The sequence below is a fragment of the Sorex araneus genome, chromosome 5, assembly GCF_027595985.1.
Source record: "Sorex araneus isolate mSorAra2 chromosome 5, mSorAra2.pri, whole genome shotgun sequence".
Taxonomy (NCBI): Eukaryota; Metazoa; Chordata; class Mammalia; order Eulipotyphla; family Soricidae; genus Sorex; species Sorex araneus.
Window position 1 is genome coordinate 84,057,310 of NC_073306.1, and position 123,043 is coordinate 84,180,352.

Here is a 123,043-nt window from a genome sequence, read left to right on the forward strand (position 1 = left end):
ACAAGAAACATTTCTTGAAAAGACTCTTTCACAAGGCCATGATAAACAGAAGAACTTTTCATTCACTTATCATGTACTGTTTGTGCCCCTACACATCAAGTGGCTCTGTCCCCACCCGTGGAATAATTGCAGAGCAGAGCTGAGACAGAGATGTGGTGTCTCTTCCTGGGCTTAAGGGTGGGCACTGGAATGGCCCCTGCCTCATAGTCAAGTTCCTGTGGGTCCTGTGAGTTTGGGGTCGCTTCCTGAGCAGTAAAGTTTGAAAGATGGAAAAGAACGAAAGGCTAAGGTGTGACCTGGAAGGGACAGGGTCAAAGGTTTGAGTCCCCACTCTGTCCCAAGGAAGGTATGGACAAGCTTTTGTTCTGTCCCCAATCCACCACGTATTGAGGGATAACATACAAACTTTTCAGGTCTGAAAGGACCATTCGGTCCCTTGCTCTCCATTCTTCCTGTGACTGGCCATAGGATACCCCCGCTACATGCTAGGAACAGAGCATAACTGGCTCATCTAGCCTGAATCTAGCAAGTCCCACGAGTGTCTCATGAACACTTCGGTGTGGGGACCACAGTGGACAGTGCTCAGAGGCATTGAATCTGGGCCTTCCATCTGCATGCCTGCCCTTGAATCCCCTCCCTGGCCTTGTTCCATTAACTTCTAAGAATTTGACTAGGGCCCCTTAGCAGAAAAGATCCAGGAAGAATTCAGGGCACTAGCTGTAGCTCCAGGAATGGGCACAGCAATGAGTGATCAAGGGCACTGGGGATTGGGGGGGCAAGAAGCATATGCTCAACCCAGCTTCTCTTCTTCAGTCCTCAAGGTGTCCTTTACACCAAACCACGAGACCACACTCCATCTGCTCCAGCAGGGAAGTCAGCTTTGGGCTCACTGACTTCCTTCTGGCAGGTGACCTGGGCAGGATCTCCCAGACAGCCCCATGCTTTCCTCTGGGTCTACTTCAAAATAGAAGAATTCACTTGGTGGAGAAGGGACTGTGGGGGTGTCCCACATTAAACTCCTGACTCCGGCCCTTCAGCCCACCTCCCCGGCTGGGAGGGACTTCTCGAAGATATTTCTCTTCTCCAGGAAAAGAGCAGCAAGTGGAAAGGGGAGAACCAAAGGAGACAGGACAGTAGAGAAGGCACTTGCCTCGTATGTGACTGACCCAGGTTTGGTCCCCAGCATCACAAGGTCCCCGGAGCCCTGCAGGAATGATGACTGAGTGCAGAGCCAGGAGTAAGCCCTAAGCTACATTAGCATGTATACAACATTATCCTTCTCACTTCATCTTTACATTAAATAGCTACTTAAGTATTTCCTTTCAGCAGTCATTTAAAGATGCAGCAGAGGGGCCAGAGCGATAGCACAGCGGGTAAGGCGTTTGCCTTGCACGTGGCCGACCTGGGTTCGACCCCCAGCATCCCATATGGTCCCCCAAGCACCGCATTGCTGGGTGTGACCCAAAAAGCAGAAAGAAAGAAAGAAAGAAAGAAAGAAAGAAAGAAAGAAAGAAAGAAAGAAAGAAAGAAAGAAAGAAAGAAAGAAAGAAAGAAAGAAAGAAAGGAAGGAAGATGCAGTAGAGGGCCGGAAAGAGAGTACAGTTGGGAAGACACTTGCCTCCAGTGCTACTGACCTAGTACTGCATAGGGTCCCCACCCCCCTGCCCCTAGCCCTCCAGGAGAGATCTCTGAGCACAGAGCCAGGGGTAAGCCCTGAGCAATGCCAGGTGTAGCCCCACCCCACACCCACTGAAATGTTTCCTGAGACCACATAGAAACCCACTTTCTAAATTCCACAATACCATTTAATTCAATTTGCTATGTTACATTCATCCTCTTATTTTCTTATTGATGCCTTTGGTGAATGGAATAATTCACTACTAAATAGTTTATGGACACCACAATTGAAGTTCATCATATGCTTTTTGGGGGGTGTGGGGGGAGTGGGGCACAATCAGCAGTGTTCAAGCGCTCAGGAGTAACCCCTGTTGGTGCTCAGGGAGCACGCAAACATTGTCTGTCCCAGACCTCCAGAACACTATAGGATAACATGTGTTCTTTCACTCAGCGTCAAGTTTGTGAGACTGCTCATGTCGCCTCAATCAGTAGTTTCTTCTTGGTTGTTGAACGGGGTACTGAATTTCCTAAGCATAATCATTTATGCTGTTGTATGGGAGGGGGTCACACCTGGTGGTGCTCAGGGCTTACTTCTGGCTCTGCAATCAGGGATCACTCCTGGCAGAGTCCAGGGGACCATCTGGGGTGCTGGGGATTGAACCCCGGCCAGCTATGAGTGACAAGGCAAGTGCCCAACCTGCAGCACTATCATTCCAGTACCAGGTCTCTCAGCTCTTTAAGCTCTTTTTTTTTCTTTTTTGGGTCACACTCAGTGATGCTCAGGGGTTATTCCTGGCTCTGCAACTCAGAAATTACTCCTGGCAGTGCTCAGGGGACCATACAGGATGCTGGGAATCGAACCCGGGTCGGCCGCGTGCAAGGCAAACGCCCTACCCGCTGTGCTATAGTTCCAGCCCATCTCTCAGTTCTTAAAGTTCTAGTCTCCTTCCACAAAACAAATATTTTGCGTGGAGTATTTCTCTGAGCCTACTGGTATCTCACTGCTCTGTGAAAACTTCCCATGGTTCAAGTGCCTCCCATAAAATCTGAGTTACTGGGGCCGGAGCAATAGTACAGCGGGTAGGGCGTTTGCCTTGCACGCGGCCGACCCAGGTTCGATTCCCAGCATCTCATATGGTCCCCCGAGCACCGCCAGGAGTAATTCCTGAATGCAGAGCCAGGAGTAACCCCTGAGCATTGCTGGGTGTGACCCAAAAAGAAAAAAAAATCCGAGCTTCTAAAGGCCGCTGTCAGAGCAGCTCCCCAGAGAACTGCCTATCCTTCTGCCCTGCTAACATTCTACCTCACAACCTATTTTCTGCAAGGGAAAATATTTCTCCTCCTAGTTTCTGTGACTTAATTTCCTACTCTGGAGTTTTAATCCTCACCTTCCAGGTGATAGGAACCACCTGTTTCTGCCATCCCATCTTTCCTCTATACCAAGTGCCTCAGAAGGTGGCTACCTCTTGCAAGATGCCAAGTTATACCCCAACCTAGCGTCCCCCGACCTCTAGAACCCACCAGGGTAATACAATTAATCACCTGTCTTATCCACTTTGTGAAATGGTAAGTCCCACAAAACTGTCTCACCCAGAGTCTGTACCCCAAGCATCTGGTGTGCAATAAGCAACGGGTAATCCAACCATATGTAGAACAGAGATGTCCAAAACCTACTAATGTGGGGTGTTTGGGTTGTTTTTTTGGTTTGTTTGGAGTTCATACTTAGTGGTGCTCAGAATTTTCTCCTGGTTCTGTGCTCAGGGATCACTCCTAGTGGTGCTCAAGGGATCTTATGGGGTGCCGAGGATCAAATCTGGGTTGGCCACATGCCAGCAATAAGCATATCTTCTATCCTCTCAGCCCCTTTACAAGGTTTTGTTGGAGAAAGTCGAGGGAGAAAAAGAAACATACACATAACTTTATTCCACAATTCATTTACTGAATTGGGGCAGGTGCCTTAACAACAGACAGCGAGTTAAAGCTGGGAGAGCTGCATTCTTGCTTTCCTTCCCAGGAGCCAGTTGGGCCATGGATGCTTGTAAAGTTTCCAGAATAGCCAGCTGCTGCTGGGCGAGCTGGGTCTGAAGCTGCAGATTGGCATACATACGTTCTAGGAGTCCAAGGCATTCCCTGGGTTTTTGGTCAATTTCTGAAGGAAGAGCCACACAGGTGTGAAGGGAACAAAAAGAGGTTCTATAATGATACTGAAGTTGGAAGGGCTCTAACAAGGTGATCCCCACATCTGCCCAGGTACCTGTGCTCAGCTGTCCCCTTCTATGAGCAGCCCCATGACCACCCAATTTTAATTTGAAACCAATCACTGGAACTCATTACCAACCAATTTTCCCACAGAAGGATACAAAACAAAAATTCAGGGGCTGGAGCAATAGGACAGTGGGTAGGGCTTTTGCCTTGCATGCGGCCGACCCGGGTTTGATTCCCAGCATCCCATATGGTCCCCTGCGCACCGCCAGGGGTAATTCCTGAGTGCAGAGCCACAGGAACAACTCCTGCGCATCGCCAGGTGTGACCCAAAAGGAAAAAAAAAATTCAAAGAAACAAAAACTGAGCTAAAAATTAGTGTAGGGGCCTGAGCGATAGTATAGCGGGCAGGACATTTGCCTTGCAAGCGGCTGATCCAGGTTCGATCCCGGCATCCCATATGGTCCCCCAAGCACTGCCAGGAGCAATTCCTGAGTGCAGAGCCAGGAGCAACCCTGAGCATCACTGGGTTAAAAAAAAAAATTAGTGTATGTCCTTCCCTGGTAACTTTTTTTTTAATCTAGTGAGCAATATTGCTGGTAAACAAGCAATGCCATTTTCACTTCAATTCTATCTAACCTACTAAAGGTGCTAACTAGCAAAAAAAAATCAAAATCTGGTAGAATTATTAGTGGAGTAGATGTAAGGTAGAGCACCAAGTAAATTAATTCATGTAATTGGTCATCTTAAATTTTGCCTGCTGAAAAGGTCTCCAGTCAAAACAGTTCACAGGATGGCTTTTAGGGTAGGAAACTAGCAGATAAGAGGAAGTCCCCAGCCAGCTGGCGCTCTCACTCCACTCCCTCACCTACACTCCAGACAAGCGGCAGGACAGCAGGGATCTCATGCACAGGCATGTGGCCTCTGGGAAATGCTTACCTGAGGGCAGCTGTGTTGCCTGGATGTTCAGAAAAGGTGCTGGTGGGGAACTTGCTTGAAGATTAATAAAGCTGGGAGAAGGCTTAGCTGGACAGAGAGGTACAGCATTACCATCCTCATTGGCTGAAATGAAAAATCAGAAGCAACTAAGTTTGAGCTCACTGCACAAGTGGCCTTTCCTAATGAGAGCCCTGCGTCTGGAGGGGATGGCAGGTACCTAGGCGGTGCCATGACTATCTTCAAAGAACGTTACACAGCAAACGGAACAGGGAAGACAAGCAGGCGTGGGATGGGGTAAAATCTGATTCGCTTATATTTTACAGGTGCTCATAAAAATGAGTTCCTCCTCACATATTATATAATGTACTAAATGTTTTCCTTTTTTTTTTTCTTTGCACTTTTTGGGTCACACCCAACAATGCTCAGGGGTTCCTCCTGGCTCTGCACTCAGGAATTACTCCTGGTGGTGCTCGGGGGACCATATGGGATGCTGGGAATCAAACCCAGGTTGGCCGCGTGCAAGGCAAATGCCCTACCTGCTGTGCTATCGCTCCAGCCCCATGTTCTCTTATCTTAAAGCAACTAGATGCCGGGGTATATGGAAGATATCAAGGACACAGTTGCTTCAGAGCTTAATAACTAGTTAAGGAGACAGATCATATACTGATATAACAGCGATAGGATAACATAAGGACATAAACAATGAGTTTATGAGTTTATGGTCAGAGTAAAGAGAAGGCCTTCTGGGGCCAGGACAGTAGTACAGCAAGCAGAGCACTTGCCTTGCACATGGCAGACCCAGGTTCAATCCCTCACATTCCACACCCTGCGGTGCTCAGGGCTGATTTCTGGCTTTAGTTTCAGGATCATTACTGCAAGGGCTCATCTGGAGGGGACTATCTGATGTACTATGGACAGACACTTATCCCTCTGTCTCTCTGACCCCTCTTTCTTAACTTTTTTTTTGTGTGTGTGATGCTGGAGATGGAACCACAAATGTAAGGCAAGTGTTCTGCTGCTAAGTATACTCTGGTCTGTAACTCCTTTTACTTGCACATGGCTGAAATGAGTTTGATTTACAGCACCCCATATGATCCGGAGCACCACCAGGAGCGATTTTTTTTTCTTTTTGGGTCACACCCGGCGATGCACAGAGTTACTTCTGGTTCTACACTCAGGAATTACTCCTGGCGGTGCTCAGGGGACCATATGGGATGCTGGGATTCGAACCCGGGTTGGCTGCATGCAAGGCAAATGCCCTACCCGCTGTGCTATAGCTCCAGCCCCCAGGAGCGATTCTTTAGTGGAGAGCCAGAAGCAAGCCCTGAGGCATTGTTGGGTATACACCCTCCCCCCCACAAAATTTTTTTGATTAGAGGGAACACTGAATGCAGAAGCTGCTAGGATAAGAGTACATATTTGGAAGTGCGGGTTTGAGCCACAGCCAGAAGTGCTCAGGCTTCCTTGTTGTCCAGAAGGGTTTAGAAGAAAAGGCAACAGCAAAGTAGACAGCAGAAGATCAAAAGGCAGAACAAGGCCAGAGAGATCATATAGGGGTTAAGGCGCTTGCCTTGCACCCTGTCAACCCCAGTAGGAATCCCTAAACCTAGGGCTGGAAAGATGGGATGGAATGGGAAACACTTGCCGTGCATGAAGCTGAGACAGTTCTAATCTCCAGCTTCATATATGGTATCCTGAGCATCCGACCCCAGGGGTCACTCCTGAACCCTTCTACCCTCCCTCTTTCACACAAAAAGGCCTGGACTATGAATGTTCAGAATTCACTGTCAGTGAGATTCTTTTCTTTTTTTTTTTCTTTTTGGGTCACACCCAGCGATGCTCAGGGGTTACTCCTGGCTTTGCACTCAGGAATTACTCCTGGCAGTGCTTGGGGGACCATATGGGATGCCGGGGATCGAACCTGGGTCGGCCGCGTGCAAGGCAAACGCCCTACCCGCTGTGCTATCGCTCCGGCCCCTGTCAGTGAGATCCTTAACCAGGACAGAAAAGTGGAATTCCAGCATTCATTCCCCTTCTGTAAGTATGTGTGAGATATCTGAGGGTTTGCAATGTGCAGGTGATTGAAAACAGCACAGAGAGCCAAACAGATGTGCCCTGCTATCATGGGACTGACAATCATTGAGCGATCAAACTTAGATACACTCCTAACGTGCTAGAAGAGTGCCCATCTGCAAGGTAGAGAAGGAATCTGGTCTCAGTAATGGTTTAAAGTATAAAAGATTAAGGCCTCTGAATGAAAAACAATCCTGTCGGCAAAGGTGACAAGAAGAAAGAGGTCTTGTTCTACTTTGGGGGGCTGGGGGAGATTTGAGCCATACTCAGGGGTGCTCAGGGCTTACTCCTGGCTTTGTGTTCAGGGATTAGTCCTGGAAGAGCTTAGAGGGAGACTCTATGTGATACCAGGGTTCAAACCTGGGTCAGGCATGTAAAAGACAAATACCTTACTCTCTACACTATCTCCCCGGCCCAAATGTCTTATTTTTCTTCTCCTTTACTCAAAGTGTAACAAAGAAATGGTCAGCTAAGGGAAAGAATGCCCAGACATGGAGCTTTCTGCATAGAAATTCACTAAGCCAGGGCTGGAGCGATAGTACAGCGGGTAGGGCATTTCTCTTGCACGCAGCTGACCAGGGTTCAATCCCTGGCATCCCATAGTGTCCCCCAAGTACCGCCAGGAGTAATTCCTGAGTGCAGAGCCAGGAATAACCCCCCAGGAATAACCCCTGAGCATTGCTGGGTGTGACTCACCCCCCCAAAAAAAAAATTCACTAAGCCTATCAAAATGAAAATCTGCTTTGTTCTTTGTTCCCAGATAGTTACACTTGGTGAGGGAATTTTTTTTTAACTCTGTGAATTTCCAAGCCTTATCAAAATCTTCTCTGTTCTTTCTTTTCTTCAAAATCACTCTGCTCCATTTGATGATTCTTGAAGAGCGGTAGATAAGTAGACAGAAGCTGAAACTAAGGTCTCAAGATTCTTCTCACTACTTAAAAAAATATTTAGGCTCAAGACACAGTAAAATGGCTGCTTTGCATGTAGCAAATCCTGATTTGACCCCTAGAACCGCACAGGATTTTCAGTCCTATCAAGATTGATCCCTAGCACAGAATCAGGAGTAAGCCCTGAATACTGCCAGGAATGGGTCTCAAAAAAAAAAAAAAAATTAATGTATTTATCTCCCCACAAATGTACTTCTAAATAGTTCTAAATAATTTGAGACCTTTGTAGGTATTTAAAGATGCATTTTCTTCTGGGCCATTAAGGTTTGAAGAATACTTTATACACAAACTATAGGAAATGAACCATATTTCAGACTCAATAATACCTAAAAGAGTATGAAAATTGGGAGCAATCCAAGGAGGTAATATAGAGAAAATACTAATTGATGCTTTACATGCACTGTCTCATATATTTACTTTTTCTTTTTTTTTTCTTTTTGGGTCACACCTGACAATGCACAGGGGTCACTCCTGGCTTTGCACTCAGTAATCACCCTTGGCGGTGCTCAGGGGACCATATGGGATGCTGGGAATCGAACCCGGATTGGCCATGTGCAAGGCAAACACCTACCCGATGTGCTATCACTCCAGCCCAATCTCATGTATTTTCTATGATGACTCTACACAGGAGGTAATATCTTACTCATATTTTGAGAAAACTTAAGATATTCTTTTTTCTTTTTGGGTCACACCTGGCGATGCTCAGGGGTTACTTCTGGCTCTGCACTCAGGAATTACTTCTGGGGGTGCTGGGGGACCATATGGGATGCTGGGAATAGAACCCGGGTCGGCTTCGTGCAAGGCAAATGCCCTACCCGTTGTGCTATTGCTCCAGCCCAAAGACATTTAATGTCCTTAAATATGGACATTTAAGGGGCCAGAGAAATAGGACAGTGGGGAAGGCATGTGCCTCGCACACACATTGTCAATCTGGGTTTGATCCCTATTTTTCTTTTACTATTTCTTTTTTTAGTAAAGAAAGGTAGTGTTGGGGCTGCAGTGATAGTACAGTGGGTAGGGCGTTTGCCTTACATGCGGTTGACCCGAGGTTCAATCCCCAGCATCCCATATGGTCCCCTGATCACTGCCAGGAGTAATTCCTGAGTGCAAAAACAAGAGTAACCCTGGTGCATCGCCAGGTATGACCCAAAAACAAAAAAAAAAAAAAAAGAAAGAAAAAAAAAGGTAGTGTTTTGTTTTGTTTGGAGGGTGGATGGCGGGGATAGGCATACTGTCAGTGCTCAACTCAAGTTTGCCTCGTGCAAGGCAAATGCCCTTCCCGCTGTAGCATGGCTCCAGCCTCAAATAAGGGAGTTTTTATTGAAACTTATTTAGAAATATGTGATAGGAGAGAGAGTACTATGTGTTCAAAAGAAAACATAAGCTTCTCCAGAATGGAAACAAGAAAGCAAAGAATCAAGAGACAAGCTAGCACGATTATGTATTCAAGGGAGAACACGGACCTAAAGAGCAAGCTAGAAAAACCAAAATTTGTTCAAGATACTATAATTAGTATGTGGTAGTGCTGAATTTAAATATGGACCTATAGGGCTGGAAGACAGTACAGGGGGTGTAGGCACTTACTTTACATGTGGCTGACCCCAGTTCAATTCCCAGTACCACACAGGATCCCCCATAGTCAGGAGTGACTCCTGAGCACAGAACCTGGAGTAAGCTCTTAATACTGCTGGGGGTAGCCGCAAAACCAAAAACTATAAAGAAACATGGAGTTGCAGACTCCAAAGTCATGCTTGTTGCCACTGTGTTATGTGACAAGAGCTAGGTCATTTACGTCCAAGCAATGGGCCTCTCAGATAAAATCTCTAAGGGGGGACCAGAGAGAGAAGTAGGCAATAGGATGGTAGCTAGTAGAATGCTTGTCTTGCACACAGCAGACCTCGCTTCCATCTCCAGCACCCCATATGGTTCCTGAGCCTGCCAGGAGTAAGCCCTGAGTACCACCAGGTATGACCCAAAAACAAGAACAAAAAAAAATTTTTTTTTTCAAATCTTTTAAGTGATAGTTCTGGAGTCCCACATCTTCAGGACATCCCTGGACTCCAAATAAGCATCAGTTTACTCTCATCAACACCATATCTAGGGATCCCTGTACATAAAATCCTGTTCTAAATATTGAAGCAATAAGCAGTAAGTAGAATCTTTGCATTCAACACATCATTATTACATCTTCATTGTTTAACAGATTCAGTTCTAGGCACTGGGACTACAGCAATGTGTCCGTTGAGTGGGAAATGTAGAACAAGAATAGTTTCTTGGGCTGGTAGAAAGATTTAAAAAAGGGGCTGGAGTGATAGCACAGCGGGTAGGGCATTTGCCTTGCATGCGGCCGACCCGGTTTGATTCCCAGCATCCAATATGGTCCCATGAGCACCACCAGGGGTAATTCCTGAGTGCAGAGCCAGGAGTAACCCCTGTGCATCGCCAGGTGTGACCCAAAAAGCAAAAAAAAAAAGAAAAAAAATAGATACTTTCCAAAGAACCAAGTAATGGGGGAAAAATACTACCTATAACTGGAATCATTTTCCCAAATGCTGAGCAATTAAGGTCTGGAGTTTAAGGGAGCAGAAGCAGGACCTCCAACACACACCTTTTCTGTTCATAGTAGGATGCTGTTCCATCTGAACACCAATAGATGTGGTACCTGGGGGTGGGGATAAAAAAAGTCATAATACCATGTGATCAACAACCTAGGTGAGTACTTGAGTATCCTGCATTTCACAAAGTCTCTTGGGGCAGGAGATCCAACATAGGGTGTTTGCTTTGCACAAGGTCCCCAAGCTTGGCTAGGAGTGATCCTAAGCATAGAGTCAGGAGTAAGTCTTGAGCACAGCCCGGTATGGCCCCCTCTCCCCAAAAAAAAGCTTATCAAGTCATTTCAAATTGGCAAGAACATCTATTTCCTGTCTAAGCTCACGTGACAGGGCGTGGGGACCAACTAGGATGTCACAAAGGCTTCAACTGTGACTCTATCATATATGTATATTCGATATATCACATAAATACGTATATACATATGTACATCGTCTATATCGCCCGCTGTGCCTGTTTTTGTAATTTTGGAACCAAAAAAAATCGCCTTTAGGACATGCCGACTAGCGGCCCACTGAACCACCCCTTAACTTTTGGGATCTCCCAGGAAAGGTCCATTTACTCTGGGTCCTGACAGTCCTTTTTCCTGCACCATGTTTAAATACAAAACTGACTCCGCACCACCTGTTGAGCGCAGGAAGGCGGGAGCGGGAGGGCGTGGTGCGGGGCCAGGAAACCCCGAAGGACAACAGGGGGACACCGGAGGAAAGGGCTAAGGGTGGGCTGACTCGCTGGCACGGAGCCATCACCCTCCCGTACGGCCCGGCTCTCGGGCAGGTCCCGCACAGTCACCCTGCATAGGCGATCCGCGACCCTTGGGTGCGCCGGGCAGTTCGGGTCCCAAGACTACAAGTCCCGTAAGACCCCGCGTCCGGCCGGGTCTCCCCGCGGCCGCCGCCGAGGTCCCGCCCCCTTATCCTTCCCCGTCACTAAGGCTCGGCCAAAGCGTGGCTACGGTCGTGTCTCGCTGGAACTTCTCGGCCGGACAGGCGCCGGACAGCTCAGTGACCTCACCTGGGTGTTAATCAAAAGCCTCAAGCCCAGCACCCACCCTTGTAGCTCACAGACTCGCGCCGCGCGCTGCGGGCCAACTGCCCGAGCCCGGGCGCCTGCGCACACTGAGCCGCCGCACGCGGCCGGGAGCGGCCGCCCTATTGCGCAAGCGCCTGCGCTGCCCCCCAGGCTCGCCTCGCGTTCTCTCAGTCTAGCTTGCCCTGCCGTTCTTGCGTAGGGGGGCGGGGCCAAAAGTGCCCATTGGCTCATTTTCCTGCCATTCCTCGAGGTGGGCGCGGTGATTGGCGGCGGCCCCGGAGGGTAGCGGGTTAGGTGTAAGCTCCGAGGAGGCAGCGTTTTTCTGGCTTCTCTGTGGTTCTCTCTCTCCAGAAGGTTCTGCCGGTTCCTTCGGCTCTGGGTACCCGGCTCTGCATCGCGCCGCCATGATGGGCCATCGTCCCGTGCTCGTGCTCAGTGAGTTGTGGGGAAAGGCGGGGAGGGGATCCCCTCTTCCACTTCCTCGCCACACTTCCCAGCGTAGCCCCAGTCCCGCCCTGGCCCGGCCACCGGCGCCTTCCAAGTCATTGTCCACGTTTCGGACGCCTCTTCCCTCACTTTTCGCCTTCTCCCTGAGCCGCTGCCGGCCCGCTGCCTTCCCCGACGCCGCAGACGGGCCATGGTTTCGCCGAGCCCCGGTTCCTCCCGGCCCCCGTCCCTCAGGAAACCCCGTCCCGCCGGGGGGCTCCCGTCCTCGTCCCCCGCCCCGCTCCGTCCCGAGGCCTCTGGGCGCTTCATGGGCCGAGCAAGGGCGTTGGTGCCGCGCCCGGATGCTCGCCGTGGCCGGGGCGCAGCGAGTGGCGGCGGCCGGGTGGCGTGATGAGAGCGTGGCCGCGTGCGGCTCGGCATGATCGGGTTTCTCGGTTGACTCGGGATCGAGTGAGCCAAGCGGGAAAATTGCACCCAGGAGGGTACGCCGGGCGGCGAACCGTGTCCCGGGACACCGGACCTCGGGGTAGCAGCCCCCTGGGGTTCCCGTGCTCAGAGTTCCACCACTTCCCGTCCCAGCTCCTTAGACGGGATTTTTTCCTCCCGGGGTTCCCTGCACCGTCGTCTCCAGTCGCCAGAGTCCCCTCTGGTGGTGAGGGCCACCTCCTCTCTTTACTAATTGCTCCTCACAGAAGGCTGTTCCCAGAGTGTCTCCATTATTCACTCCGCCGGGGAAATAACTATCGGAAAGGGGGGGGGGCGGGGAATCACGTAAACCGATAAAAAAACGATTATTAGGGATTCAGCAAAGAGGTCAGCAGGATTTAAATAAATAATTAGTCCCCTAAAATAAGAGCTCGTAAAGATCCTCCGCACCACTTTCTAGAGTGGTGTCTGGGTTCGAAGGGGTTAGATGGATGGGAAACTCACAGGTTTAAAGGTGGGGGGCTGCAGCATTAGAGAGAGAGGGAAAGTAGCTTGATGTGATTGGGAACACCGCCCGTCTCCATCCCTGGGGCAGTGGTGCATTCTGAAGCCCCTGGCATTGATGGCTGTGGCCAGTTCAGTTCCCTGTAAGTACTAGTCCGTTATTACTGATGCTAAGTGGGTAATCCCTGCATTCTCCTATATTTGAGCTGGGGGTGCCTGTGTCGTGCATATAAAAGTGTATGGAGCACTTTTGAGAATGTCCTTATGGGGGGTGGGGCCTCTCACTGATTGTACTTTAACTTTTGGTGTGAATCTGCTTCCCGAGAAGGAAAATAAGAACCCCAAATTACCTTTTTATATAAGGCACTAGTTGATGTTCCTTTTAGGGGCAGGTGGATGGTGGTTATAGCCCGTTGAGGATCTTTTTGTTCTTAAAGCTAAGGTTAGTTTACTGTTGAGTTGAGGCTGAGGTTATGAATTCTTGGTGTGGATTCATGAGTGGCTAGTGGGAAAGTTAGAATTATGGTTCCAAAAATAAAGCATTATGAATTTTTAGTGTTAATAGAAGCACAAAGTATAGAAGTAGCCATAAGTACTTGTTTCTGTTCAGTAGCTTTGGTTGGTCTCATTGATGAATTGGTTTCTACTCCCAGCTCTGGGTTCCATCTGTCCTTGGCACTACCCTTACTGGCCTCTATTTTTCTTATAACAGGCAACTGATAATAACTAGTTACTTATAGTAGAAGGATTGGCAGGTTTTTAATCTGTATTTAGACATCTGAAACTATGTTTTCAAAGATTAGAGAATTAATATCTTTGTATACAATGGGACAATCTTGAATAACCATTGCCTCTTTCTGCCTTTCTGTCTTGAGGCCCCATCTAGCAGTGCCTAGGGCTTCTTGGCTCTGTACTCAGAGATTGCTCTTGACAAGGCTTTGAGGACCCATATGAGGTGCTGGGGGTTGAACCTGAATCTGCTGCATGCAAGTCAAGCACCCTGTCTGCTGTACTCTCTCCAGCCCTTGCCTTCGGTTTTATCTGTTTTAGGCCAGAACACAAAGCGGGAATCTGGAAGGAAAGTTCAATCTGGAAACATTAATGCCGCCAAGGTAACTCATCTTTTTTTTTTTTTTTTTTTTTTTTTTTTTTTTGCTTTTTGGGTCACACCCGGCGATGCTCAGGGGTCACTCCTGGCTCATGCACTCAGGAATCACCCCTGGCGGTGCTCAGGGGACCATATGGGATGCTGGGATTTGAACCCGGGTCGGCCGCGTGCAAGGCAAACGCCCTACCCGCTGTGCTATCACTCCAGCCCCGGTAACTCATCTTTTTAAGTATTTATAGTAGTTTACCCTCAAGTACCAGTTCTCTTGTTCTCTCTTTGTTTAGATGTTGATGTTGAGATTAGATATTGACCTTTTTTTCCAGTACATATTCTGTTGTCTCCCAAACTAGACCAAATTACTTGAGGGGAAGGATTATATTCCCGTTTGTATCCCTAGTGCCTGCTGTAGGTACAGGAGAGGTATTCAGTAGTTCTCTGAAATAAATTAGCCGTAGATCTGCTGTTGCATGTATGTATGCAGAGCACTGTCAGTGGAAAGAAGTATTGTGGGCTTCAAGTTACTTGGACTTCTTGGAAGCAACATTTTCCCTCCTTGAGAAGTAGTTTCTACCTAAAGCATTCCTAAAGAGGAAGAATTTGCTTGCTTTCTCTAGAGCAGTGTTTCCTTTAAGCAGCTTTTCTATGGAATAAGGGGTATCCAGGATGGCAGTAATAACTTCTGGTGCAAATGGGGGCACTTTGTATTATCAGGGGGACACTGGAGATACAAAGAGTGATACAAGGGGATGGTAAACGAAATGAATTTGGGGTTTTCCGCTTTAAAAGTATTATGGGGGTTGGAGCGATAGCACAGCAGGTAGGGCGTTTTCCTTGCACGCAGCTGACCCAGGTTCGATTCCCAGCATCCCATATGGTTCACCGAGCACCGCCAGGAGTAATCCCTGTCATCGCTGGGTGTAAGTTAAAAAGCAAAAAATAAAGTATCATCATTGAAACCCTGGTTTTTGGGGCCGGAGCGATAGCACAGCGGGTAAGGCGTTTGCCTTGCACGCGGCCGACCCGGGTTCGATCCCCGGCATCCCATATGGTCCCCCAAGCACTGCCAGGAGTAATTTCTGAGTGCAAAGCCAGGAGTAACCCCTGAGCATTGCTGGGTGTGACCCAAAAAGAAAAAAAAAAAAAAAAGAAACCCTGGTTTTGTTTGTTATTCATGTGCCTTTCCCTAAAATGCTTATCCTGGCTTCTGATGAGGGTTTATATGTCTGTTTTTTTCCATTAGACTATTGCAGATATCATTCGAACATGTTTGGGGCCCAAGTCCATGATGAAGGTAAGCTAATATTTTACTGAAACTCTCAAACTATAGGTTTACTTTCCAGGTTATCTGAAATAATAATGTACCTTTTGCTTTTGTCTCAGATGCTTTTGGACCCAATGGGAGGCATTGTGATGACCAATGATGGCAATGCTATTCTCCGAGAGGTATGGCTTTTCATTTTGTTTCTCAGACTTCAAAAGTGCCCACAAAATGATATAAGATAGATGAGGCAGATGAGTAGTGTTGTTTTTTGGTTTTTTTGTTTTGTTTTGGGTCATATCCAGCGATGCACAGGGGTTACTCCTGGCTTTGCACTCAGGAATCACCCCTGGCGGTGCTCAGGGGACCGTATGGGTTGCTGGGAATTGAACCCAGGTTGGCCACGTGCAAGGCAAATGCCCTACCCACTGTGCTATTGCTCCAGCCCTGATAAGTAGTATTTTAAGGCTGCTAGAAATTCCCAAACTGGCCGGAATTGTGCTTGGGGTAAGTGCCTGTCTTGTGTGCAAGATGTGCCTGGGTGTGATCACTGAGACAGTAAGAACCAATCTGAGTGGCTTCACATAGAAAAATAATATTCCATATAGTCTCGAGGATGAAAGTCTCAAGTCAGGTGTTAAGGTCATGTTCCTTCTGAAGAACTTAGGGAGGGGGCTGGAGGGATAGTACTGTGGCTAGGGCGTATGCCTACCATGTGACTGACCCCAGATTCAATCTCTGGTATCCCTTTTGGTCCCCCGAGCACCAATACTAGTTCCTGAGTGCAGAGCCAGTAGTAACCCCTGAGCATTGCCAGGTGTGACCCAAAAAGCCAAAATAAAAAAGAATTTAGGGAGAGAATGGAGAGATAGTATAGCAGGTAGGGTATTTGCCTTTCATGTGGCCAACCTGGGTTCGTTCCCTAGTATTCCAGGAGTCATGCTCCCTTGAGCACTGCCAGTAGTAATTCCTCAGTACAGAGCCCTCGAGCACCACCAGTGTGGCCCAAAAACAAAAAGAATTTTGGGAGCAATCTTTTCTCCTAGCTGCTGGTGGCATTCTTTGGCATGTAAACTCAATTGTTAAGAATATTGTCTTTTATGATTATATAAGGGCACCAGTGGTTGGATTTGGGGCCTTTCTAACGGAGATCACCAAGATTACACCCGCAGAGATTTTATATCTAAATATAGTCTTCATCACTTCCCAGCATTTGGAATTTTGTGTCTAGTTTTGTTCTGGAGGGCACTGTTTAACCACAGCAATGATACTAATAGACTAAAAGATCGTGTTCTATCTTGAAGAAGGTTAAAAGTTTAGGGGCTAGGAATGTGACTTAGCATTAGAGCACTTGACTTACATGTTTGAGATCCAAGTTTGATTTGGAGCATTGCCAGTGTAGCCCCCAAATTAAAGCAAAACAAATTACAGTCAAGGGGCCAGGAAATAACTAAAAAGGCTGGGACTCACACATTGATAGCTGGAGCCTGGGACTGATCCCTGCACTACAAAGTCAAGTCCTCTGAGTACTTTGGGGTTAGAGCCTAAAAACTGAAGGAAAATAGAATAGTCCTAGAGGTAACATTGATTTAATGAAGATTTAAACTTTTCAGATTCAAGTCCAACATCCAGCAGCCAAGTCCATGATTGAAATTAGCCGGACACAGGATGAAGAAGTTGGAGATGGGACAACATCAGTAATTATTCTTGGTAAGGGGAAAACTGGAGATGGGTAAGGAAAACCACATTGACGTGTGAAGATTCTTGCCAAAAAGAACTTTTCTCTTTTTTAGTTTGTTTGTTCTAGGCACACCCTGAGTGCATAATCATTATGCACTCAGGGATCACTGAGTTCATCAGTGATCATATGGGGAACCCAGGTCATCTATGTGCAGGGGAAGCCCACTGTACTATCTCTGTGGCCCCTCTGTAATCTATATTTGTTTATTTTGTGTGTATTTGGGCTACACCCGGCTGTGCTCTGGGCTTATTCCTGGCTCTATGCTTAGGGGGTCACTCCTGGCATTTTGCTCAGGGGACCATAAGGGTGACTTGGGTCAGCCACATTCACAGCAAGCTCCCTATTCTTGCTGTTCTCTCGGCCATTCTTTTTTTTTTTTTTTCTTTTTGGGTCACACCCAGCGATGCTCAGGGGTTACTCCTGGCTTTGCATTCAGGAATTACTCCTGGCAGTGCTTGGGGGACCATATGGGATGCCGGTGATCGAACCCGGGTTGGCTGTGTGCAAGGCAAATGCCCTACCCGCTGTGCTATGCTCCGGCCCCTCGGCCATTCTTTTCGTGTATATTTTGAAAGCTACTATCACACGGCCAGATATGACAAATTTAAAACATTGCCTGTGGTGAACAGTGGTTTAATTCTGAGCATGACCAGGTGTGGTTTCAACTGAAATCTAGGAGCTGGAAGTGTTAGCATAGTGCGTAGGGTGCTGGCCTTGTACATGGCTGACCCATGCAAGATTTATCTTGCATTTATCCCCAGTACCACATACTTTCTCCTGAGCTCTACCAGGAGTGATCCCTGAGCACTGCTGGGTGTGACATAAAAACAAAATACTGAAACCTGAAAACTAAAAAACCGGTATCAAAAATTAGACCCTAAGAGCCTTCTTTGCTAATTTAGAATATCTGATATAGGGGCCTAGAATATGGCTCAAGTACAGGCGTTAGCCTGTACTTAGCAAGTGCGGGGCCCTGGTTTCAGTCCCTGGCATCCCATGCCCTTTTCTGGTGGGTACCAGCTCCCTGAGTATCAAACCATCAGACTCATACTTCTAGGCTTAATATTCCTGGTAGTGGCCTTTATTTAAAATAAACAGGGATAATAGAGATAGCTCATATACTTTGCATGCGGAAGACCTGATACCACATGGATGAACTGCATAATCACCCAAGTGTGGCCCTGGTATCCCCTCTCTACCCCCTCGCCCCCGAAAAAATAATCACTTGAAGGGTTTTTTGGTGTTATTGTTGTTGTTGTTGTTTTTGTTTTGCCTTTTGGGTCACACCGGCGATGCACAGGGGTTCCTCCTGGCTTTGCACTCAGGAATTACTCCTGGAGATGCTGGGGAACCATGTGGGATGCTGGGAATCGAACCCGGGTTGGCTGTGTGCAAGGCAAATGCCCTGCCCGCTGTACTATCGCTCCAGCCCCTCTTGAAATATTTTCTTTATTGACTTGTATAAAGTTTAAAATTTGGACAGCCAAGTAGCATGCCTTTGATGAATCTACTTTTAGGGATAAAGATAATGTAATTTTAAAAGCATAATGAGCTTTCCTTCATGTTCACATGCTCTTTTAAACAAGATGTTTGTGTCCTTTTTCAGCGGGGGAGATGCTCTCTGTGGCAGAGCATTTTCTGGAGCAGCAGATGCACCCAACAGTGGTGATCAGTGCCTACCGCAAAGCACTGGATGACATGATTGGCACTCTGAAGAAAATCAGGTATGGCAGGGTTCGGCGGGAGCCGAAGGGGCAGAAATGGGGTATTTAAAATATGGAGGACTGAATTGTTCACAGGGGTGGGGAAGATCAGGCATATCACAGAAATTGTGGAGTGATTTATACCACGGAGTTACTTTGCAAGGGGAAACAGCAAAGCAAAGGAAAGCATGTAAGGGAAATAAAAATTTGGAAAGGGACCTGGGAGAAAATAGCTGAGCACATTTTGCGTGTGGGAGCCCCAGCACCACATGGTCCCTTTGTGTATCATTGACTATGGCCCAAAAGCTTGAAAAAAAAAAAATAGGGCCAGAGAGATAATCTAGGGGTGAAGGCATTTCTCTGCAGGTGGCCAGACCTGATTTGAATTCCCAGCACCATCTGTGGTCTCTTGAGCACAGTGCAAGAATAACCAGAACAGGAATAGCTGCTGTGCAGTGCCAGGTGCTGCCCAGACTCTTCCCCTAAGAAAAAAGTAGTGTTCTGCACATGGGTGGGTGCTTGGGTACTTAAATTAATTAAGTTTTATGTTGTCTTGCCCAGTGGTTTCAAGTTGCCAGAAAGTTTTATATTTGTGTGGAGCAAATTTGTTAGAAAGTTTGTCTTTTTATAGAAAAAAGCAAAAAATCTTAGATGATTTGGAACCTCTTGCCTTACATAAATCTGTTAAGTCAATAACTGATGGCATATTTTGTACCTTAGCTCATGTTATAAATAGAATTTTAGCAATATATTAATGGAGAGGGCAGGGATTTTTTTGGGGGGTGGGTCCATACCAGCAGTGCTCAGGGCTTATTCCTTATTCTGTGCTCAAGGTTCAGTTCTGGAACGCCTCTAGGAACTATATGTGGTGCTTGCAATTAAGTCAGGGTTGGCTGGGCTGGAGTGCATTTGCCTTGCACACAGCTAACCTGAGTGTGATCTCCGGCATCCCATAAGGTCCTTTGAGCACCACCAGGAGCCATTCCTGAGTGCAGAGCCAGGAGTCACTCCTGAGTATTGCCAGATATGACCCAAAAAGCACCCCCTCGGAAAAAAAAAAAAAAAAAAAAAAACAGGGTTGAATGCATGCAAAGCAAGTGCCTTATTAAACCCTGTACTATCTTTTGGTCCAAATGGGAAATTTGAACAAGATGTTATCTGGATATCTTAAGGCTTCATTTTATGACTGTAAGTTTCTAAATTGGGGGTTGGCAGGTGAATGAAAGGGCGGATGAGGAGCCTTAAGGTAGATTTCTAGGGGCTTCCAGAAAAATGTATAGTGGGTAGAGTATTTGCCTTGCGTGCAGTTGATCTGGGTTTGATCCCTGGAGTGATCCTTGAGAGTAGAGTCAAGAGAAAGCCCTGAACACTGCTGGTTGTTGCCCAAAAGCAAATTTCTAGGGGATTGCTAGATGGTTCTTTTTTTCTTTCTTTTTGACTTGGAAAGGGGCAGTCAAATAATTTTGGAAGCTTCTGTTCTAAAGTCTCACTGTATGGAGAGATCAAACTAAAACTGTAAATAAAATTTGGTGATAAACTATTAAGATGCTAGATAGGGGGCTGGAGCGATAGCACAGCGAGTAGGGTGTTTGCCTTGCACACGGTTGATCCAGGTTCGATTCCCAGAATCCCATATGGTCCCCCAAGCACTGCTAGGAGTAACTCCTGCATGCATGAACCAGGAGTAACTCCTGAGCATCACTGGGTGTTACCCTAAAAGCAAAAAAAAAAAAAATTCTACATAGAGGTATGTGTGTGTGTGGGGGGGTGTTCCTCCAGCCCTCAAGAGAAATTCTTGAGAATTTACTAATTATGGGATAAGGTTTTAAGGATAATCCTTTGGCACCACAAAAGACAAAATGTAGGTAGGGCTGGAGAGATAGTACAGTGGGTAGGGCTTTTTTCTTGCATGTGACCAGCCTAGGTTTGACCCCAGCATTACTAGCGGTTCCCCCGGCCCTCCAGAAGTGATCCCTGAGTTCAAGGCCAGGAGTAAGCTCTGAGAATTACCAGGTGACCAGGTGTGCCCCCACCCCCCCTAAACAAAACATCTTTATGAAAATTAATAGATACTGGAGGCTGGAGTGATAGCACAGTGGGTAGGGCATTTGCCTTGCACGCGGCCGACCCGGGTTTGAATCCCAGCATCCCATGTGGTCCCCTGAGCACCGCCAGGAGTAATTCCTGAGTGTAGAACCAGGAGTAACCCCTGTGCATCGCTGGGTGTGACCCAAAAAAAAGCAAAAAAAAAAAAAAGAAAGAAAGAAAGAAAAGAAAATTATAGATACTGGGATGTGTTAGACTGAAGCAGGGAGGTAAAGGACAAATTATTTTCCTATAAGCTCATGTAGAAAGTTTCTGGATATGGAAGCAGATTGTCTAGAAATCTGAGTTTACTTCCAAGGATGGGTTAGTTGTAAGCTGCTGAAAGGCAGAGGAATGGACAATACTTGATGTCTTCTATTATGTTTTGGGGCCACACCTGGAGGTGCTTAGGAGCAATTGCTGACTGCCTGAGAGACTGTATGGTGCTAGGGATCAGATCCAGGGCTCTTGCATATAGACCGTTCACTCTAATCCCTTGAGCCATCTTCCAGTCCCGTTGGATGTCTTTTGTTTTTGGTGGAGGGGGCACACCTGGGGTTGGTCAGGCTTATTCCTGGCACTGTCTTCAGGAATTATTCCTGGTGGTGCCCAGGGGACTATATGGGATGCCAAGCATCGAACCCAGGTCAGTTGTGTGCAAGACAAGCACCCTCCCCTTTGTACTGTTGTTCCAGCCCCCTTAGATGTCTTATTTTGTTTGTGGCTGTGCCTGGCAGTACTCAGGACTTATTCTTGGCTCTGCAGTCAGGAATCATTCCTGGAGGGGCTTGGGGTACCATACTGGGTGCCATAGATTGAACCCAGGTTAGAAATGTGCGATGCCTTACCTGTTGTATTATCTTGCTGGGATTTGAACCTGGGCCGGCAGCGTGCAAGGCAAACGCCCTACCCGTTGTGCTATTGCTCCAGCCCCCCATATCTTTTTTTTTTTTTTTTAAAGAATGTATCATTCTATTTTTTATTTTATTTTATTTTATTTGCTTTTTGGGTCACACCCAGCGATGCTCAGGGGTTACTCCTGGCTTTGCACTCAGGAATTACTCCTGGCGGTGCTGGGGGGACCATATGGGATGCCGGGGATCGAACCCGGGTCGGCCGCGTGCAAGGCAAACGCCCTACCCGCTGTGCTATCGCTCCGGCCCCGCCCCCATATCATTTTTTGATCACTAGTTTTATCTCTTAACCCACTGTAAAGTCACTGAGTTATAGATGAGGGATTTTTTTCCCCCTCCTAATATCCAAAATTCCTGCTAAACATACTGTCTGTTTTTTCTTTACTCCAGTTCCCCTGTTGACGTCAATAACCGAGACATGATGCTGAACATCATCAACAGTTCCATCACGACCAAAGCAATCAGTCGCTGGTCCTCTTTGGCTTCCAGCATTGCTCTGGATGCTGTCAAAACTGTACAATTTGAGGAGAATGGTCGGAAAGAGATTGACATCAAGAAATATGCGAAGGTGGAAAAGGTAAATGTCTAATTAGTACTTCAGAAACATTTTGTAGTATGAATTACCCAGTTTGTGAATAAATATTTTACTCATTCTTTTTGGGGGGGCCACACCTGGGTTGTGCCCAAGGATCATTCCTTGTAGGGCTCAGGGACCCTTTGTGGTGCTGGGGATAAAACCTGGGTTGACTGCTTGCTAGGCAAGCTCCTTACCTGCTGTACTATTGTTCTGGCCCAGGTTTATATATTATTTATGTTTTAATTTTTAGTGTAGTTTAGGTAAAATGGTTACAGTAGTGTTCAGTTTAATGATTTTGATATAAAGTCATCACACTTTCGCCACCACCCAAGTGCGCACAACACCCCCCCCCATACACGTACACACACAAACACACACACACTTTTCTTCCTCCACAGATTGGAAATCTTAATTTTGTCATCGAAGCCAAGGGTTTGTCATCATCTGATACAGTTTATTCCCTGGCTTTGTTTGTTTGTTTGTTTTACTATAAACTACAGATGAATGAGATACTTTGCTATTTGTTTTTCATTTAAACTTGCTTAACATGATTCCCTTCCTGTTGCATCCCAGTTGCAGAGAAGCTTTCATTTTATCTTTGTAACTACATAGCATTCAATTGTATATCTGTACCACACATTTTTGTTTTGTTTGTTTTGAGGCCACCTCCATCTGTGCTCAGGGCTTATTCCTTGCTCTGTGCTCAGGGATCATGGCTGGGGGGACCATATGGGGTGCTAGGATTGAACCCGGATTAAGTGTTTTAGCCACTGTATTAAGTGACCCCTGTGCCACAATTGCTTAATCCATTCATCTGTCATTATCACTGTATCACTGTCATCCCATTACTCATTGATTTTCTCGAGTGGGCACCAGTAACGTTTCCATTGTGAGACTTGTTGTTACTGTTTTGGGCATATCCAATACGCCAGGGGTAGTTTGCCAGGCTCTGCCGTGCGGACGAGATAATCTTGGTAGCTTGCCGGGTTCTCTGGGGGAGCGGAGGAATCGAACCTGGATCTGTCATTATACTTATGCTAATTATTGTATTTGACACTGCAATGAACATGGGCGTGCACATATTTTTTTGAATTACTGTTTTTGTGTGACGGGAATACTTGCCAAGAAATGGAAGGTTTTCATACAGTGGATGCTCTTGGGAAAGGGATTAGTGTCTTCATGTTGATGCATTTGTGTCACGTTTGCTTCAGATATACGTGAGCTTCAGAGAGTATTACTAATAAGTCCCAAATGACGTTCTCAAACTCTTCTATTTCTTTTTTTTTTTTTTTTTTTTTTTTTTTTTTTTTTTTGGCTTTTTGGGTCACACCCAGCAATGCTCAGGGGTTACTCCTGGCTCTGCACTGAGGAATTACTCCTGGCGGTGCTTGGGGAACAGATCAGGTGCCAGGGATTGAACCTGGGCAAGTTAAATGCCCTGCCTGCTGTACTATCACTCCAGCCCCACTCTGATATTTTTTTTCTTTTTGGGTCACACCTGGCAATGCACAGGGATTACTCCTGGCTGTGCACTCAGGAACCACCCCTGGTGGTGCTCAGGAGACTGACTATATGGGATGGTGGGATTCAAACCCGGGTCGGCCGCGTGCAAGGCAAATGCCCTACCTGCTGTGCTATCACTCCAGCCCCACTGTTCGATTTCTTAAATATTGAAAATTAGCAACGGGGGCCAGAGAGATAGTATAAGGGTTAAGGAACTTAACCTTGCATGTGGCCAATCCCAATTTGGGTCCCTGGCACTGAGCCAGAACTAGGCCCTCAGCACCAGAGGGTGTGACTTCCCCCAAAAAAAAAATTTTAAGAGTATGGGTAGGAAGAACGCAAAGCTATCTTTTAGGGTGGTTGCTCCTGGCAATGCTTCAGAGACCTTGCAGTTACCAGGGATCGATCCCAGGCTTCCTGCATGCATAGCATTGCTCAATCTTTTGAGCTATTTTTCTGGCCCTAAGATTTTTTTACCCCACATCCTCACATGCAGGGCAAGAGCTCTACTCGTGAACAGTACCTGGCCCTCAAAGCTCTATGCTTTAAACACATGCTTTGCATTTGACAGTCTCAGTCCTCCTAACTTCACAAAGTCTCCTAGAGTGTCACCTCTTCCCCAAAGTAATAGCACAAATAGCTATGGCCAGTAGATGGAGCCCCAACCCTAAAAATTCTGTTGTGTGTGTGTTCCCCCCTTCCCCCCCTTCCTTGGTCCAGGAAATAGCAATCTGATCCCCTCTAAATTTTTGTGGTCATTGACTTTCTGTGACTTTCAGCTGACCTTCATATTTGTTGTTAGGGTCATAGATGCGTGAGAACTGTTTGATATTGGAAGTTTATGGGTAAAACATACTTTGGAAGTCTGAAATTAGAAGTCATTTGGGAAGGGTGAATGACTAGGGAAGGAGCTAATAATAGTCTTACTTGATTGAACAAAAATCTCTTGCTCAGATACCTGGAGGCATCATTGAGGACTCCTGTGTCTTGCGTGGAGTCATGATTAATAAGGACGTGACCCATCCACGAATGCGGCGCTATATCAAGAACCCTCGCATCGTGCTGCTGGATTCTTCTCTGGAATACAAGAAAGGAGAAAGTCAGGTGAGGTTTCTGCCTGTTCCCTAAGAGTTCATGAGATCTTTTGACTGCATTGATTGGCCAGAGAGTACAGAGGTAGGTGCTTCCTTGCATGCACCCAACTCTGATTCCCAGCACCGCATATAGTTCCTCAGCCTTGCCCCTGAGCACTGCCAGTAGCCCAAATACCAAAATTATATTAACGTGAAGAGGGGAAATAAAAGGTACAGTTATTACATTGTCTCCGTAACTGACTTTCATGTAGAATCTTTACTGTTTAAAATAATCTTTTAAAACAGTTGATTTGGGGGGCCAGAGATACATTACACAGGTAGGATAAGATATTTGCTTTGCTTGCCTGGTGTACCCAGATTAGATCCCCAGCATCACATATGATTTCCCAAACACGGCCAGGAGGGATCCCTGAACACTGCTAGGTGTGTTCACCCAAACAAAACAAAAGTTGATTTTGAGTTCCATTTTACAGATGCTGGATCAAAAGCAGCATTTTTCAGTCTTTTTTTTTTTTTTTTTTTAATCATGGCTGCCTTCCAGCCTTGTTTCTTCCTGTGGCCTACTTTGGAGTATACAGGTGGATCACAGTATCTCTTTCTCTCTCTCTTTTTTTTTTTTTTTTTTTTCTTTTTTTGGGTCACACCTGGCAATGCACAGGGGTTACTCCTGGCTCTGCACTCAGGAATTACTCCTGGCAGTGCTCAGGAGACTATATGGGATGCTGGGAATTGAACCTGGGTCAGCCGCGTGCAAGGCAAACGCCCTACCCGCTGTGCTATTGCTCCAGCCCCTCTTTTATCTTTTTTTTTTTTTTTTGCTTTTTTGGTCACACCCAACGATGCTCAGGGGTTACTCCTGGCTCTGCACTCAGGAATAATTCCTGGCGGTGCTCAGGGGACTATATGGGATGCTGGGAATCGAACCCAGGTTGGCTGCATGCAAGGCAAACGCCCTACTCGCTGTGCTATCGCTCCAGCCCCTCTTTTGTCTTTTTTCTTTTTGGGTCACACCCGGCGATGCACAGGGGTTACTCCTGGCTCATGCACTCAGGAATTACTCCTGGCGATCATATGGGATGCTGGGAATTGAACCCAGGTCAGCTGTGTAGAAGGCAAACGCCCTATCTGCTGTGCTATTGATACTCCAGCCCCAGCAATCTCTTTTCTTGATGACTGAATGGAATTCAACAATGGACTTATTGGAGTTAAACTGGGTTAGAAAGGTGGTCCCTGGCTTTGATATTATCCTGACACATCTTTTCTAGGATATTGAGATGAGAGCTAGGCAGAGGGAGCATAGTTGTTAGGATGACCCTAAAGAACTTAACCCTGTCCAAATTCTTTAAATCAGAATAACTTTTTTCACACAGACTGACATTGAGATAACCCGAGAAGAAGACTTTACCCGAATTCTCCAAATGGAAGAAGAGTACATCCAGCAGCTGTGCGAGGACATTATCCAACTGAAGCCTGATGTTGTCATCACAGAAAAGGGCATCTCTGGTAGGACTGGGTGAAAGGGGGTGACTGCCCCTCCCAATGGCCACCACCATGTTAGTGTAGCATAAAAATCATAAGCACAAAAGTCAGGGTTTGTTAAAAATAAAAACGGGGTTGGGGGAATGGGAAAAAGTAAAATAATACCAGGGAGTAAAGTGCTTGTTTTGCATGCACTGACCCAGTTTTTATTTTATTCTATTGTTTGGGCCATCCTCATATATACTCAGGGCACCTCCATTGTCTCCCCAGTCCTGATACTGGTTTAAAATTTCTTTCTTTTTTTTTTCTTTTTGGGTCACACCTGGTGGTGCACAGGGGTTACTCCTGGCTCTGCACTCAGGAGTCAATCCTGGCAGTGCTCAGGGGACCATATGGGATGCTGGGAATCGAGCCCGGTTCGACCGCGTGCAAGGCAAATGCCCTACCTGCTGTGCTATTGCTCCAGCCTCCCTGATACTGGTTTGATCCCAGGCACTGCATATGGTCCCTAAGCATCACCTAGGGAACCTCAGCGCTTCTTGTCCTCCTCAATAAGAATAAAAAATAATAATAAGACCAGTTCCAAACTCTGGAAATACGGCTTCCATCTTGACACTTCTACCTTTGGGCTTGCAGATTTAGCTCAGCACTACCTCATGCGGGCCAACATCACAGCTATCAGAAGAGTCCGAAAGACAGACAATAATCGCATTGCCAGGTGAGTCGACTATGTCAGGGTAGAAAGTTCTTTCCCCTGTGCTTCCATCTGACAGTCTCATTGTCCATTCATCTCTACCTGAAAAGGAGAGGAATAAGATGCGGTCATCGAATAAGTCACGGGTTAGAGTTCACCGTAGTCAGAGCTTCTCTAGGCCTATGGTTTCCTGTTGTTGGTCTGCACTGTCAGTCCTTAGGTGTAAAATGGTTCAGGACTACTGCTAAGATCTGATAATGGCTTGTGTGGTCCTGGCCTTTCTTCTAAGCAGTAGGAGAAAGTTGATGCTGCTTTGGCCACTAGGAGTCCTTTACAGAGTTATCTTTTGTAACTTTCAGAATTAGGACCATCAGTGAGTTTCTTTCAGTTGATCTTTAGTTGCTATTAATACACCATTAGATTTTTGTTTTGTTTTGTTTTGTTTTTGGGTCACACCCGGTGATGCACAGGGGTTACTCCTGGCTCTTCACTCAGGAATTACCCCTGGCGGTGCTCAGGGGACCATATGGGATGCTGGGATTAGAACCCGGGTCGGCCAAGTGCAAGGCAAACGCCCTACCCGCTGTGCTATCGCTCCAGCCCCAGATTTTTTTTTTTTTTAATACTAAAGTTTTAAAATCTGTATTTCCCACACACACACTTATTTTTCTGCCCTTTTGGTGATTTTGTTTTGCTGATTGGAGAATTGCACATCTGGTTTTCCCTTCTCACATTTAACCACGTTTTAATGTTTGCACTAATTTTGCTGTGTTTCCTTACATTTTGGTCAACCCTAAATATTGGAGGTAGCTGTGGTCACACATGTGCTCACCAGATGGCACACTTCAGTCATGGGGCTTTCATGCTCAGCCTGACTGCAGTGGAGCTGGTCCACTGCCACTGGGACTGTGATGAATTGGAGCACCTTTAGATTGTATTCAGTGCTTCTGCACTGGTGTTCTTGCTCATGTGTCATTTATTTTCAAAACTCATGTTTACTTTTTTTTTTTACTTTAGACCACACCCTAGTGGTATTCAGGGCTCACTCCTGGCTCTGTGCACAGGGATCTTCTCTGGTGGTAATCAGAGGATCATATGCCAACTGGGAGTCTTTCTGGGTTTATCCTCATGCCTTAACTCCTGAACTATCTCTTCAGTCAATCAATAGTTATTTAAGATTGTTGGTAAGAGTGTGCAACAGACTGTTCTTGTAATGTTTGCTTTTCCTGTGGAAACCTACATCAAATTACACAAAAAACCTATACAAAATTTAGTGACAAAATATACTTTTGAGTCAAATTAGTTGGCGACACGTGTATTGCCAAGAATCAAACTCAGAACCTCAAATATGTAAGGCATGTGCTTTTACAAAATTCTTTAAGGAAGCTTGACCTTTATATGTTTGAAAATGTCTTTCAGCAGATTTCCCAGACCTCTTGATTGATGCTAGAAACAGGCATATTTATAGCAGTTTGTTTTGTCCTTATCCCCATCACAGACTCTGGGGAGTTAGCTAAAAATATCTGAAATATCTGGTCTTTCCCAACCAATCTCCAGAGCCTGTGGGGCCCGGATAGTCAGCCGACCAGAGGAACTAAGAGAAGAGGATGTTGGTACAGGCGCAGGCCTGTTGGAAATCAAGAAGATTGGAGATGAGTACTTTACATTCATCACTGAGTGCAAAGACCCGAAGGCCTGCACCATTCTCCTCCGGGGAGCCAGCAAAGAGATTCTCTCGGTGAGTCAGCTCCGGAGATGGGGCTGAGTGATCTCGATGATTCCTGTTCCTTAATGTTTCCCACAGGGTCTACAAATAGCTGTTGCCCATTTATAGCGCTTATTTATTTGAATCTATAGCTGCAAATACCTCTTATACTCTTTTTTTCCTTTTTTGGGTCACACCCAGCGATGCACAGGGGTCACTCCTGGCTCTGCACTCAGGAACCACCCCTGGTGGGGCTCAGGGGATCATATGGAATGCTGGGAATTGAACCCGGGTCGGCTGCGTGCAAGGCAGATGCCCTACCCGTTGTGCTATCGCTCCAGCCCCTCTTATACTCTTTTTTTACTGATTCTAATTGTGCAGGGTTTTTTTTTTATATATATAAGTGAATCTACCATTTGAGGTATTTTTAGTGTACATTTCTATAGTTTAAACATACTCCTATTAATTAATTTGTTTTTGAGCCACATCCAGGGATGCTCAGGGCTTATTCCTGGCTCTTTGTCTGCTTAGGTATCACTCCTGGTGGGGCTTACGGGACTTTCTGATGTGACCATGTTGACTGCATGCAAAGGCAAACACCCTGTCTTGCTGTGGTATCTCTCCAGCCCCTGTTTAAGATTTTTTTGTTTGTTTGTTGGTTATTTGAGCCATACCTGGTGATGCTTAGGGGTTGGCTGTGTGAAAGGCAAATGCCCTGTCTGTTGCTCTGGCCCCATGATTTTTCTTTTTCTTTTTTTTATTAATTAATTAATTAATTTTAAGCTTTTTGGGTCACACCCGGCAATGCTCAGGGGTTACTCCTGGCTCTGCACACAGGAATCACTCCTGGCGGTGCTCGGGGGACCATATGGGATGCTGGGAATCGAACCCAGATCAGCCGCGTGAAGGGCAAATGCCCTACCCACTGTGCTATCGCTCCAGCCCCCGTATTCTTTTCTTCAGTGACGTTAAGTAACTTACACAAGAGCAGGTCACTAGTAAGTTAAGGGAGCTCTCATGAAGAGTACAGCCAGGGGCTGGAGCAATAGTACAGTGGATCTGGTGTTTTGCCTTGCACTTGGTTGACCCAGGTTCAATTCCTGGTGTCTCCATATGGCCTCTCAGACCTGCCAGGAATAATTCCTATGTGCAAAGCCTGGAGTAATCCAAGTGTTATTGCGTGTGGGCTTCCTCTTTCCCCATCCCTCCCCTCTCCCAAAAGGCAAGTAGCATAGGCAGCACAGAATGAAGCTGATACACTTGTCTAGCATAGTAGACAAAACTTGCTTGGTTAGAGTGACACTTCTGGCCCTAGAAAATCATGCACAGGGTAGGGAGCTTGCTGTGCACGTGGCCGACTTGGGTTTGATCCCTCAGCATTCCATATGGTCCCCCAGCACTGCCAGGGAGTAGTTCCTGAATGTTGCCAGGTGTGATCCCAAAACAAACAAAAAATGATACTTTCATTGCCCCACAATCTTAGATTTTAAAAATTAAACGATGTGGGCGCATATGCTGCCTGAGCCCATGTGCTGCTTGTGCCCACATGGCCAAGCACATGTGGTGCCCGAGCACATGTGTCGCCTGCATCTCCCCCCTTGACATGTGTACCTTCATGCTTTCGTATCCAGTGCTAGGATGTGTGTAGAGCTTCCTCCACCCTTGGAGAAGCCCGCGTTCTCTCTTGAGCGCGTTATTCTTACTATTCTCTCTCCCACTTATCCCTTCCTCCCTCCCTCAGAAACCTCTGAATAAAATCTATTTACTTCAGGGAGCTGGAGAGATAGCACAGCGGGTAGGGCGTTTGCCTTGCACGCGGCCGACCCGGGTTCAAATCCCAGCATCCCATATGGTCCCCTGAGCACGGCCAGGGGTAATTCCTGAGTGCAGAGCCAGGAGTAACCCCTGTGCATCGCCAGGTGTGACCCAAAAAGCAAAAAAAAAAAAAAAATCTATTTACTTCAGGGGCTGGAGTGATAGCACAGCGGGTAGGGCGTTTGCCTTGCACGCGGCCGACCCGGGTTCGAATCCCAGCATCCCATATGGTCCCCTGAGCACTACCAGGGGTAATTCCTGAGTGCATGAGCCAGGAATGACCCCTGTGCATTGCCGGGTGTGACGCAAAAAAAAAAAAAAAATCTATTTACTTCAAAAGAAAAATTAAACGATGTGTCTTTTTTCCAAGGCAAATAATAGCAATGTTGCCCTGCCCAACATGGGTTGGTTTCTCTCCTTCCTTGGTTTTTTGATGCCCTGACCTGGCCTGAGTCAGCAGTGTTTAACATCCTACTCTCTGCTTCTGTTCCCAGGAGGTAGAGCGCAACCTCCAGGATGCCATGCAGGTGTGCCGTAATGTTCTCCTGGACCCGCAGCTGGTGCCAGGGGGTGGGGCCTCCGAGATGGCTGTGGCCCATGCCTTGACTGAGAAATCCAAGGCCATGACTGGTGTGGAGCAGTGGCCATACCGAGCTGTTGCCCAGGCTCTTGAGGTCATCCCTCGGACCCTTATTCAGAACTGTGGTGCTAGCACCATCCGTCTCCTTACTTCCCTTCGGGTGAGTCCTCCCTAGTTTCCCTACTATTGTGATGAGATCCGGAAAGCAGTGTGGACCTAACAGCATGAGTCACATCTCTGTCCTGGTCTCCTCAGTTCTTTACCTTGAAATCTCTTCTCTCGGTTTTCTCACAATTTGGTTTCGGTTCTGGTCCACATTTGCTTCCAAGTATTAGTAAAGGGTCAGTCTTGGCAGTGCTGATGATGAAAGGGAGTTTTCTGCATGCAAAGCATATGCTCAGCTTATTGAGTGAACTCTCTGCCATTCTCTTAAGTTTGTTCTTTGTTTCCTATTTCTGCTATTTCCTCTTATCTCTCTCAGTAAGTCTGGCTTCAGCCCAGGCTTCTCAAGTGCATTGCTGAACATCCCTGGCCCCTATTTGGATTTAGTTCTGTATTCAGTGTGCTTTGCCAACATATTTTCTCCAAAAATTTTATTCTTATAATTAATATTTCTGCTTCCTCCAACTGTAGGCCAAACACACCCAGGAAAACTGCGAGACTTGGGGTGTAAACGGTGAGGCAGGTACTTTGGTGGACATGAAAGAATTGGGCATCTGGGAGCCGTTGGCTGTGAAGCTACAAACATATAAGACAGCAGTGGAGGTGAGTGCGTAAGGGATGTGCTTTGCACGGTATTTCCAGAGACAAGTCAGTGTGCTGGGTCCGGTCTTGAAGGGGAGGGTCTAAAAGGCATTTGTTCCCAAGGAACTCTTTCTTCCCTCCCCCACTCCTTACTTTAGCTCAGAAAGGGTGAGTTGACATTGCATAAGTTGCCCTCCCTTGGGTAGGGACCATCTGCATTTTACCAAGGCTGAAACAGTAGATTTCAGATAAAATGGTAATTCTATGGGAGGGCCTAAGTGCTATGTCTGAAAACAAGACTTCTCTCTTGACGTGGGGCTGTGGGTTTTGTGTTTTGTTTTTTCTAGACTGCAGTTCTGCTGCTGCGGATCGATGACATCGTCTCCGGCCACAAAAAGAAGGGTGATGAGCATAGCCGGCAAGGGGGGGCCCCTGATGCAGGCCAGGAATGAGTGGCCGGCAAGGTGACCTCAACACACACCGCCAGCAGCGTCTCCCCTTCCCAAGCCAGACACCATGGACACTGTGGGTGTCTTTGTTTGGAAGGGATCAGGTTGAAGGACAGCCTAGTTCCTTTCTGTCCCAGCTCAGTTTGCAAAAGGCACTGACATGTAATTCTTCTCTATTGTAAGCTTTCCATTTAGTTTGCTTCCGATGATTAAATCTAAGTCATTGGAGACAGTTGTTGTGTTTTTCAACCTTGGGTTATACTCCCTCTGGCCAAGAGGGAGGAGTAGAGAAATTTACTGAGAAGACAGGAGGTAGGAAATTGGGTCACTGAGGTGTTGCCACCTTTTGGAAGTAAGGTATACTGCAGACTCCTTGGCAGGTGCTAATAAGAATGTCCTTATAGTAGTTCAGAAAACAAAGCTGAACCACTTTGGGGGCCAGAGGTAGTGTGTAAAGGCCCTTTGCCTTGTATGACCTAGGTTTGATCCTTGGCACTGCCAGCCATGATCCCTGTGCACTAGTGGGTGTGGACCCCTTCAAAAAAGTACCACTTTGTATTCGTCACCTATAGAACTGGAGGAACCTGTCCAAACTATGGGTGTTCCCCATCTCTAGTATGTATAGCAACACCCAGTATGAGCTAGGGCTTGGGCGTTTGTCCTAAGTCACATCTTTTTTTTGTTGTATCTTGTAGTATCCCGGATACTTTCTTCATCTGAAATTTGTTTCTCCTCCCTTCTCTCCCTGTCTTGTTGATAATTCGCTTCTGTTTTGGCTCTCTAACTGGATTCTGGTCCCATGTTCCTGTCGTAGTTGGTCCTCTGCCCTCCCTGGTAGCCAGAACAGAGGATTTTGATTTCATCCTGAGCTTTGTTTTTATTTATCACAGAGGGGGAATCTGAGGAATGAATGGCCCTGGGATACTGGAGGCCAGGTGGGGCTTGACCTCGGGGTTTTTTTTTTTTCTTTCTTTCCTTTTCTTGTCCTTCCTCTTCGCCACTGGGGCCCCATTACCCATAATGATACATGCAGTCTTTATCTCCTCTCTCACCATAAGACTTAGTCATCTGAACTTGAATGTTAGATGAACTAACAATAGTGCATAGTGCTGTGTAATAAACGTGTTCTAGTCGCTTTGCATACATTAACTCATCTCAGTACTCTGTAAAACTTGTAATGTTCTGGGGGCCGGAGCGATAGCACAGCGGGTAGGGCGTTTGCCTTGCACGCGGCCAACCTGGGTTCGATCCCCGGCATCCCATATGGTCCCCCAAGCACTGCCAGGAGTAATTCCTGAGTGCAAATCCAGGAGTAACCCCTGAGCATCGCTGGGTGTGACCCAGAAATCAAAAAAAAAAAACTTGTAATGTTCTCCCCCACTTTGGGGATGGGGGATTTATTTTTATTTTAAATTTTATTTTATTGAATCACAAGGAGATACACAGTTACAAAGATTTCATGACTGGGTTTTAGTCATACAGTTTTCCAACATCGTCAGGTCATCAGTGTATTTTTTCCAATGTCCCTAGTTTCCTTCTCATCCTCCACCCCAGCCTCTTACTCTGTGGCAGGCTCGCTCGCTCGCGCACATTCTCTCACTGTCTTTTTCTCTTTCTCTTTCTCCCCCCTCTCACATTCCCCCCCTCCACCTCCTTTAGGCATTATGGTTTACACTATAGGTACTGAAAGGTTATCTTGTTTGTCTTGTTTGTTCTGTACTTTCAGCATTCAGTTCTTGATCATTTCCATCTATCCTTGTTGTAGTGGTCCTTTCTCTATCCTGACTACTGTGTACTCCCACCACTTGTTGCAAGCTTCCAACCATGGACCAGTCCCCCTGGCCCTTTTTTCCCCCTGACTTTGGGTGTTAGTCTCGTATTGTGTTTTTTTTACATTTTTAAATTTTATTTTCATAAAGTTGTTTACAGTTGAGTACATTCAATATTTCAACACCAATCCCACCACCATTATTATTTTGTATTGCTTGTATGAGATGTCTGTAAGGGTCTGTCTCGGTGGTTCAATAAAAAAGTAAGAGAAAGGGGGTAGGGTATTTAAAGCCTAGATAAGTAGTCTTGTCACAGCAGGTAAATGGCAGATCTGAAATTCCTGTGTATCGAGTCTTGCCCTAGAAATCAGGCTTTTCCAGCCGCTCACTGAAATGAAGTGAGGAAGAGCGTGTGAGTGGGTCCCTGGAGTGTCTGATCCCGGCTCAGGCCTGCTGATCAGACACAGGCTGCTTAGCTCCGCCAGGCTTTTCCCTTCCTGTGAGGAACAAAGCCTGAAAATCCTGCTTGTGGCTGAACTCTGCCTCCTCATTTGCAGTGTTATTAATACCCTAGGAACGTTAAGATCTTAAAGATTATTCCAAGTCTAGTCCTAGTGAAATAGTGCAGAGGCTTAGAAAATCAGTCACATGCTCAGAAGTTCAAATCTCATGTCCCACGTGCGCTGAACATGATCCAATGCTTGGCTGTTTTTTTGAGCCTGCAGCTTAGCAACTCCCATCCCTGTGCTGTTTGGGGCCACACTGCAGCCTGGTGCTTGTGAACACAACTGAAAATAGATGTGCTGCACTAGTGCCAGGAGTGACCATGAGGTGGCCCTCAGCTAAGAGCGTGAGCCCCCACCATCAATTTAGACAATAGTGAAGAAGAGTGCAGTTTTTAAAATTGAATGACATCTGGATTCTCAAAAACATCTTGAAAGAAATACATTAGACCTAAGAAATGAGGGGCTGGAGCAATAGTACTTGCCTTGAATGCAGCGGACTCCGGTTCATGCCCAACATCACCTATGGTCCCCCGGTTCCCAAGCACCACCAAAAAAAGAAGCAAGAGGGCCCAGTGGCTCCCAGTGGTAGGGCCCCCTGCTTTGCATGTGTGAGGTCCTGAGTTCCACCTCTGCAACCACCACCAGCCCTGCCAGTGACCCAACAAACATTGCACAAGTGTATGTGAGACACCTGGAGCACAGCCAACTTGGAGGGAATGGGGGAGTAATCAGAAATTATGGAGAAATCTAGTCATCCCCATAGTCGTCTTCTACTCTGTCCCCCACTTACACAGGCACCTTCTGGTTTCAGATTTAACAGTGAAGCAGTTTTTCTTTAAGTACCTACTAGTGTTCAGATTTGTAGAAAATGCTGGCATATTAGATAGAGCTGCTGCTTTGAATGCCCCTTTGTGCTTACCCGAAGCTGGAATTTGACAAAGGCCACCCAAGTTACTTGATTGCCTTGTGGTGAATGTTAATCATTGAACTTAGGAATTCTGTTCACGCAGTACTTGGCCCCGTGCTGAGTTGCTGCTCCTTCCCACTGTCAAACTGAATGCTACCAAACCCCACTCCTCCCTGTAAAGCTTTCAGAGTGGTAGAGGGAAGTTGGGTTTTTAGTTTTTGACTACTCCAACTTTCCAGTTAGCCAAGAATATTTTGGGGTGGGCAGGGGATGGGGATGGGGTGTGGGGTGGGGCTCAAGGCTTATTCCTGGTTCTGCGCTCAGGCATTACTCTTTTTTTCTTTCTTTTTCTTTTTTTTTTTTTTTTTTGGTCTTTTGGGTCACACCCAGCAATGCACAGGGGTTACTCCTGGCTCTGCACTCAGGAATCACTCCTGGCAGTGCTCAGGGGGACCACATGGGATGCTGGGAGTTCAACCCCGGTTGTCTGCGTGCAAGGCAAACGCCCTACCCCCTGTGCTGTCGCTCCAGCCCCAGTTATTACTCTTGTCAGGGCTCTGGGTACCCTAGCCCCTGTGTGGTGCTAGAGAGCAAACCTGGATGGTTGTTTGCAAGGTAAGCACCTAACCTAACGGGCTATACCATCTCAAGCTAAAAGATATTTGGGGATACAGGGGCTACTCCTGCTTTGCGCTCAGAGTTACTCCTGGTGGTGCTCAGGACCTTATGCTGGGGATTGGACCTAGACTGGCTGCATGCAAGGCAGATGTCCTCTCCACTGTACTATTGCTCTGGCCCCTCTAATCCCTAGATTCCTAATTTTTCTGTTACCAGATAACAGTTGAAACCTCAAATGATAAGTACCTCTTTGATTTAAAAAACAATTGAGGGGCTGGAGCGATAGCACAGCGGGTAGAGCGTTTGCCTTGCACTCCGCCGACCCGGGTTCTAATCCCAGCATCCCATATGGTCCCCTGAGCACCACCAGGGGTAATTCCTGAGTGAAGAGCCAGGAGTAACCCCTGTGCATCGCCGGGTGTGACCCAAAAACCAAAAAAATAAATAAATAAATAAAAAACAATTGAATTTTGGGGGCTGGTGAGAGTGTGACGAATTGAGCATCTCTGGTACCACACAGTCTCCTGGGCATCATGGGATTTAAGCTTTTAAATCAGGGCTTGCTCTTCAAGCCCATGTTTTCCCTTGATGAGAACATGTTTCTTGCTTACTTGTCTGTTTCTTTGCTTATTTCCACTCTGGATAAGCCTATGTTCTCTCTCTGTCTTACTCTCTTAATTAAATCACTATGAGGTACACAGTTACAAGGCTGTTCAACAATTGGGTTTCAGTTAAACAATGTTCCAGCACTATCCCTCCACCAGTATACATTTCCCACCACCAATGTCCCCAGTTTCCCTCCCACCACCCACCATCACTACCCAGCCTATCTCTATGGTAGGCACTTTATTTTAGATTTTTAGATTTTTTTTTTCTTTTTGCATTTTGGGTCACTTCCAGTGATGCTAAGGGCGTTACCTGACTCTGCGCTCAGGAATTACTCCCAGCAGTGCTCAGGGGACGGGGACCATATGGGATCCTGGGGATTGAATCTGGGTAGATGTGTGCAAGGCAAGCACCTTCCCTGCTATACTATCACTCCCAACCGAGGCAGGCACTTTCCTTCTTTCTTGTGCCTATTTTTTTTTGTTTTTTGGGGGGTGTCATAACCGGCAATGCACAGGGGTTACTCCTGGTGGTGCTGGGGGACCATATGAGATGCTGGGAATCGAACCCTGGTCGGCTGTGTGCAAGGCAAACGCCCTACTGCTGTGCTATCTCTCCAGCCCCTTGCCTATGTTTTTTTGAAAACACGCTTCTCCCTCTGTCCCATCACATCTGTTTCAATAAAAACAACTGGGGCCAGAGAGATAATACAGTGGGTAGGTACTTTCTTCCACTAAGCCAACTCAGGTTTGGTCCCCAGCAACCCATAGGGATCCCCAAGCACCACCAGAAGTGATTTCAAGTGCAGAGCCAGAAGTAACCCCTGAGCATCGCTGGGTGTGGCCTAGAAAGCAATACACAAAATAAACTACCTTTCTTCACTTCAAAAACCAAAAGTATAGGGGCCAGAGTGATAGTACAGTGGGTAGGGTGTTAGCCTTGCACGCGGCTGACCTGGATGCAATCCCTGGTATCCCTTATGGTACCCTACCATCAGAAATATTTTTTTTTAGGAGTAATTTCTGAGTGAAATCAGTAGTTAACCCCCTGAGCATAGTCTGGTGTGGCTCCCTCCCCACCCCCCAAAAAATATCAAAATAAAAAAAACTCAATATCAGGACAAGAAAGGAAGAATACAAATGAAGGAAGAAGGCCATGTTCAGTTTGGTTTGTGTAACCAGAAGGAGCAGTGTGAAGGTGGGCGTGATGAGCCAATGATGTTGCTTTGGAGGCTACCATACTCCATCTCACGTTCTTCATATTGCTGGAGACGAGCTATTTCATCACTTTTTTTTTTTTCTTTTTGGGCCACACCCGGCAATGCACAAGTTACTCCTGGCTCTGCACTCAGGAATTACTCCTGGTGGTGCTCAGGGGATCATATAGGATGCTGGGAATCAAACCTGGTTGGCTGCATACAAGGCAAACACCATGCCCGCTGTACTATCACTCCAGCCCCCATTCATCACTTATTGTAAATAACAGTTCCCCTCAGACCTACCATAAATCCCTTGATGCATTGTCTTCCAGTTGCAGTAAAAAATGAGTTGCATCAATCAAAGGGGAGGGGCTTGGAGAGGTAGTCCCGCAAGCAAGGTCTTGCACTTGGCCAACCTGGGTTCCATCCCCAGGACTGCATTGGGTCCCCAGTGCACAGCCAGAAGTCAGTCCTGAGCCCTGTCAGGTGTGACACCCCCAGCACCCTCCCCCAAAAAAACCCTTTTGGTATCTTACGAGTTTGGTGCCATGTGCATCAAGTAAGAACAACAAAGAGTTCGTTTAGCCATGCATGTCTGAAAGAAAATTGCTCTCCAATTTTTTGAGAATTTTGACAACAAAACAGATTTTTGGGCGCAGGGAAATGGCTCAGAGGGCTGACGGCGTATTCTACGTACAAGAGTCCCAGGTTTGATCCCCATAAGCACCATCTACTGTAGACCCAAACCCCAAACGAACAAAACTTCTGTTCTGGAATCTGAGAGTTCACCAGACACTTTAGAGTGACAAAAAGACAACAAAACACAGAGGCGTTAGACTGGAGCAGGCAGGCCTTGTCCTTGCAAGCGGCCGACCCGAGTTCGGTTCGATCCTTGGCACCAACATATGGTCCTCTGAGCCCTCCAGAAACAAGTCCTGAGCGCAGAGCCAGGAGTAAGCCCTGAACACAGCCGGGTGTGGCCCCAAAACAACCACTCTGAGGGACATCCATGAAATTCCAGTTTCTCTACCTTCCCGAGTCGTTTTGGAGGTCGCATTTAGACCTTAACTCCAAGCCCATTGAGGGACTGGTTGGTAGGAGGGGTTAGGAGGAAAGCTGCACGCAAGCCTTAGCTTGTCTGTCCAGAAGGCAGAGCAAACTCCACCAAGCTTCCCCGCAAGCCCCTCGCTGGTGAGGGAACGGTCTCTTTAAGAACTGGTGTGCTAGCCCTGCCCCTTAAAGGTCTCAGCTGACGCGCCCGGTCATGTGACTCGCAAGTGCCCTAGGCACTCGGAGGCAGGGGCCGCATGCGCGGCTGGGAGGCGCTGGGCTGGGGTTGGGGGCGCAGTGCCCCCAGCCCCGGGCTCGTGCTCAGTCTGCTGCTGTCCGCGGTGCCCCTTGGGCTGCTGGGAGAGGAGACCCGCCAGGTGAGGCGTTGGTGTGCTCTAGGGTTTGCGTAAATGCTGCCTGGGTGCGGGTGCTGGGTGGGATCCGGGTGGCGAGGAGGCTGCGGAGATCATTCCCGGGCTCGGGGGCGGGCTCCTTCTGGGACCGGACGGTGGGAGGGCTTCCGGCTCCCGACCAGCCGTGGCTATTTTTTTTCTCCCAGCTCCGTGACCTGATCTTCCCACTGAGCTCTGGACAGGCCTGGGCCTGCCCACTCTTCCACCACCTCTTCTCTGCCCTTTACAGGATTCCCCATGTGCACGCTGGCATAGGGCTCTGAGCACTTGCCCTCTGCCCAGGATTTCCTAGCCCCCCCACCGCCCCAAGCAGCTCCTAAGCCCCATGTCATCTCCATATATATCCTGTTGCTCTGATCCTCGGCGCCTTCTGTTCCAGGTCTTTCTGGAGGTCGTCCCTGACTGGATGGACCCTCCGCAGAACTTACTCCATATCCGGGCAGTGGGCACCAATTCCACGCTGCATTATGTATGGAGCAGCCTGGGGCCACCATCTGTGCTGTTGGTAGCCACCAACACCCCCAACAGTTCACTCAGAGTCAACTGGAGCCTCCTTCTCTCTCCCGAGCCAGAAGGGGGCCTGATGGTGCTACCGAAGGACAGTATCCGCTTTTCTTCAGCAATGGTCTTTACCAGGGTAAGAAGGTGGGGGGAGCACCCAGGGGACGTGCATAAAAAGGTCACACTTGGGGGATGTTGGGGAAGTGGTGGTGGGATGGAGGCTGATGTGATCCCTGATTCAAAATAAATCTGGGGCCAGAAAGCAGGGTACAGCAAAAAAGGTGCTTGCTTTGCACACAGCTGACCTCAGTTTGATGCCCAGCACCTCATAGGCCCCAGACCCTCACTAGGAGTAAGCCATGAGCACTGCCTGATGTCACCCAAAACAAAACAAAATGAAAAAAATGAAAAGAAAGCTGCATACAGGCAAATCCAACTCCTTCCTCTACCAGCTCTTTGAGTTTGACGTCACCAACATCTCTGAGTCCACAAAGTCCCCTGCGAAGCCGTACCCGCCATACTCCTTGGCCAAGTTCTCCTGGAACAACATCAGTGACTCGCTGGATGTGACCACCCTGAGTGCCACATTTCAAGGCTTCCCCACAAATGATTCCACAGGAGCGTTTGCAAATGGCAGTCTGACCTTCAGGGTAAGGGTGTGGGGACCCCAGTGAAAGCTGATGTCTGTTGACAAGGGAGGTTGTGACAAATGGGGGTGGCCTGTAGCATGCACAGGCTGAAGCCTGCAACCTCCCACCTCCACACACAACTCATATGTCTCTGCGCTTTTAGGTGCAGGCCTTCTCCAGATCCGGCCGAGCCACCCAGCCTCCTCGATTGCTGCACACGGCAGACACCTGCCAGCTGGAGGTGGCCCTGGTCGGAGCCAAGCCCCGGGGAAACCACTCCCTGTTTGGGCTGGAGGTGGCCACTGTGAGCCAGAGCCCTGACTGCCCAGCCATGCACGAGCGACACTCCATTGATGATGAGTATACCCCTACTATCTTTCAGGTCAGCCTGCCAGGGGATAGCAGAGCAGAGGAGGGTATGCCACTCTGACCCCAGAAAATCACACTTTATTTTGGCCACACTTGATCCAGCTCCTTAGAGTGCTGAAGATTGTGGTCGTCTCCACCCTCAGTGGAAGGGACAGGTGGGCAAGAAAGAAGGCAGGAACAAATGAGGAGGGCCACCCAGCAGTTGGAATCTGAAATAGCTCAGGGCCCCCAGAAGCCAGTGAAATGCAGACTCGTGGCTGGGGAACAAGAGTCAGGAGAGTGGGGAAGGCACTTGCCTTGCATTGCGGTGGCTGACCCAGGTTCAAATTCTGGTACCCCGTAGGATCCCCTAAGCCCCACCAGGAGTGATCTCTGAACACAGAACCAGGAGTAACCCCTGAGCCTGTGACCCAACCCCCCTCCACCCCACCCCGGCCCCACACACACAGAGAAAAAAAGAAGGCAGATTTGTTGAGTGTCAGAGCTGGAAAAAGACCAGTTCCCCTTTCTGCAGGGGCGACATAGAGGCCCTGGTGGAAACAGCTTGTGAGTCCTAGAACCAGGAATACTAGGTGGAGGCAGAAAAGGGGAGGGGAGGGATGGTGGATAGAAGGATCAGGCACAGCTCAGTCTTCTCACCAGCTTTTATCATCTTTCTCCCCAGTTGGACCAGCTCCTCTGGGATTCCTTCCTGCCTGGTTTCGTTCAGTGGCGCCCTGTGGCTTTCTCCCAGAAACAGAGGGGCCGAGACTCAGCGCTGCCCTGCCAGACATCCCCTGTGTACTATCCCAAGGAGTACTTCCTTCCTCAGTCACCCATCGTCCGCGCCTTCTTTGGGTCCCAGAGCAATACATGTGCCTTCAACTTAACATTTGGGGCTGCCACAGGCCCCGGCTACTGGGATCAGTACTACCTTAGCTGGTGAGTCTGGCTATGCCCAGGTCGGGAGGCCGTTGGGAAGGAGAGTAGGGCCCGCTTACATCTCTTTCTCATCCCACCCATTCCAGGTCGATGATTCTGGGTATGGGCACCCCTCCAGTGGACACATTGTCCCCACTGGTCCTGGGCATCATGGCAGTGGCCCTGGGGGCTCCTACGCTTATGCTCCTGGCGGGAGGCCTGTTTCTCCTGCTGGGTCCCAAGCGGTACTCAGAATACCAGCCCATAAATTGAAGCCCGTCGGAGGTCTGAGAGAAGACAGTGTGGAAGGCACTTGGCTTGCATGTAGTCAACGAGAGTTAGATCCCAGCACCCTGTAGGATTCACCGAGCACCGCCAGGTGTGATCTCTGAGTACACTGCTGTGTGTGGCCCAAACATCAGAAAGAAATTTGAAGCTGTCTTCATGATGGACATTGCTGAATCTGCCTGGCCGCGCCTTGAATGTGCATATTTGGGGGGCAGCAGGTTCCCCACTCCTGTGTGGCTTCTGTGCAGAACTTCAGACCAGCCTCAGTATCAGTGTCCTGGGGAGTCCCCGTGGAGCCTCCTTCCTACCGGAGGGAGGACCTCTCTGTTGGCTCCCTGTTCCTCATTCCCCGCTTCCCTCGGACCGCTCCTGAAGGAGGGGCCTTGGCTGCTGGGCTGCCTGGAGGAAATGAAATACTTATTTTTTCCACAGACCTTGTCTCTTGGTGTCTGAATGGGCTGGGCTGCTCTGGGGCTGTGGGTGGGGGTGGAAGGTGCCTTTCGGCTTGTAGCTGCGCTTCCCTTCCAGGCCTGGTTCCCACCCTTGCCATGAGACCAGGCTTCTGCCAGACAAGAAGCTGGGAATTTTCTGCTGCTGACTGGACAAAGAAGGGACACTTGAGATGGAGCAAAGGAAAAGCAAGCCAGGAAGGCTGGTGGTCATTTATTGTGGCACACATACACATCCCGTATATCCACCCCAGGTTTCCCTCCCTGCCCTTTGCCCAGGCACACTCCAGAGGTGGCACATTCCAGGCGCCTAAATCCATTGGGAAGGAAGAGGATCCTGAGCTGGCCTAGGCAGTTGGAATGTCTTGTGGAGGAGAAAAGGCCCAAGGAGGGGCCAGTGCTGGGGGGATCCAGAGCCCAGGCTTTGGATCCTCCCCAAGGTGAAAGTACTGCTTGGTTTGATGTCCAGTTTCTTCTCTTTTGGCCTTGTCCATAGTTCCAATCTTCCCCAGGACCGCTGCTCAGACACCTGCCCAGGAACAACCACCAGAGCAGGGGCTGCCCGCTGCTGCTAAAAGCCAGAAACAGGCATCTCTGCCCACAATGCTGAGTGCTCAGGGCAGACTGGGAAGGAAGCTGCTACCAGGCTGCCCCAGAGGCCTGTGGGACTGACTCCTCCATCTCTGGCTGCACGAAAGTCTGTTCCAGCCCTGCCGGTGGTAGCAGCTGTGGGACTCATCCCCACCGAGATTCCCTGGGCTGGGTGCACAGGACAGGGTGGCTCAGCCCCAAGGGCGGGGCCTGTAGTCTCGGGCGTGGTCTGGGTAATCTAGGCGGCTCTCAGCCGTAAGCATGCGTTCAGGCTCCACCACGAACATGTAGTAGAGATTCCACACAAGCATGGACAGTAAGGGCAGGAATGTGAGGCCGTAGCCAAAGCCTCGGAAAGAGCGGCCCACTGCAAAGGTCAGCCAGTAAATCAGCCTGGGGAACAAGAAAAGGGTAAGGGGAAGTGTATTAGCTGGAGGCGACGGGTGCTAGAGGGGAGATCAGGCGCAGTGTACAGCAATGCCAGGGTACCACAGGTTTCTCCTGCTATCCAACATCCCTATAGTATTTGATCTGAATCGAGGATGGGGGTTGCATCATGTTTGTTCCTTATAAATTAATGACAATAGCTTTCCCACACCCCAAAATAACCTACCAAGGGCCTGAAGTGGCTTAGTGGTAAAGCACATGCCTTGCATGCCTGAGGCCTCAGGTTTGAGGCCCAGAACCATAAAAATAATTTGCCCAAGGCGGGGCAGTACAGCAGGTAGGGTGCTTTCCTTGCATGTGGCCAACCCAAGTTGAATTCCCAGCACCCCATCTCGTACCCTGAGCCCCACCAGGAGTGATTCCTGGGTACAAAGCCAGGAGTAAGCTTTCTGCACTGCCAGGTACTTACTGCCCCAAAGGAAAAAAACACTATCTTACTCAAGTTCAAAAAAAAAAAAAAAAAGGAATTGAGGTCTGATAGTACAGCCAGTGAGGTACTTGCCTAGTGTGTAGCTGAGCCTGCTTCAAAACCTGGCACCACATAGGGTACCTGAAGCACTGTCAGGAGTGATCTCTGAGCACAGAACCAAGAGGAAGCCTTGAGCAAGGCAGGTGTAGCCCCAAACCCAAACAAAAATATACCAATGGGTATAATAAAATAAATTCTCCCTTTGGTGATTCTCAACTACCCTATTTGCTTCCCTCATCTCCCCAGCTCGACCACGGGAAACCAGTATGAGATGGACCTCCGGGCCTCATATAAAGAACGTGCAGTCTCCCACTGAGTCCCCCCTCCCCCAATGCGATTTTTTTTTCTTTTTGGGTCACACCAGCATTGCTCAATGGTTATTCCTGGTAGGGCTCAGGACGGACAGACCATATGCGGTGCCAGGGATCAAACCCGGGTCAGGGGGCTGGAGCGACAGCACAGCAGGTAGGTCGTTTGCCTTGCACGTAGACAAACTGGGTTCGATTCCCAGCATTCCATATGGTCCCCCGAGCACCTCCAGGAGTAATTCCTGAGTGCATGAGCCAGGAGTAACCCCTGTGCATCGCCAGGTGTGACCCAAGAAACCTTGGGCACAAGTGCCTTCTCCATTGTACCATCTCTCTGACCAAGCTTCAGGGTTCATTTGTTTGTTTGTTTTGTTTTTTGCCACACTCTGAAATGCTCAGGGCTTACTACTGGCTTTGCACTCAGGAATTACTCCTGGCTGTGCTCCGAGGCACAATGTGGGTAATCATGTGGGTAATCGAACTCAAATCTGTGTACAAGGCAAATGCCCTACTATGCTGTACTATCACTCAGGCCCCAACTTCTTTTATAGTGTTCTGTTGCAGCACCAGTATGTTACAGTGTGTTTCGTTGTAAAGAAAGAAATTAAAGGGCTTGGGGTTGGAGTGATAGCACAGAGGGTAGGGCGTTTGCCTTGCACGCGGTTGGCCCGGGTTCAATTCTCAGCATCCCATATGGTCCCCCAGCACCACCAGGAGTAATTCTGAGTGGAGAGCCAGGAGTAACCCCTGTGCATCGTTCGGTGTAACTCAAAAAGCAAAAAAAAAAACTAAATAAAAATAAAGGGCTTAGGTAAAAGTGATCAACGGTCACCAATCTGGGAAACAGTCAAACTGACTTAAATCCATGTCCACACAGCACCTGCCTTCCCTTTTAGAGAGAGAAGGAAGAGAGCAAACAGATCAAGAGACCTAAAATTAGGGGGCTGGAGTGATAGTACAGCATGGAGGGCACCTGCCTTGCACGTGGACCCTGTTCCATCTCTGTATCCCATATGGTCCTCCAGGCATTGCCAGGAGTAATTCCTGACAGTGAGGGGCACACATCAGCTACACAGCACAGACAAGGCCTCACGGCCATGCTCCCCAGGCACCTGACTGCGGCCAGCACTACACGGTCAGCTCAGTCCTAAATGCAGACCATTCTATAGACAAGCAGACTGTAACATAAAGCTTTGAGCTTGCCTGTGGGTGCCATAAAAGGACCCTGGATAAGAGTGGGAAGGCACTTGGATTCTGGGTCTGCATCCTAGACTTATTCCCCAGTCTGTGATTACTTCTCTGTAAAATGGGTGACATGGTGCTGGGGACAGAGCTGGCTCAAAGGGCAACCGTTTTGCAGGCAGGAGCTCTAAGTTCAGTCTCCTGCACTGAGTGCTCCTAAGGGCATCTGGGAGTGACCCCCCCCACTGTCAGTGTGCAACCCCCCCCACACACACAGAAAAAAAGGAGGTAACATGGCCCAGAGAGTCTTCCTTTAGTGCACTGATGATTCTTACTGCTTAAACCAACTTCTTTTAAGTTAAAATAATTATGAGGGTGGGAGAGATAGTACAGTGAGTAGGATGCTTGCCTTGTGTGCAGTCAGCCTGGGTTTGTTCTCTGGCACCTCACACGATCTCCCAAGCTCTGCCAGGAGTGATCCCTGAGCGCAGTCAGGAGCAAGCCCTGAGCACCACCAGGTGTAGCCCCAAAAACAAAGCAAATTAAGATGAACGAATGAATGATTTGGTTTCGGGGCCATACCTGGCAGTACTAGGGGCTACTCTCAGCCAGCTCTGTACTCAGGGGTTGCTCCCAGCAGTGTCCAGGGAACCATGCGGTGCTTGGAGATCGATCCCAGTCCTCTGGCATGCAAAGCATGCACCCCAGCCTGTTAGCCATCTCTGCAGCCTTAAACTAACGTTACCTGAGAGCAGCATTTCTCTAAAGAGGTAGGAGGTTGAGTGACATAAGCGGAAACATGTTCATCTCAGAACATATTTACAGAAAAAATGGTGTGACTGCATGAGACACAAGTCTGGAAGCACAGATTACCATTAGGTTTCAATCAGAAATGGAAGGTAAAGTTTGATTAGAATGTTTTAGCAGTTAAAACTACCGAGAATTCTATACTAAAAGGAACACAAGAGAAGACCTTAAGACAAAAGTGGGGGCCGGAGCGGTAGTACAATGGAGAGGGCATTTGCTTTGCACGTGGTCAACCTGGGTTCGATTCCCTGGCAATCCATATGGTCTCCCAAGCATATTTACCACCAGGAGTAGTTCCTGAGTGCAGAGTCATGAGTAACCCTGAACATCTCCAGGAGTGACCAAAAAAGCCAAAAAAAAAAAAAAAAAAGACAAAAGTGATACGACCCAATTTGGTTTCAGAATGCCTGAGTGTCTTCTGGGATAAGGTGCTCACCCAGGACTTCAGTGATAAAATTATATATCAAACAAGAGCTTGTGTGGCCTAAGTCCATATCACCGGCAAAGCAATACCTTGAAAAATTCTTTCCTGTCTGACAAATAGGAAATTTCCTACCCAGGGACAGTAGGAAGCAGAACCACATAGCAGAATAAACCCTGAGGAAGTGGGATATTGTGGTGGCACGACTGAGAATGTCCTCAAACCGCTGCCTTTGTTCTAGGCATTTCCAAAGCCGAGAGCCCGGGCAGCAGATTCTAGCACAGTGAGGAGAGGAACTTGCCTAATGCAGATCTGATGGTTTGTGGTTTTTCTTTTGGGCCCCACCCGGCTGCGATCAGGGATTACTCCTGACAGGGCTGGGGATGAAACTGGGGTTGGCCACATGCAAGACAAGCGCCTTCTTCCCTGCGCTGTCTGCAGCTGCTGAGCTGAGCTGGACTCATGCTGCAGGGTGGCCAGGTGGGCAGACAGACACCAGATCCTGACTCTCCAGACATTCAGACGCCTGGGTCCTGAGTCCCCCTGGCCACGGCCCCACCCTATGTCCACCCAGCCCCAACTCACCGGGAGACTGCGAAAAGACCTGTGAGCAGAGGCAGCAGCTTGAGGGCGTCCTGGGGCAGGTATGTGGAGAGCACAGCCAGGTTGAAAAAGTAGAGGATGAAGAGCTGGACCGACTGGGCCACGTACCTCCGGTGGATCTCCACCTCCCGCCGTGGCTCTCCAAAGGGCCTGAGAGCCGAAAAGCACAGCAGGCTCAGCCCGTAGACCAGGAGCCCTGGGTGAAGCCGGAGAACATGAGGGTCAGAGCAGAGTCGAGGAAGGAACTTGCCTGTGCGCCCTGGAGCCCCACCAGCAGTGAGCCCTGAGCGCAGGGCCAGGCGACCCAAGCCTCTCTCCTCCCAAAACAGAAATCCGAGGAGCAGGATGCTGGGGACCGGGCTTGTGGCCTGGGCTTAGGAAGGCGGGCAAAGATGGTGTTTGGAGGAGCAGGGTCGGAGGGTGGCTCCTCCACAGCCCCTCGCCGTGCCGGGTCCAGGGCAGCAGAAGGTGAGGGGCTCCTCTCCCCAGGCCCTGTGGCCGCGCGCTCCAGCCCAGGGACCCCCGGCCGCTCGCTCGCAGGGCCCCGGCTTACCCAGTACGATGGGGAAGGTGGCGAAGACCCCGCAGCGCAGCGTGTAGATGAGGCGCGAGCTCATGGTGGGCAGGCGGGGCGCGTCGAAGGGCAGGAAGGCGTAGGCGCCGTAGAGCAGCGAGGGGAAGAGCACCAGCGCGGCGCCCATGGACGCCACGGCCCGCAGCGCCTCGCGGCCACCGCACACGCCGCAGCCCCCGCAGGCGCGGGCCGGCGGCCTCACGGCCGCCTCGGCCCACTTGCACCCGGGGGGCTCGGGGTGCAGGTTCCGGGGAGGCGGGCAGGTCCGGCGGCGCTCGCCCGTGCCCGCCTCGCCGCGCGCGCTGGGCTCGTCCGGGGGCCGCCGCTCGATGCAGCGCAAGTCGATGGGCACAAAGGCCCGGGCCGCTTTCTCGGGCAGCAGGTTGACATCGTCTTCGGGCAATTCTTCCAGCTTGGTGGGTGACTCCAAGCCCAGGGGCTCAGGCTCGATGTCCCGCCAGCCGGGGGGGTCTGGAAAGGGAGCGCTGGGCTGGGGGATGGACCCCCAGGGCAAGGTGGCAGCTTCACTTACGGTGCTGTCGAGCCCGTCTTCAGTCCCCACGCCGGCGGTGGGGGACCCGGTAGAAAACCCCACGCTGGGGGACTCAGTTCCTGGGGGCGACTCGGCCCCACATTCTCTTTCCAGCTGTTGGCCATTGGGGACCAAGGCCTGAGGGGCGCTCTTCTCTGGGACCTCGTGCCCCTTCACTTCCAGCAGGGCCAAGTTTTCGGGTTCTGTCATCCTGATGTCTCTGGTCTGGGGTGCACCCTGAGGTCATGTCACCCTGGAGAGGGGACAGAGGAAGGCCCTGTCAGGAGACGGGTTGTTACACGTGGCCGACCCAGGTTTGATTCCTGGCACCGGGTACAGTCCCCCAAGACTTGCTAGGAGTGATCCCTGAGAGCAGAGCCAGGAGAAAGCCCTTAGTACCCCCAGTGGCCCATAGACAAAAGAAAAGAAAAGAAGAGAAAAGAAAAGAAAAGAAAAGAAAAGAAAAGAAAAGAAAAGAAAAGAAAAGAAAAGAAAAGAAAAGAAAAGAAAAGAAAAGAAAAGAAAAGAGAAGAGAAGAAAAGGCGGGTTGGTGGAAGCGGGGACTCCTCAGCGCAGTCTGCCTCCTGGGCTCAGCCTGGCAGGACATCAGGGGGAACAGAGTCCACGGAGGTGTTGACACAGAGCAGGCGGGAGGGCCTACTCCAGTGGAGGCAGCCTTTCAACACCCCATGCCCGAGGGGGGAGGCCGGGTCAGGGGGCCCTGGCAGCCTGACCTCAACCCCACCCACACCTACCCACCTCCACTTAAACCCCTGGGGTCAGGGCCACCTTTGTGCAGGAATGGGAGGGGAAAGAAGGATCTAAAGCTGTGCCAAAAGTTTCCTTTCCCACTCAGAATCTTGCGGACAGAGAGCTTGCCCCTACCCCTGTGTCCCCACCACCCCTCATCTTCCCTGCAGATCCCCTTTGAAACTAAACTTCCCTGCAGTGGATCACAGTCATTTGTCAGCAAATTTGTCCCAAGAGCTGGCAGTCACAGGGCACCCTTTTTTTTTTTTTGGTTTTGATTTTTTTTTTTTTTTTTTGTTCCTGGTCTGGGTCCTTGGTCAGTTTCCAGGTTCCTCCAAGCCCACCTCCCACAGCCTGGGCTGGCCCATGCTGACTTCCCGGTCAGATCATGGCTGTTTCCCCGTCTCCTCATCTACCTGTCCCTCCTCCCTCCTGTCCCTGTTCAGCTCCCTACTTCTGAATGGGACTGACTCCCCTCCCTCCGTCACCTCAAGGGGTCTCCTACCCCCTGCTGTTTGGACCCATGACTCCCTCTTACTTTCCATCTGGAGAGAGATGAAGGGTCCCCAGCGTCTGGGACGGACGGATCTGCCTAGCTCTCCGCTGGCTCTGCAAGTATTTCTAACTCTCTTTACCTGGGTCTCCAAACCTGTCTGACCAGAGCAGGTGGGGCCCAGATTAAAGGGGCAGGCCCCGCCCCACCCTGCTGAATCTGCCGACAGAAAAGGCATTAGAGGAGGAGTCATCCTTTCTGGAAATGAGGGTTCAGCAGGACACAGAGGTAGGTGTGTCCCCTAGGCACAGACGTGGGTCGAAGCCCCAGTTCAGGAAAGCAGAGGGGAAGATTTATTTCTACTTCAAAGAATGCTGTGGTGTATGATGGGAGACCAGCAAAGAGCCAGGATGTCTGTATTTATTCACTCAGCATTTATTAAGCATCTGCTGTTCTATGCACACTCACAGGAGAATGCAAGATGAATGATAGGTAGCTCTCTGCCCTTGAGCTTGTTCAGCTGAGGATACAGAAACCCCTAGCAACTAAATCAGTAAGACCTTTTCAGTAGTAAACCTATGAAGAGGCAACATTTGAGCCAAGATTCAACCAGCAATCAGGATGTGTGAGTATTTCAGCCAGGAAACTTGCCAGAGAAGGTTACAAGAGAGAGAGAGAGAGAGAGAGAGAGAGAGAGAGAGAGAGAGAGAGAGAGAGAGAGAGAGAGAGAGAGAGAGAGAGAGAGAGAAAGAAGGTAGGTGGCTGAATTCAGGATGTGTGAGTATTTCAGCCAGGAAACTTGCCAGAGAAGGTTACAAGGAAAGAGAGAGAGAGAGAGAGAGAGAGAGAGAGAGAGAGAGAGAGAGAGAGAGAGAAAGAAGGTAGGTGGCTGAATTCAGGTGAAATATTGGTGGAAGGGGAATTTATGTTTGCAAATCTCCATGGCTCCTGTCCCCAATATTTATTTATTTATGGCCACACCTGGGGTCTCAGGATTGACTCCTGGATGATTACTCCAGGAGTTAACTGCTGTACAGTCTGGTGCCCACCTTGTTTAATAGGTTTAAGAAAGCGATGGGTGGGGCAGGGGGGAGTGAAGGAGTGGCTTCTCCTTGGTGTGGGAGTTGCCCCCATGTCTTTTTGTTTGTTTTTAGGCTGGGGACCTCACCAGGCAATGCTCAGGGCTTTCTCCTGGCTTTGCACACTGGAATCGCTCCTGGCGGTACTTGGGGGATCATATGAGATGCTGAGGACTGAACCCAGCTAGGCAGCCCCTTCCCCGATATACTATCGCTCTGGTTCTACCCTTTTTTTTTTTTTCTTTTTGGATCACACCCGGTGATGCACAGGGGTTACTCCTGGCTCTGCACTCAAGAATTACCCCTGGCGGTGCTCAGGGGACCATATGGGATGCTGGGAATCAAAACTGGGTCGGCCCTGTGCAAGGCAAACGCCCTACCCGCTGTGCTATTGCTCCAGCTCCCCTTTATGTTTTTTGAGCTCTGTGAGGGCAGAGACAGGGTTGGGGTTGCTCATCATGCCTCCAGAAGCCAGCGTTGGGGTTGCAAGGTAGCAAGTGTTCCATAAGCGGTGACTAAACTGGTGACAGTTGCATGTGTAAGTATATGTCTTTGGGAGGCAGAGCTGAAGGGTGAGGGGCTCCTACAACTTCTTCATTCGCGGGCTCTGCTCTTAGGTCACCTTTCTGACCCTTCTCCAGGAAACTTACACGGACACGTTTTGTGGTAGGTTTATCTAAATAACAGGTAAACTGGAGTCAGTCTAACCAATTACATGAAGGAGATTCGGTTCAGATGGGACGAGGAGGCTGAAGGAGCAGAAGAATGGACCAAATGTCCGCTGGAGGACAAAGCACAGTGACGCTCCTAGCGGGGAGCCCATCTGTCCCAGCGCATCTTAGCTGCACCCTCCTCCCACTGACGCCACTGTTCGTTCTCAGGCGGCGATTGTCAATAAAGTTTTGCGCAAGGGTTTGGAGGAGCCGGAAAGAGGCCAGAGCTGCCCGGAGTTAGTTCTGGCAACTTCCCGGAGGGAAAACGAAGTTCGCGAGATTTGGCAGCGGCCGGCCACTGGCCCGCAATCTTGCAGCCGGTATCGCGAGAGTTGGCAGGCGGAGGAGGAGCTGTCGCTGGTAGCCGCCTCACAGCGATGGCGGCTGAGCAGGGCCGGCGGCGGTGGCGGCTGCGGCTACGGCCGGACTCGGCAGCGGTGTCAGTAGCGGTGGGCGGCGGGGGCCTGTGACCGGGAACCACCCCCGGACCCGGGCACCATGAGCCAAGGCCCCCCCCCAGGGGAGAGCAGCGAGCCCGAAGCTAAGGTCCTCCACACGAAGCGGCTCTACCGGTGAGAGGGGCCGGGGCGTGAGTGCAGCCGCCTGGGGAAGTGGGGGAGCCAAGGGCGGGGCCGCCGGCGCGGGCGGGCGGGGCCCGGGGCCGGGCCGGGGTGCGGGCGAGCGAGGCGAGAGGGTGCAGTTTTGGAGGGAGCAGCGGGGGCGGGGCCGGGGACCCCGAGTTGGAGCCGCGAGAAGAATTGGGTGGGTGGGAGGCTTGGAGGGAAGCACGTGGAGGAGCCCCTTCCGCAGTGAGCTCGCGGCCGGCCCGGCGCCTGACTCATCTTGGTCGGGCAGGTGGGAATCGAGAGCTGGGAGGTCTGGGGGGGAGGGGCGAGGTCCGGGGCGGGTCGGTTCCCGAAAGGTGCAAAACCCGGAAGGGAAAAAGGCGCTCTTAGAAGCCCCGCAAGAATCCCCGGAGTGAAGCCGCGGCAGGTGCTGGCTTTGTCCCTCGCGCTGTGTGTGACCTTGGGCCTCAGTTTCCCCTCCTTAGGAAGGAGAGGCTCGGATTGGGTTCTCCCTGAATCCCTTCGGGTTTGCGTTTCGGGGAGTTGGATGCAGAGGCAGAGAGAGAACCTGGAGTCGTGTTGGACCTGTGACTTGTGATGATGTGTTCGACAGTGTGGCCTACATTCCGTGCACATGGGCTTCCCTGCATGGAATCTTATGCAGCTGACTTTGAAAATTGGAGTGGAAATTTGAGGCCACTGGTCTGTGGTTGTTGCGAGTTGTGTTAGACTTGGAGGGCCAGAAGGACGTTGGAGCTGATGTCAGGGCAGTTGGTGACACCTGAGTCCTGCTGTCCTTCCCAGCTCCCGTTCGCAGCTCATGGCTGCAGTCCCTGGTTTCCGTTTCCCACCGGTGCCTTCAGCTCAAGTCCTACCTATAGCCCTTGAGATCTCTGTTGGAAACCTCCAGTGGGAGGTCTTTCCCGGGGCTTGGGGGTCTGAAGCATGGACCTTAGAACTGGTGGGAAGGGGGCGAGGCCAAGCAGTCCGTGGAGCTTTCTACTTTTAAGCGGGGAGCAGGGTTTCATTGGGCTCAGGGCTGCAGGCAGAAGACTCGGAGCTATGGGCCTGGTCTTGGCAGGGAAGGAGTTAAGACAGGTTGGCTCTTTCTCCCTGGGGTATGCACCCTGGCTGCTCCGGCTTTGTGAGCCAGAAGGCAGAGGGGAGTGCAGGCTGCTCTAAAAATAGAGAAGTGATCCAAGCCCGCAGCCCTGGGCTCCCACTCTGGCTGCCCCCAGCCGTCTTTGGGTGGATGAGTTGCTTGGGGGGTTTGCGGGTGGCACGTGCGCCTCATCATGCTGCCAAGTGGCAGTGCCGCCTGTCAGACACCGCGTGGGCAGTGTCTGCTGAAATCCTTGCTTGGGCTCCAGCTTTGGGGAATGGCCATGGTCCTCGTCCTAATCATTGTCATCCTCTAGTTTTTCCCTCAGGTCTCTGGCAGCCCAGAACTGGGACCAGAAGCTGATGTGTTCGCCTGTGTGGCCCATATTCATGCACAAGGGTTTCCCTGCATGGAACCCTATGCTGCTGACTTTGAAAGTGGGGTGGAAATTTGAGGCCACTGGTCTCTGGTGAAAGTTAAGTTGGCAGGGGGGAAGGTGTCGTTTCTCTGCCTTGGAGAAACATGTTTGTAGACGATGAGGTTACTCATTCGGAGCTTTCATAAGTTTGGATAATTCTCGTAATCTGAACTGTTATAAATGAAATTTAGAAATATTTTAATTTTTAATGTTTTCAGCACCATGTCGAAGCAATGGCAGTGGGAAAAGGGATATTGGAAGAGACACAGAACCAATTAGTTATGCCAATGAACTGTTTTTTTTACATACTTATATTCACAAATTGGTGGAGGGTGGTTTGGGATCACATTTAGTGAAGGCTCAGGGGCTAGTTCTGGCTCCTGATCAGGAGTAACTTGTGGTGGTGCTTAAGGGATCATCTGTGTTACCAGGAATTTGAACTGAGGTCTGCAAGATGCAGACCTTATCCCTGTGTTAGCTCTTGGACACCTACGTACCCATACTTTTGTTTTTTTAACACTGTGCTAACTCTGAAATAGAATATGACATATTAGACTACTAGTGGTACTTTGTTGTCTATGGATGTTACAATTTGGTAGAAGGCTTATGGTCTCATGGGGACTGGAAAAAAAAAGTGCTGTATCTTCTCAGGTTTAAGAATTTGCCATTAAGGGGGCTGGAGCAATAGCACAGCGGGTAGGGCGTTTGCCTTGCATGCGGCCGACCCAGGTTCAAATCCCAGCATCCCATATGGTCCCCTGAGCACTACCAGGGGTAATTCCTGAGTGCAAAGCCAGGAGTAACCCCTGTGCATTGCCAGGCATGACCCAAAAAGAAAAAAAGAAAATTGCCATTAGGGGTCTAGAGCAATAGTAAGTACAGTGGTTAAGCGGCTGACCTAGGTTTGATCCCTGGCATCCCTTATGGTCCCCTAGCAACACCAGGAGTAATTCTTGAGTGCTGAGCTGGAAGTAACCCCTTTGCATTGATGGGTCTGACCCAAATATTTTTTTAAAAAGAAAAAAAGCCTTGTCATTAGGGACAGGTGCTTTACATGCAGGAACTGCCATTAGGGACAGGTGCTTTACATGTAGGAAACCCAGGATTGATCCCCAGTACCACACGGTCCCTAAGAACTACTGGAACGGCTTCTGAGGGGCCAGAAGTATCCCCTGAGCACCACTGGGTGTGACCCCCAGCCCCCAGGGTAGGGTGAAGAGCATGCAGGATCTCCAGCCCCTCCCCAGCGCTGCATTGTCCCTGCCCCTTCAGTCAGAGCTTCCTAGTGTAGTGTGACTAACCATTTGTGGACTGAGATTCTGAGACCTGTGGATCCCGTCCATGAACACCCCCCCCGGACCATCCATAGCACTGAGGCTAAAGGGCCTACCCTGGGAACTGAGGTGGCAGAGTAAATGCCAGATTGTCCCTGGCATGAAGGGCCAGGCAAACTGCAGGGTAGGCAGCCCACAGGGTCCGTGGAGTAGAGCTGAGCTCTAGAGTGCTGGAAGACTCTGATTTCCAACTCTTGCCACCAGACCGTGCGCTGGGGCCACTTCTCCCTGTGAGGGGACCCTTTGAGGGTGTGCCTTTCCGGTGCTAGGAGGCTGAGGCCCATTTTCCCCAGCCCAGGAAAACATTTTGCTCTTCAGAAACAACTTCAATTGCTTGGGACTCATTTCTGTTGCTTTTGTGTCCACAGCTGTGCCCGATTCACCTGTTCTTGCAGCTACTCTTTGACATGCTCTGGGTTTTACCTTCAGAGATGACAGCTGCCTCAGGGACGTCTGAGCCAACCCTTAGAAGAGTTTCCTTCCTCTTTTCTCTTAGTGCTTGCAGTCTCCTCCTCGGCTGTCACGTCGAGGATGGAGACTAACACTGAGCACCAGCACAGGAGACACTATGATGAGTGCTTTACGATCAGCTTGTTTAACCCTCAAAAACCAGATATGAATAGTCCCATTTTATACATGGAGGAACTGAGACACGAAGAATTCATATTTCTCAGAGCCACATAACTGGTAGTGGAATTAGGGTTTGAACCCAGGCACTCTGAACCCAGAGCCTGCTCTCTATTCAAGGTTCTTTGTTAGAATCCAGACCTTACAACTAAGCAACCCTTCCTCCCAGGGCCTCACTTCTCGTATAGTCCTAAGCAGAATTTTAAATTAAAAAAAATTTATTTTGAAAGTTTTGGGTGTGGGTGTGTGTGTGTGTTTGGCCTCAGAAGTACTCAGGTGATTCCTGGCTCATGCTCAGGGTGACCTCTGGTGGGGTCATGTAGGTTCGGGGTACCTTGGGTGTTCCTGGGGTTCACACCAAAGTTGGTGGTATGCAAGGGAAACAACTTCTTTACTCTCTTTCGGCCTCTAAGAAGAATGTTTTCTTTCTCTTTGTTGTGATGTCAAGGTTGCATTTTGAGGGGTTCATGGCAACTTCCAGGTGCCAGGGGTTGAAACCAGAGCTCCTCTGTGCGGAGCATGTGCACCAGCCCTGTGAGCATCTCTGCAGCCCCTGTTACTGTTCATTTTTATGGCAGCTTGTCATGGACCAATGGAAATGTAATTATTTTGTATATAAGTTACTTCATTACATCCTCACAACAGTCCTCTGAGGCATTTGCTGTTGCTATCTTAATTTTTATTGATGATAGCCAGTAAGACTTATGTTAGGTAATTTGCTCCGAGTGACTGAATTAGTGAGTGGTGGCCAGGGTTCAAACTGTTAGATATTCTTGGCTAGAGCGACAGTACAGTGGGTAGGGTGTTTGCCTTGCACACAGCTAACCTGGGTTGGTCCCGCTCCCTTAGGTCCCCTGAGCACTTCCAGGAGTGATTCCTGAGTGCAGAGCCAGGAATAAGCACTGAGTACCAGCAGTATGTGCCTCCCGCCTCCTCCCAAAAGCCAAAAAAAAAAAAAAAACACAAAAACCTCAACTGACTGGTAGTCTTCCTTTCAAACATTTTGGCACTGTTGACAGGATACAGGTACAGGATAGTTGTGTGACTGTCTTGGGTATTGTGGCTTCATTGGTAGCAGTACTAAATGCCTGTTGCAAATTAATTTCTCTGCCCTGTCCCCCTGCCCACAGATTTGACAGCCCAGTCACTGTCAGATATGCTGGGAAGTGGGGGGGGGGGTGTATGTGTGCACCAGATGGGGTGAGAGAATGTTTGTTTTGTTTTGTATGGCGCTCAACCCAGATAAGCTTCTCTGGCATCACTGCTCCGTATCTCAGTGAACTATACACAAAACTCCGGACCATTTTTTTGCCTTTCAGGGCTGTGGTGGAGGCGGTGCATCGACTTGACCTCATCCTTTGCAACAAAACTGCTTATCAAGAAGTGTTCAAACCAGAGAACATTAGCCTGAGGAACAAGTAAGCTGGAGACTGACCCAGTCCTCACTGTTTCTCTAACCCCCCCCCCCATATGTACCCTCATCTGTCACCTGGTCTGTGTGTCCCTTTCTTCCCTCCTGGCCACATGGTACAATGAGGGGCTCTGAAATCTCTGGCCTTCTTAGGAAATGGGTAGGAAATGGGTAGATTCTCATTCATCTGTGGTATCTTCATCTCATAGACTGGTGCCATAGAATGACATTAAAGGCAGGCAAGTTTTTTTTTTTTTTTTCTTTTTGGGTCACACCTGGCGATGCACAGGGGTTACTCCTGGCTCTGCACTCAGGAATTACTCCTGGCGGTGCTCAGGGGACCATATGGGATGCTGGGAGTCGAACCCGGGTTGGCCGCGTGCAAGGCAAACGCCCTACCCGCTGTGCTATTGCTCCAGCCCCAAAGGCAGGCAAGTTGTTAAGCAGAGAAAGAGGTGATCAGAAAAGCAAAGTCTGGTCTGGACGATCTGTACTGATAGAATAGCATCCTGTCTTGCCTTGCACACGGCCAACCCAGATTCCATCCCTGACATCCCATATGGTCCCCTGCACCCTGCTAGGAATGATCTCTGAGTCCTGCTGGATGTGACCCTAAAACAAAAAAATAGAAGAAAAAGAAGATTGGGTTGGAATGTAGACCTTCCCTTTCCCTTTCCCTTTCCCTTTGGAAAAGGTGGTACTCAGGGTTTATTCCTGAGTACCTTGTGCTCAGGGAGCACTTGTGGATGGACCATATGGGACATCAGGGATGGAACCCAGGTTGGCCATGTGTAAGGCAAGAACTCTGTCCACTGTACTATTGCTCCAACCCCTGGAATGCAGGCTTTGTGTGCCCCATACTTGGTCCTTGGCACCATATGTTTCGCCCCCAGGACTGCTGGGAATGGCTCCTGAGCACCTCATGATGTGACTTAAAAACCAAAAAGAGGACAAAGATAACTGTAATAGAGAGGAGTGTAGGAAAGAAAATAAGTCTGGAGGCCAGAGCAGAAGTTCAAAAAGTACATGTTTTGCCTGGGTGGGGAGCTTGGGCTTAGTTTCCATGGTCACATGGTTTAGCTGGGAGAGGAATCACTCAAGCACAGCAGAGCCAGGAGTCAACGCCTGAGTACTGCTGGGTGTGATCCCTAGGCCCCTCCCCAAGCCCCTCTTTTTTGCTCTTCCCTGTCTTTTGGGGCTCTGCTGTCTTCAGGATCACTGTGACCTAGGTCTTTCCCTGGATATCTTGTGGGCATAGAGTTTGGCAGTTGTCACTGTCTTCAGTCCTTAGGTCCCCCAAGGAAGGGCCATTTCTCTCACGCTCTCCTGCCCACCCCCAGGCTGCGTGAGCTCTGCGTCAAGCTTATGTTCCTGCACCCGGTAGACTACGGTAGGAAGGCTGAAGAGCTGCTGTGGAGAAAGGTGTACTACGAAGTTATCCAGCTTATCAAGACAAACAAGAAGGTAAGGGGAGGGCCTGAGCTTGGAAGAGACAGGTAGGAAGGGGCAGGCAGGAAAGTGAACCAGAGTGAGGTTGAAGCGAGGGCTTTGGCCAGAGGAAGGTGGCCAGGGAGGGCCGGGGAAGGCAGGGTGCCTGATCCTTGTGGGGAGACAGAGAAGAGGAACTAAGGCTCTGACAGTAATTTAGGGAGATGTGGGTGAAGTTCCAGACCTAAGAGAATGTTTCTTTCCTTAGATGAGCAGGTTTTTTGGGAGGGGAATAGGGGACACTGAGCTTATTGCTAAGCCAGCCCTCTCCCTTTCTCTGTCTCTAGCATATCCACAGCCGGAGCACCTTGGAATGTGCCTACAGGACACACCTGGTTGCTGGTATTGGATTCTACCAGCACCTCCTTCTCTATATCCAGTCCCACTACCAGCTGGAGCTGCAGTGCTGCATTGACTGGACCCACGTCACAGATCCCCTCATAGGTCAGTGAGATCGGAAAATGGGAATAAGTCCACCTGCCTCCGCCTCTGATCTTTGCACCCTGTAGGGTGTGTCACTTGTGACCCAGGCAGTCGGGATTCTTAAAGGATCTACAGTTGGTCATGAAGTTTATTTGTGGGGAGTTTGGACCACACCCAGTGGTGCTCAGTTGCTATTCCTGGCTTTGTGCTCAGGAGTGAACCCGTGGGTTTACTCGTGGTCATACACAGTTTCGGGGATCGAACTAGGGTCATAGCCACCAGGGCCACATGCCAGGCAAGTGCCTTTCCTCCTGTACTGTTTCTCCGGCCCTTGTTCATGAAATTTGGATTTGTCCTAACAATCATATGGTCAGGGTAAAGGTCTGAATGAAGGAGGAAACCTCTGTTGGTCCAGGATCCTATCTATACCTATAGTGGGTAAGGTAACCCATGAGCATCATCGGGTGTGGTCCAAAAACCAAAAATAAATAAAAAGGGGAAACCGTAAGCATTTTTGCAAGATGCAGATCCTTTCTCAGCCATTTAGGGTACTAGTGCCTCTAGTAGGTTCCTGCTGTTTGGGGTGGTAGCTTCTCTTCATTCCAGCCTGCTGTGGAACACCCTCCTCTTTCTGCTTTCTGTCCTTACTTTCCTCCTCTAGACCGTTGCCCCTGCCCTCACCTGTGCAGGCATTGTGCTCAGTGGTGGAGCTCTGCCCCGTGTGACAGCATTTCATCATCAGAAGCAGAGTCTTGTATTTGATGTTTAAAGTTCGGACCAGGGGCAGATACAGTGCCAGGAGGGATGGCGCTTTCCTTGCTTGTGGTCTTGTGGCTGTAATCCTGGTTTGATCCACTAGTACCCACATATGATCCCTGGCACTGAAGTTGACAACAAAATAAAAGCCATTTGTGTGGGGGGGAGGGGGGCGGGGAGTACACCCCGTGATGCTCAGGGGTTACTTCCAGCTCTGCACTCAGGAATTACTCCTAACTAGCATTGCTTGGATACCTCTGGGATACTGGGGATTGAACCCAGCTTGGCCATGTGCAAAGCAAACTCCCTACCTGTGGGACAGTTGCTCCAGCCCCAAAAATAAAAGTGCCATTGATCTGAAATAGACTTCATAGGGCTACTAGAAGGATCCTTACTTTATTTTTTGAAGTAAAACAGATTTTATTTGGAGGTTTTCGAAGGGGAGGAGGAAGAGAAAGTAGAAGAGAGTAGGGAATAACGCACTCAAGAGAGAGCACAGGCTTCCCCAAAGATGGAGGAGCCCCTGCCCACATCCCAGCATTAGATAGGAAAGTACACATCTCAAGAGGGGAGATGCGAGTGCCACATATATTTGGCCATGTAGGCACAAGCAGCACATGGGCAGCATATCAGGTCCCTTACTTTTTTTTTGCTTTTTTGGGTCATACCTGGTGATGGTCAGGAGTTATTCCTGGCTCTGCATTCAGGAATTACTCCTGATGTTGCTGGGGGACCATATGGGAAGCCGGGGATCAAACCTGCGTTGGCCACATGCAAGGCAAATGCTCTCCCCGTTGGACAGTTGGTGCAGCCCCTTCCCAGACTCCTTTAGTTTTTTTATTTGTTGATGATTTCTCTGTTTGGCCACTTAAGGGATGTCACTCTAGAAAACTTGGAGGCGTCGTCAGGTGAGGGCTCTGTACTCCAGAGCAGTGGCTACAAAGAAGGGCCGGAGCCGGGCAGCCTTTGAATGACGGCCCTGTCAGGTTACCCTCTCCCATAGAGTGGAAGGAGGATGAGGTACTGGGAACTGGGGAACCGCCGCAGGGTGGCTGATGTTATGAAACCCTTAGGCCAGTACCTGGGGCTGGAGAATTAGCCTGCCCAAGAATGCTTTACTCTCTGAGAGGAAGGGAGGAATGAGAGCTGGAGCATTGTTTGTCTTTGGCCCCCAGCAGTCCTCATGCAAGACAGGCTCCATCTCATGCCTTCGTGAGGTGATGTGTTCTGCTCTTCTAGGTAGAAGCCCAGAGCTTTGACTTTGGTTTCCATTCATGCTTCATTCTTTCTGGGCTGGGATCCTGGCTTTACCAAATTCCCAGACTTCCATGTGGGGAGTTTCTGCCTAAGGCATCTCCTGCTGTCCTGACATGTGAGCCTCACCTTTTCCTCCTTTGCCTTCTTCTGAAGCCCTCTCAGGGGATTCTCTTTCACGGAGCTTGCCTAGGTTCAGTAACCTCGCCTTTTTTTTGTGTGTGTGTGTGTGTGTGTGTGTGTGTGTGTGTGTGTGTGTGCGCGTGTGCGCGCGCGCGCGCGCGATCGTGCACCCCATTCAGTGACATTCAGGGGTTACTCCGGGTTCTGCACTCAGAGATTCGAGATTCCTGGCGTTGCTCAGAAGACATTCTGAGATGGCAGGGTTGTGCTTGGGTTAGCTGTGTGTGAGGCAAGTGCCTTTCCCACTGCACTATTGCTCCAGTCCCAGCCTTTCTTTGCGGTGCCTTCCGGTCTAGTGAGTTAGCCGCCCAGGGAATCTGGCTCTCCTTGTGTCATCTGTAAATCTGCTCCGCCTGTGTCCCGAATGAGTGTCTCCTCCATGATAGTAACCTAAGACAAGCCTTGGATACTCTCTTTTCTCCACTTAGGAAAGGATTTTCCCACTGAGAGTCAGAGGAAAGGGCTCACAAATTTCTTTCTTCTCTCAGGATGCAAGAAGCCAGTGTCTGCCACTGGGAAGGAGATGGACTGGGCACAGATGGCCTGCCACCGGTGTCTGGTGTACCTGGGGGATTTGTGTAAGTGTCTCAGCTTTCATCTCTTTCTTTTCTGGGCCCTAGTGCAGATGCTGCTTCCCATTGTGGGTGCTCCTGTCTGTGTCGGAAGGACAGCCATAAAACCAGGGCTTTTGCTGACGCCCCTTTTCCTCTGTGACTGCTCTTTTTCTTTTTTTTCCTTTTCTTTTTGGGTCACAGTCGGTGATGCTCAGGGTTACTCCTGGCTCTGCACTCAGGAATTATTCCTGGTGGTGCTCAGGGGACCATATTAGATGCCAGCCATCGAACCTGGATTGGCTGCGTGCAAGGTAAATGCCCTCCTGCTGTACTATCGCTCCAACTCCAGTCAGAGAGGGTTGTGAAAGCAGGAGCAAGGAAAATGTCTTTGAGCTCTGAAAAAGGTCAGGGTTAAGAAAAATTCAGGGGTCTAGAGCGATAGTACAGCGGGCAGGGCGTTTGCCTTGCATGCTACAAACCCGGGTTCTATCCCCAGTATCCCATATGGTCCCCTCAGGCACCACCAGGAGTAACCCCTGAGCATTGCCGGGAGTAACCCCCCCTCCAAAAAAAAAAAGAAAGCAAAAGTTCAGTCTGGGGGCAGAGAGGTAGTATAGCAGGTAGGGCATTTGCCTTGCAATTGACCCAGGTTTGATTCCTAACACTCCATATGGTTCCTCAAGCACTACCAGAAGTGATACGAGCACCAAGCCAGAAGTAACCCTTGAGCATTGCCATGTGTGGCTCCCCCAACCCCACCCCGACCCTGGTATAGTGAATGAAAGAAAGAAAATTTCAGTCTGGCACCCCAGAGTGACCCCTAAGTGCAGAGGCAGGAGTAAGCCCTGAGCATCTTCAGGTGTGGCTCAAAAAGGAAAAAGAAATTTTTTTTAGTCTGTTGTTTTAGTCAGGGAGGCCACACTCTTGGGTTCTACTCCTAGCTCTGTGCCGGGACTTGCTCTTGGTGCTTAGGAGTCCATGAGGTGCCTGAAACTGAACTGGGGTCAACCACGTGCATAGTATGTACTTTGACCCCTGTACTATCTCTGGCCCAGGAAGAGTTTAGTCTGATGTCTTACTCCTTTTTTGAGATTTTCTTTTCTCTGTTTCCGCATAGAGGAACTGAAGGTAGAACTTACAGAAGGTGCGCCTGGCAGATGTTTCTGAATACAAAGAAAAACACTCTTGCTTATTATGCACTTGGTCTCTGATAGTGACCCCTGAGGTCATTGGGGGTGTGGCTGTGGGCGTGTTATCACCCCTTGTTTGTGCCCTGTGCCCATTTCTGGGCCCTCTTAGGCGGTGTGCACAGGGAGAGACATGCTCCATGGCAGACTGGCTGGAGTAGTTACTGATCCACTAGGATAAGGTAGTGAAACAATTTGAGCCATCTTTTTTTTTTTCTCCTCCACACCCAGTGGTGCTCAAGGGTCACTGCTGGTGGTGCTGCACGGGGGACCATATGGGATGCTGGGAATTGAACCTGGGTCAGCTGCTTGCAAGGCAAGTGCTTTTTTGAGCTATCTTTTTAACCAGTTACATTTGTTGTGGCTCCCCCACACTGAAAAGAGAAAGCAAGAACTTGTTTCCTTTACAGACAGTAAATATTGGGGCTGGAGAGAGAGTACAGTGGTTATGGTGCTTGCCTTGCATGTGCCTGATCCTGGTTCAATTCTCCAGCATCCCGTATGGTCCCCTGTGCACTGTCAGGAGTAATTCCTGAGTGCAGAGCCAGGAGCAACCCTTGAAACAAAACAGAAATAAATACTGTTTACTTTGTGTGTGTGTGTGTGTGTTTGGGCCACACCTGGCTGTGTTCAGGGCTTACTTCTGCTTCTGGTTCTGCATTTAGGGATCACTTCTGGCAGGGCATAAAGCACCATATGGGGTGCTGGAGATAGGTTGGCTTCATGCAAGGCAAGTGTCCTGCCCACTGTTGTGTCTCCCGCCCTCATTTGAACCTCACAGAGAAGAGCAAGTCGGCCATGATTATGTGGAGACTCGGGCAGCCTGCTCTCTAGCTCAGGTGTTTCCCTCCCAGGTTCCTGTTTCAGCTTCTGTACGGGAAGTGGTTTCTGAAGCCTGGAGTCATGGCGTATCTCCCCTCTCTCTCACAGCACGATATCAGAATGAATTAGCTGGCGTAGACACCGAGCTGTTAGCTGAGAGATTTTACTACCAAGCCCTGTCAGTTGCTCCCCAGATTGGTAAGTAGCTTCTTCCTGGGCCTCTCAGCTCACACCCTTTCACAGGGAGGGCTGTTGGCAGCGGCAGTTTTGCTGAGCACACTGGGCCCACTGCCTCTAAACCCACTTGATCCTGCTCTGCCTGGATCGTTTCCCTGCCCTCGGTCGCATCCTTAGAGATGGGAGGAGAGGGGTTGGATGTGAGAAAGTTGACTTAAGAGGGAAGGAGGTGGAGGCGGAGGAACATGGTAGCTTCCCTACCCCAGGGTCTCTGGAGAAGCTCAGCCTTCTGCCCACTCAAAAGTCTCTGTGAGAGCAGGAATAAGCCACCTCCGGGGAGAGCTGGACAGAAGCTTGTGGGAAGGGATCCTGGGCCAAAGAGGGCTCTCTGGGGTGCAAGCACCTTGGCAGAGCAGCCCTGCACTGGGGAACTAGCACCCATGGGTGCTGGCATCTTGGCAGGCCAGGCGGGAATGGACTGGATGGATGTGAGGAGAGCTTAGTGGTCTCCTGGACAAACACTCAGGCTGCTGGCCCTCTGTGTTGCAGCCCTATATTCCCAGTTCCCTGGTGCTTAGCTTGGAAGGCCTATGACTACTGGGTGACTTGTGACCACAAACCGTCTGGCTTTTCCTCTAGGAATGCCCTTCAACCAGCTGGGCACCCTTGCAGGCAGCAAGTACTATAACGTGGAAGCCATGTATTGTTACCTGCGCTGGTGAGTGTCTGCCAGCTTATCCCCCGCCCCGCTGGCTTTCCCATGCCATTTTCGCTTTGCTTGCCCCCTACCCTTCCTCCGCTCTTGAGCTTGTGGCTGAGGCAGCTGAGGAATGCTGTGGTTGGCAGCCCCCTCAGGGGCATGCTGGCAGAGCCCCACTGCTCCTCACACAACCCTGGGTTTGGTGAGCTGGTTCACCTGGCACCACCTGTCATCCCTGTCTTTCTAAAAGGGGAGACATTGGCTGTGGCTCCTCAAGTGTTACCAGAGCAGCCTCTGACAAGAAAATCCGGTAGCTTGTCCACATGAGAAGGGGACCCAGGGGCCGGCAGTGGATGGTAGCAGGAGGAGGTGACACTAGCAGGGTGGATCACTGCTTCCTGCGACCCCACACTGATCTCATCCGGAGTTCATGAGATTTGGGTGTTCGTGCCATCATAGCCAGATGCACAGGAGGCTGTTTAATAGCTAACCCAAGTGCAGTGATTGTGGTATGATGCAGAGCATGCTGCCAGAAGGAAGTGCATTTGAGAAGCCGAAGCATTCACAGAAAAGGTGCTAACAGATCTGCAGCCAAGGGGACGGGCTCTGTAGGTAGCATCAGTGGTCGCTCGTAACAGTGTGAAGTGAAGGGTCTGATTTTATCACTTCTGTCCTGCAGTGCCACATGCCAGCATCCCTGGTTCTCTTGATTGTGGATTGGAAACTGTATCAAAGTGGTTTTTTGTGTGTGTGTGTGTAATGGAAACTGTATCAAAGTGTGTGTGTGTGCAATGGAAACTGTATCAAAGTGTGTGTGTGTGTGTGTGTGTGTGTGTGTGTGTGTGTGTGTGTGTGTGTGTGTGTGTGGAGGGGCGACTCCTGGTGGTACATGGGGAACCATATGGGGTGCCAGGATCCAGTCCAAGTTGATCACATGTGATGCAAGTGCTATACCCACTGTCCTGTCACTGGGTCCAAAGTATTCTTTTTTTTTTTTTTTTTTATCGGAGTGGAGAGCACCCCTGGCGACACTCAGACTTAGTCCTGCTCTGCACTCAGGAATCACTTCTTGCCAGCTCAGGAACCATATGGGGTGTTGGGGATTAAACCTGGGTTGGCTGCATGTAAGGCAAGCGCCTTACCCACTATACTATTGCTTGGGCCTCCTGTGATACTGTAATATTTCTTTGTGGAAGTTTTTTATTTTTGTTACCTTGGGGGCACTGGGTGTTAAGGCCAGGGCCTTAGACTTGCATCGTGTACTGTGCTGGTGAGCTCCTGCCCTTCTGGTGAGGGAGGGATTTCTGGGTATTTTTTTTGGAGGGGGAGTCACACCTGTCAATGCACAGGGGTTACTCCTGGCGGTGCTTGGGGGACCATATGGGATGCTGGGAATCGAACCTGGGTTGCCCTTGTGCAAGGCAAATGCCCTACCCACTGTGCTGTCACTCCAGCCTCCCCATGTGTCCTTTCTCTGTTCTGTGCCTTCCTCAGCACACCCTCCCTCACTGGGTCACTCATTCACTCATGATCTAGGTGAGGCACTTCCAGATAGAGCCATGCAGGGTAGGGGAGGGTGGTTCAATGGTCAAACACTTGCCGTGCATAGATGAGGCCCTGGGCTTGATTCCCTACACCACAAAAAAGCATTGAATACACCTGCAGGTTTGGGAGTGGCTTGTGCAGGGCCTCCCCTGCTGTGCTTCAATTATTGTCTTGTGGTTTGTGGCTTGAGCTCCCTCGAGCACATCCTTTCCTCTGGGCACAATCTGACTCACCCTTGACTGCAGCTGATCTTTAGGGTAGCACCTCTGATGCCTCTTCCTCACCACAGATGGATTTGTTCTGTGGTGGCAGGAGGTGCCAACTCTGAAAACTAGCCAGGACACTTAGGAGATTCTGCATGTCCCTCACTTTCCCGTTTTTGTTCCTGTCTTTGAGCCACATCCAGCAGTGCCCTGGGGACCGTGTGTTTTGAGGATCAACCCCAATTTTTGCAGTGCCCTTGCAAAGAAATAAACCTGGGTGTTTGCCTGGCACACAGTTGACCCAGGTTTGATCCCTGGCACCAAGTATGGTTCGCCAACAGAAGTGATTCCTAAGTGCAGAGCCGGGAGTAAGCTCTGAGCACTGCCCAGTGTGCTCCTTCTCTTCGCCTAAAAACGAAGATGTGAGTCTGCATGTCTCCTGGACCTGCAACCTGGGAGCTTCTGGAATATTTTGTTTGTCAGTTCAGCTTTGTGTGCTCATGCCCCTGCCAAAGTTGAAGGAAGAGGAATACAGAACTTTACAGTGGAAGGACTATTAGATCATTTATGGCTGTTGTGTACTTTACCACAGACATTTTGTTTTTCTGTCCTGATCTTGCTTTTTATTTGTGTGTATGTGTGTGTTTGGGGCCACACCCAGAGGTGTTCAGGACTTACTCCTGTCTCTGCACTTAGGAATCCCTCCTGGTGGGTTCAGGGGATCGTAGGAGATGCTGGGGATCAAATCTGGGTCGGCTGTGTACAAGGCAGGCACCCACTCACTGCACTATTGCTCCGGTCCTCACTTTTTACTTTTAAGAGGTTGTTTTGGAGCTTGGAGTGTGACTGGAATGGTTCTAGACTTGATCTCGAGTATGGCATGGCCACATCAGGGTCCAGCATCTGATAGTGGGGTTGCTCCCGACATTCACAGTGATGAGTGTTGGGGGATTTTCCAGTCACATATGTAATGTCCTGTGCATAGGAAATTCTTGTTAAGTGCTACCTGTTCCTAAACACTGTACTTCGTGGGGGTTAATTTTTATAGGGATAAGGATACCGGCCCAAGGGCAGGGGAAGCGGGCACCCTGCCTCTGAGCCTGGGTCCTGGCCCTAAGTGCTGTGCTCTTCATAGATACGTCAGGCTGGGTTGAAGCTCAGTGGTAGAGCACTTACCTTGCGTACTTGAGACCCTGAGTTCAATCCCCAGTACCAGAAGAAAAAAAGGCAGTTACTTCGGTGTCAGATAGGAGAGAGATTGAATGCTTACCTTGCTCGCAGCCCGTTCCCAGTGCAGTTCATGTTTGACACATACGGTCCCTTGACAGGTCCCTCAGTGCAGAGCTAGAAGTAAGCAGATTGGTTGTGGCCATTAAAAAAACATCTTAAAATAAATCTAAAAACATCTTCAAAGAATAATTAAGAGTCCAGAGTTAATACACTAGTTAGGGTTCACACCTGGCATTAACCTGACTTGGGTATGATTCCTAGTGCCACTTGGTCCCAGAGACTTACTCTTGCAGCCCTGGAGACCCCCAGCACTGCTGAGATGGCCCTCAGTATCCCCAGTACTGCAGGACCCAACAGCACTACATCTTCAGGGAGCAAAACCCCAGTAGGACTCTGAGCCTTCCATGCACCTCTGAGAGGCCTCTGCCAACATACATAGAAGAAGAGGTGGGGGCTGGAGCGATAGTACAGTGGGCAGTCATTTACCTTACATGTGGTCAGCCAGTTTTGGATCCCTAGCACCATATATGGTCCCCCAGTCCTTGCCAGGAGTGAACCCTGAGCACTGCCCTGCACCCTCTCCACCCCAGTACTAAATGGGTTGGAGAAATAGTGCAGCCGGTAAGGAAGGCGCACATCTGACCTGGGTTTGATCCCCAGCATCCCATATGGTTCCTGGAGTCCTGATAGGAGCTAATCCCAAACACAGTCAGGAGTAAGTCCTGAGCACTACCAGGTGTGGCCTAAAAACCCCAAGGAAGATGGAGAATGATGTACTCTGGAGATGGTGACCAAGTTAACTTTTTTTTTTTGGGTCACACCCAGCAATGCCCAGGGGTTACTCCTGGCTCTACACTCAGGAATGACTCCTGGCAGTGCTCAGGGGACGATATGGGGTGCTTGGGATTGAACCCAGGTTAGCTGCGTACAAGGCAAACGCCCTCTCCACTGTGCTATCACTCCAGCCCCATTGACCAAGTTAACTTTGTGATAGTAGATTGTCCTGTTTCTAGATGGAGAGGAGATGAAGATGTCCTCTGGGGGGAGAGATATGGCTGGAGCCCCACCCCATGGTGATCAAGGATTGTTCCTGGCTTTGTGCTCAGGAATGACCCCTGGTGGTGCTCAGAATTGAGATGCAGGGCAGCCCCTTACCCCCCTACACCTCTCCAGGCCCTGACATTGTCTTTACTCTGTGCACCCTGGGCGTTGGGGGGAAGTGGAGGACACGGAGTGTGTCATTGAAACGGGTGATGGGACAGTGCGCTCTGTCTTTACCAGGACCTGCTACCCCGTACCCTGGTGCCGACCTTCCCTCTCCTTCCTTGAGACTGAGTTGCCCCCTCTCTGTCTCCTTCAGCATCCAGTCGGAAGTGTCCTTCGAGGGGGCCTACGGGAACCTCAAGAGGCTATACGATAAAGCGGCCAGGATGTACCACCAGCTGAAGAAGTGTGAGGCGCGGAGGCTTTCGCCCAGCAGGAAGCGGTGAGCAGCGTGGGGGCCCTTCTGCCTGGGCTCATGGGTCCTGGAGGCCAGCGGCCCTTTACCGCGGTGTTGGGCCCTCTCGTTACAGATGTAAAGACATTAAGAGGTTGCTGGTGAACTTTATGTATCTGCAGAGTCTGCTGCAGCCCAAAAGCAGGTGAGTCGGAGAGCGACCAGGAACCGAGTCCCATCCGTGGTGGTGCCACCCTCCGTCCAGCATGTTCAGGCTCCTGAAACCCGTATCTGCCCAGGGCTCTGCGCCTCCTGGCCAGCTCCTCCAGCAGATGCGGTGTTGGAGGCCCCCTCACTTCTTCCCCGCTGCTTGCACTAAGGCCTTGCCGGCCAGGGAAACTTGACTCACATAGAAACTTCACTTTTCGTTCAAGTCTCAACTCCAAGTGCTCCACTTCTTCTGGCCTGGCACTGACCTGTGACTTGTCCCTTCCCAGCTCCGTGGACTCTGAGCTGACCGCGCTCTGCCAGTCTGTCCTGGAAGACTTCAACCTCTGTCTCTTCTACCTGCCCTCCTCCCCCAGCCTCAGCCTGGCCAGCGAGGAGGAGGAGGAGTATGAGAGTGGCTATGCTTTCCTCCCTGACCTCCTCATCTTCCAGATGCTCGTCATCTGCCTCATGGGTGTGCACAGCCTCAAGAGAGCAGGTAATGCTCCCCCGGCCTGCGCCCCTGCACAGCCACTTCCCCAGAAATTTCCTCCATCAGGAGGGTGAGGGGCAGGGGTTCTGTGTAAGTAACGGGCCGCACACACCTCATTTGGCGGAGCCTTAGCTGATGGTCCAGGCCATTCAGAGTTCAGAGCTTGACGGTCAGGGCAGGTTCTGGAGAGAGAGCTTTCTGGTGGGGGTGCATGCAGAGTCAGCTTGAGGGGGCAGGAAATGGCAGCACCAGGTGTGTGGATGCTTGGGGAGTAGGATGGCACAAGGATTTGTTTCCAGGAGGAGGCACCAGGTGAGCTGGCACGTTCTAGATGGCAGGGTGGATAGTGGTGCAGAGACCTGAGAAGTCTCTGTCCTTAGAAGCAGCTTGCACAGGTATTGGACCTCGGAGGGCTTGATGTGAGGCTAGCCGGGTCTCCCTTCCTGGCCCATCCCGCCTGGCCAGAGCCACGGGTCCTGATGCCGACCTTCCTGGCTGTAGGATCCAAGCAGTACAGCGCAGCCATTGCCTTCACCCTGGCCCTCTTCTCCCACCTCGTCAATCACGTCAACATCCGACTGCAGGCGGAGCTGGAGGAGGGCGAGAACCCGGTGCCAGCGTTCCAGAGTGATGGCACAGGTGCAGCGCCGTGGGGCCGGGCATGGGCTGGACGCGTGGCAGGGTGGGGAGTGGACCGGCCAGCGCCCAGGCCCCAGTGAGTCCATTGTCTCCTTCCCTCCCCAGATGAAGCTGAGTCCAGGGAGCCCTTAGAGAAGGAGGAGGAGCTGGGGCCTGAGCCACCGCCTGAGGCCCCTTCAGAGGGGGAGGGCCGGAAGGGACGCAAGTTCTCACGCCTCTCCTGCCTCCGCCGCCGCCGCCATCCACCCAAAGCTGGCGATGACAGTGACCTGAGTGAAGGCTTCGAGTCAGACTCCAGCCCTGACTCGGCGCGGGCCAGTGAGGGCTCTGACAGTGGCTCCGACAAGAGTCTCGAAGGCGGGGGAACAGCCTTTGATGCCGAGACAGACTCGGAAATGAACAGCCAGGAGTCGCGGTCAGACCTGGAAGACATGGAGGATGAAGAGGGAACACGGTCCCCAGCCTCAGAGCCCCCTCGGGCTCGGTCTGAGGCCCCTGAGACCCTCAATGGCCCCCTGGCGCCCAGTGAGGCGAGCCTGGCCAGCAACCTACAAGCCATGTCCACCCAGATGTTCCAGACCAAGCGCTGCTTCCGCTTGGCGCCCACCTTCAGCAACCTGCTTCTCCAGCCCACCCCTGAGCCTCAGCCCGCAGACGGCCACAAGCCCTGTGTCAATGGGGACGTGGACAAGCCCTCGGAGCCAGGTATCCACCCTTTCCTTGCCGGGGCCGCCTGTGCCTGGGCGCTGCCGCGGGCCCCTTCCTGAGATGGCCCTCTCCTGCTGCCTCTACTGGCCTGTGTACGATTCATGACCCCTTTCCCAGTCAGCGCTGCCGTTTGCCCCGAGCTCCTGTGCTCGCTGCAGTGCCCTGACCTGGAGCATGCTCCCACTCCCCATCTCGGCTCATTTTGGTTCTTAAATTGTTTTTGGTTCACACCTGACTCTGCTTAGGGCTTACTCTTGGGTCTGTGCTGTGGGGTCACTCCTGGCAGGTTCAGGGTGCTCAGAAGACCCTTAGGGATTGAACCCGCATGTAAGGCAAGCGCCCTACCTGCTGTACTGTCACTCTGTCCCCAAGATTCCTGTTTCAGAAGGCCCAGGTGGGCCAGCAGACAGCACATCAGGGCTCTGAGTGACTCAAGTGTATCTGGTACCAGGATTCTTCAGAAGCACGCTCAGTGGGGGTGGGGGAAGGTGGTACCCCTCCCACTGAGCTGAGCACTGTTCTCCCACCCAGCCTCTGAGGAGGGCTCGGAGTCGGAGGGGAGTGAGTCGAGTGGGCGCTCCTGTCGGAACGAGCGCAGCATCCAGGAGAAGCTGCAGGTGCTAGTGGCCGAGGGCCTGCTCCCCGCCGTGAAAGTTTTCCTGGACTGGCTGCGGACCAACCCGGACCTCATTGTCGTGTGTGCACAGGTGCGTGACTGTCCGGCTCACAGTTAGGGTCAGTGGCTGCTGGGCTTGGAGAGGGGGAGAGCTGAGGTGTCACCTTTGCTGAGGGGCTGTGGGAGAGGTGAGAAGCTCAGCCCAGGGGCTCGACAGAGGGTCGCTGCCTGCTGGGTCCCACTGCCTCCTCCACTTGCTGCTTCCTTTGCTGCCCAGAGCCGAGTCCTGTCTGGCTCTCGGGCCTGTGGCTTTTTCCGTATTCCTGGTGTTCTGGGCGTGGTTGTGGATGGCAGGGGTGGCCACACTTTGCAGTACTCAGGACCTCTCGGTGCGGGTGCTGCAGCCTGGCTCCGGCATCCATAGCCTGTGAGCTGCATGTCCTGCCCGCCTGTCTGGAAGGAGACAGGAGAGCCGGGAAGGAGCCACATGTGGCCAGAAGTGAGCTCCAAGCACTAGGCCTCACGCTCCTGCCGCCCTTCTCTCCCCAGAGCTCGCAGAGTCTGTGGAACCGCCTGTCTGTGCTGCTGAACCTACTGCCGGCTGCTGGGGAACTCCAGGAGTCAGGTGAGTCCCCTGAGCCTGTCCTTCGCCTGGTGACCTGACCCTCCCGCCGCTCCCACACGGTGGTCCCGTGGGCACAGCCCCTGGTCTCTGCTGTGCTTGTAGGGATTGACCCTCCCTCCCCTCTGCAGCACTGCCCCCTCGGGCTCTGCCGGCCAGCACCCCTGTGCCCCCCCTCCCTCGCCTCCTGACTCCCTGGTCTGGTCAGGGCCTGTGTCCCCCTGGGTGGTGGCCTCATGAGTCCTCTCCCACGCCAGGCCTGACCCTGTGTCCCGAGGTCCAGGATCTTCTGGCAGGTTGTGAACTGCCTGACCTCACCTCTAGCCTGCTGCTCCCGGAGGACCTGGCACTGCGCAACCTGCCTCCCCTCCGGGCTGCCCACAGGCGCTTCCACTTCGACAGAGACCGGCCCCTGCTCAGCGCTTTGGAGGAGGTGAGGCCCTGCGGGCGTGTGTGTGTGTGTGGTGGAGAGGGGATGAGGCCGCATGTGTGTGGAGAGAGGTGCGGCCACGTGTGTATGTGTAGGAGCAGAGGTGAGGCCACATGTATAAGGAGACGAAGTGATTCCGCACATGTTGAGGGGGGGAGGCAGAGGGTGCATGTGCGCGTGTGTGTAGAGAGGAGGTGAAGCTCTACAGGCACACATGTGTAGAAGTGAGGGCGTGTGTGTGTGTATGTAGGAGAGGTGAGGCCCTGTATGTGCATGCACATGCGTGTATGTGTGTGTAGGAGGTGAGGCTCTCCTTGTTGTGACCACATGCTCTGTGTGTGCGTGTGCACAGGCCACCAGGGCTGTGGTGGGGCTCCCCTGCAGGCTCCCCAGACACCCACTGGGAGACCCCAGGCCTGCAAGTTCAGTGTGGTGCTTTCTGTGTGGTGCTGGGGCTGGGCCCCTGCAGGGCCTTACTCCTCTAGCCATGCGTCCTGCTTCAGGGCTCCTCTGGCCCCACCCTTTAGACACTAAACCATAGTGTCCTGAAGTATAGCATAGTGTCCTGCTATGGTTTAGAAGCTCCTAATCATCAGGACTTTGAAATCTTTTCTTGGGGGTTTGGTAGGGACCAGGTTTTAGGGCCACGCCAGTGGTGCTCAGGCTAGTCCCGGCTTTGCTCCAGAGTGACCCCTGGCAGTGCTTGAGGATTCTGCAGTTCAGGGGATCAGTCTGGGGTCAGCAGGACATCACTTTCCCAGCACCTTTGCTGCTGTGCACTCTCTGGCCCAAGGGCTAGCATAGACCCAGTTCTTCCACAAGTAAGGCAAGCACCTGCCACTGAGCTCCGCCTGGGCCCTTCTCTTTTGCTCTGGGCTCAGAGTGGGTCAGAGCTGGACAGGCACCTGCTACCTACAAACTAACCACAGAGACTTTGCTTTTGGCTCTGTGGCCTTGTGGGCCCTCTGGGTGTGACAGAGGGAAGCTGAGCCCACCAGTCCTTGATCACAGCCAGGACAAGCCCTGCGCACTGCTGAACATGGCCCTAAAACAACAGACTTTTATTTTTGGTGTTCAGGCAGTGCTTGTGGTGATTCCTAATGGTGCTGGACGGATCAAGCAGTTTCAGAGAGTGAACTGGGGCCTCTTATGTACCAGGCACATAGTCTGGCCCTTTGAGACTTCTTCCCAGCCAGGGTGGGTTTTTTATTTATTTATTTATTTTTAATTTTTTCAGTGTGGTGATTGAATCTGGGGCTTCACACATGCAAGGCAAGTGCTCTACCACTGAGCTACATCTCAGGCTCCTGGCAAAGATTCTGTTGTTTATTTTGGAGCCATACTCAGCAGTACCCAGGGCTTACTCCTGGTTCATGGATCACTCCTGGAAGGCTCAGGGGACCATAAGGGGGTGTTGGGTATTGAATCCAGGTCAGGTCAGCCAGATGCAAGGCAAGTGCTTTACCTGCTGTACTATCTTTCTGGCCCCCATGGAGAAGATTTTCGTTGAAAAAGGGAGAAAAGTTTTGCTGACTGAAAACACCAGATGAAAATGCTAGTTTAGGAGCAGGAGCAATAGTACAGCGGATTGAACACCGCCGTGCACTAGGCTGGCCTGGGCTTGATCTCTGGTGCCCCATATGGTCCCTGAGCCCCACCAGGAGTGATTCCTGAGCGCAGAGCCTGAAGAATTCCCGTGTGTGGCCCCGAAACAAAACAGAAATCAAAATGTTTTAGCTCATTTCTCAGTGGCCAGAGTTCAGATCTCCACGCAGGTGGGGCCTTCCCTCCTTGCCCGCAGTCCTGGCATCCCCTTAGCATGTGCTCACACCTTCCTTGGCAACTCGGGATGGACCCCTCTGCCTCCATCCCCTGGTGCCCTTGTGGATGGGGAGGAGGGAGGCAGGGGTGCCCATCAGGCCCTGCTCAGCCAGGCCGGGCTCCTGTGTCTCCTCAGTCAGTCGTGCGAATCTGCTGCATCCGCAGCTTTGGCCATTTCGTCGCCCGCCTGCAAGGCAGCATCCTGCAGTTTAGCCCGGAAGTGGGCATCTTCGTCAGCACTGGCCCGTCGGAGCAGGAGACCCTGTTGCAGCAGGCCCAGGCCCAGTTCCGCATGGTGAGTCCAGCCCCCCACTGCCCTTCAGGCTTGCTGAGAACCATTCTCGGGTCAGGGCACTTGCCTTGCACGTGGCCCACCTGGGATCCATCCCCGGCACCACATAGGATCTCCTGAGCCCCACCAGTAGTGATCCCTGGGTGCAGAGCCAGGAGTAAGCCCTGAGCACTGCCAGCTGTGACCCAAAATAACAAAAGCAACAAAACCCAGCAGAGCCTGTTAGCATTCCTGTGACCTTTCCTCTCACCTGCAGCATCTGACCCCTTTGGTCCCCAGGTAATTGGGTGGGGTCACACCCTGCAGTACTCATGGCTCGGCAGCCCCTGTGCTTAGCCCGCGGGGCCACCTCTGAGGTTCAGACTCTTTCACACTCATCAGAACCCCATGCCTCCCCTGCCTCAGCTTGGGGTACCATGGGAGACTGGGGCTGTGGGTGGCCAGATCTGGGTGGAAGCTGCAGGTTGGGAAGAGGTTCGCAGGTGGACGGGGCGGTGGCTGGCGAGGGGGTTGGTGGGTGGTCTCCTGAGGGGCACACAGCTGGGAAGAGCCGGGCAGCTGCATTCGGAAGCTGTTGGACGGAGACACTGAAGACAGTGTAGCAATGTGTGCTCCCAGCTCAGGGTGGCTGCTTCCTGCTGCGCCCCAGGACCTACCTGTAGGGTCACCTGCCCCCGGGCCACTCTGGGTGGTGCCAGGGTGATGCCTTAGGGCTGTCAGCGTGTGTGGCTCTGGTCAGTGGCCCCTGACTCCTTCCCCAGGCACAGGAGGAAGCTCGGCGGAACAGGCTGATGCGGGACATGGCTCAGCTGCGGCTCCAGGTAGGGGCGGCCCAGCCCACACTGCTCTCCCTCGCGCTCTGCTGGGGTGCTGGGCCTTACCACAGGCTAGTTTCCATTCCCCCATCTCCGGGCACCCGCTGCTCCCCACAGTCTCCCACAGACTCCTTGTCTGCTTCCTCCCTTGCCGCCTCCTCTCCAGCCCTCAGTCTGTCTCCTCGGCCTGGGGGCCATATCTTGCAAGGGTCCCCATGGCCGCCCTCGCCCTCCTCTCCCCAGCTCGAAGTCTCTCAGCTAGAAGGGAGCCTGCAGCAGCCCAAGGCCCAGACAGCGATGTCTCCCTACCTCGTCCCTGACACCCAGGCCCTCTGCCACCATCTGCCTATCATCCGCCAGCTGGCCACCAGCGGCCGCTTCATTGTCATCATTCCGAGGACAGGTGAGCGTCTGGGTATGGAGGGACAGTGGAATGACAGACCCTGCTCTTCTCTGGAGCTGCTGATGCTCACGAAGCCTCCCCCTCCCGCGGGTTCCTCTGGGGCATCCCGGGCAGGGGCGGGCTGCCTTGAGGACAGTGCAGAGCTTGAGCTGCCCTGTTCTGACTGTCCCCAGTGATTGATGGTCTGGATTTGCTCAAGAAGGAGCACCCGGGGGCCCGAGATGGGATCCGCTACCTGGAGGCTGAGTTTAAGAAGGGAAACAGGTGAGTGCCTGGAGGGGAGTGGCCGAAGGCACCCCTGAGATCAGCCTCACTGGGACGCAGACTCCTGACTCCAGGTGGGGTAGTGTTGGGCAGGTGACCTTTCCCCAGCAGAAACACCCGAGGCTCAGGCAGGCCCTTGCTCTGGCCTCTGGGCCAGGAGAGGCCTCTGCGGAGGGCAGCAGAGGGGCTGCTCTCCTGCCGCAGCTTCCAGCCGCACAGAGCCTGCTTGTTCGGTCTCGGGAGAGGAGCCAGCTGAAGAGCATCCCTGGGAGCCCGAGGGAGCGGCCCCTGATGTGATCAGTGACAGGAAGCCAGGTGGCCCCACAGCACCCAGGGGATCCAGGCCTTGCCCCACAATGGACTTCTGGGGGTGGGGAGCGCAGTCCCCGCACACCCACACCCACACCCTGCCTGCCCGCCCACCCCACACTCCTGGCTCCTTTGCAGGTACATTCGTTGCCAAAAAGAGGTGGGGAAGAGCTTTGAGCGGCATAAACTGAAGAGGCAGGATGCAGACGCCTGGTGAGTGCCAGCCTCACCCACAGCCCTTCATGGCCTGCTCCCCCATATTTACGGCGGGGGGGGGGTGTCCTCCCACACCTGCCCATAGGCACTGCCGAAGGCGGGTATGGTGGGACAGCGGCTGACTCTGCTCTGACACCTCCCCCTCCAGGGCTCTCTATAAGATCCTGGACAGTTGTAAGCAGCTGACTCTGGCCCAGGGAGCAGGTGAGGAGGACCCGAGTGGCATGGTGACCATTGTCACAGGCCTTCCACTGGACAACCCCAGCGCACTCTCAGGCCCCATGCAGGTGAGTCAGGGGAGGGCGGGGTGGGGAGTAGTCCGCAGCAAGGCCTGGGCCTCACCTTTGCCTGTTCCCTCTTCCCGGCCACAGGCTGCCCTGCAGGCCGCTGCACATGCCAGTGTGGACATCAAGAACGTTCTGGACTTGTACAAGCAGTGGAAGGAGATGGGCTGAGACTGACCCCCAGGCCCTGCCGTGGGGCTGACTCCAGACCTCTCCTGCCCTTCTGGCAGCCAGGACACCACCGTCGTCACCCCCACACGCAGACTCGGCACGCGCAGGCGGGGAGGGCGCAGGAGCATGGGGAGGGCGGGGCCCGCTGCCAGGACGCAGGAAAGAGGAAAGTGCTCAAGCAAGTGGCCAGCCTCCTGCCCCCACTCCCCTGCTGTCCCGCAGCAGGAGGGGGCCCAGGGCCCAGAGGATGGGCCCTTGTCACCCAGGAGGTGGGTGGGGCCAGGCACAGAGCCTCTGGGCCCCGGGAGAGTCCACTAGGAGTCCGGGGCTCCTCTACAGCCCCTTCTCCAGGACCCCCGTCTTCCTCACAGCTCCCAGGGAGGGACTGGGCCACTGGAGCCGTGGGGAATCAGAAGAGGGGCCTGGAGCTGCCCCCCCAGAGTGGGGCCGAGCTTGTCGTGTCTCTTGCTGCGGGCATCGCCTCATGTCCTCTGACTGTCAGCATCCAGACAGGTACAGGCCCCGAGGGTGGGGCAGTCTGGCCTCAAGGGCCTCTAGCCCCAGTCACTGCGTACCCTGGGCTATTGTGCTGGGCAGAGGAGACGGGGGGCAGTCCCCTTTACTGTCTAGGTGGTAACAGTGGGAGAAGCCATTGGAAGCTGCCTGATGGGGGTGTGGGGCTCTGCCCTGAGGTGCGGCCCCACGTCTGCCCTCCCCGGGACAGAGCCTGCAGGGCTGAGCCTGGGACTGGGTTTTGGAATGCCGAGGTGGGATAATGGAGAGCTCAGGGCAGTACAGGAGCGGGCAAGGGGGTGGCCTGGGCCAGGATTGCCTGGACCCTCCCCACCCGACTGTGGTTGGGGCTCAGCTGTTCCGCCAGCCCAGTGCAAGCCGTGCTCCCCCAAGTGCCCAGAAACGGGCTCCCCACTTCCTTCCTCTGAGGCAGCACGCCTGGGACTCCTGGGGGGCACCACTCCTCGTCCCCGACCCAGACCGAGACTGAAGCATCATTAATAAAGACCTCCCAGAGCCCACCCATTGTCCTGCCTGCCTCTCTGCCGTGCCTCTTGGGGGCTGCATGGGGGCCCTGTGCCAAGGTGTCTCCGCCTGATGATGGGGACAGCTCCACCTTCGCCAGTGGGAGCTGTCTGGGTGGGGGCCTCTGGCTCAGGGTGCAGTGATGGGGCGGCCTGTGTCCACACTGTGACCTCTGAGCACTGGTACCAGTGTTGGGTAACGCATCCCTGGCTGGCCCAGCAGGTGCCCATGCTGCCGTCTTCACTGGGCAGCCTCTGACACCATGTTCAGGATTTGGGCTGTTAGGAGGGAGAATCTGGAGCCCCACCCTGACTCAGGCGCCAGCCTGGCCTTCCGTCTGGCCTCAGAAGCCCAGGGAGCTGCTTGCTGGTGGGCAGGGCCACCCTGTGCTGCTGGACAAGGCTGGGATTGTTCCCTGCCTCCCCTTTGTCTCCCACTCCCCGCCCAGGCCTGGCCCGCCCGCCTCTCCTCTCCCTGCAGTGAGCCTGCCTAGCAGGAATCCTTCTCCCGCCTTTCCTGGGGTCCCAGGTAGGCCTTCTGATGTCCCCCTGCCCCCTGCTTAGGCCCACCGGCCATCTCCAGGTAAGGGAGTCCCCCTGGGATTGGCTGCTCTGGGGGACACAGGTAATGGCCAGGGCAGGCTCCCTGGCTTCCCTGGCTGTAGCCTAGTCCAGAGAGCTGAACCCCAGGGCAGGGGAGAGCCCCAAGGGCCTCCTCAAGGCCGCCCCTCCCCAACTCCCACGCCCTTGTGGTTGGGGGCACGTGGAAGGGCCACCCCACGTGTCCCCGTCAGGCATTTCATGCCACCTCCACGCTGAATCTTGGCAGGCGAGGGACTGGGCCAGGTCCACATACCTGTGGGCTCCAGTTCAGATGGGAAAGGGTGCCTCAGGTCGGCAGGGTGAGGGGGGCAGGGGCCTGTTCCCACACACACGGCTCCCACTGGTGTGCAAGTCTGGACTCACAAACAAGGATGGGCGAGGCCGACAGGAAGAGGGGTGGGGCAAGGCTGTGGCGCTGCTGGAAAGTTCTGGCCTGGGGAGGTGGGGGAGTGTCCGATTCTCCCTCCTGTGGCGGTTCCAGCGCCCGCCGGCCCTGCCCTTGTGCCTGTGCCAAGGAATGTGCCGGGGAGAGGCGGCTGGAGAGACAGGCCGAGCGCGCACAGGTCTTGACTGGGGGGCACAGGAGGGCGGCTTGGGGCAGAGCTGGCATCCCTCCCTCTCAGCCTCTTGCTGGGCATCTCCCTGGGCGCCATGAGTGTTCTGGTCCTACCAGGCCTTGGGCCAGGAGACCCGTGGTGGCAGGACTGACTCGGCACTGGCCTAGCCATCGGGGTTCTGGGAAGGAAATGGGGGTGCTGGGGGGCAACTAGACTGAGGCTCAAGGTTCCTGAGGCAGGGGCCGCCAGGTCTCGGCTCCATGCTGGGCGTTGGCCTCCCAGCCCCACTTGTGCCGGAGCAGAGGCCCCAAGCAGAACCCAGGCTTTCGGGCGGAGCCCTACCACGGCCACTGCTTGTGTTCCTGCTGCCCACCTGCCTCTAGCCCTTGGGCTCACCGGGAGGCAGCTCCACCTGCAAGTCTGTTCATACAGCCTGGCCTGGCCGGGCGTGGACAGGACCCAGCCGGGGGCCAAGTGCCCGAGCCCCGATCCCCCTCTTGTCTCCAGGTTGGCGTAAGGTGCAGGGCACCATGCTCAGTCTCAAGCTGCCACAGCTCCTGCGAGTACACCAGCTGCCGCGGGTGAGGGGACCAGGACAGGGATGGGGTCTCAGCAGACAGCGGGGCCCTCTGATCCTGGAGCAGCAGGCCATGGCCTCCATGCTGTGTCCCCTACCGCCCCCAAACTTCTCTGTTCCCCGACTCTGGCTTTTCTGTCTCAGCTTTGGCCCCTGGGCAAGGTGGGGGCCGGGGGTTCCTTTGGTTTGGGGGTTCTTGGCTTTTTCAGTCCCCAGAGACTTGGCGTAGGTGTGGGGGGCTGCCACATGGTCCCACGGTGCTCTCCCAACCCCACTGCAGGTGTTCTGGGAGGATGGCATCATGACCGGGTACCGGCACCCCACCAACTCAGCCCTGGACTGTGTCCTCAGCTCCTTCCAAATGACTAATGAGACAGTCAACATCTGGACTCACTTCCTGCCCACGTGGTGAGGAAGGCTGTGTGCCGAGGCTGGAGGCTGCTCTGGGGGTGCTGTGGGCTCCGCATGTTGCCTGAGCATGTGCCCACCTGCCACAGGTACTTCCTGTGGCGTCTCCTGGTGTTAGCAGGGGGCCTGGGTTTCCAGGCGGAGCCCTACCACTGGCCGCTGCTCATCTTCCTGCTGCCCACCTGCCTCTACCCCTTGGTGTCCTGCTGCGCCCACACCTTCAGCTCCATGTCGGCCCGCGCGCGCCACATCTGCTACTTCCTGGACTACGGTGCCCTCAGCCTCTACAGCCTGGGTGAGCACTTGGCCGGGTGGGGGTCTGGGCGGGGCGGGGGGTGCCAGGGCCTCAGCTCCCCTCTCTCCACAGGCTGTGCCTTCGCTTACGCAGCCTACTCCATGCCAGTCGCCTGGCTGCACAGCCGCCTACACCAGCTCTTCGTGCCCGCTGCTGTACTCAACGCCTTCCTCTGCACCAGCCTCTCCTGCTACTCCCGGTGGGTTCCAGGGGGAAGGGGCAGGTGTGGAGGCAGGCAGGGCAGCCCCCAACATGCAGACACTTGGCTGGCTGAGACGTCGCCTTGGTCTGCTCCTCAGATCTGCAGCACCGCCCTGGGGCCAGTTCTTCCTCAGGGTCGTAGGGCACTCCTGTCCGACAGGCCGAGGGCTCCCCAGTGGCTAATGTTGGCAGCAGCGCAGGCGGTAACCAGCCTGTCTCGGCACCCAGGTTCCTGGAGCTGGAGAGCCCCCGGCTCAGCAAGCTCCTGCGCTCGGCGGCCTTCGCCTGCCCCTTCCTGTTCGACAACCTCCCGCTCTTCTATCGGGTGAGGGGCCCAAGACCCCTGCTCCCCTCCCCTCTCCCCAGTGCTCACTGGCTCCCGGATACAGGGGCCCCCTCCGGCCACCCCTCCCAGCGTGCTCTTGCTCCCCCAGCTCTGGCTGTGCTGGGGCAGGGCTGCCAGCTGCGGGCAGGAGGCGCTGAGCACCAGCCACAGCTACCACCTTCTCTGCGCGGGCCTCACCGGCTTCCTCTTCGCCTCCCACCTGCCCGAGCGCCTGGCGCCCGGGCGCTTCGACTACATCGGTGAGACCTGGGCCCTGTGGGACAGGAAGGCAGCACGGGAGGCATGGGAGCACCTCTGTGAGAGGCCGGTGGGCTGAGGGGGGCTTGCTGCGGGTCTGCTGAGCTTCCCCCTCTCCCCACAGGCCACAGCCACCAGCTCCTCCACGTCAGCGCTGTGCTGGGCACCCACTTCCAGCTGGAGGCGGTGCTGGCTGACATGGGTGGGCGCCGGGCCTGGCTGGCCGCACGGGACCCCCCTCTCGGCCCAGGGCCCACACTGGCCACGGTGGGCCTGGCAGTGACCGGGAACCTGCTCATCCTCGCTGCCTTCACAGCTGCCCTGCTCCGGGCACCCAGGGCCTCCTCTCTGCTGCAGGAGGCCCCCCTGGAGGGGGGTGCGAAGGCCAAGCCACAGTAAGGCTGGAGAGAGGCAGAGGCCGGGCCTGGTTCTGGGGTGGAGCCTGCAGCCAAGGCTGGAGGCACAGCGAGAGGGAGGCGAGTGGGTCGTGGCTGGAGGCCAGGATGGGGAGATGGTCCGTCGTCCTGGGGCTCCAGGGGCCACTGATCCAGGGAAGGACTAAGGTGACTAAGTCAGGCGCAGAGGCCTGCGGGCACCATGTCTGTCCTGGGCACAGGTGTGCTCCTGGTGGTCGTGTGGGTTCAGGTGGGAGCTAGGGGGGACCGTCAGACCTTAAGAAAACCCCTTTCCCGATGCAACAAATAACAAATAAATAATACTTTCTGGGTTGAAGCATGAAATTTCTCCACCCTGCTGCACCTCTCTCTGGGAGGGACAAAGACACAACAACCAAGTCCTTTCGGGTGTTTATTCTGGAACAGCACCTGGGAGAGGGGACCCCATTCCTGTGGGCAGGGCCAGGAGGGCGGAGGGTCTGGGGCAGTGAGGGCAGGGGGGACCCCACTCCTGAGGGCAGGGGGCAGGTCTGGGGCAGAGGGAGCCTGGGCGTGGGCGCAGGCTCTAGACGGTGCCAGTGCCGTAGAAGCGCTGATAGGCATCCTGGAAGCCGATCTGATCCGCCAGCTCGTCACAGTTCGGGTTCAGCTCACACACCTCCCTCTTGGGCTCCAGGGGATCTGGGTAGGGGGCTGGGGCCCTGGGCCCGATACAGTGGCCTCAGCCTCTTGGCCTTGCATCCACCCTCCATCCACGGGCAGGAGTCTCAGCAACCCCCACCCCACCCACCGCCTTACCCCTGGCCAGGGTCCACGTAGCGCTTGAGTCTCTTCACCACCTCACTGCCCTCCTGCCTGGTCATGAAGGCTGTGGTGGGGGCGGGATGAATTTAAGGCACAGATGGGGAAGGAGTGGCAGGGATGGGGGCTTGGGGACCAAGGGCAGGGTGTGGGCTTGCAGTCAGCTCCCCTGGGGGCCCTCTTACCTGCACCTCTGCGGGGCTCTGGGCTGCTGGGCTTGGCATCTGTGGAAAGAAGGGGCCATCAGCCCTGCCCGTGGGCCCTCCGGGAGGGGAAGACGGCTCGGGCAGGGCAGGGCACTCACCCGCCTGGCTGGCGCAGCAGAGCATGGCCAGGACCAACAGGGCGAGGAGCGTGAGGGGCTTCATGGCTGCTGGAGGCTGCTGGGCTGCCGATGCTCCCAACTCGGCCGCTTTATACTCTCGGGGCTGTGCCCAGGGAGGGGGCGCCAGGCCACAGTGCAGGCGGGTCACAGGGACTACGCCAAGGCTATTTGGGGGTCATCCGCCCTAGCTTTGTAGGCCAAACCCCAAAGGATGTTGCGGCTTGAAGCTGTGGCGGGTGGGCAGGCCCCTGGGAGCGGGGGCGGAAGGGGGCTGCAATTACATGGCTGGGCCCTGCCCCGGGCCCCTTCCCCACCCCCAGCCCAGCCAGTCTCCTGAGGGCACCTGCAGGACCAGCCCGAGGCTGGGCCCAGGCTCTGATCTGCAGCTGTGGTGGCAGTGCCAGGCTCACCCTTGGGAGAAGAGGCCGGGAGGGAGGGGTGTTGGCAGGCCTCCGGCTCCAGGGTGCCCACTCTCTGGTGTGCACTTGGGCGGGGGGGCTTGTCCTCTTTTTTTTTTTTTTTGCTTTTTGGGTCACACCCGGCAATGCACAGGGGTCACTCCTGGCTCTGCACTCAGGAATTACTCCTGGCGGTGCTCAGGGGACCATATGGGATGCTGGGAATCGAACCCGGGTTGGCCGCGTGCAAGGCAAACGCCCTACCCGCTGTGCTATTGCTCCAGCCCCGGGGGCTTGTCCTCTTAAGCCCACCCTGCCCCGGCTCAGCTTCTACACAGTGCCTTCTGCAGGGCGCCAAACTCCGACTGGCTCCCTGGAGGAGCTGCCCCGACATCCTCTGAGTGCCCCCAGACTCAAATCCGTACTGGTATGGCCCCACCAGCCCTGCCCCTTTGCCCCAGGGCATTCCTGGGGTTGCCCTAGGGCAGTGGGCAGAGGGAGTTGGGGCGGACAGGGGTTGGGTGGCCGGAAGCAGAGAGGCAGCGGAGGAAGCGCCTGCACAGATTACAGTGTAGGAGGAAGTTTATTTACAGATGTGGGATAGCCAGGCAGGCCCGGGGCTGGCGAGCAAGGGGGCAATCAGAGGAGATTGAAACCAGGCTCCCCACGTGGGGGAGGGTGGAACGGGGGCTCCAGCCCAGCACAGAACCCAGTCCCCGTGGGGAGGGGCTGGGCCCAGCTCCCCGGGGAGCTGGCAACCGGGTGGGCTCGGTGCACGGCCAAGGGCCCCAGAGTACAGGGCAGTGGGAACCTCTGTGGCCTCGGGTCAACCCTCTGTGTCCGTGACGCTGTGGCCTCGCTATCACCCAGTTTGTCAGGCCGCGTGTCCAGGCCGTGCATGGCCACTGGCTCTACCTTGAAGCTTCTGCTCGGCCGATTCCCTACTCAGGCTCCCGCAGCACAGCCAGCAGCTCCTTCTGCTCCCTGTGTAGAGCCTGCGCAGACAGACAGACAGACAGACAGACAGACAGATGGGCCGGGACCTCCCCCTCCCCCCGCCCCCTGACTGTGCCGCGACCCCACAGGGAGCTCCCACAGACTGAAGACACCTGAGCGAGGTGATTTCAGCCAAGCTTCCAACACAGGAAGGACAGTGGGGGGTGCCGAGGGGGCTCCCTGGGGACCCCCGCAGATTGGCCGCCTAAGAGCAGGGCGAGGGCTTTGCTCCCCTTGAGAGAAGAGCAATGGAGGTGGCATGTGGGGGCTGGGGTCACTCCCGGTGCACCTGACCCCAAGGAGTCTGGGCCACGACTGTACCCGGCTCACTGCCCGCCTCGGCCCGCTGCCTGGGACTTGGGAAGAGGAGCTGTAGGGCATCCAGAGCCAAGGATTCGGGTGCTGATGCCCTCAGAAGAGGGGAGGGGGAGCGCGCAGGGGAGCCAGAAGCCCCTCGTGGGGCCACACTGGCCCTCAGGCAGCCACATGGCTCCACTGCGGCTGTACCTGACCCCAGCACCCAGCCTGACCTGCATCCCCAACTAGGGCCCAGTCACCTCAGGCAGGTCAGAGCGGGGACAGTGCAACAGTCTGGCACGCGTGCTCGGCCTGTAGGACACTCAGGTCTGAGTCCTCAGGAGCACCATTGGGAGCATGGAGAACACCAGGAATGCCCCGAGCACTGGGCTGGGCTGGGAGCAGCCGTCCCTACTTCCCCCCTCCCAATCCCCCTCCACCCCCCACCCACCAACACCAGCAGGTGTGACCCTAAAAACCAGAAAGCAAGAAATAAAGGTCCAGGTCATCCCAGCACAGTGCTGGGGCACACGGGGGGGGAGGGGCACTCCGTGTGACTGTGCCAGGTGCAGCCAGCTCCTTCCCCTGCTCACCTGCCAGGCCTGCCACCGCGCCCTGCACTGCAGCTGCAGCTCTTCCACCTGCCTGCGCCCGTTCAGCACCTGCTCCGCCAGCTGCCGGTTCTCAGCCTCCTGCCTCTGCACACGGCGCCGCAGGGTGTCCCGCTGCTGCAGGAAGTAAGGCAGCAGGGGGCTGCGCAGATCCTTCTCCGGGTCCCCGCTGGGGCGCCTGCGACATGAGGGGTGAGGCTCTGACCACCCAACGTCAGGCCTCCAGCCCCGCCCCGGCAAACATACCCCATGTCCCTCCCGGACCCCACCCCGTGGCTCAGTCTCGGCTTCCGTGCCCAGAACTTCCCGTCATCTCTGGCTGGCCTTCCCAGCCAGACGCACAAGCCCAGCACGAGTGGGCGAGGGCACACTCTCCAGCCCTGCTGTGACCAGGTGGCTCACCCTGCTGGGCTGGGGAGCAGGACGAGAGCCCCCAAAGAGCACTGCTGCCTGAGACGTTGACTAGCTAGGGAAGATGGGGAAGAAAAGGAGGGGCGGTGGGCAAGAACAGGTTCCACGTGCCCAGAATAAGACAATTCACCTTTGATGAGCAGTGAAGGCCACTGAATCTTTTTTTTTTTTCTGGTTTGGGCCCACACCTGGAGGTACTTAGGAAGCCCTGTGGTGCTGAGGTCAAACCTAGCCTCCTGCATGCAAAGCAGGAGCCAGCCCACTAAACTGTCTCTCCGTTTATTACTTTAGGCTTTTGGGGGGGCCACACCCAGCGGTGCTCCGGGCTTACTCCAGGCTCTGCACAGAGGGGTCACTTCTGGAGGGGCTCAGGGGATCATGCGTGGTGCAGGGATCAAACCCAGGCTAGCTGCAAAGTAAGTGCCCTACTAGCTGTACTCTCTCTCTCTTGCTCCTATAGGTCCTTTTAAAACTATTTTTGTCAGGCCAGAGAGGACATTGGAATAGAGCACAGGCTTTGCACGTAAGATGCCCAGGTTTGATCCCCAACATCATACAGCTGCCCAAGGAAGCCCAGCACTGAAATGAAGAAGCCCGTCAGCACCGCCAGGTGTGGCTCCAAAACCATGGGGGAAGGAAATCTATGAAAAAAAAAACAAAAAACCAAACTTTTTTGTTTGGGGTGGGGGTGGGCGGAGCAGTAGTACAGCAGGTAGGGAGTTTGCCTTGCATGCGGTCTATCCCCGCATCCCATATGGTCCCTGAGCACTCCGAGGAGTAGTTCCTGAGTACAGAGCCAGAAGTAGCCCCTGAGCATCACCAGGTGTGATCCAAAAAGCTAAAAAAAAATTTTTTTTTTCCCTAGGGGTGGAACATGTTATTAAATGTAAAGTACAGGCCTTACATGCATGAGACCTGGGTTCAATCCCAGAACTACAAAAAAAGCCTTTTTTCTTCTCCTGGGGAGTGCTGGGGAGATTGTTTTCTTGGCTAGAGCTGTGAGTTGGATCTGAGGAGCCACCGAGTCGCAACACGTTCAGTGCTGCCAGTGCAGCTGTCTGGGGCGCTGGAGGTCCACCGCCCCCTGCAGGCACGCAGTAAAGGGGGGGGGCAACACGAAACATTGCGGGCTGGCAGAGGTGCAGTGGGATGCACTTGCCTTACACATGGGAGGCCTTGTTCAGTCACACGTACTGCAAAAGCAAAAGTGGGGGCCAGGGCTAGGAAGTACGACCTGGTGAGTCCCCAAAAGTCTCCAAGAGTCCCCAAGTGTGCAAGCCCAATCATGGGGGCAGTGGCAGCAGGGATAATTCTTTATTATTATTATTGTTTCCAGGGGTGGGGGAGCAGTCCCTGGCAGGCTCAAGAAGCCCAGGGGACAACGTGAGATGCTGTGGACTGAAATCAGGGCTTCCTGATTGACCTCAAAAACTTTTCTCAGGTATCAAGGTCAAATGCATAACACCATACATACAGGAATGCACAGAAAAGGGGCAGCCCCTTCCTTGGGCCCAGGACCCTCCTCAGAGGGGGCAGCAGGAGACAAGGGCTCAGACCTCCCTTTCTGGGACCCCCGTCCCATGCCTCCTCCACCCTTCTCATCCTGCTCGGCACACAGCTTGTGTCTTGTCTACTGTGGGGTCTTGGCATCTAAAGCAGGGTCAGGTGGTCCTTTAGGCATCCCTAAAGGTAGGCTGAAGGAATCGGTACACAAAATCTGGGCACTGGGTGGCCCCACCAACAGAAGATTCCAGAAACTTCCACTCTGCTCCCCCAGGCCCAGGCGGACTGGACCCTCAACGGGACAACTCCTTGCACTTGGACACAAGCCCCTCACTTCCTGCTCCTTGCATGGACACTGATGCTGGCTTCCCCCCAGCCAAAGGGCCCGTTTCCTAAGCGGGTCCTGAGGGGCCCCTTCTCACCAGGCTGGCTCCTGGCGGTCTTTGCCCTCCTCCACAAGTGCATCCAGGGCGTTCAACACAGCTTCCAGGTTGCCCTCGGCCTTGATTTCTGCAATTTCCTCCTGAAGAGGAAGGACGAAAGAGCCATAAAAAACCCAGCAGGAATCTGCTGAAAGCTGCTGAGAGCACGCGTGTCTCGATGATTCCTGTCCTGTGTCTCTTTGTCGTTACTACTGTTTGGGGGCTACACCCAGCAGTTGCTGAAGGTTGGGGGCACTGAGGGGAGGCAGCAGGGATCAAACCCAGCCCTCCGGCATGCAGAGCCTAAGCTGAGCCCAACTCGCCAACTCCCTGTCGGCCCCCTGGAATGCAAACATTCCAACTTCTCAGCAGTGACTCTCAGCACCAAGGCGGGAAACAAACGTGAGGCTTCAGAACATGAGGCTGGCCAGTCCTCCCGCCGCGCGGCCCTCTCAGCCGCCGGATGCACATGCTGATGCCCACGAGACCACGGGGCGTGAGCTATGCCCCTGCTGTGCTTCTGAGAGGCGCAGTTCCAGAGTGTGCCCTGTGCGGGGCTCTACTGCAGGCCAGAGACAGGAAGCGGGGGAAGACCCCAGCGCGTCTGCGACACTAGGATAGCAGGGAGGGGACACGCCACAGGCAGTGTCTTTGGGAAGGAAGGGGTGCTGATCGCTGCCAACAGAAAGGGGTCCAGATGGGTCCCCGCCTTCAAGCCTGAATCTGCAGGTGGGCCCCCAACCAGCAGCAGCTGCTGGGGTTTCTTCCACTCACCAGAATCGACGTCTGCAACTGGGTCACAAACTTGTCATAGATTCGCTGTGACATCTCCGACTGCAGCTGTGAGAAGCACTTGAAGCACTCGGTGAACCGCTGGTAGCTGGAGGGAGAGAGAAGCCGGGGCAGCAGGGGGCTCAGGCGCTTGCCCAGGCGCCCTGGCTTAGGCTGGCCACAACTCAGGCAGTGGCATCACACCCAGTTTCTTTCTTTTCTGGGCCACACCCGGCAGTGCTCAGTACTTACTCCTGGCTCTGAGCGCAGGAATCACTCCTGACGAGGATCAGGGGACCATACGGGGTGCTGCCGCCCACTGTACTGTCACTCCAGCAACAGCATTCTTTGGCTGTTTTTTTTTTTTTAATTTATTTTGCTTTATTTGGGCAAGGCCCACCCAGTGATGCTCAGGAGTTACTCTTGGCTCCAGACTCAAGTATTATTCCTGGTGGTGCTCGGGCAACCAGATGGGGTGCCAGGGATCAAAACCAGGTCGGCAGAGTGCAAGGCGAGCACCTTACCCACGGGACTATTGCTCTGGTCTAACAGTTTCTAATGTGCTGGTGCGGGGACCACATGCTGTGACCTCTGTCATCCCTGTTCTCTCCTGGACTAAGGGCCAGACCCGGAGCCTCAGGGGAGCTTTCCTTCCTCCCACCAGGAGCTCACGCGCGGGGGCGAGCCCAGCAGCAAGCCCTGGCACTGACCTTGCATGTGGCCCCCGCACTTTGATGAAGGTCCTGATGCCCAGCACTGCTAGGTTTCTAACATGCTCTCAGGGGCTCCTCCAGGCTCCGCACTCAGGAATTACTCCTCGTTGTGTTGGGGGGGCCATCTGGGGTGCCGGGGATTGAAGCCGGGCCGGCATGTGCAAGGCATTTGCCTTGCACGTGCATAGTATACCCTACTCGCTATGCTATCGCTCCAGCCCTCCAAAAGCTTTTTTTTTTTTTTTTTGGCTTTTTGGGTCACACCTGGTGATGCACAGGGGTTACTCCTGGTTCTACCTACACTCAGGAATCACCCCTGATGGTGCGCAGGGGACCATAAGGGATGCTGGGAATCGAACCCGGGTCGGCCGCGTGCCCTACCTGCTGTGCTATTGCTCCAGCCCCTCCAAAAGCTTTTTAAAAATAAAAAATGAAGACAAAGAGCTGCAAGGGGACCAGTGAGGACTGTGCAGTGGCATTTGCCTGCCCTGCCGGCTGAGACCAGAAATTCACTTTCTTGAGCCACTGATCTTGAGCCCTGCTGGGACCTCAGGTCACAGCAGGGGCGTGAGCACTGAAGCTAGAGCTGGTGGTCCCCAGAAAGCCAATGCCCAGTGTGTGGGGCCTCTGGGAAGAGAAGTGAAGGGGAGACAGACACCCAGCAAACAAGCGGGCCATTCCAAGGACACGGGACTCAGGTCTATCCAGGCGGCTCTGGCACCCACAGAGCAAGAAAGGGCCAAGAGCAAGGTGTCATCTCCCCAGAGTGGGGGCTCTGACCTGGAGCCGTGTCCCGGAGGCTGCTCTGGAGGGGGAAGTCAAGCTATTTAATACCAGGCTCAGGAACTCTGCCGAAGAGATCTTTGCTGCTTCTTTTTTTCTTTTTTCTTTGGGGGGGCAGAGGTAGCCACACCCAGCCATGCTCAGGCATTACTACTCCTGGCTCTGCTCTCAGGAGCCACTCCTGGTAGTGCTTGGGGGACCATATGGGATGCTGGGGATTGGATCCGGGTCGGCCGCCACAGAGAAAGCACCTCACGTGCTGTCATCACTCCGGCCTCAGAGAGACGCCCCTTTCCCTAATCCTGGGGGCTTTCTGTCCCTTTCTTTTTTTTTTTTTCTTTTTGGGTCACACCTGGCGATGCACAGAGGTTACTCCTGGCTCTGCAATCAGGAATTACCCCTGGCAGTGCTCGGGGACCATATGGGATGCTGGGATTCGAACCTGGGTTGGCCGCGTGCAAGGCAAACGCCCTACCCGCTGTGCTATCGCTCCAGCCCCTCTGTCCCTTTCTTTTTCCTTCTGTCCCAGTAAATAAAAATCTCTTTTGGATCCAGGAGAAAACAAGTGACTGCAATGAGGTGTGGGCAGCGGCTGAAATACCTCCCTCATAGGTGGGGAGACAAGAGTCACTGTCATGGGTGGAACAGCTGAACTCTGGACTATTTACTTACCTTTCTCCATATCTTCTTCATATTGCTTTAAAATCGCACCAGGCTGTTTTCACTCGGGGTGCCCCACAGGGGGGCAGGTGAGAACCCTCCCCGCCCCACGGGACCCAGCCCCGGCAGCCGACCTCCACCACCCAACCACTGCCACGCTCTAGGCCGCTTTCCAAACCCGCAAAGCAGCCGCGCAACACATTATAAGACACTTCCTACCCATTTTCCATAACTACCACGCCATATTTGATGGAGTTCAAACAGTAGGCAACAACAAATCATAGAGAGTAATATATATATATATATGTGTGTGTGTGTGTGTGTGTGTGTGTGTGTGTGTACATACACACACACACACACACACACACACACACACACCTCTCGGAGAGCCCGGCAAGCTACGAAGAGTATCCTGCCCACATGGGCAGAGCCTGGCAAGCTACCCATGGTGTATTCGATATGCCAAAATCAGTAATGATAGGTCTCATTCCCCTGACCCTGAAAGAGCCTCCAGTTGTTGGGAAAGACAAGTAAAGAGAGGCTGCTAAAATCTGCTGGGAAGAATAGAGACGTTACTGGTGTCCGCTTGAGTAAATCGACAAAAACGGGATGACAGTGATGACAGTGACAGTGATACAGTGATTTATTTAAAAAAATTTTTTTTACATTCTATTTTAGGCACCAGCAGTTTACAACACTGTTAATGACAGGGCTTTATGCATAACACAATCCCTCACCACACCCTCCCTGGCTGTCCACTTCCCCTTGTTTTCTTGCCCAGCTTTCTGCCTCCATCCTCCCCACACCACACCACTCTGCCCTGGCTACTCCATCTTCCAGCTGGGGATGTGAACATGGAGGCTTCTCTGCAGGCCTGAGGGAGGGTCTGAAGACAGGGCTCCCTCTCTCCCTCCCTCCCTCCCTCGTTCCCTCCCTCCCTCCCTCTCTTTCTCCTCTGCAGCATCTCTGTGGGTTGCAGCAGGTCAGGTGACATCAGGTACTTGCAGGTTGATGGCAGACCAACCCCTGCACCCACCCGGGGAATCAGTACTGGGGCCCTCATCCTCAAAGTTCCCTAGGCCTTCCCAAACCCCAACCCAATTCCTTCGCTAATCTTTTTTTTCTTTTTTTCCTGGTTTCTTCTATGTCACATCCAGCTATGCCCAGGGATTACTCCCTACAAGGCTGAGGGACACAACACAATGACGGTGGATGAATCTGGGGTGGCCCACATGCGAGGCAAGCGCCTTCACCCCATCCTATGCTGCTGACCCCCAATCCATGCTTGTTTATTTTTGCAGTGCGGGGCGGGCTTCAAATGCCAGATCTCTCACGTGCACAGCAAGTGCCGTACCACTGAGGCACTTCTCTGGGCCCAAGCCGTGGGACTTGAGAACGGGGGGTAATGGTAAGAGCTCCCCGGGGCTGACGAGAGGAGCAGGTAAGCCGTGCGCTGGTCAGTAATCAGGGACAATCCTGACAGCTAAGCGATACGCCCTGAGAACAGATCAGCCCCAGACGAGGCACTGACATGCCGCACGGAAGGCCCCGCCCCCCCGATCATCACACACGCGCTACCCTCTGCCCTTCCAAACGACCCGCCTGCTCCACGCAGCTAGACTGCCATTTCCCTTCCATTCCAGACGGTCTCGGAGCAGGCACACGTAGGACTGTCGGAAACTGGCACCCGCCGTGGGCCGGGGCTTCACTCGGGGGGACGGGCTCTTGGTTCCTGACGGCGACACAGGCAGCATCAGCCAGTTCACCTTCAGTATTCAGACACTATCGTAACTCCAGGGAGGCCCCAGGAGCACAGCACAGGGGTGGGGGTGTCCTCGGCACCCTCAGCACAACCGCAGACATCTGCCATGGTGCTGGCTCCGAGAGCCACACAGTCTGCGGCTCGGGGTGATGGTGGGGGAAACACGGACAGCCGCGCCGGAGGCTGGCATCGAAGCAGGTCATTGTGGCCTGACACGGGTTTGGAACGGGGAGATCCTGGGCCTCCTCCCAGCCCAGGGGCATCCAAGGGTTCGGGCACAATTCCCCTCAATTCCAGGCAGTTGGTGGTGGCGCAGGCCCAGGACCTCGTGGGGCAGTATAGGCCGTGACCTCTGCAGGTGTCCCCTTTGGGGTCCGGGAATCCATAGCATATGAAGAACCCAGAAACAGGCTTCCTCGCAGGAGTCCACAGGCGGAAACGCCGGCGGCAGGACTGAAGGACGATGTGAGTGGGACAGGAGGGAAGTGGGTCCTCACCCCAGGGCACCCCACAGGCTGACACACTGTGCAAATAAAAGGGCCAGGCACAAACATTCAGCTCACATGGACAGTGAGTCCAGTGGGGCGCCAGCTGCTCATCTAGATGCCATTAAAGGCTGTTCCAGGCCAGAGGCAGGGCTCAAAGGACTGGGCGCAGGCACGGCCTCCCCAGCACTGCATGCACCCCCAGACACTATTGGGAGCTAACCCCGAGCACAGAGCCAGGAGTAACTTACTCGGAACTGCCAAGTGTGACCCCCAAAAAGAAATAATCCATTTGCTGGAGCCACATCCCTGACCCTCCATTGTTTTTAAATTTATTGGAAAGTTATCTCATTTACTGCACTGAAAAACTCACTCTAAAGACTGGATAGGACAGGGGTTCAGATACTTGCCGTGCATACAGCTAACCCTAGTTCAACACTCTGGCACTACATATGATGCCATAAGTGATCCCTGAGCACAGGAACAGGGGAAAGCCCTGAGCATAGCCAGGCGTCCTTCCTGAAAAAAAACTCAACTCACTGTAAGTCATTATACATGTTTAAATTATTATTATTGTTATTATTATTATTTGGGGGGGGCGACACCCAGCTGCACTCAGGGCCTACTCCTGGCTCTGTGCTTCTGTGCTCAGGGATCACTCCTGGGGCTAGGACTGAACCCAGGTTGGCCATGTGCAAGGCAAACTGCCTTGTACACTATACTACTGTCTAGCCCTATGTTTCACTGTAAAAACTTAACTTTGGGGCCAGAGAGCCCAGTGGGCTGAGCGCATGCTCTGTATGCAGGAGGCCCAGGTTCCAGCTCTGCCACCACATGGTTTCCTGAGCAATGCTGGGAGCAGACCCAAACACAGAGCCAGGAGTAACCCCTAAGCACTGCTGGGTATGGCCCAAACAAAATGAAAATGTGAAAAAATTAGCTTCAGGGGCTGGAGTGATAGTACAGCGGGCAGGGCACTTGCCTTACACTGGGCCAACCTGGGTTCGATCTCCAGCATCCCTTAAAGATCTTTGAGCACCATCAAGAGTGATTCCTGGGGCTGGAGCGATAGCACAGCGGGTAGGGTGTTTGCCTTGCACAAGGCTGATCCGGGTTCGATTCCCAGCATCCCATATGTCCCACTGTGCACCGCCAGGAGTGTTTCCTGAGTGCAGAGCCAGGAGTAACCCCTGTACATCACCAGGTGTGACCCAAAAAAAGCAAAAAAAAAAAAAAACTGTTTCCTGAGTATTGCCAGGTGTGGCCCCAAAACAAAACAAACCAATTAATTTCAGGGATAGAGCAGTAGTTTAGCAAGTAGAGCACCTGCCTTGCACACAACTGACCAGGTTCAATCCCTGGCATCCCGTATAGTTCCTCCAAGTAAGCCTTGAGCACCCCTAGGGTGGCCGCAAAACAACAAAATATAATAATAATAATAATAATAATAATAACAACAACAACAACAACAACAACTTCACAGTTGGGGGTGCAGTTCAAGTGGTTGAGCACCTGCCATACATGTGATGTGTCGGGCCCTAGTTCCATCCCCAGCACTGCCTGGCCTCCTGACCAGTGACATGCCCAAATGAAACATTTATCTGTTGGTTTTTGGGTCACACCCATTGGTGCTCAGAACTTACTCCTGGCTCTGAGTTCAAGGATCACTCTTGGAAGACTCAGGGGCCAACTGGGGTCAAGGATTGAACCCCAACTGGCCGTGTGCAAGGCAAATGCCCCACCTGCTGTACTACCACTGTGGCCCATTTCCCGAATTATTTTAATTAACTTAAAAATCTTTAAGCTCTGGGGGCTGGAGTGATAGCACAGCGGGTAAGGCGTTTGCCTTGCACGCGGCCGACCCAGGTTCGAATCCCAGCATCCCATATGGTCCCCTGAGCACCGCCAGGAGTAATTCCTGAGTGTAGAACCAAGAGTAACCCCTGTGCATCGCCGGGTGTGACCCAAAAAGCAAAAAATAAAAAAAAAATCTTTAAGTTCAGAATCAAGCTGAAAATGCTTATCAGTGTGGATAGACATGAAGGACACCAGGTAAGGACGCCAGCCATGTAACCCCACCGCTAGCAGAGCGGGCGGCGATCTCACACTGTCCACCAGGGGGCGTGCAAGGCCTGACCCTGGCCGCAGAGAGGACAGTAATCAAGAGAAAGCCGAGTGCCTGGGGAGACACTGAGACAAGAATTCATGCTCTCCATGTCTTACCAACCTCCTAGAATGCCACCCTGCCTCATTAAGAACAGTTTCGTTGGGCCGGAGAGCTGGTACAGGTGGGGAGGCGCTTGCCGTGCATGTACCCAACCTGGGTTTGATCCCAAGCATCACCTAGGGTGTCCTGAACCCCACCAGGAGTGCTCCAGGAGCACAGAGCCAGGAGTAAGCCACTGCCGCTGCCGGATGTGCCTGGCAGGAGAGAGCTCAAAGGGTTGAAATGCATGCATTTCAGTCCACAGCAGGGCCAGTGCTGAGGGGAGCCCTATGTGGCCCCAAACCCAAATAAAATCATTCATAACACCAGGAGAGAAAGATTCCGGGAGTCTTAATGAGTCTGGGTAGTGGGCTGGGTGGCATGATCAGGGTGGAGAACGCTGGAGTTCTGAAAAGCGTTCCGGTGTCAGCACTCTGCAGTGCCAAGTGCGATGGAGAGGGAAACTCTTCCTCCGATGTGTCAGGGCGATACACAATCAAAACCAAGGCAGCAAGTTATCGCCATACACTTGGTCCTCCCGGCGCATTCGCTTTCCCACAGCAAATCACGCTTCGAGGCTTCTGAGAGTATTTTTCCTCGCTGAATTCGCAAAGCCACCCGCGCTGCGGTTGCGAGCTGCAGCCGAGCCAGCGAGGAGGCCGGCTGTCCTGCCCACGGGGCTCTGGGTCCGGACCTGGTCGCCGACCGAACCCCTAAACCTCTGCTTTCGCTGTCAATCACAAGCCCGGAGAAAACTAGTAGCTAGGGCTCACCCGGGCTCGGGCCGGCCCACGTGACCACACCAGGTCACGCCCCCCACACCGCACCCTCCCCCCCGGTCTCGCGGGATCGAGACTTTGGCGGGACAAACCCGGCTCGCCCGCCCTCACCGAACTTCGGGATTTGCTCACAGCCGCACTTCCTCCATCTTACCTCCCGGCGGCGACCAGCTTCTGGAGGAAAGTGTCCACCATGGTGTCCAGGAGCTTCACCCTCGAAAGGGCTGGGCTGGCGGGCACCGATCCCGAGGATGAAGCCTCGGGAACCTCTACCTCACAGCAGCCGTCTACACTGACGTTGCCCGCTTCGGCCATGTTGAAGTCGAACCGCCAAATCGACTTGGCCCGCTCGCCCCGCCCACTGGAGCACCGGGTTGGCCGCCCCCAGCGCCGGGCGCCTCCGATTGGAAGCAGCGGCCCGTCTGTCACCGAGCCGCTCCACCGGGAGGGGGAAGTGCCGCGAGCCGGGCTCTGGAGACCGGGCGAGCGCGCCGTCGCCTCCGTGAACTAACTTGACACCCGAGGGAATACGCGCAAACCACAGCACAGGGGCTCCATAAAAACTTTTAATTACATTTCAGAGACTTTGCACAGTGCCGACAGTGAAAGTTCGTTAACACTCACGAGCCCACTTATCAAAGGTTAACTGCGTCCGCATCTTCGTTTCCCCGGGCCTCCGACACTCCCGCCAGGCTGCCTGGCTGCCGAGCTTCACGCAAGATACTCCAGTTTGGGCTAAAAATTCCAGCTGGTGCAATCTATGGTCCTGGGAAAACGGAAACCCAAGGGACGGGTGGAAAATGTGGGGCGGGAAGCTGGGAAATACCGTCCAAGAGCCGAGTCTGGGGGGAGAACCCTCACCTCTCCCGCGGGTCCCCGCTCCCCGCCTTCCCCACAGGCAGGCTGAAGCCAGTGGGTCCCATCTCATGGCACAAGCAGGAGCTTGGGGGTGGGGGCACGTGCTTCTGTGACACGGTGGTTCTCGGGGGTGATTCGGGAAGATTCAGAGTCATCTGTGGGTGCACCCTTTGGCTGAGCATTTATGGAGAAAGATGGGAGGGTTCTTAATAAGGTGCAAGAAGGAACAAAATGAGGGAAAGGAAAAATGCCCCCCCCCAAAGATGCAGGACCCAGAGGGCAGTGGTGGTGGTACAAGCAGAGAAATACGGGTTCTGGCTTCTCATCTGGCTGGGGTGACAGGATGCAGGGCAACCGCAGGAAGAATCAAGGCTTCTTCGGGGAGCTGAGCACCTTTCACACTGGCACCGCGGCCTTCCCCAGAGGCTGGGGCCAATGAGACCGAAAGGATGGCTTCGGCCCAGTATTTCTGGGTCTGCCATGCCTTGTGACTCCACTTGCTGATCCCTGCTCCCTGCAACACAGGGTGGGGGGTCGTCATCGGGCTCCCAGGAGCTTCAGCAGAGAACCTCGGCAGTATGGTGCTGGTAAATGCGCTGGTCCTGTCCCACGGCTTCTGGAGCCCCTCAGCTCTCTCCCAGACAAGCGTTCCTCCAGGAGGAGCCATCTCTCAGGATCCCCCCCTGAGAACAAGCTTCCAGAAGTCCACGGGCTGGTGGTGAGCGCTGCTCAGAACCTGGGTCTGGGGCCTCGCTCTGCGGCGCACGGACCCTCTCCTGTCACTGTTCAGTCACCTTCTCTCTCAACCTTTCACTGTGCTCCCAAGTCCAGCGTGTCCCGGACGGTTCATCTACGAGTCTGGGCCAGGAAGCCAATGGCTGCTACTGTCCTAGGGCTGTTGGGCCAGTAAGGTTGACGTGGAGGGGACAAGGAGGTGGACTCGAGGTCCACACTACGTTTTCCCACATGTCTGACTGCAGGACTGGGGCTTGAACAGGAAATGACAAGTAGTCTGGTTCACAGATGATAAACAATACACCTCAAGAGAGCATCAACGTTTCTCCCCAACCTAAGGACGCTACGAAGAGGATGAGGGGGACAGGGTTTGGTCTGTGTGTACCCCCCACCCTGCCCCTGAGCAAAGGCGCCTGCCACCTGCCCCCAATGGCAGGGCCCAGGGTAGTCTGGTGGGCACCTCCATCCGGGATACAAATAAGCCAGTCTAAGAGCTGAGACCAGAAGGGGCTACAGCAGTGGCCGGGAAAGAGGGGAGCCCAGCAAGCACTATGTACAGCTCTTGGGAGCGCAAGGACACAGGTGGAGGCGGAAGCCAGGGGGCGAGCAGGGAGCAGGGGGCAGGGGCTGAGGGGCACATGGATGTCCTTTGGGCTGGACTGAGGGAAGTTTGGCAAGAGAATTAAAAATGGTGGGAGCAGGGGACCCGGTGTAGGGAGGCTCTTCAGCAAGGGCGGTTTCAAGTCTCTGTCACTGTCCCAGACAGGCCACCCGGCCCAGGATAGGGCTGTGGGGTGGGGGGAGGCTGGGGGGACACCGGGAGAGGACTTGTTCCTCCCCACTCTGCCCCAGCCCCGAGCAGTGGGAAACGGCTGGCTTCTCCCCACCATGTTACCAGTGCCTCGAGTCCACCAGCTCCGGGCGGAGGCTGAGTTTCTTGAGGCTCTCATAGCCCACCACAATGACGATGGTGGAGGGTGTGGCTGAGATGATTCTGGCCGAGAGGCCCTTCATGAGGCCCCACGGCCCCTCTTCGGCCATCAGCTGCCTGAAGGTCAGGATGATGGAGCTCTTGCCCTCCACCTGGAGAAGGCGACACAGGCGAAGGCGCTGGTCAGTGTCAGCTCAGCGCCCCCCGCACACTCTCCCTCCGCCTGAAAGTGTGCCGGCAAGAACCAGCCAGAGGGCCAGAATACGCTTCTGAGGGCCACGACAGCAGTGGCCGAGTATGGGCTGGGCTGACCCATGCCTGGGTCTGGGCGCTCAGCTTCCCGCCCTGCTAAGGGCAGTGCTGCAGGGAATCCGCACGATTCTCCAGATGTTTTCTTAAGGGACAGGGCCGGAGAGCTCGTGAAACTGGAGTGCATGTGGGAACCTCAACTTCATTTTCTGACACTGCATGGTCCCCCAGCAGCCCCAGGAGCAACCCCTGAGCACCGCCAAGAGCAATTCCTACCCCATCCCCGGCAGGAAGCTGGGAATAGGCCCTGGCAACATTGCGTATGCCCCTGCTACAAAAACAGTGAGGGCCAGAGAGAGTACAGGGATTAAGGCATGCCTGACCCAGGTTCAACCCCCAGCATTGCACAGGGGCCCCTGAGTGCTGCCAGGAGTGATCCAAAGGCACAAAGCCAGGAGTCAGGCCTGAACACCACTGGGTGTGGTCCCCAAACCAAACCCAAAGTGACAACAGTTTGTATCTACACCATGAGAAAACAGGATTACAGAGCCACCTTTCCCTGCCTATTTGTCATGCCTTTTATGCCATATTTTTCCTTTTTTATACTCCTGGCTCTGGACTCAGGGATGGCTCCTGGCAGTGCTTGAGGGACCTTATGAAGTGCTGGGGACTGAAACTGGGTCAGCTGCACGCCCTGAAACTCTATTGTACTATCTCTCCAGCCTCGCCAATTTTTTTCCTTGAAGTAAAAAAGGGAGCCTTGAATTAATTAAATACAAGTTACTGTCTCTCCTTAGAGGAGTAAGGAGCCAGGAACCTTGGACTGAGTACTCTGGCCTGGACTAACAGAGGGGCAGGCAGGGGGCAGAGAGCACACAGCTTGTGTGAGGCCCCGGGCTCAATCCACTGCACTGCCAGAAACAAAAAAAGGAGTCAGTCCATGAGTGTTCTATAAAACCCAAAAAGTTAGGGGCCCAGACCAATAGTACGGCAAGCAGGGCATTTGCCCTATACATGGCCAACCCAGGTTTAATCCTCAGCACTCCAAATGGTCCCCAAAGTCCACCAGGAGTGACCCTGAAAGCCAAGAATAAGCCCTGAGCACCGCCAGGTGTGACCCAAAACAAACAGAAATAAAGTTAGGGCCTGAGCGCTAGGACAACAGGTTCTGCACTTGCCTTGTATGCAGCTGACCCGGGTTCAATCCCCACCACCCAGAGAGTCCCTCAACCCCGCCAGGAGTGATTCCTGAGCACAACGACAAAAGTCAGCCCGGAGCATGGCCAGGTATGGGCCCCAAACCAACCAAACCTACAAATCTATAAGGTCTCACTGCCGCTCTGCCAGTCTGATTCAGAGTGATCAGCACGCCACTCTGCGCCCCCTCCTGGCCAACAGTCAGCGTGCACCCCACGACTACATGACCCTGGTAATGCAGGGTTCCCTTTGTGCCCCAGAGCCTGCCTTATAAACTTATTATAAGCCTGCCTTATAAATTTATTAATTTATAAGCAAATGACAAAGACCCACTTTACCAGTTTTACTTTAATTATTCCCCCTCCAATTTTACTTTTTTTTTTTGCTTTTTGGGTCACACTCGGCGATGGTGCTCAGGGGACCATATGGGATGCCGGAAATCAAACCCGGGTCAGCCGAGTGCAAGGCAAACGCCCTATCCGCTGTGCTATCGCACAAGCCCCCCAATTTTACTTTTTAAACCAAGACTTAACACTACGCATTTAAACAACTGTCAAGACTTACTGTATTACCAGCCGCAGGGATCATTCAACTAGACCCTCAGCACATGCAGATCAGCTAGACCCCTTTTTCAGTTGGCCCCTATTCTGTCTGACCCTAACAGGTGGTCACTTCTATGACAAATATGTCTCCTCCCCATTTCTGGGAGTTCCAAAGGTAGTGGCCTGTGCTTCCCCTCAAATCCCCTCCCCAAGCACGCAACAAGGTTTGGTGGAGAGAGGGGCAGAACCTTTCTTCACCTTATTGCATATTATTTTCATTTCTTTTCTTTTCTTTTTGCTTTATGGGTCACAGCTGGCAATGCATGGGGTTACTCCTGGTTCTGCACTCAGGAATTACCCCTGGCGGTGCTCAGGGGACCATATGGGATGCTGGGAATCGAACCCAGGTCGGCCGCGTGCAAGGCAAACGCCCTACCCACTGTCCTATTGCTCCAGCATATTATTTTCAAACCTATCTAATACCAATTTATACTGGGAGGGGAGAGGCAGGTGTGGAAAAGGAAGCTGGGGATCAGGTCAAGGATCTTATACAGGCAAGACATGCTACACCACTGAGTTCACATATTCCTAATCCCCTAATTCATTCACTTTCAAATAGGGGGTGTCATTCTTTCCTAGAGACAAAAGCAGATTTACCACTGATGCCACCCCAAACTCCTGACACCAATGAGAGTGCCTCACCCCAACCTGTTAAGGCTGTTTATCTTCCCACTCCTCCTACTCCTAATCCAATGCCCCGGTTCTCCTAGAAATCTCATTTGTTTTTGTTTGGGGGCCAAAGTCCGTGATGCTCAGGGCTCTGCACTCAGGGATCACTCCTGGCGGGGTAGGGGAACCTATGGGTTGACAGGATTGAACTAAAATCAGCTGCCTGCAAGGTAAGCGCCCTGCCCACTGAACTATCACTCGCCCTCTCCTGGAAACCTGGTCAGGTTCTCTTTTCACTGTTTCGGAACAGTAACTACAGTCCTCCCGGCTGCCCCCTGGAGTGGTGGGGACTGGGCCCAGGCTCCCTTCATGCAGAGCCTGCAGTCCCGCCCTTGGAGCCATCTCCCCAAAAGAGATTACATTCTCAGGGGTCAGAGCAATAATACAGCAGGTGGCATTTGCACTGTACATGGCCAACCCGGGTTCAATCCCCAGCATCCCATGAGGCCCCTCGGCACCACCAGGACAAACTTCTGAATGCAGAGCCAGGAGCAACCCCTGAGCACTGTAGCCCCAAAACAAAAACCAAAAAGAGATTGAGTTTTCTGGAGTCTATGGTGATATTTTTTTTTTCACTTAAGTTTTTTGTGATGCCAAAAATCATCTTTGAATCTTCCTTTTTCTCGTAAGCTAATCAAATCGGATATTAAAATCCCCTATTCTTGGAGATGGAGAGATAGTAACAAGGGTAAAGACACTTGCCTTGTGCAGCTGACCCTGGTTCAGTCCCTGGCTTGCTGTAGGGTCCCTCAACCCCTGCCAGAAGTGGTGCCTGGGCACAGAGCCAGGACTAAGCCCTGAGCTCAGTGTGTGGCCCCCAAACTAAAGTAATAACCCCTTTTGTCTCCATCTTAAGTTTTATACAGCAACATCTACCATTGACCATGCATCTTCACTCAGAGTCTATTTGCTTGACTTAGGTGATGTGAAATGGTCTTTAAACTAGCTGAAGGCAAGCCAGAGCAACAGTACAGCGGGAGAGATACTTGCCTTGAACACGGCTGGTCTGGGTTCAATCCCCAGCATCCCATATGGTCCCTTTACCATGTACTGCCAAGAATTATTCCTTGAGTATAGAGCCAGGAGTAATCCATGGGCACTGCCAGGTATGAACCCAAAACAAAACAAAACAAAACCCTAAAGACAAGAACTCTAATTTTCTTGTATTGTTTTGTTTGGGGGCCAACCAGGCAGTGCTCAGGGGTTATACCTGGCAGGGTTCGGGGGACCATATGGAATGCCAGGAATCAAACTCTTGTCAGTCACATGCACGGCATGTGTCCTGCTTGCTGTGTAATGACTCCAGTCCCAAAATGGGCAGCCTCTGCTGGGGAGCAGCAGCTCAGAAAGGGGCTGCCTGAGCAGAACTGGCTGGACTGGGGGAACAGGACCTGGAATTCTGAGAACACAGATTCTCATGACACACCAGGGGTCAGTGCAGAGTGGAGGGTAAGGAAGGTGGAGGCCTGCAGGAGGAGGGACGTGTGGGAGTGGGGACACATGGGAGGAGGGGGGGCAGGTGGGAGAGGGGGGAATACATGGGAGAGGGGGGCACATGGGAGAAGGTGGGACACTCAGGAGGAGGGGGTCACGCGGGAGGAAGGGGACACATAGGAGGAGGACATGTGGGACGGGGGACATGCAGGAGGAGGGGGGTACGCAGGAGGTGAGGCCACGCGAGGGGGGGCACGAGGGAGGCGGCTCTTACCTGCACTCGGGTGCGGATGACGTCCATGGGATTGGTGAGGATAGATGCGGTGGCTGCGGCCAGAGGCCCGGAGATGGCTTGGAAGACGATGTGCGGACACTCTTTAGGGCACAGGTGCGAGAGCTGCTCTGGAATGCGAGGAGAGAAACACCTGAAAATGGTGCCTCCTGCAGCCCTGGCCCGCCCCAGACCACGACACTCCCCGAGCCTGGCTGAACCAACGGGGACATCTACCCAGCGCCAGCCTCTCAGAAATCCTCAGTTGTACCACCACTGTACCGCTGTCATCCCGTTGCTCATCGATTTGCTCGCGTGGGCACCTGTAACATCTCCATTGTGAGACTTCTTGTTACTGTTTTTGGCATATCAAATACGCCACGTGTAGCTTGCCAGGTTCTGCCATGCGGCGAGATACTCTCGGTAGCTTGCTAGGCTCTCCAAGAGGGGCAGAAATCCTCAGTTACTTTTTTTTTTTTGGTCGGGGTGTGGGTGGGCGGGGTGGGGGTGGATGGGGGGTGGGGGTGGATGGGGGGTGGGGGAGGTGGGGTTGGGCCATACCCAGCGATGCTCAGGGCTTATTTCCTGTGCTCAGGAATTACTCCTGGTGGGACTCAGGGAACCATATGGGATTCCAGGGATCAAACCAGAGTCGACCTCGTGCAAGGCAAGCGTCCCATCCGCTGTACTAATGCTCTGGCCCCACACTCTGAATGGGACAAGACTCTTCTCAGTACTGGAGAGGTCCGGGGGAAAGCACTAACCCTGCATGCGGCTGACAAGGGTCCAATCCCCAGCACCCCACAGGTTCCCCTAAGCCTTACAAGGAATGACCCCTGAACACAGAGCCAGGAGTAAGCCTTGAACACCTCCAGTTTGGTCCAAAACGAATAAATTGAATTAAAATTAAAATTACGTTAAAATAAAATAAAATCACGGGCCAGAAAGTGAGCTCAATGGTAGAACATTTGTCTTGCATATATGAGAATCTGGGCTTGATTTCCAGCATTGCATGGTTCCCAGAGCACTGCTAAGAGCAAGCCCTGAGCACAAAGCCAGGAGTAGCCCACACACAATCTGGTATGGGTGCAAAATAAAATGAAATTAAAATTATAATCTATGAGGCTGTAGCGACAGCACAGCGGGAAGGACGTTTGCCTTGCACGTGGCTGACCCGGGTTCGAATCTCAGCACCCCATATGGTCCCCTGAGCACTGCCAGGGGGTAATTCTTTTGTTTTTTTTTTGTTTTTTTGGGTCACACCCGGCGATGCACAGGGGTTACTCCTGGCTCTGCACTCAGGAATTACTCCTGGCGGTGCTCAGGGGACCATATGGGATGCTGGGATTCGAACCCGGGTTGGCCGCGTGCAAGGCAAACACCCTGCCCGCTGTGCTATCACTCTAGCCCCAACCCAGGGGGTAATTCTTGGCAGCAGAGCCAGGAGTAACCCTGTGCATTGCCAGGTGTGACCCAAAAAGAAAAAAAAAAAAATTTCCATTCTTCAGGGTATGCTATTTGACAGGTACAAGTCAGGCATACACAGCCATGTCAGTCATAACGGTACGAGTGAACAATAAAATAAAACATTATCTGAGAAGCTCAACAGGCTAGAGCACACGTTTTCACGTGGGAACCCTGGTTTCACCAGCACTGCCAGGACCAACTCCCCCAGCACACTGAGCCGGGAGGGGCCTTCAAGCACCCTCAAAAGACAAAGAGAGGGGAAGGAAGACCCAGGGCAGCCACATGGAAGGCAAACTTCCTTAACCCCATCCTGCACTATCTCTTTGGCCCTCAAAGTTGTTAGTTTTTTATATGCTTTGTTTTCATTTTGGGGTCACACCCAGGTGTGTTCAGGGCTTCCTCCTGGCCCTGCACTCAGGGATCACTCCTGGCGGGCTCAGAAAACCATATGGGCTGCCAGGAATCCAACCTGGGTCAGCCAAGTGCAAGGCACACGGCCTCCCCTCTGTGCTATTGCTCCAGCCCCAGGGTTGCTGTTTTTAACCAAGGAGTGTGGGAACCCTTTCCAGGGTGAGGTTTAAGATGCATCCCACACAGGGGCTGGAGAGATAGCACAGCGGGTAGGGCGTTTGCCTTGCACGCGGCCGACCCGGGTTCAAATCCCAGCATCCCATATGGTCCCCTGAGCACGGCCAGGGGTAATTCCTGAGTGCAGAGCCAGGAGTAACCCCTGTGCATCGCCGGGTGTGACCCAAAAAGCAAAAAAAAAAAAAAAGATGCATCCCACACAAATCTGTGGTAATAGCTTTCTGGAACAATCCCAAGCAAAGGACCTGAAACTCAGCGTGCAGAGAAGGAAAGAACACTGGCTGAGGCTCGAGGGGTAACTCACTCAGAACCCCAGAGTCTTTGATAGGACGCTGGCTTTTGCTCTGAGCCTGTGGCAAGACAGATTCAACACCTCAAAGATTCCCTCTTGGTTTTCTCTCTACAATTCAGACTATTCATTCGTTCTGTTTTTTTTCCTTTCAGTTGTTAAGGAGGCCACACTTAGCAGTGTTGAGGGATGCCAAGGGTGTCAGTGCCAGAGACTGAGCCCCAGGGCACTGTGCGTGCAAGGCATATCTGCCAACTTGAGTTACACCCCACACCTGCCAGCTTCTCTCAACAATTCAAGTATCATAAACCTTTTAAGAATCTTCTTTTCCTACAGGGTTGGAGAAACAGTACAGGAGTTAAGGTGTTAACCTTGCATATAGCTTGATCCCGGTACCCCATATGGTCTGCTGAGTACTGCCAGGGTGATCTGATCGCTGAGTACATGTGTGGCTCAAAAACGAACCCCCCACAAAATATTTTTCTGTGAGCTGATAATTCAGTGGGCACAGGGCACAGGCTCTGTGGGCAGGAGGTCTGGGTACACACAGGCCCCTAAGCTCAAGCCTGAACGATGCTCAGGGAACAGCTCTGCAGCACTGTCAGGTGTGGCCCCAAAAGGCACTCCCCATGCCTGCAAAACAAAAAAGAAATTTTTTCTCACACCGGGATTTTTCTTGCTGTTGTTTCTGGTTGGGGGCCATACTTGAGAGCTTGGGGGACCATTCGTTGTCAGGAACTGAATCCAGGACTTTGGGAGTGCAAAAGTATATGCTCCTTGGGGCTGGAGCAATAGCACAGCGAGTAGGGCATTTGCCTTGCACGCAGCCGACCCGGGGATCGATTCCCAGCATCCCATATGGTCCCCTGAGCACCTCCAGGAATAATTACTGAGCGCAGAGACAGGAGTAATCCCTGTGCATCGCCTGGTGTGACCCCCCCCAAAAAAAAGTATATGCTCCATTCCCCCCTGTCCCAGTACGTTAAGCTTTAGAAGCTTACAGCCAGACAAGCAAAGACTAAGGGACGAACACAAGCCCCAAGCTCTACCAGGTGGAAGTGACCACCTCTGGGAATTCCTCAAGCTGCCCAGAGTCCTTCTCATGGGCACCTCCTGTCTGCTAATTAAGTTTTTGCCATGGCTGGAGACAAAGTCCAGGGTTTAAAACACTTGCCCTGCACGCAACTGACCCTGATTCAATCCCCTGCACCACAAAGGGTCCTCTGGGTACCACCAGGAGTGATCTGGGCACAGGGCCAAAAATAAGCCAAGAGCAAGCCAAGAGCACTGCCAGGGAAGAAAGAAACTGCAAACATAGCCAGGGGTATCTGCATTGGCATGAGGATGCCGGCATCGGCTCCCAGGCCTGCAAGTCACAGCAAGACCCAAATTAGCCACACATGCCATACTCCTGGGCATAGAGAGGGGAAGACAAAACAGACCGGGGAGCGGGGGGCGGGGGCAGACCCACACCTCTTTTGTGCTGTCACTCATTCAACAAATTTCCCGGGCACCCATTCCCGGCACAGCACAAGAGAAACCCAGATGAACTGGTTCCAGTCCCTTCTGGCTAAAGAACCATGGCCAATTTCCATGTGTGGATACCTCCCCAGGAGCCCGGACCTTGAGAGGCATGAGGCTAAACTCAGGAAAACGGGGGCCGCAGACACAGGACAGCAGGGAAGGCACTTGCTTTACACAAGACTGTACCAGTTTGATCCTTGGAACCCCATAAATGGAAGTGACTCCTGAGCACAGAGCCAGGAGTAAACCCTGAGAATTGCTGGGTATAGGCCCCAAACTATAAAATTCAAAAAGAAAAGTGCTTTGGCAGCATATACATCAAAACTGTCACATACACAGAGGAGCAGGGCACAGGATGACACACAATTCATGGAGCACCGGAGGGGGGCAAAAATAGGGTCAGGGATGTGGCTTAGCAGTAGGACACTTACATGGATGAGGGCCAGGGGCTGGTTCCTGGCACCCCGAAAGGAAACCACAATGGGTTCAGGAGATAGTACAGTGGGTAGGATGCTCACCTTGCATGCTACTGGCCCAGGTTCAATCCCCAACACCCTATGAGCCCCGAGCTCCACCAGGAGTGATCCCTGAGCAGGAGCAGGAGTAAGCACAGAATACCAAAAACCACAAAAATAAAAAGAAACCAATAAAACCCTCCCACCTCTGCAGCGCAGGAGAGGTAAGTCACACAAGGTGAGCATCAGGCAAATGCTAGAACTGCCTTAAGAAAGAGGCAGGACGGGGGGCTGGAGTACAGCAGGCAGGGTGCTTGGCTTGCATAAGGCCAACCTGGCACCCCAGATGTTCTCCTGAGTGATCTCTGAGCACAGAGACAGGAGTAAGCCCTGAACACGGCAGATGTAGCCCAAATGAAAAAGAAAAAAAGAAAAGAAAGAGGCGGGGCCAGGGAGATGGCTCAAAGGGCTGAGCTTTGCATGCGGGAGGCCCTGGTGTGATCCCCTATACCACATGGTTCCCTGAACACTGCCAGGAAAGAGCATAAACACAGAGCTGCAAAGAACTCCCCTATTCACACACTCCACACCACCAGTGTGGGCCCAAAACAAAAGAAAAACAAACATTGGAGGCTGAAGCTACAGTGGGCAGGGTGCATGCCTTGCACACAGCTGACCCAGGCTCAATTCCCCAGCATCCCCCTCCGAGACCACCAGAGGTGATACCTGTGTGCAGAGCCAGGTAACCTGAGTGCTATTATTAGGTGTGGTCCCTTAACAGAAAACAATCAAAAAAGATGACTGGGATTGGGACTAGAGCAATAGCAGAGCAGACAGGGTGCTCTACTCCCCCTCCCCAAATAATTTTTTTTTATTTTAAAATTTAAAAGAATAGAGCAACGGGGAGAGATCAGAGGGTGCAGGCTTTGCCAACATGAGGCCAGCATCCATTCCTGGCACCGTTTTGTCTCCTAAGCACCATCACCCCAAGAATCTGATAGGAGCTGGAGAGAGCTCAGAGGGTAGAGCTCAGGCTTTGCAGGCAGGAGACCGGGGTTTGATTCCTGGCACTGCAAAATCATCTGGTCACAGCCTGGAGTGCCCGGAACCCCAAGCACAGATCTGGGAGCAGCCCCTGCGCATCACTGGATTTCTCCTCTACCCCCCCCAAAGAAAGTCTGACAGAGTGGTAAGGTCAAGCCTTGCACATCTGAGACCTGGGTTCAACCTGAGATAGCACAAAAGAAGAAGGAAAAAAAAATAATAATCTTAGAAGATAGGGCGGAGTGTGGAGCCCCAGGGTCTGAATTGCACTGTGTCAGGTGAAAAAGTCAAGAAATAGAACTAGAAAGAGAACACAGATGGTGCGATCAGAGAAACGGGGAGACACAGGAAAGCACAGGGCCAGGGAAACTAAAGGGTCACAGGTTAGGAAGCGCTTACAAAACCTGATAAGGAAAATTCCAAGTGGGAGGGGACAGACACTGGCAGGGCTGGAAGCCAGCGGTAGGGATGGTGCAAGCACAGCCTGCCCTACCCGGCATTTCGCCACCCAAAGCTGCAGTTGGCACATATAGGTCCTATGCACCTCCACATTGTGGGGGGAGTGGGGAACCCTCCCAGTGGTGTGTAAGGGTCCCTTGCAAAGCCAGGCTCAGCTGTAGAGTTCTCCCAGCCCCTCAGTGCCAACTCTGGGCAATACACTCCATCCCTCCATCCACCCCCTCCTCAGATGGACATCGAGGGGAATGCATACAGAGGGCCTCAAAATCGTTACCTGGCAAGCCCCCATCTGGAAAATACCTTAAAAGTAAAATGTCTGTCTGGGTCTGGAGCAATAGCACAGCAGGTAGGGCGTTTGCCTTGCATGCGGCCGACCAGGGTTCAATTCCCAGCATCCCGTATGGTCCCCTGAGCCCCGCCAGGAGTAATTCCTGAGTGCATGAGCCAGGAGTAACCCCTGTGCATCGCCGGGTGTGACCCAAAAACCAAAAAAAAAAAGTAAAATGTCTGGGGCTGGAGCAATAGCACAGCGGGTAGGGCATTTGCCTTGCATGCAGCTGACCCGGGTTCGATTCCTAGCATCCCATATGGTCCTCTGAGCACTGCCAGGAGTAATTCCTGAGTGCATGAGCCAGGAGTAACCCCTGTGCATCGCCAGGTGTGACCCAAAAACCAAAAAAAAAAAAAAAAAGTAAAATGTCTGGGGCTGGAGCAACAGTACAGCAGGTCAGGCACTTGCCTTGCACACAGCTGACCCAAGTTCGATCCCTGACATCCCATATGGTCCCCGAGCCCACCAAGAGTAATCCCTAAGCATAAAGCCAAGAGTAAGTCCAGAGTAAATCTGTGTTCCCCTGAGCCCCCAAAAAGCAAAATATGTATGAACAAAATTATTCTTTTCAATTTTTTTGTTCTGGGTCACATCCAGGAGAGAGATTGTACAGCAGTACAGCAGGAAGGCACTTGCCTTGTACATGGCCAACCTGGGTTCACTCCCTGGTATCCCATATGGTCCCCCCAAGTACCACAAGGAGTAATTCCTGAATGCAGAACCAGGAATAACCCCTGAGCATTGATTGCCGGGTGTGGAGTCCAAAACAAAACAAAAAAAAAAAGGTGAGAGAGTTGGCAGTAGACAGGGCAGATGAGTGGTCCCATTTCTAGGGGCCACTGGGCCATCCCGCCGTGCTCGGGGCCTCCAGAACTACCCAAATGACACTCGGGAAACATGCGGTGCAGGGAACTGAACCTGGGTTGGGGGTGTGTCAGGAATGGTCCTGCCCACTGTGCCGGCCCAGCCCTGGAGGCAGGGATTTGAAGGTGAACCTGCCAGGTCTATGGCGAGCTTCTGGGTCAGCTGCCTTCCTCAGCAATGTCCAGCCCCACACTGTAAACTGAACCTCCTCACTTCCACACAGTTCAAGGGCTACAGAGACAGGGTAGGGGGTAGGATGTTTCCCTCGTGCATAGGCAGCCTGGGTTCAATCCCTGGCACCATGTCAGGGTTCCTGAGCCCACCAGGAGTGAGCCCTGAGCACAGAGCCAGGAGTAAGCTCTGAGTATCACCAGGTGTGGCCACAAAACTAAACAAAAGAAGCACCATCTCTGAATTCCTCAGATGTTGGCTGAAAAAACAGTTTAGTGTTCCACCAGCTCCCCAACCTCAACAGGCATCGCACAGTTATCTTGGCCCCCTGAGCTCCTCCACCTCAGCCCCCACCAGACTCCTCCACTTACCCGCGTAGAAGTGGTAGAAGGGCCACCACACTGCACTGTTGGGTATGTAGGTGAGCAGTGAAGCCACGTAACCTCGGTAGAAGCCACGAAGGCCATCGGCCCGTAGGATCTGCTTGATGATGTCCTTGGTCTGCCCGAAGGCCAGCACGCTGTGGCCCTCCGAAGTCCCGCGCACCTGGAAACGGCCCATCCTCTCCCCCTTGCGCTGCATCATCAGGTGCTGGGAGACCACGTCGATGGGTACCGTGATGCTCTGGGCCACTAGGGAGGCTGAGCCACCGGCCACCAGCGACTTGACTGTGTTGCTCTGGCTGTAGTCGGCCACAAACTTGCGGGTGAGCTCATACGTGGTGACGTAGCACTGGCCGGAGATGAGCGTGAACGTGTTGACCAGGAAGCCCCGGTAGAGGCCACTCACACCGTCCGCCCGCAGGATCTTGATGAAGGCGTCGAAGGTGCCGTGGTACATGCTCTTGCCCTTCTGCACCTGCAGCCTCGTGCGGATGAGCGTGAAGGGGTAGACGCTGACACGGATCATCATGGTCATGGCCACCCCGAACACGTAGAACTTCTTCTTGTCCAAGTGCTCCCACTCGATGATCTGGATGTTGCGCTTGTCCTCCATGGCGGCAGCAGGCCTGGGGCTGGGAGGGAAGTTGGGGGGCAAGGGTGGGCATGTGATCATGTCCAATCGCTGCAGGTCCCCCTCTGACACTCCCAAGGCTCAGGCTTAACCAGCTTGGCCGTGCCAACTGCTACCGGGATCTCCCTTCACAGATGAGGAAACTGCCCGCCACCTCGGCTCTGAATAGTCCTGACTCAGGCACCTTCCTTCAGGAAGCCCTCCTTGCTTCACAAGCCGCACTGACTCTCTCATCCTCAGTTAGGGGCTTGGTGCTTCTACAGCATCTGCTAACAACTTCCTCACCTTTCTTTTGTTCTGTGCTCCACACCCAACTATGCTCAGGGCTGACTCCTGACCCTGTGCTCAGAGATCGTTCCTGGAGGAGTTCAGGAACCCTGGGTGGTGCCAGGGACAGAACCTGGGACGGCTGCATGCAAGGCCAATGCCCTCCCTGCCACACAGTCCCTCCAGCCCAAACCTCATCTTCCTGCTGGCATCCCCTGCCGGCCCCTCGAGCTCCCCCATGCACACTTCCTGCACTTGTTTTTCCCTGGGCTGCCTTAGAAAACAGTGGGGAGGTAGAAAGTAAATGGGGCGCTCACACCCCATCACCACCTCCCCTGGCTCCAGGGAGAGGAGTCGAAAAGCCAGGAAGCAGCCAAAGGTCAGAGTCCGGTGTGGTTACTAGATAACTCACTCCAGACAACACAAAGCCACAGCCAGGGGCTGAGGCATTTCACTGAGTCACGTCTGGAACATGGAGAATATGAAGAGAACATGGCTGGCCCCTTCGACCTCAACGCCCGTGAGCCATCATCACCCAGGCTGAGCTATCCCTGGCATGCTCAAGTGACACAGAAGATGCAGGTTCTGCCTCTGAGGGAGCTGTGGTCTGTTCAAGAAAATCTGGGTGTCGGGGGCTGGAGCGATAGCACAGCGGGTAGGGCGTTTGCCTTGCACGCAGCCAACCTGGGTTCGAATCCCAGCATCCCAAATGGTCCCCTGAGCACCGCCAGGAGTAATTCCTGAGTGTAGAACCAGGAGTAACCCCTGTGCATTGCTGGGTGTGACCCAAAAAGCAAAAAAAAAAAAAAAAAAAAGAAAAGAAAACCCGGGTGTCCTCCAGAGCATCTGTATAAGACACGCGAAGAAGAAACCAGGGCAAACTGATGTTCCAGCAGCCGGGAAGTCCCAATGCTGACCAGCCTAATAACTGAATGAAACCAGTGACTTCCTGTGGCCAGAGAGATTGGACAAGGGTGAAGGTGCTTGCCTTGCACACGGCCAACTCTGGTTCAGTCCCTGGCATCCCGTAGGGTTCCCCAAGCCCTGCCAGGAGTAACCCCTAAGCACAGAGGCAGGAGTAAGCCCTGAGCACCACCACATGTGCCCTGTCTGCTCCCTCCGCCCCAAGCCAGTAACTTCGAACTTAAGAATGGTCAAACAAGGGGACACCACGTGCTGGGCACATATTAATGGTGATGCCAGAAGCTCCTGTGATCATCGGGCTTCCTGGCAGAGTACCAGCACCGTGAAGGGAGGGCATATCCACCCCGTGGGAAGGAGGCAACCACGGCCAAGTGCTGGGAAGCCCAGGGCTGGGCCAGGACAAGGAATTGGTGGGTAGGTCATGAGTGGGTTCCTCCCACAGATGGCACAGTGGCCTCCTCCCAACCTCCCCTGGCAGCCCGAGGGATGATGTCCCAAGGGAGGCCCTTCCAGAGAAGGAGTCACACTGTCTTCCCACCTACGATGACTGTCCTCACGGCTCCCAGTCACTGCCAACTTTCCTACTGCCCAACCGGGGACACTGAGTGTCCTGAACGCTTTTCACCCGTTGAGTTTCACACTCCCCTGGGCACTTAGACACTCCACCAAGTGATGAAACCGTAGGTCAAAGAGGTCAAAAGAACCAAGGTCAGGCCAGAGGTCAGAGGTGGTGGCAGGAAAGCAACCAGGAACTCGCCTGGGGCCCGCCAGGCCCCAGAGCCCCTGTGAGCAGTGACCTCTGACACAAGCCACCCTGAGCGGTCCAGAGCCAGGTCACCCCCCACCGGGGTGGGCCTCAGGACTGCCAGTGATGCAAGGGCTCCGCACGAGCACCGGAGTCTCCTCAGTGGATTTGCGGGGGGCCCAGCTCTCCCAGGGTACTTGTGAGGTGGCCAGGCTGAGGGGCAGGGCGGGCACCTCACTTGAACGGGCAGAAAGAGGACAGCGGTACTGGCAGGGGTAGGCCAAGATACAGGAACAAAGGTGCCGCTTCTCCACCATCACTGAAGATGGAGAACAGCACAGGGCTCAGGGCCTGCTTTCCTCCAGCTCCCAAATGGCAAATCTCCTGAAGGAACAGGGGGTGCCCGTGTGGGTGACGCCTAACACTGTCCTAGGGACCAGAGATCAAGAAGAGATTCACCTTTGAGGGAGGAAGACAACCCACCCAGTGCCCATAGCAGGGGCGAGCTGTCCCTAAGGACAGGGTCTCAATCCGTGTCCTTGAAGCGGCCCAGATTCCTGCAGAGAGAGACCTGCGGCTCTGGCCTGCTCCTGCAACCTTTCCTGGCACCCAATTCCCTCTCCCACACTTGCCTGCAGTTTTCCCCCCTTGCTTATTTGAGTGCATGGCCTCCCTTCTGGGCCTTTCTCCCAGATGTGAACACTATCCAGGCACAAACGTTGCAGTGCTTTCTATGGAGACCCAACAAAGACCCTGATGATCCCCAAGTCACCAAGTGAGGCATTTCAGCAGAGCTCTCTCTGACACTCCACAGCAAGGGCCAAACTCCCCAACAGGTGCCTCTCTGCTCCATAGTCAAAAAAATAAATAAATAAAAATCACACCAGACAGGTTGAAGAGATAGGGCACTTTGGTGCTTTGTATGCAGTCAAGTCTGGTTTGATCGCCAATGTCATATGGTTCCCCACGCATTGCCAAGTGTGACCTCCCTCTCCCAAGACCATAACTGGGAAGATTCAGGTTGAGGGACAATGTCACCTGGACAGCAAAGTGATACAGAGCAAACCTATAATCCAAAGAGGCAAGCTGAAGCTGTATCTCCATTACCTCCCAGGTTGGTGACCAAGTCACGCCGCTGAAATTTAGTTTGCTCATCTCTGAAATGGGGAGCTGAGTTACGTGGCAGAGTGGCACAGTTCCCACAGAGTTTATCTGTGAATGCATTTCATTAACAGTATATTTTGCTTTTTTTTTTTGTGGGCGGCGGGGGGGGGGGGGGGTGGTGGGAGTTGGTGGTTCCAGTCTTAAACCCTGGACCTTGTAGATGAAGCACATGAACTCTGCTACTGGGATGACAAACCCGGGGCCACTGAGAAAGTGCTTCTCTCTCTGCAGAAAGTTCTTGCGGATAGGTTGTTCTACATTCCTGACATTCAGAGAGGGGCAGCCTGAGTACCCCCTGGAATAAATGACGAAGCAGATCTGCAGAATTTCAGAATGTCACCCAGACCTGCTGAACAGTGCTAACATTTTTTTTTTCCAGGGAGGGTGACACCTAGCTATGCCCAGAGCTTATTCCTGTTTCTTCACTGTTCACTCCAGGTGAGATTCAAGGAACCCTATGCGGTGCAGAAAATCGAATACTTGTCAGCTGCATGCATGAGCCTTCCCCTCCCCCTCCACCCCTAGGTTCAATCTCTCCGGCCCAAAAGGTAACATTTTAACTAGACTTGCTTCTGACAACCTATGTTCAGGTACTGGAAAGTATTGCTGGAAATGTTAAGGGATGTCGGTATTAAAATGATAGTTACATCCAGTCCAGGGCGATGACAACTAGGTGAGGCACTCTCTGACTATGCTGCTTACCACTAAAACTGACATCTGCTAGATCCATTCAGCCCTGCACGGCCACCCCGTCATCTCCAATCACCTCCTGCCTCTGTCCACTGGACAGTCCTCGGGACTGCTCCCCTTTCCTCAGCTGAGAACAAAGAAATCTTGGCTCTCCACGCTGTTGCTGTTCTCTCCAGGACATCTGCACCAAGGCTCCGCGTGGCAGCGCCGACCGCGCGCCCGGTCGCGTCCACGGTTCTCCTGGCTTCCTAATGAGCGCTCGGCCTAGCTGCGGTCCCAGACCGCCAGAGAGCCGCAAGCGCCCCGCAATCGGGATGAAACTCCCACCCGGCGACCGCTCGGCAAGCCCGAGCGCTCCCCCACGTGACCCCGCATCGCAAACACCACATGACAGTGCTCCCTCCACTCCACGTGACAGCCCTTTCTGCACCTCCGGCGCGGACCCCCCAGCCCCCTCCCGCACCGCCGCCTCCGTGTCCTTCCACATGCCCCTCACCACGCTCCTCTCGCTGTCCGCGCCCCGCTTGCTCCTCCGACAGGAACCTGCCGCGCTGCAGTCGCCCTCCATCCCCCCCAAAAGTGCGCGGCGGGTCCCCCAACGATGAAGACACCCGCTGCTTCCCTGACAGCTCCAGCCAGGACCTCGGGCACTGCCGCCCTCAAGCCCCCCGAGGCGGCGGTCTCACCTTCCGAGATCAGGGAGGTTCCGCCGCGAGCGAAGCGAACCCCAGACCCGGACCTCTAGGCCGCAGCTCCCACTCTCGCCTCTGGCCCCGGCGACTCTCGGCCTCGGGTCGCATCTTCCTCCATCTCGACCCGGCTCCCTGTACTGACGGAACCGGAAACGGACGCTCTCACTCCCGCCCCTGGAGCAGGGGGAAGGTGAGCGGCGGACAAATTTACCAATGGGGTTCCGATATTTTTACAGATCTAGCCCCGCCCCCGGAGCGAGGCCGGGAGGACATTTTAAGTTGGGGCAATAGCCCCGCCTCTTTTACCTTCTCTGTGCCCTCAGCTCTACGGCGCGTGCTTGTCCTTTCCAGCTTTGGGGGTGGGAATTGAGTGACGGGCAGCTCTTAGAACATCCGGTTCTAAGTGGGTCACCTTGTGTTTCGGATCTATTGTAATTCTTTTTTTCACTTTTCGTCTTGGGGGCCATCCCAGTGGCGCTCAGGGCTTACTCCTGGCTCTGTGCTCAGGAATCACTCCTGGCTGGGCTCGAGATTCCGAGGCTTTGGGCTTTGGGATTCCAAAGGTCGAACACGGTCGACCGAATACAAGGCAAACAAGCGCCCTACCTGTCCTATCCATGACCCTCTATTGTAATTCTTAAATTCACATCTAGTCTGAGTTTTGTATACATTTCCGTATCTCGAACATTTTAAGAAGGTAGGCAGACTGCAGCTGGAAGGGCTGGGTTAGACAATTTTGAGGAACTAGAAACATACTGCTGCCCGGTAGGTGACACTGCTTACCACTCAGAAAGATATTCAGCTCAATTTTAAAATGAGGGGGGAAAGGGGACCTTGCGTGCAGCTGACTCAGGTTCAGTCCCCATCACCACCTCGGTCCCGTGATCTCTGAGTGGAGAGCGAGGAGTAAGCTCTGAATACAGCCAGCTGTGGCCCCAAAACCAAAACAACAGAGAAAGGGAGGTAGTATAGGGATTAAGGCACTTGCCTTGCATGATGATCTGTTCTATTCCCAACAGGAACAACCAAGAAGAGGTGAGAAAAGTCAGCACCAGAGTGAGACTCCAAATGTCCCCACAAGAAGTGGGGCACAGAATGGGGCATAGAGCAAGTAGGGCATTTCCTTTGCAGCTGACCCGGTTTGATTTCCAGCACCCCATATGATCCCCTAGCACTGCCAGGAGCACTCTTTGAGCATAGAGCCAAGAGTAAGCACTGGGCACTGCAGTATGCCACCCCCCACCCCCCGAGAAGAACAAATAAAGTTGGGCCAGAGATACAGCTCAGTGGACTGAGTCTAGGCTTTGTGTGTTGAAGGCTTGAGTTCCCAGCACTTCATGATTCCCTGAGCACCAGCAGGAGTGAGTGACCCCTAACATAGGTAAAGATCAGTCTCCAAAGTGCACATCTAGCATTGATCAATGGAGCATTTGCCTGTCAGGTGTGACCTCCCCCTCCCAAAAAAAAAAAAAAAAGAAGAAGAATAGCGCATTTACCTTACACGTGGGAAATCCTGTTCCATTCTAGCGAGTGCATGCACATATGCACCTGTGTGTATGCTACAGTGCACACACACACACACACACACACACATCAAAGACTTACTTGAATTGACAGTTCTCCAAAGAATATATACAAATAGTATTAGTCATGGGGGAAATACAAATGGAAACACTAATGAGCTATCATTGGCTAGAATTCAAACAACCCACAAAGTAGCAAGTGTGGAAGAGAATGTGGATGAATAGGAACCCTCAATGCGGTCATTATAATGTAAAATAATGCAACAGTTGAAAACACTTGGGGGCCCAGGGAAAGCTAAATAGCAAAAAGCACCCACCTTGCAAACCACAAATCCTCTCCCTGGTACCACACCACAGGTCCAAGGGCAATCCCAGAGACTCCACTGTTTGGGATCCTCAGAACCACACCAAATGTGGCTGTGGGGGGCCCTGACATCACAAAAACACCAACTAATGGTGTCAGAGTAAGAGTGCAGCAGGTAGGAAACTTGCACACAGCTGACCAGGTTCCATCCTTGGCACTGTAGATTGTGGGACCTCTGAGCCTGCTAGGAGTGGTCCCTGAGCACAGCCAGATGTGGCCCATAAACAACAACAAAAGGTCACTAACTGAAACAAAAAAGGGGGGCCAGAGGCATAGCACAAGGGGTGTTTGCATTGCATACAAGTGACTCTTGTATGAGCATTGCCGAGAGTGGGCCCCTCAAAAAATGAGTTATTTCGGGGCTGGAGAGATAGCACAGCGGGTAGGGCATTTGCCTTGCATGCGGCCGACCCGGGTTCTAATCCCAGCATCTCATATGGTCCCCTGAGCACCGCTAGGGGTAATTCCTGAGTGAAGAGCCAGGAGTAACCCCTGTGCATCGCCGGGTGTGACCCAAAGAAAAACAAACAAAAAAAAAGAGTTATTTATTTTGGTTTTGGGGCCACACCAAACAGTGTCCAGGACTTGGTCCTGAACTATGCAAAGGAGACCAATCTGAGGAAACAGAATCCTACAAAAACACAGAACAAATCAGTGGATTACCCTTTGCAGGGATTCAGGAAAGAATTAGGGAACAAGCATTTAGTGGGAGCTTCTTTAGGGAGTAATGAAAATTACTAGACAGTGGTAACTAAATGTCACTAATATTAATTTTTTTTTTTGCTTTTTGAGTCACACCCAGCTTTGCACAGGGGTTATTTCTGGCTCTGCACTCAGGAATTACTCCTGGCAGTGCTCGGGGGACCATATGGGATGCTGGGAATCAAACCCGGGTCAGCTGAGTGCAAGGTAAACGCCCTACTCGATGTGCTATTACTCTAGCCCCACCAATATTAATTTTACATTACATTCACTTTAGTCAATAAAAATATTTGAGCTGGAGACAGAGAAATAGTACAGCAGGTAAGGCGCTCGCCTTATGTGCAACCATCCTGGGTCCAATCTCCTGCACCACCCTGAGCACCGCCAGGAGTGATCCCTGAGTGCAGAGCCAGGTGTGAGCACTAAGCACCACCAGATGTCCAAAGACCAATGAAACAAAAAATGTTTGAAGCTTTTAGCGTAAGTAAATTCCTCTAAACTTCAGATTTGTGTTAACAAATATCAGATGAGCATTTTTTTTAATGTACTATTTTTTGGGGGGGGGTCACACCTGGCGATGCACAGGAGTCACTCCTGGCTCTGCACTCAGGAATTACCCGTGGTGGTGCTCAGGGGACCATATGGGATGCTGGGAATCGAACCTGGGTCGGCTGCATGCAAGGCAAACGCCCTACCCGCTGTGCTATTGCTCCAGCCCCAGATGAGCATTTTTAGTACATAATGGTTAGTTTTGTGTCAGTGTGATTTGACTATAGCACCTAGTTATTCAAACAGGAATTGGTAATGCTGTGAAGGTATTTCGCAGGTGTGGCAGAATAGCTCCTAAGTAGAGACTACCTTGATAATATAAGTGGGCTTCATCTAATCAGTTGATTGGCTTTCAGAGCAAAACTAAGGTTTTTTTTTTTGTTTTGCTTTTTGAGTCACACCCAGCGATGCACAGGGGTTACTCCTGGCTCTGCACTCAGAAATTACTCCTGGCAGTGCTCAGGGGACCATATGGGATGCTGGGAATCGAACCCGGGTCAGCCGCGTGCAAGGCAAACGCCCTACCTGCTCTACTATCTCTCCAGCCCCAAACTAAGGTATCTTTAAGGAAAAATGCCTGCAGTTCTTCTAGCCCCAAGCTGTTAGAGTGTGATGCCCTATGAATTCAGACTAGCCAGGCTCCCCGTCACGAGTGCAGTTCATATGTGTACATACACGTACATGCACACATGCACATGTACGCATCTGTGGGCCTTCACATACAAACACATTCCAGGCAGAAGAGATAGCACAACAGGTAGGGCACTCGCCTCACACACAGTTGACGCAGGTTCAATCCCAGTACCTCATAGGATCTTTCGAGCCTTAACACGACTGATCCCTGAGCAGAGAGTCAGGAGTAAGCCCTAAGCACAGGTGTGCGGGGGAGGGGGGGCTTGAAAAAAAAAAGCCACACATTCCACATATGCATCCTGACATTTCCTACTAGTCATGTTTCTTCTAGAGAAACCTGCCTGATTCTAGCACACTGAAAATGGAACTCCAGGACTGGAGAGGTAGTGCAGTGGATAAGGCACTTGCCTTACATGTTTTGACTTGATTTCGATCTCTGAGTACACACAACAACCCCCAGCCCTGGGTGGAGGTGCTGACTCCTCAAGAATCCTGAGCACCTCTGGGAGTGTCCCCCAGCACTAATGGGTGTGTTTCAAAACAAAACAAAACCAAAAAAACCTGAAAACATTGTGCTCTGAGTTTCAGTTACTTTCTTTTTGGGAGAGAAGGGGAGGGTCACTTCCTGAGGCTGCCAGGGGACCATGCAGATGGAAACTGGGTTTTCTGCAAAGTATGTGTTTCTTCCTGTGCTTTGCATCAACTTGCTCCTCCAAAGGACTTTGTTTTCTTTCTTTGAAAATGCTCAGGGGTTACTTCTGGCTCTGCACCAGGAATTACTCCTGGCAGTGTTTGGGAGATTGTATGGGATGCTAGAGATAGAAGCTGGGTTAACCGCATGCAAAGAAAGTGCTCTACCCGCTATACTGTCTCTCTGGCCCTGTCCTAGAAACTTTACTTCTTTTGGTGTGGGGGGTCACACCCAGCAGCGCTTACTCCTAGCGCTGTGCTCATAGATCGCTCCTGAGAGGGCTCAGGGGACCATACCCGATGCCAGGGATCAAACTGCAGTTGGCTATGTACAAGGCAAATGCCTGAACCCCTATATTATCTCTCCAGCCCCTCCAAGTGACTTGTAAAAGGAGATGAATGAAGAGGACTGTTGAGGGGAAAGGAGAAGTAGTTGCCAAAAAGGGAAGTGAGGACACCGTGAGCGAAGAGCCATGGAGAAGAGCATCCTTGGGGGAGGAAGTGTTCCTTGGGTCGGGTTGGAGGTCTCCAGCAGGCCAAGCAGGAGGAGCCCAACTGTGGTTTTGCTCTCACGAAGGTGACATTTCCTCCAGGCTTCTCTCCCTGTGGCATTGTGCCTCACTCCAGGCCTATAAAGGGGAGCAGGGTTGACACACCTAAATCCCCAGGGAGAAAGGCTGGTACTCCAGCACCTCAAGTGCCAATCCATTCGGTATCTTTGTTGGTTTGGAGGCCACATCGACAGTGCTCAGGGCTTCCTCCTGGCTCTGAGCTCAGGGATCCCTCCTGGCCGGGCTCAGGGGACCCTTGATGGTGCCGGCAATCAAACTGGGGTAGACGGCACGTGAGGCAAACAGTCTCACACCTCTGCTTGCACAGGCCGGCCTCTTTTGTTTTGAGTGTTACGGCTCTGCTGACTTTTCTGGGGTATTCATCCCCGTCCTCTCTTTTTATTGCCACTCTTAACGTTCCTGGGCTGTGGTGCTGGCGCTCACACTCTTGGCTGTATTGATGGCTAGGCAGTGTGTGGGGGAGGTCACACAGTGTCCCTGTGGGACTCATGCACATGTGTTGCTGGGCATCCCTGTGGGAGTCAGGCATAGACTTATCAGGACATACACTTTCTAGCAGTGGCATTGGCACATCTTTTGTTCTGTCATCGCACACCTTCTGCAGTGGAGCCAGAAAGGGCTGCGGTGCCCGGGAGCAGAGAGCAGAGCCGCCAGGGCAAAGCAAGGTTGGTGCATGCGATACCCAAAACTCTGGCATCCTTGTGGATGCAAGGAAGGTGCTCTAAGTCAGAGCTTCTTAAACTTTTTCTACTAAATAGTTCCTTTTTTTTTCTTTTTGGGTCACACCCGGTGATGCTCAGGGGTTACTCCTGGCTCTGCACTCAGGAATTACTCCTAGTAGTGCTTGGAGAACCATATGGGATGCCAGAGAACAACCCAGGTATGCCCCGTGTAAGGCAAATGCCCTCCCCCTGTACTATGGTTCCAGGCCCTTTCTCTATTTTTTTCTACTCTGTTTGCCCAAGAAATGCAATGGGTAAGCTCTGCCAAAACCACCTCATAGTTGTGAAACATAGTTGTTGTTGAGGGCGGGGGACACACTTAGCTCTGTGCTCAGAAGTTACTGCTGATCCAGAGGGTTCAACCAGGGTTGGCTGCATGCTAGGCAAATGCTTTGTGGCTGGAGAGTTAGTACAATGGGCATAAACACGCGACTATGAGTGCTCCACTATGGTTAGAATCCCAGGACTGCATATGATCCCTAAGCACCACCAGGCGTGAACCCTGAGCACAGAGCCAATCGTAGCTTTGAGCACTACCGGGTGTGGTCCCAAAACAACAAAAAAATAACAACAGGGGCTGGAGCAATAGCACAGCGAGTAGGGTGTTTGCCTTGCACGCGACTGACCCGGGTTTGATTCCCAGCATCCCATATGGTCCCCTGAGCACCGCCAGGAGTGATTCCTGAGTGTTCCTGAGTGCAGAGCCAGGAGTAACCCCTGTGCATCACTGGGTGTGACCCAAAAAGAAAGGAAAAAAAACTCAAATGCTCAGTAACCTGTTACTGTTGCCAGAGTTTTTGCAAACCCTACATTTCATGACCCTGAGTGCCACCAAGAGAAACCCATAAGCCCATAGCTGAGGGGCAGAGAAATATTACTGTGGGGAGGGTGTTTGTTCTGCATGTGGTAGACCCAGATTTGATCCTCGGCATCCCATATGGTTACCTGAACACCGCCTGAGTGCAGAGCCAGGAGTAACCCCTGATCATCGCTGGGTGTGGCCCCAAGATCCGTCCTAAGCAAAAAAAAAAAAAAAAAAAGCACGGAACTGAGAGTAGCCCCAGCACTGCCAGGTGTGCCCTGCCAAAAAAGGAAGTTAGGGGGGCTGGAGCGATAGCACAGCGGGTAGGGCGTTTGCCTTGCACGCGACCGACCTGGGTTCGATTCCCAGCATCCCATATGGTCCCCTGAGCACTGCGAGGGGTGATTCCTGAGTGCAGAGCCAGGAGTGACCCCTGTGCATCGCCGGGTGTGACCCAAAAAGAAAAAAAAAAAGGAAGTTAGGCACTAAGCCCCTAAGCTATTGCCCTCACCCCTTCATTTCCTCCCCTGATAGGTGAGAAAATTGAGGTGCAAACAGAAAAGATTGAATCTAGTAGTAGTAGGGAAAACCCCCGAAGCCCAGTTGTGATCTACCATCTTTCAGTCTCCCCCAAGCTACCCCAAGACTTTTGGTCTCAGTCCCTTCCGTAGCCACAGAGAGAACATCCAGAGAGTTACTTAGAACAGTTGGTCAGGCATTGGGGTGAAGGTGTATGAGCAAGAAAAGGAGCCAGTAGTAAGAAAGTGCTGGTGAAGCCAAATTTCTCTAACAAGGAAACGGCCAGTTTGGGAGAGATATTTGTACATCTGTGTTCATAACTCCCAAGAAGTGAACCCCACTACCTCTCCCTCAGAGGAGGAAGAGAGACAGCGCCTCTGAAAGGGAAACTCTGTGGCATGGTGCAAACTTGAACCTGTCGAGTGACCTGAGTACACGCTGGTCGCATCTGACTCTGGAGGTGACGAGAGCTCCCTTGAGACAGAAAGGAGAAAAGCCGGCTGCCAGGGGCTGGCTGGAAAGGAGGAGTGACTGTGGGTTAAGAGTCTTGTAAATTTTGCAAGATGGAAATGATCTCTCAATCCCTTACACAATGACATGCATCGAGCTAACACCACAGAACTGTTCT

The 123,043-nt window shown here is 52.6% G+C and overlaps 9 protein-coding genes across 13 annotated transcripts; 4 read left to right on the forward strand and 5 right to left on the reverse strand.

Moving 5' to 3' along the window:
* Positions 1-3,541: 3,541 nt before the first annotated feature.
* TSACC (TSSK6 activating cochaperone) lies at positions 3,542-11,523 on the reverse strand. The gene is made up of 4 exons (XM_055140373.1): positions 11,440-11,523; positions 10,387-10,440; positions 4,759-4,881; positions 3,542-3,766 (listed from the first exon to the last, which is right to left on the reverse strand). Exons 2-4 carry the CDS (start codon positions 10,415-10,417, stop codon positions 3,549-3,551), a joined length of 372 nt encoding a protein of 123 aa, XP_054996348.1. The 5' UTR covers positions 10,418-10,440; positions 11,440-11,523; the 3' UTR covers positions 3,542-3,548.
* A 174-nt stretch (positions 11,524-11,697) lies between these two features.
* CCT3 (chaperonin containing TCP1 subunit 3) lies at positions 11,698-32,474 on the forward strand. Its single transcript, XM_055140372.1, has 14 exons — positions 11,698-11,855; positions 13,848-13,909; positions 15,146-15,196; positions 15,286-15,348; positions 16,777-16,873; positions 18,511-18,628; positions 21,997-22,183; positions 24,641-24,790; positions 26,151-26,283; positions 26,896-26,977; positions 28,511-28,691; positions 30,968-31,213; positions 31,687-31,818; positions 32,145-32,474. The coding sequence occupies exons 1-14, from the start codon at positions 11,825-11,827 to the stop codon at positions 32,247-32,249; spliced, it is 1,638 nt and encodes a 545-aa protein (XP_054996347.1). The 5' UTR covers positions 11,698-11,824; the 3' UTR covers positions 32,250-32,474.
* A 6,646-nt stretch (positions 32,475-39,120) lies between these two features.
* GLMP (glycosylated lysosomal membrane protein) lies at positions 39,121-42,431 on the forward strand. The gene is made up of 6 exons (XM_004619204.2): positions 39,121-39,277; positions 39,693-39,950; positions 40,267-40,464; positions 40,607-40,825; positions 41,477-41,733; positions 41,820-42,431. The coding sequence occupies exons 1-6, from the start codon at positions 39,158-39,160 to the stop codon at positions 41,983-41,985; spliced, it is 1,218 nt and encodes a 405-aa protein (XP_004619261.1). The 5' UTR covers positions 39,121-39,157; the 3' UTR covers positions 41,986-42,431.
* A 324-nt stretch (positions 42,432-42,755) lies between these two features.
* Positions 42,756-48,758, reverse strand: TMEM79 (transmembrane protein 79). The gene is made up of 3 exons (XM_004619313.2): positions 47,831-48,758; positions 47,260-47,473; positions 42,756-43,433 (listed from the first exon to the last, which is right to left on the reverse strand). Exons 1-3 carry the CDS (start codon positions 48,591-48,593, stop codon positions 43,232-43,234), a joined length of 1,179 nt encoding a protein of 392 aa, XP_004619370.1. The 5' UTR covers positions 48,594-48,758; the 3' UTR covers positions 42,756-43,231.
* A 2,990-nt stretch (positions 48,759-51,748) lies between these two features.
* Positions 51,749-78,160, forward strand: SMG5 (SMG5 nonsense mediated mRNA decay factor). Its single transcript, XM_004619312.2, has 22 exons — positions 51,749-51,990; positions 56,785-56,883; positions 58,217-58,340; positions 58,652-58,808; positions 61,469-61,558; positions 63,652-63,741; positions 64,360-64,438; positions 68,759-68,884; positions 68,973-69,041; positions 69,334-69,542; positions 70,038-70,175; positions 70,281-70,880; positions 71,415-71,590; positions 72,049-72,124; positions 72,379-72,554; positions 74,509-74,667; positions 75,426-75,485; positions 75,723-75,882; positions 76,056-76,146; positions 76,594-76,668; positions 76,820-76,958; positions 77,043-78,160. Exons 1-22 carry the CDS (start codon positions 51,917-51,919, stop codon positions 77,124-77,126), a joined length of 3,051 nt encoding a protein of 1,016 aa, XP_004619369.1. The 5' UTR covers positions 51,749-51,916; the 3' UTR covers positions 77,127-78,160.
* A 66-nt stretch (positions 78,161-78,226) lies between these two features.
* PAQR6 (progestin and adipoQ receptor family member 6) lies at positions 78,227-82,114 on the forward strand. Of its 4 annotated transcripts, none has more exons than XM_004619203.2 (8): positions 78,227-78,746; positions 79,831-79,904; positions 80,181-80,308; positions 80,398-80,603; positions 80,676-80,802; positions 81,033-81,129; positions 81,239-81,389; positions 81,512-82,114. In XM_004619203.2, the coding sequence occupies exons 2-8, from the start codon at positions 79,854-79,856 to the stop codon at positions 81,784-81,786; spliced, it is 1,035 nt and encodes a 344-aa protein (XP_004619260.1). In that variant the 5' UTR covers positions 78,227-78,746; positions 79,831-79,853; the 3' UTR covers positions 81,787-82,114. The 4 variants fall into 4 exon arrangements, 3 of the variants coding, with proteins under 3 accessions (XP_004619260.1, XP_054996276.1, XP_054996275.1); XM_055140300.1 differs by lacking the exon at positions 78,227-78,746 and adding an exon at positions 78,757-79,329; XR_008630303.1 differs by lacking the exons at positions 78,227-78,746; positions 81,512-82,114 and adding an exon at positions 78,756-79,329 and having other exon boundaries at positions 80,903-81,129; positions 81,239-81,290.
* Positions 82,115-82,126: 12 nt separating this feature from the next.
* On the reverse strand, positions 82,127-83,021 carry BGLAP (bone gamma-carboxyglutamate protein). The gene is made up of 4 exons (XM_004619202.2): positions 82,888-83,021; positions 82,769-82,807; positions 82,581-82,650; positions 82,127-82,483 (listed from the first exon to the last, which is right to left on the reverse strand). Exons 1-4 carry the CDS (start codon positions 82,949-82,951, stop codon positions 82,348-82,350), a joined length of 309 nt encoding a protein of 102 aa, XP_004619259.1. The 5' UTR covers positions 82,952-83,021; the 3' UTR covers positions 82,127-82,347.
* Positions 83,006-96,126, reverse strand: PMF1 (polyamine modulated factor 1). 2 transcript variants are annotated; one of them, XM_055140303.1, is made up of 6 exons: positions 95,860-96,126; positions 88,321-88,426; positions 87,547-87,647; positions 85,193-85,388; positions 84,222-84,301; positions 83,019-83,156 (listed from the first exon to the last, which is right to left on the reverse strand). In XM_055140303.1, the coding sequence occupies exons 1-5, from the start codon at positions 96,018-96,020 to the stop codon at positions 84,248-84,250; spliced, it is 618 nt and encodes a 205-aa protein (XP_054996278.1). In that variant the 5' UTR covers positions 96,021-96,126; the 3' UTR covers positions 83,019-83,156; positions 84,222-84,247. The 2 variants fall into 2 exon arrangements, with proteins under 2 accessions (XP_004619368.1, XP_054996278.1); XM_004619311.2 differs by having other exon boundaries at positions 83,006-84,301.
* A 132-nt stretch (positions 96,127-96,258) lies between these two features.
* On the reverse strand, positions 96,259-115,491 carry SLC25A44 (solute carrier family 25 member 44). The gene is made up of 4 exons (XM_004619310.2): positions 115,334-115,491; positions 110,215-110,858; positions 102,655-102,782; positions 96,259-98,381 (listed from the first exon to the last, which is right to left on the reverse strand). Exons 2-4 carry the CDS (start codon positions 110,837-110,839, stop codon positions 98,190-98,192), a joined length of 945 nt encoding a protein of 314 aa, XP_004619367.1. The 5' UTR covers positions 110,840-110,858; positions 115,334-115,491; the 3' UTR covers positions 96,259-98,189.
* Positions 115,492-123,043: the final 7,552 nt, after the last annotated feature.

Excerpts from the sequence above, each read along its gene's own strand:
- CCT3 (XM_055140372.1), top strand. The coding sequence starts at position 11,825 with ATGATGGGCCATCGTCCCGTGCTCGTGCTCA. Across the intron at positions 13,910-15,145 it reads GAAACATTAATGCCGCCAAG|ACTATTGCAGATATCATTCG; the intron begins GTAACTCATCTT and ends TTTTTCCATTAG. Across the intron at positions 31,214-31,686 it reads GTCTCCTTACTTCCCTTCGG|GCCAAACACACCCAGGAAAA; the intron begins GTGAGTCCTCCC and ends CTCCAACTGTAG.
- GLMP (XM_004619204.2), top strand. The coding sequence starts at position 39,158 with ATGCGCGGCTGGGAGGCGCTGGGCTGGGGTTGGGGGCGCAGTGCCCCC. Across the intron at positions 39,278-39,692 it reads TGGGAGAGGAGACCCGCCAG|GTCTTTCTGGAGGTCGTCCC; the intron begins GTGAGGCGTTGG and ends CTTCTGTTCCAG. Across the intron at positions 39,951-40,266 it reads CAGCAATGGTCTTTACCAGG|CTCTTTGAGTTTGACGTCAC; the intron begins GTAAGAAGGTGG and ends TTCCTCTACCAG.
- TMEM79 (XM_004619313.2), bottom strand. The coding sequence starts at position 48,593 with ATGACAGAACCCGAAAACTTGGCCCTGCTGGAAGTGAAGGGGCACGAG. Across the intron at positions 47,474-47,830 it reads CACCTTCCCCATCGTACTGG|GGCTCCTGGTCTACGGGCTG; the intron begins GTAAGCCGGGGC and ends GGCTTCACCCAG. Across the intron at positions 43,434-47,259 it reads GGTCTTTTCGCAGTCTCCCG|GCTGATTTACTGGCTGACCT; the intron begins GTGAGTTGGGGC and ends CTTGTTCCCCAG.
- BGLAP (XM_004619202.2), bottom strand. The coding sequence starts at position 82,951 with ATGAAGCCCCTCACGCTCCTCGCCCTGTTGGTCCTGGCCATGCTCTGC. Across the intron at positions 82,808-82,887 it reads CTGCTGCGCCAGCCAGGCGG|ATGCCAAGCCCAGCAGCCCA; the intron begins GTGAGTGCCCTG and ends TTCTTTCCACAG. Across the intron at positions 82,484-82,580 it reads TACGTGGACCCTGGCCAGGG|GGCCCCAGCCCCCTACCCAG; the intron begins GTAAGGCGGTGG and ends TATCGGGCCCAG.
- PMF1 (XM_004619311.2), bottom strand. The coding sequence starts at position 96,020 with ATGGCCGAAGCGGGCAACGTCAGTGTAGACGGCTGCTGTGAGGTAGAG. Across the intron at positions 87,648-88,320 it reads AGTTGCAGACGTCGATTCTG|GAGGAAATTGCAGAAATCAA; the intron begins GTGAGTGGAAGA and ends CTTCCTCTTCAG. Across the intron at positions 85,389-87,546 it reads GACCGCCAGGAGCCAGCCTG|GCGCCCCAGCGGGGACCCGG; the intron begins GTGAGAAGGGGC and ends CTCATGTCGCAG.
- PAQR6 (XM_055140300.1), top strand. The coding sequence starts at position 79,038 with ATGGGAAAGGGTGCCTCAGGTCGGCAGGGTGAGGGGGGCAGGGGCCTG. Across the intron at positions 80,309-80,397 it reads ACTCACTTCCTGCCCACGTG|GTACTTCCTGTGGCGTCTCC; the intron begins GTGAGGAAGGCT and ends CACCTGCCACAG. Across the intron at positions 81,390-81,511 it reads CGGGCGCTTCGACTACATCG|GCCACAGCCACCAGCTCCTC; the intron begins GTGAGACCTGGG and ends CTCTCCCCACAG.
- TSACC (XM_055140373.1), bottom strand. The coding sequence starts at position 10,417 with ATGGAACAGCATCCTACTATGAACAGAAAAG. Across the intron at positions 4,882-10,386 it reads TCCTACTATGAACAGAAAAG|CCAATGAGGATGGTAATGCT; the intron begins GTGTGTGTTGGA and ends TTTTCATTTCAG. Across the intron at positions 3,767-4,758 it reads GGCAACACAGCTGCCCTCAG|AAATTGACCAAAAACCCAGG; the intron begins GTAAGCATTTCC and ends CTCTTCCTTCAG.
- SMG5 (XM_004619312.2), top strand. The coding sequence starts at position 51,917 with ATGAGCCAAGGCCCCCCCCCAGGGGAGAGCAGCGAGCCCGAAGCTAAG. Across the intron at positions 71,591-72,048 it reads TCATTGTCGTGTGTGCACAG|AGCTCGCAGAGTCTGTGGAA; the intron begins GTGCGTGACTGT and ends TTCTCTCCCCAG. Across the intron at positions 75,486-75,722 it reads TGGCTCAGCTGCGGCTCCAG|CTCGAAGTCTCTCAGCTAGA; the intron begins GTAGGGGCGGCC and ends TCCTCTCCCCAG.
- SLC25A44 (XM_004619310.2), bottom strand. The coding sequence starts at position 110,839 with ATGGAGGACAAGCGCAACATCCAGATCATCGAGTGGGAGCACTTGGAC. Across the intron at positions 102,783-110,214 it reads CTTCTACCACTTCTACGCGG|AGCAGCTCTCGCACCTGTGC; the intron begins GTAAGTGGAGGA and ends CTCGCATTCCAG. Across the intron at positions 98,382-102,654 it reads TCATCCGCACCCGAGTGCAG|GTGGAGGGCAAGAGCTCCAT; the intron begins GTAAGAGCCGCC and ends CGCCTTCTCCAG.